The 144179-nt window shown below is 38.7% G+C and overlaps 4 protein-coding genes across 8 annotated transcripts; 2 read left to right on the forward strand and 2 right to left on the reverse strand.

Moving 5' to 3' along the window:
• The first annotated feature begins 372 nt into the window (after window positions 1-372).
• PRG4 (proteoglycan 4) lies at window positions 373-19874 on the forward strand. Its single transcript, XM_062004357.1, has 12 exons — window positions 373-469; window positions 2604-2726; window positions 6007-6126; window positions 8927-9046; window positions 10945-14136; window positions 14272-14769; window positions 15834-15920; window positions 16126-16265; window positions 17099-17255; window positions 18093-18272; window positions 18472-18597; window positions 19774-19874. Exons 1-12 carry the CDS (start codon window positions 373-375, stop codon window positions 19872-19874), a joined length of 4941 nt encoding a protein of 1646 aa, XP_061860341.1.
• Window positions 19875-19916: 42 nt separating this feature from the next.
• On the reverse strand, window positions 19917-60730 carry TPR (translocated promoter region, nuclear basket protein). Of its 4 annotated transcripts, none has more exons than XM_062003192.1 (51): window positions 60528-60730; window positions 58748-58852; window positions 58015-58088; window positions 56702-56798; window positions 56244-56347; window positions 55408-55572; window positions 54868-54960; window positions 53284-53364; window positions 52105-52192; window positions 51270-51410; window positions 50212-50303; window positions 49218-49415; window positions 48592-48699; window positions 47863-48089; window positions 47007-47170; window positions 46541-46674; window positions 46307-46455; window positions 45869-46031; window positions 45316-45450; window positions 44446-44586; window positions 44121-44289; window positions 43557-43723; window positions 42480-42632; window positions 41665-41781; window positions 40437-40640; window positions 40162-40346; window positions 39574-39721; window positions 39073-39210; window positions 38249-38380; window positions 37852-37982; window positions 36839-37049; window positions 36414-36560; window positions 35825-36023; window positions 35009-35214; window positions 34071-34132; window positions 32957-33165; window positions 32364-32636; window positions 31409-31557; window positions 30478-30561; window positions 28574-28774; window positions 28018-28149; window positions 27420-27510; window positions 26769-26953; window positions 25906-25974; window positions 24828-24937; window positions 24005-24111; window positions 23149-23244; window positions 22792-22948; window positions 21692-21810; window positions 21052-21150; window positions 19917-20128 (listed from the first exon to the last, which is right to left on the reverse strand). In XM_062003192.1, the coding sequence occupies exons 1-51, from the start codon at window positions 60676-60678 to the stop codon at window positions 20073-20075; spliced, it is 7116 nt and encodes a 2371-aa protein (XP_061859176.1). In that variant the 5' UTR covers window positions 60679-60730; the 3' UTR covers window positions 19917-20072. The 4 variants fall into 4 exon arrangements, with proteins under 4 accessions (XP_061859176.1, XP_061859178.1, XP_061859177.1 ...); XM_062003194.1 differs by having other exon boundaries at window positions 24828-24919; window positions 46541-46680; XM_062003193.1 differs by having other exon boundaries at window positions 24828-24922; window positions 46541-46680.
• A 348-nt stretch (window positions 60731-61078) lies between these two features.
• ODR4 (odr-4 GPCR localization factor homolog) lies at window positions 61079-78229 on the forward strand. Of its 2 annotated transcripts, none has more exons than XM_062003197.1 (14): window positions 61079-61315; window positions 62012-62146; window positions 62568-62696; window positions 63066-63161; window positions 64306-64412; window positions 65118-65154; window positions 65279-65419; window positions 66033-66128; window positions 66675-66740; window positions 68133-68261; window positions 68923-69013; window positions 70566-70751; window positions 75800-75892; window positions 77041-78229. In XM_062003197.1, exons 2-14 carry the CDS (start codon window positions 62048-62050, stop codon window positions 77106-77108), a joined length of 1338 nt encoding a protein of 445 aa, XP_061859181.1. In that variant the 5' UTR covers window positions 61079-61315; window positions 62012-62047; the 3' UTR covers window positions 77109-78229. The 2 variants fall into 2 exon arrangements, with proteins under 2 accessions (XP_061859181.1, XP_061859180.1); XM_062003196.1 differs by having other exon boundaries at window positions 61080-61349.
• A 4448-nt stretch (window positions 78230-82677) lies between these two features.
• Window positions 82678-85782, reverse strand: PDC (phosducin). Its single transcript, XM_010205906.2, has 3 exons — window positions 85722-85782; window positions 83873-84033; window positions 82678-83205 (listed from the first exon to the last, which is right to left on the reverse strand). The coding sequence occupies exons 1-3, from the start codon at window positions 85780-85782 to the stop codon at window positions 82678-82680; spliced, it is 750 nt and encodes a 249-aa protein (XP_010204208.1).
• Window positions 85783-144179: the final 58397 nt, after the last annotated feature.

Here is a 144179-nt window from a genome sequence, read left to right on the forward strand (position 1 = left end):
TTTACTTTACATTTCTATTTATTAGCATTATAACCTTAGAAGCTGTTTTACTTAAGTGCATTCACATTAAAAGAAGAAGACTGTGACTGTATTTTTCATGAAATCAAATTTCATCAAAATTTCCATCCATTATTTGTAAATAATGAATTTTCCTAGTCTTACTGCAAAGCTTAACAGCCAATTGACTAATATGCACAAGAGAATTGATGAAGTAATTATAAACTAGTAATTTGTCATTAAATAATTTTGATACTAATTTTATGTTGTCATTAATCTAGTATTAGGTATAAAGATACACACTGTGATTTTTGGACAATTCTGAAGGGATTCATTGAATTGCATGTAGTGACGTGAGATTATTTCTTTTTAGGAATGATGTCGTACCTGAAAGTAATGATCATATGGAACATACTTTGCTTATCTCTGGTGATTCTTTCACTGCCTCTGGTTCAAGAAGTGTCTTCTCAAGGTACTGTAACATACAAAGTTGAAGGGAGGGTGTCTAGGATATCTGAAAAATACTGAGAATGCATAAAAACACTAAGTGCTAGAACTTAGTATTTATTCAGACAAGCATTACGATTCAGTTTTATCATTACTGAATATTTTCATTAATATATTTTGGTACAGTATGGTCCTTTGTTTTTTAAATAGAAATATGAAAACAGTGCAGAATGCACATGGATCTGTTTCTCTTTCTGTAGACATATTCTGCAGATCAATTGACACATTTAGCCCAAGTGGTTTGCAGTATGATTCAAGGAAGAATCTAAACTTACAAGAGCCACATAATTTGGTTAGAAATATTTAAGTGCAATAGGCTCAGAGAAAGGAAAGTCTATACTGTGCTAAGTATTTTGACACTAAACGCACTTCACTTGCAACCTGGCAAGCCCTGTGTTGTCACAGTTCTCAACTGGCTCTTGAGTTCTTATAGTGATAATATTGGGTATTACTTGCTGGTAGAAAATAATTTATCACTACTTAATGGTAGAAGACATAACATTTGTGTATCCGAGCAGCTTATCGGGGCACAGCAGATGTCAGGTTTGACAGTCTGACACTGCAGCCTCTATAGCCGATGGCAGCCTTCCCATCGTTTTCAGCAAAAATCAAGACTTGCCAACAGCAATTAGAGTCACTCTAGGTATTTTCCATAGATGTAATTTTCTAGCTTACAAGTTAAAAACTTAAATAATTGAATGAAAAGGTGTTACTTTTTGGACTTATTTTCTTCCCATAAGGGAAGAATGGTGCAGTATAAATATCCACAATGTGGATAAATATATATGTGGTAAATATCCACAAAAGAAGAAGTCTAATTTCTGTTTTCAACTCCAGTATTAAGAGCTCATTAACTCAAGTCAATTACCTTCTCCATTTACTCCCTAGTCCCACTTCATTATCTACTAGGAAGCAATTACTTGTTATCCTGTGGTCTTTGTTTGTAAACACACGTGTATTATGTGCTGTTAGAAATTATCTTTGGTGTTGTGTTGCGTTACATGTCATTTCTTGTTATTTTCTTGTTGTTCCTGAATGTTTCATCTGATTATCTTAACTCTTGTTTTAGCTTGCTGATTGTTCAGCTTCTTTGTTTGTATTTAGGGCGCTTCATTTGTGGTCCTGCATGTTTCATTTCCAGAAGAAGCTGCTAGCGTGTTATATTAGTGGAGATTTCACATAGAAAGGGGAGTTATTGAAGGGTGAATATCTGATCTGGCAGTAGAAGGCAACAAACTGGGCTTGAATGCTTGTAGTTGGAATGCAGAACTCCTGACATCTCACTTTCCAGCTGTAATCCACACCATTTATTATTACCTAGCATTTCCCAACCCTATAGCAGTCTAGCAGTAAAGCCATTGTGAGATGAACTTTTATGTTAATCTGCTAATAAGTAATCTCCTAGTTAATACACAGAAAGTACTTTATAGAAGATTGCAGGAGTGGATTTTAAATGTTCCCAATGTCAGAGCTGACACCAAATTCCTCTTTGACCTCAGGGTAAAAAAAAACCCAACATATAGGGAAGGTAGATTTTGGAAACTTACCTAAAAAATGCTTCGAGGATCTGTATTTATTATGACAATGCTCTCCAGTTTGCAACCTAAATCAATTTTAGTTAGTTATTATGAAGCACATTACCAAAAGTAAAAATCAGACAGACTTAAGGGGTCTGTCAGGTAAAGCCATGCAGATGCACATCTATAACCATAGTAGGGTGGATTAAAATGGGTAATAAGTCAGCAAAACAATATCACTGCCTAAGTGAAATCTGCACAGGGCAGTTTGGATGCCAGAACTTCTGTAGTCATACTAGTGAACCAGGTTTGTTAATCTTCAGGAGAAAAGAGCTAAGTTAGCCTCAGAACACCCCTCTAACCTGAGCATGTGCTGCTGCTGCTCCTCAGGCTGGATTAGAGCAAACCTCGGATCCACATGCCTTCAGGATGGGTTGCACCAGGCCTACAGCTTGTGCAATACCAAGTGAAGAAATAGCATTCTGTAGAAAAAAGAGAGAAATCTTCTTTCTTTGCCATTCAGCGTTTCCTTATGTGCCATTTTGATTTGGCAATATTTACACCAGTGTTGTGTGATTTTAGATTTATCAAGCTGTACAGGGAGATGTGGGGAAGGGTATTCTAGAGAGAATGACTGCCATTGTGATTTTAACTGTCAACACTACATGGAGTGCTGCCCTGACTTCAAGAAAGTCTGCACAGTGGGTAAGTTCCCAAACACAGCCAGTTCCTATTGGCAAGACTTCCTCTCCTGTTTGCCCCAGCTCCCTACCACACCACTGTCTCTCCTCTGAATGCTTAAATGTCTCAGTTTGCTGTGTCCTTGTTCTTCTCTCATACATGTATTGTTCTCACCCTCAAAAACTCAGTGATACCTTCTCACAACTTATTAAAAAAAATGTGTAGAAACAGGTTATCACTGAGAAAAATGTTTTGCTTTTCAGAAGATCAGAGCTAGGCAAAAATGGGAGAAACTGTTTTCCTATTGCTTGTTTTCTTCTTCTTAGTGTACTTGTACTGTATCTGTTTGTCCCATACAAAAAATTGGTAAAAACAAATTCAGGGTTTTCCAAGAAGAAATTCTGTGATGTTCTAAATAAAATTTAAGGATCATGGAGAATGTAGAGTCTAATCCAAAATCAGAGTGTCCTTCCATGGATAGAAATTAGCTCTGGATCAGAATCATGTCCAGAGTCTGATGAAAAAGGTGGTTGGATAAGTACCACTTTATATGCTCAGTGTTGAGACCTGTTTTGTTTAACATCTTTATCAATGATCTGGATGAAAGGATTGAGTGCACCCTCAGTAAGTTGGCAGCTGACACAAAACTGGATGGGTGCATAGATCTGCTTGAGGGCAGAAAGGCTCTGTAGAGTGACCTGGACATGCTGGAGCAATGGGTCAAGGCCAATTGTGTAAGGTTCAACAAAGTCAAGTGCCAGGTCCTGCACTTGGGCCACAATCACCCCAGGCAACACTACAGGCTTGGGGATGTGTGGCTGGGAAGTTGTCTGCTAGAAAAACACCTGGAGGTACTGGTCAACAGCTGCCTGAACATGAGCCAGCAGTGTGCCCAGATGGCCAAGAAGGCCAATAGCATCCTGGCTTGTATAAGAAATAATGTGAGCAGCAGCACCAAGGAAGTGATTGTCCCTCTGTACTTGGCACTGATGAGGCTGCACCTCAAATACTGTGTTCATTTCTGGGCCCCTCACTACAAAAAAGACACTGAGGTGCTGGAGTATTTCCAGAGACAGGCAACAAAGCTGGTGAAGGGTCTGAAGCACAAGTCTGATGATGAGGGGTTGAGGGAACTGGTGGCTGCTACCTGAAAGGAGGTTGTAGACAGGTAGGGGTCAGTCTCTTCTCCCAAGAAACAAGTGACAGAACAAGAAAAAAGGACCTCAAGTTGCACCAGGGGAGATTTAGACTACAAAGGAAGCACTTTTTCACTGAGAAGGTTGTTAGACAGTGGTCCAGGCTGCCCAGGGACATGGTGGAGTCCTAGTCCCTGGAGGTATTTAAAAGCCATGTAGCTGAGGTGCTGAGAGACATGGTTTAGTGGTGGGCTTGGCAATGTGAGGTTAGTGGTTAGACTTGGTGATTTCAAAGGTCTTTGCCAAACAAAATGATTCTGCGAATCTATGCTTTATATGTAAAAATGTATAGTGTAAATAGATATGGGTATTTAAAACTGTTTTCCTGAGAGTTACTAAAATATTCTCATGAATCACCAATGTAAAAAATAGCAGAGATTGAGATAACTGAAGTTCATTACACTACATTACATTACACTACTACTAGAACTACAGTTCTAGTAAGGTTACAAGTATAAGCCAAGACTTCTTAGATCTAGTGACACAGGCTGAATATTGTTCAAAACACAGACACAGAACTCCCTAAAATGCTAATTCTGCTGCTCTGACATGCACACTGGCAACACTTGCACTTCAGTACTTCCCATCCTGATTTTGATTTGCAAGGGGACATCAGCTTCTTTCGTAACTGAGAGATCATATTGAAGCATTTCAATTTTATAGGCTATTTTTTTTTTTTGTGAGACAGATTATAAAGTTATTTCATCATCTACATAACAATAAAATGTTTCAGGCTAGATGAAGTCTCCCTTGCACATACCCTAAATCACTGAATTCAGGCCAGCACAGTAGGCACTATCCCTAAAGGATGCAGGCAGTCTGACCAAGGACTGTTGTCCAGGTAGTGTGTGACTGATGCTGACTAAAGTAGAGAAACATCAGACATTTTGTATGAATAAAAACTGCCCTACTGTCATAAAATGAAGCCCTCACCTGTGCACTTGCATTAATCTGTTGGTATCAACAAATTCACTCCAGATCTACACTGACCAAAAGACATTAAGAATCTGATCTCAGTAATCCTCATTTTGCTAAATAGTGATTTAATTGTAGTTATTATTTTGTGCCCTGCATACCACAAAGACAATGACTTCAGTAGAGACTTACATACAGAAAAGACACAGGACAAACATAACAGATCATATGTTGTGTTCTAGAAATACCAAATGATAGCTAGTTGTTGCTCAATTCTGAGAGATGGTAAGCATCCCTCAGAAATAATCTCCTCAGGTCTAACATAATCACTTCAATTTAACAGTAAACTAAATATCTATTAAAGATACTACTGAACGTTAATAAATATTAGATTGTAATGGGATGTAAATGTTTAGGGTCAAATTTTGTCCTTCAAAATTACAGCAAGCATGTTTTGCTGAAGTCTGTAATAGCTGTGCACAAACTTTCCAAAACAATTTTGCTGTTATTTGTTAAATATTAAACAGAAGTACCATAATGATTGAAACTGTCCAATAATGAAATATTTAAAGAATTTGGTCATTAATTGTGTCAAATCATAGTAGATACTCCTTCAGTACTATTATTTAAGAACTGTATTAAGTAGTCTGGGATAACATTTCAAAAATGTTATCTGTATTACCCTCTGTGTAACTTTGGTCACTCACTCATACAATCAAGTTACAGTATTTGCACAGAGACACCAGGTACGCTTGGTCATGACCTATTTGGGCAAGTTATTTCTCAAAAATGCTTTAGTAGACACATCACTCGAGGCAAACAAGATGAACACCTTTTTGAAAATCCACCCCCAAATTTAAATACTGTCCTCGAGATAATTGGACACCTTTTATGATGGGACTTGGCTAAAGTGGATACCGAGGTCACATTTTATTCTATATCTGAATAAGTTCATATTCTAGAAATTCTAAATGGTCTCAAAATACAGCAGTGACAAACTGCAGTTCTGGTTGTACAGCCTGATCCAAACCTCACAGTCATAAAAACAAGTACTGGATTAGATCAGAATAACCACCTGATTTTATGAAGCTGCTCTTCACATCAGCTTGAGCAAATGACTTCACTGTAAAAAGGTCCCAGCATTAAATGGGAGTTAGACAAAACTACTAATTGTCTCATTCTGCTTTGCACAGCAGTATCCTGCAAAGGACGTTGTTTTGAAGCCTTTGAAAGAGGAAGAGAGTGTGATTGTGATGCAGACTGTGAAAGATTTGGCAAATGTTGCCCAGACTACACGGAACAATGTAAAGCAGGTAAGAAATTTATTTTGTCACTATCTATTTCCTTGATATATTTAACTAGATATGCTTTGCCCCATCACAAAACATTAACTCTGCAGACACAAGAAGTTGGCTACTGAATGAAAAAAAACCCAAAACAAAAATCACAAAATCTAATTTCAAAGATAAACTGGCCATTTTCTCAAGCATGAACACTTCATGGGTGCGTGCAGGTAGATACACTGGAAGCCTCCACCAAGATAAGAATTCTGAGAGTAAGGTTTTATTTTGTGTTAGTCTCTTTTGGCACTAGCCATACTTTAATTTACTATTAGAACTGTCACCCAGAATAATATGTGCAAGGCCAGGTTTTGCACGTGCACTTCCACTCAGTGGTACTTAAGCTACATCAATAATAGCAGCCAAGGACAGAAGCTGGGGGAATGAATGATGTGTTGCAGTAAAAAGTCTAGTTCATCTTACAAACAAAGTACTAATGAAGAAAGGTCCAACTCCCTCAGACTCCTCACCCATCTAAAAATGGAGAATACCTACTCCATGCACTGGGATAGCACCACTTGAACCTCCAGTCCACTTGCTTTGGGTTATTTTGGTCACTGGCAGCATATAGTGAGAGGTCCTATGTGCACCCCCACCTTGAATCCAAACTGGGAAGAGCAGCCCAACACAGAAACCCATCCTCTAGAGCAAGAGAGAGGAACAGCAGGATTCGCCTGGTTAGAAGTGGTTACACATCCCCACTGCAGCAAGAGGAATTTTGAGAAAATGCACCTTTAGTCTGCAGATTCAGCTCAGGGAAGAATTACACTGATGGACAGTCAGTTTTGTTTATTGTGTCCTTCACTGCAGAACCTGGTAGATTTTTGTTAGTTGAATACAAAGACATAGATGTGGAAGTGCAGTTTCACCCTCACGTAGCTTTAATGACATTAGCAACTGAATTCTAGTCTAGAAAGCACCAACAAAATGTATTTAATTTCATTGTGTCCTTAAACTTTCTGCTACTTGTGGGCCTGAATGCATTTCTGTGAAGACACTTGGCAAATACATCTTGGCATTGCGTAGCTGCATTCACAGACCAATCTCCAAGGCAGCCAATTTCCAAACAAACAAGATGGGTTCCGGGATTATCATTTGGCTCTCTTTACCAACCACTCCCAGACTCAAGTCCTGGTGTATCCGCTTGGTTCTGCCACTCTATTACACAGCAATTTATACTGAAATAGAGTCTGCAATTGGCATTTTCTGACTGGATGTCTAGAGGAGGATAAAGGTCTTGGAAATGTCTTGAGGTGAATTTTCTGCCTTTGAGGTTGCTTTAACAGCTTAACAGCTTTCTGCTGTTTAACATGCATGAACACTCACAAAAGACAGATAGCCTTTTCACTTCTTCAGTTCAAATGTTGGTCAAATGCTCCTAATCTCAGAGAGTTTCTTCCAGAATTTTAGTTAAGTACTTTTGCTATTACTTTTTGTCAATAAACCCAGTAAAAAAAATCCCCAAAACCCAGTCTGCCACTGTACTCAGTATTTCAGTGTTTTTGCCCATGTAACTGAGAAACCTGCTAAATCTCCTGAAATAACTTGCTGTTTCTGCATCTCCCGAATACTTTGTTCTGTAGATTGAAACTAAGTTTACAATGTATATCCAGAGATCATTTTTATCTTTCCTATCCAGAAATCCTACATCCCTTGAATACACACACACACATACACAGAGTTAAGGACTGACCAAACATTTTCTCCCCACCACTGGCTCCTCTGGAAGCCAATTCAGATCCCAAACTGATTTTTTTAATCAATAATTTCAACTTACGTCTCTTGCTCAATAAAAGTTTCAGGATATTGTCCAACACCCAACCTTATTTGCTCTGAGTACCAGCTTGCTGTGAAAGTAAATCCTTTGATGCCGTGGTCATCATCTTATGAGACAAAAACTGCTCTTTTTGTAAACAGCTGGTTACACATATCTATGGCAGTTACAGCTCCTTTAGTTGGATCAGAAAAATTCTGCATTTTCCCTGAGCTCCATCACACTTTTTTTCACAACAAGGCTATACTATTGGGAAGACAGAGTCTTGCTTCCAATTGTACAATTTGACCCAACAGTGAATTTTAAAAGTACTTGCTAGTTCTTACTGGATGCATGTGAAATCCCACGAAATCTTCAGAGTCAGAAAATCTGAACACAAATTTCCAGTTTCTACTAAAACTCAGCTTACTAGAAGTTAGCTTAATACTTAGAGCTAGGATTGGTTCTTTGGTCCATGCCTCCTTTGTAGCTCCTGTCTCATTCGAGGAAGCTATTGCTTTTGAGATGTCTCTCCAAAATGGTCACTTGTGTAGAACTATCACATCTGAAGAATAACAATATGACTATATCTTCAGAGGATTATGGAAGTATCATCAATATGATAGCTCTCAGAGGTCCACTATAGCATGTTGGTCCCAAGTCATCTGCAGGCTGTCAGGCATAAGCTATCAAAAATACCTAGACAAACTTTCAGCACAGAGAACTACACTCGGAATTCATCTTTTTCCCATCACCAAAATGCCATTAGCAAAAAACATCTCACCTCAGACTTCTGGGAAAAACATTTCTCCCATCGGTAATGAAACACTTGGGGATTCACATGGTATTTTTACTCTTTTTCCCCAAAATAATACTGTGAAGTATACTATAGATAGGAAGAAACTTAGATTTAAATGGAAGATATATTACCAAAATTTTGAAATCCCTTTCTTACACAGTCGATACAAAGTACTTGTAAAGAAAAATGCTCCCATTAATGGATTATTTTCTTTCTTTCAGTACACACAGAAAAGCCAACACCAAATATCCCTCCAGAAAACAAACCAACAGCTAAGGAACCATCCAAAAATGAGGAAGAGAAGCCAGAGGAAGTAACGCAGCCCCATGAAGTTGTGGAAGGTAAGAAAGTATATGAACAAAACAGGATGGGTGTTACCTGAAGGAATATTAAAGACCATTTTCCTGCTCTGGAAATAGAAAGCTGATGTGAGACATTACCAGACAGTTACCAAGCCTGGAACAGCTTGGTTTATAAACTAATTACCTCACCTAGACCTCAGGACACTGACTTTGGAGAGTTCACTTAGCACAGATGCTGGAGTGTGGTGATGTCTCCTGCATCTCTTTTGGATCTTCACACATCTTCCAAAAATACGTTACACACCATTGTCAGTTTTGGACAAAGTCCATTGCTGGAACAGGAAGGGTGTTGTATGTTAGGACAGTGATGAATTGGCAGGACCAAGACAGCAAAATCTCCTAGCAGGTTTCTCTAGCTTTAATCAAGCCAAGTTTCATGCAGCTTCAGAAAAAACTTCTTTTTGGGTTTGTTTTTTTTTTTTTTTCTGAATGGAAAATGTATTGCTTTCCTGTGTTCTTCCATATGCTGCTCCAGCATTTGCAGTGATAACTCAAGAGATCAGTTTGAACTTGAAACTTGAAGTAACAAAAATGAGGCTACAAGTGAATTCTGGCCAATATTTTAACCCCTATTTTTTTTTTTTTAAATACATTCACCTTTCTGCTGTGGCAATTGCCTACTACAAAAAAAAAAGGCCATATAGTGGGTTAAATGCAACAAAAATAATGAATTTGAAATAACCAAATAGCCATTAACGAGATCTAACTTAGCTTACTGTATTTCAGAAACACCGAGTGAGAGGAAAACTTATTCTGTAATGCTCTGCCCATACCACCCAGTTTCTACAATGCATTTCTGTACACAGGGATTATTATTTCTCACAAGGCGGTATTACAAGTTCTTCTAATCTGCTGAGAGACACGGCATCAGTGCTGCTCACAGGCTGTGATCATCTGTAGTAGTCCAGGTTGTTTCACATTTTTAAATTTGTTTCAAACCTGAACAAGGCCCCAAATCACATGATGCTGCACTTGGGTTTTTTTCATGTTTTCAACAAAGAAATGCCAATTGAGTCATAAAGGTAGATGGCAACACAGCAGGAATCATGGAAAACAAACCAACCAACCTATGTGAAATAACGAAGTGACAAAGCTTCCAAGAGATGACTAAAATGTCAGAAGCTTTTACAGTTACTTTTTACTGAATAAAGCTATATTAACAATTGGACTCAAGTCAATGTAACTATAGATATAAGTAAAAAGAGTCTTAAAGCCATAAATAACAAACAGCAAAAATATCAAGATATAAAGATACAGTGGGAGATGCAGTCAGGGGTCAGTATGCAGAAAGTTTGTTTTCCTTCCATTTCCCTACGTCTCTCCTCGAAGTTCAGGTCACCAGTGTAAGCAATGGCATAATTAAGGTCAGAAGAATAAATTAAAAGAACAGACTGAGAAGGGAAGGGTCTTATTAGAAGGACTATAAAATATACTATGGTTCCCCTTCCATGAAAAAGGATGGAAACATTAGGTGGCCTCAACTCACCTACCAACTCCAAACTAAAATCTGCCATGCTGCACTCTGAGTTGTGACAGGTTAGCCAAAAGGATTTCTTAAAACTCAGCTAATCCATATTTAACCCAGCCAGATTAGTGTTGCTCTTGACAGTCATCTAGTCCATAAACTGCCATTTTTCAGCTTAACTCAGGTTTCTGCATATAATTTCCTTTTTTTGGGGGAGGGGGCATTTTAAATTAATGTTTCAACCACTTTAAAATTACTTCAGTGTAATTTTACAAAAAACCTTTTCAAGCACAGACTATAAAACCAACTATGGCAATTGAAAAGATAAACAGTTATTTCTAATCTGTATAGTAATTCATGTCTTTACACATATTTGTTCTCATAGATACTGACAGTGAACCAGAAAACAAAGTGACGAGTCCTGCTCCAACTACAGAACATACAACCACGACTTTGCCACCTACTACAACAACAGCACCAACGACCAAGGCAGATCCTCCCACCACCCCCAAACCTGAAGACACAACCCCAGAGGCACCAACAACCAAGGCAGATCCTCCCACCACCCCCAAACCTGAAGACACAACCCCAGAGGCACCAACAACCAAGACAGATCCTCCCACCACTCCCAAACCTGAAGACACAACCCCAGAGGCCACAGAGGCACCAACAACCAAGGCAGATCCTCCCACCACTCCCAAACCTGAAGACACAACCCCAGAGGAAACAACAACCAAGGCAGATCCTCCTACCACCCCCAAACCTGAAGACACAACCCCAGAGGAAACAACCAAGACAGACCCTCCTACCACTCCAAAACCTGAAGACACAACCCCAGAGGCCACAGAGGCACCAACAACCAAGGCAGATCCTCCCACCACTCCCAAACCTGAAGACACAACCCCAGAGGAAACAACAACCAAGGCAGATCCTCCTACCACCCCGAAACCTGAAGACACAACCCCAGAGGAAACAACCAAGACAGACCCTCCTACCACTCCAAAACCTGAAGACACAACCCCAGAGGCCACAGAAGCACCAATGACCGAGGAAGATTCTCCCACCACTCCAAAACCTGAAGACACAACCCCAGAGGCCACAGAAGCACCAATGACTGAGGAAGATTCTCCCACCACTCCAAAACCTGAAGACACAACCCCAGAGGCCACAGAGGCACCAATGACTGAGGAAGATTCTCCCACCACTCCCAAACCTGAAGACACAACCCCAGAGGAAACAACCAAGACAGACCCTCCTACCACTCCAAAACCTGAAGACACAACCCCAGAGGCCACAGAGGCACCAATGACTGAGGCTGACTCTCCCACCACCCCCAAACCTGAAGACCCAACCACAGAGGCCACAGAAGCACCAATGACTGAGGAAGACTCTCCCACCACCCCCAAACCTGAAGACACAACCCCAGAGGCCACAGAGGCACCAATGACTGAGGAAGATTCTCCCACCACTCCAAAACCTGAAGACACAACCCCAGAGGCCACAGAGGCACCAATGACTGAGGAAGATTCTCCCACCACTCCCAAACCTGAAGACACAACCCCAGAGGAAACAACCAAGACAGACCCTCCTACCACTCCAAAACCTGAAGACACAACCCCGGAGGCCACAGAGGCACCAATGACTGAGGCTGACTCTCCCACCACCCCCAACCCTGAAGACACAATCCCGGAGGCCACAGAGGCACCAATGACTGAGGAAGATTCTCCCACCACTCCAAAACCTGAAGACACAACCCCAGAGGCCACAGAGGCACCAATGACTGAGGAAGACTCTCCCACCACCCCCAAACCTGAAGACACAACCCCAGAGGCCACAGAGGCACCAATGACTGAGGAAGATTCTCCCACCACTCCAAAACCTGAAGACACAACCCCAGAGGCCACAGAGGCACCAATGACTGAGGAAGATTCTCCCACCACTCCAAAACCTGAAGACACAACCCCAGAGGCCACAGAAGCGCCAATGACTGAGGCTGACTCTCCCACCACCCCTAAACCTGAAGACACAACCCCAGAAGAAACAACTACCAAGGATGATGATCCCAGTACCGCAAAACCTGAAGATACAACCCCAGAGGAAACCACAACCGAATCAGACCCTCCCACCACCCCAAAACCTGAAGTCACAATGCCAGAGGCACCAATGACTGAGGCTGACTCTCCTACTACTCCCAAACTTGAAGACACAACCCCAGAGGCACCAACAACCAAGGCAGACTCTCCTACCACCCCTGAACCTAAAGACACAACCCCAGAGGCCACAGAGGCACCAACAACCAAGACAGATCCTCCCACCACCCCCAAAGCTGAAGACACAACCCCAGAGGAAACAACAACCAAGACAGATCCTCCCACCACCCCCAAACCTGAAGACACAACCCCAGAGGTCCCAACAACCAAAGCAGATTCTCCCACCACTCCCAAACCTGAAGACACAACCCCAGAGGTCCCAACAACCAAGGCAGATTCTCCCACCACTCCCAAACCTGAAGACACAACCCCAGAGACACCAATGATCATGGCTGACTCTCCTGCTACACCTGAAGTGGAAGAGGCAGATCTGCCCACCACCCTTAAGGTCAAGAGGACTACACCTGCAGCCACTGAGGCTGACACCACTGCCACACAGAAAACAAAACCTATTGAAGCAACAACTACTCTACCTGTACTAGTAAGAACTGTTAAAAAAGATACAAGTACTCGAAGCAGTGAGTCTATCACAACTAGAAAAGAAACAACATTTTCGGAAACAACATTTTCAGAAACAACAGAAGAGAAGAAATCTACAGCTCCTGTAGTCAAACCAGCAACCAGCACGACCCCAAAAGATACGACTAAAGAAGCAGAAAGGACAGTGGTGACTGAATCTAGGACCACTGAGACTGTAACAAAAACTGACAAAAAAGATAAAACAGCAGCTAAAATTGTCACTACCCCTAAACCTGAAGTGACAACAACTAAAGCAGAAACAACTACGGTGAACAAAGAGCTAACAACACCCAAGAAAGACAAAAGCCCTGTACCTGAAGACATTGTAACAACAACTAGGAAAGATACAACTATTGTAACTACAGTGATAACAAGTAAACCACGTGACTCCCCAAAAGGTAAAGATGACATTCCAAATACAAGTTCAACAACAACTAGGAATGACACAACTGTTGTAACTACAGTGATAACAACCAAACCAGGTGACTCTCCTAAAGGTAAGGATGACATTCCAAATACAGGTGACTCTCCTAAAGGTAAGGATGACATTCCAAACACAAGTTCAACAACAACTAGGAATGACACAACTGTTGTAACTACAGTGATAACAACCAAACCAGGTGACTCTCCTAAAGGTAAGGATGACATTCCAAATACAGGTGACTCTCCTAAAGGTAAGGATGACATTCCAAACACAAGTTCAACAACAACTAGGAATGACACAACTATTGTAACTACAGTGATAACAACTAAACCAGGTGACTCTCCTAAAGGTAAGGATGACATTCCAAATAAAAGCTCTACAGCCAAAGAAACTGTCACTACAGAGACTGAGTCAGAAACAACTACTGTGGACAAAAAGACTGTAACAACTGCTACAGAGAAAGAAAAAAAAGAAAAAGAAAAAACCCCAGCTAAACCAGACAAGACTCCCACACCAAAAGAGACTTTAACAACTGAAAAAGAAGAAAGCCGTGTGGAAACGGTGACTGTTACAACAGCTACCACAACAGCTACAACTCCCTTGTCCAAGCCCACTGTATCAACAACAACTCTCAAAACAGATTCAACTCCTAAACCCAGGGTGACTGTAACAACAACTAAGCAGACTTCAACAGCACCAGATAAAGAGAACACAAGTAATACTTGTATTGTTGTAGAGATAAGAGATGGTAAAAAAGAGGTAATGACCATCAAAGAAACCAGTGTCACACCTGCAAAAGAGCCAAAAGATACCACTGAAAAGACTCCTAGTACTGACAAACCAGAGGAAACTACAAACCCCAAAGAGACCACTACAAGAGGTAAAAAAGACACAATAGAAGAAATGTTTCTTGTTTCTAAAGGGACATCCAAGCCAACTATCCAATTCCGAGAGGTTATTGACACAACAGATGAGCCTCATCCAGCTGACCCTGAAACTCTGCCAGTGGAAGAAAAGCCGGAGATAAATAACAAACCTTTAATACAAGTCCCGGACTTGCCAATTTTAATTGGAGAAACACAAGGTAATTGCATTTCAGTAGGAATAAAAGCACCAATAACTCCACCAGAGAGCACAACAAAACACTGAGTAATGGTCACGTGAGACCTTCCTGTCCCGTACCAGCGCTCAACCATAACCACAGCTGCCAGCATCCTGAATACTGGCACCTCAGTTTTCAGTTCTGGTGTTCATGAAATCCTCACTGCAGTTTAGAACTGCATGGTGATTGCATTTCAGTAACTAGTCCTGTTGAAAAGGGTTTGCTGCAAGTACTGTGGAATATGCAAACAGGAAAAAGTCAATTAAAAGGTGTTAAAGTCCTGTGAAAACATTGCTAGGGAGTCACACTCAATATCCACCATTACTCACAATGCCTAACCTTGCACTTTGTATTTTGTTTTCTGTGACAAAAGAAGCCACAGAAAACAAGACAAGAAGTCTTTCCCTTGTATTCTCTTTCCTCTGTGTTTTTTGCCACAATTTTTTCTCATGTCCTCTCTATTTTTATCAGATATAGCCTGCAGGTTCCTGGACATTTTTTTTTTCAGTCATGTATTGACAGATATTTTGGAGGAAAAAAACCAGAAGTTTTTTAGATGACAAATACTTGGGATTTTTTGTCCAAAACTGGTTGCTCTTTCCTTTATATTTAACTGAAAGTAAATGTACAGACTTTTTTTTAAGAAATAAGGAAAGGGAAGGGAACCCACTTAGGGCAGCTCGGAGACACATCAAGTGAATATCCTGGAGCATGAAGAAATTAAATGAGACGTAGTATATGACGTATTGATAGGTCATTTTCTGAATTACAGTACTCAGGTAAGCAATACAGAAAGATGTCCATACCTGGTCATATAAATGGCTGGTCTTGCACTCCTAGAACCAAAACATGAGAGCCAAGAATATATCTCAAGTGAGAAAACCATTGCGTGCCAAGTGCCAGGAAGAAGACTGAAGGACAGAGCTCCGAACATCACCCAACAAATGCGATTCCATTTGACAGCTGTAGTGCTTCTGGTGGTGGGCTGGGGAGGGAAAGCCATGTTTGTTAAATCTTAAACAAACTCAAGCCACTGTACTTTGCAGAGAAGAAAGATGAGAAGGACCTGTGCAGTGGGAAGCCCGCAGACGGCATGGTGGCCCTCCCGAACGGCACCCTGGCTGTCTTCCGAGGTAGGTCCTCTTCCCCCTCCTCCACTCCAAGGCCCTCAGGAACTGCCAGAGAGAGAGGAGCTGCCTTTCGCCCTTCAGCCTCATCCTGAGGGCAGGAGCAAGGAAAGACAGGAAGAAGGGCATCCTCCTTTCCAATGCTGTTTTCCCCATGTCTGTCTGTCCCTCAGCCCACACGAGTTTCATCAACCCTGTTCCTGCCACACAGGTCACTACTACTGGCTGCTGAATGGCAGGAATCCACCCACCACCAACCCCCGGCGCATCAGGGACGGCTGGGGCATCCCCTCCCCTATTGATGCCGTCTTCTCTAGGTGCAACTGCGATGGCAAGACCTTCTTCATCAAGGTGGGAGCCCTCCTTCTGGGGAGCAGTGCAGGAGGCAGCCCCGAGAGGGTGTGGGGCAAGTCAGCTTCAAAAAAGGCAGAATTGTGGGAGTGCAGGCCAGCAGAAGAGGAGCCTTGTGCTGCTCTGCGGCTGTGACACTCATTTGATAGAAAAAAAACAACCCAAAGGTGCTTTCAGAGTGATGGGTTTTGAAACTTCATGGCTGAAATCAAGTCACCTCCCCAGCCCCGGCCTTGTCTGCCTTCAGGGAGCGCTTATTAAGAAAAAACTTCAATTCAGTGAGTTCTTTGATCTTTTTTTTCCTCTTGGACTTGGCCAGGAGAGGGAATAACTGAGAATCAAGCAATACATAGGGGCCACACTTAAAAACCCTTGCTTTTCATGAGTATTTTACCTATCTTCGTCTTTCCCAAACATGGCCTAAATTTGTTCCTAATACATCTCCCTTCCTGAAAGTACATGATAATGAAATGCACACACCTCATTAAAGACATTAGTTATTTCCCAATTAATCAGTCTTGGAATTCAAGTAGCTTTTTCTGTGAAAATTTAGAGACTGAAAAGCAAAGCCCTGCATTCATTAACAACTCCTAACAGTTAATTTCCAAGATACTCTATCCCCGCTCAAAGGTGCTGTTAAAAGACTGTAGAAGGTATTTTATGAAGTTCTAATGCATTTTTCCTGTTTTTAAGGGATGTCATAGGAGTGGTTCTGGTCAGTTTTACAATGTAGTTAAAAATGCTAGTAATATGATTATTTTCTGTCTTGAAGCTCAGTTACCAAGAATGAATTTCCTCTAAAGCTCTTTTTTTTCCCCCCGTTAAATCATTAGGGCCCCCTATACTGGCGTTTTACTAACGGTGTTATGGATAAAGGCTATCCCAAACCTCTTGCAAATGGATTTGCAGGGCTAAGTGGGAAAATAATGGCAACTCTCCCTGTGTCAAGATACAACAACAGACCGGAATCTGTGTATTTTATCAAAAAAGGTATGTCTTGTATTTCAGAAGTTCACAGATGATCAAAGGGCGCTTGTCTTGCATTAGGAATAAAACACCATTTCTCTCAACTGAAAGACATCTTTCTTTCAAAAACATAAGAGTGACAACAGAGTGTGCTAGGTTATCAAAAAAATAGCCTGAAGCTTTAAAAATGCATATTAGTACCTACAGATCTTTAAGTGCAGTTTAAAATAGACAGCACCCTAAGTGACAGAATCCAGCATTGTATTGAACAAACATGAAAATAAGTTTTATGGGTTGGTAAAAACATTTTAGTCTCAAGCTAATTAGACATAAGAAAGCTTTAATCTTACTAGTTCATAACTACGTAAGGAAATCTTCCTATTTATTTCATATTTGCAGCTAGTTTCCTATCTTATATGAATTGATATACTGCCAATGTAAGAGCTGTTCTCTGAATTTAAAAGCAGAGGTTAACAATGTAAATCCTTTTCTGGACTCTGACCCTCCTCTCACGCAGACTAAAATGCTGGTCTTGCCCCCTTCCTGATAAATAGGAACGATGGCACTCAAAGCCCTTCTCCTGGAATTACACTTACCGTAGTAGCTGTGATGAGCCCACAGGAGGTATCGTTACTCCTAGAAGCAGTTGTTGGATTTAGAGAGGAAGGCTTTTTTAGCTAAAAACGTAGGAACAGATATAAAAGCTGAAGGTTGCCATGGTTATAGATGTATTAAAACTGCTTTCCTGTAAATACCAGTATCAATGACATTTTTGTACCTGATGGGGCAGGTGGTTTGGTGGGGTTTTGGCTACGTTACTTTTGTGTTTTAAATCAAATGAAAACAAATGTCTCTTTTAAGATGGCAACATGCAACAGTATGTGTACAAGCAAGAACCAGCCAAGAAGTGCCAAAGAAGAGCCCGAGTTACTATAAGATACCCAGCTTATGTCCCAAGACTTGTGATAAGGAGACGCTTCCAACGTGCAGTGAGAATGCCAACTCTTATTCAGACCATCCGGATCAACCCGCATCCATCTGGTAACTCCTGTTTATTAAGTCTCTTTTATACAACTGTGTTACTCTCAGTAACTTCTGAAACACAACATGCTGCTCCATTTTTAAAAAAACAGTCCATTTAAAGTGCTGTAATGCAACAGATCTCACTTGCTGTAGGTCACACAAGCTGCCAGCTGACATGTTGCCACACCTCCTCACTTCAGTTTTCTTTTGCTTGCAGGATTTTTGCATAAGGAAATCAAACTGAACTCATACTGGAAAGGGCTCCCAAAAGTTATTCATTCAACTCTGTCAGTACCCAACTACAATAAACCCGATGGCTATGACTACTATGCCTTCTCTTACAGTAAGTTAAAGCTAATGCAAGTCACTGTGTATCTCAAGAGGGGGGAAAGAAAAAACATATATCTCTCAGCTTTCTCAAGTGTGAGGTTACCACTTGAGATTTTGCAAGACTCACTTTAGGCACTACTAAAAAGTCCTGAGAATCAAAATGTTGCCTGTAACGGAGAGGCATTTATATTAAACAGTAATGATACAAAATCAATCAGAACAGGACAACTGTCATCAACGAGGTACAATGATTCCAACTAACCAGTTGGGGAATGCATTGCTGTAAGAGTTCAGGCTTACAAAGTGACAAAAAACTTGACACTGAAATGCAGAATTCTGTGAAGGACAGATCGAAATCCTTGGACCACTGCACATCAACAGTGTTTTTCACTGGCTTCCAATGAAACTATATTTCTGAAAAATCAAAAAAGGAAGGGATGTGAGGGTGAGAGAGCCCTGGCACAGGCTGCCCAGGGAGGGTGTGGAGGCTCCTCTGGAGGTTTTCAAACCTGCCTGGGTACATTTCTGTGTGACCTGATCTAGATGGACCTGTTTTAGCAAGGGGTCAGATAGGATGATCTCTAGAGGCCCTTTCCAACCCCTACCATTCTGGGATTCTGTGAACCACTTTGCATCACAGGAAGAGATTATGACTACAAATTCAGTAGATCCTTTCCCTCTAGCCAGGATCAAGTAAAAGCATTCCTCAGAATTTTCTGGGTTATTCAGAAAAAAAACTATAAGAACTAGCTGCATCAAAACACGGATACTAAAGTATGATCTAATTCTTAACCTTAACATAGACCAATTCCCACTTTCAGACCACAAAATTCCCACTTTCAGTCATTGCAGGATTGTTTTGCTTGTAGTGTGTTTCATTTTGAAATTCTTGAGACAATTTCTGTGCTCTAGCAGTATAAGAGTGTATTATTCCTTACTCCCTGTTACTGGGACAGATGTAATTGTTAGCAGTACTGTCAAACTTGGCTAAACACAAAGAAGGACTTGTAAAAAATAAAGGTGAGGACAAAAAATCGTTGTCATAGCCTCTCACTTCCATATACATACGTGGAATGAGAAATCTGTTATTCATGCCTAAATGAAATTAAAAAGGGGGATTCAACTGCAGGGTTCTTCCATGTAGTAAATGTAGCTTCTGGAATTTAATTCTGACATGTCCTCATTGCAGATCGATACTACAGCTTGGATGTTGGCAAACGGATAGCGAGACCCGTGACTGCTCTCACAGGCAAAACTGTCTCCAAGGACTGGTACAACTGCCCCAAGTGATGCACAGCAGGCAATTTAAAAAAAAAGATGCCATTTGAATGCTGACATTTTGTCTAATTTTATTAATAAAGACATTGAAATGTGTGCACACAACTCTAAGTATAAAATGCTGCTTTAAGCTCTGGCTTCATTACACTAAAGCAACCACAGGCAAGCTGGCACTTTTCTATACACAGCTGCAATGACTTTACAGATCATTTAACTAATATTTCCTCTGTTCAGGCCTCCTCTGCCTCCCATGGCGTGAGTTACACCTGTGTTGGGAAAGAAAACAAACACATTAATAGAAATCCTTTGCACCCTTGTAATCAGCTGTAGGTGCATGTGATACTTGATCCTTCTGTAAGGATCCTTCCGAATAAAATTCAAGTCTCCCCTCCCTCCCCTAGAGCCTGGTGATGGGGTTACATGACATTTCAAAGGGGGTTGGTGACTTGTCATGTGACCTTGGGCCCTCTGCCAAAAGTGACAGTATTGCATTCTTGCCATATCTGACATCAGTTGCTTGCTCCTTTTTGTTATTATAGAAATGGAGACAGACTAGAAAGAAAATCTGTCCTAGGTTCACCTCCTCATTTTTTATTTTAAAATACTAAATACTTGTATTTTAATGCTAGCATCAAGTCTTCTACAATGTTAAAATAATGCCAGACTGAAAACAACTCATCTGAAGATTTTTCTTAATGTAGAAGTTGCAAACAATTTTATTGTCATGGTTTAAACTTGATATTTCAGCACAAAAATCTGTCATGCTTCCATAAACTCCTTTTATTGTTTTTTTTCCCCAAAGCAGTATAAGGCTTACTACCTTAATATACCAAATGGGAAACTTGCATGTAATATTAAAAACACACATATGTTTTAACATTACTTTTTAAAATCTTCTTATAAAACTTTGTGGAGTTTAAATATCTACTGCCATTTACTTTCTCTCTGCTCCAAGAACCAAGTGCCCCAATAAGAAGAAACTGCCTATCCCCAAAATGCTGAGACTAACACACCAAACTGAAACTACCAAGCTCCCAAGGTAATACTTTGAGTGCTTTGGTTGGGACGTTCAATATCTCACAAGCAAACATGGGAGTATAAAACAGTTGTTCATATATGGTCCATGCAGGAAGAAAGTACTAAAAACCTCACTGTAGAAGCCTGAATGTGAGCAAGCACAAACACTCACCCCTCTGCCTGTTGAACTGCCGACCGCGAACACCAGTCCGTAGTGTGGGCGGCTGAAGCCTAACCCGCCGGAATGACTTGGGCTGAGTGCTGCTGGTGTCTGGGAAGGGGAAAACAAGAGACAGGTCCATGTCCAGTACAATTTGTCATTGTTCACATTTACAAAACTTGATATGCATTATGTCCTCAAACTTACTTTATGAAGGTGCATCTTTATTACATTGACATCTGCTCTGATAGAAATAAAAGCCTCAAACCAAGCAATTTTGGGACTTCTTTCATTGCCTGTGCTAGGTGGTAAATTGGGAATTTGATAGCTATTTACTTACTGCTCTTTGATGATTTAATTGAATGGAAAAAAAAAAGTTTAAATCCGACACAGAACACAGCAGTAGCTGTGTTCAATGTTCAGTCACTATCAATGACTTTTCCTCCTTGAAGCATTACTCATACTATGGCCTACTCACCGGTCAAAGTAAAAAATTGTTTGTCATTAAGATTACAGGCATCAAAATGTGACCTTGCTGTAAGAATTCTTATTTTGTGTATCTTGGCTATTAGCAGTGCATGATGGTGCTCCAAAAAGTTCCCACAGTTAATGAAATGGTATGAAACAACTGCTTCCAGCAATTAACCCGTACCTGCAGAGGAACTAGAAGGAGGGTCTTGACTAGTCGAAGGAAGATCTGACTCATCAGATGCTTGAACAGATTCTTCTTCTTGCTGGCTATCAATTTCTAGGCCTGCCTCTGAAGTAATTCTACATGAGAAAGAGGGGGAGGAAACACATGTAAGTGTATTCACGTAGTTTCAAAAAGCATCATATTGGAGCAGAAAAATTCCTATGCAAATGTCTTTCCCCAGAAATTTTCACCAGTTTTGTTCTGTTTTGGCATGTGCCCTCTGCCCCAGTCATGAGAGATTTATCTGGCTTTTAGAAAAATTAACATGGTAATTTCCTTGATATGCAACCCCACACCAGGTATATATCCAACATACCGTCTTTCAGAGACGGTCATAGAAGTTACTTAGTAACAGTGACAAAAAATCTCTAATGTGATGGTATGTTTAGACAGAGGAAGAATGAAGTAGTAGGACCACATCGATCATTTGTGCCTAAAGATCACTCATTGCTCTAATACCTAGGTTAGCTGGACTCTGTCTTCAAAAGTCAAAACCAAAACAGCATTATGGGACTGGAAAAAAAATCCCATTTGATTCAGTTTAAGTGCACATCACTTTTTGTTATATACTTTATTTACTCTGATCAGTATACAAAAATTGTTAGAAGATGATAACTAAAACTCATGAAATAGGGGAATGTCAGTTCTCTGCCAGCAACAGGTTGACTTGCTCTCCCATCAAGCTAAAAACCCTGGTCTGAACCACAGATTTTTCTGGAACTCTGTGGTTTCTCTATGGATATATTTCTCATTCAGTAAAGACTAGACTGGTTTTGTAAGAAACAAATATGAGAACTTATCACTAGAAGACCCATCCTATGCTCCATCTACTCGTAGGCAACCTATTTCAGTCCCAGTTAGGGCTCCATCATGAAAACTGTGGGGCATATTTAACATACAGCAATAATATTTCATTTTCTTATGACCAAACCTTCTACATGTCCTTCCTACTAGAAGAGGTTAAATTGAAATTGAATCACAGGCATGCTAGATGAAAACAAATCCTTAAAACTAACATGACATCAAGTCTTAGTGAATCAAACAAGCCACAGTTTTACCCTTCAGACTCAGCCTCTGCAAAGACCTCATCGCCGTCATCGCCTGCCCCAGGCTCAGCAGTGGTGGACAGGTTGCCAGTGGATGTGGTCACCATGGGAACGGACTGGGACGCGTGCTCCGAGGCATCTGCTGACGCGCTTTCAGTAAACACTGTCACTGTACAGAAAGGTACTTCATGAACATTGTGTGAGTTTCAATTTCCCATTGAACATCTATGGAAATCTTAGGCATGTTGGGGAAAATGCTGCTGAACACTCCAGACAGCAATAGGCACTGTCACAATAACAACCCAAGCCTATTCTGGGAAGCCAAGGTTTCCAACCTTTACCTCAGTCTGCAGATTTCTTCCCACTTACCTGGTGCTGCTACTTGTAACGGTGTTGTGGGAACACTACGACCACCTGACTCCTCCTCATGAGCAAGGAAGAGTGGAGTTTCATACATTCCTAAACCTGCAACACAAAGTATTAGCAACAATGAAAATAGGCAGCTAAAAATCAGATTAACAGTCTTCTCTATGTACACTTCATGAAATCCAGTCATTGGTACTAAAATACTGAGATTTCCCTTATTTTAAGTTCTGAATTACTGTCTGAGCTATTTATCATTTATTTAAAGGTAAAACCTTGATGAAAGTCATTTGTTCTATTTTCCTCCTTTTCTTATGCCATTATTTTGCAGTGGACTTTCTTCAACAAATAGCTTACCATTCCTCACTGACCAGAACACAGGGGAAAGGACTGACTGATTTGGGCCAGGAGTAAAACCAACACAAGCAAATTGCCTGGCCAGCTCTTAGCAGGTAAGGATATATCCCAAACATTACTTTGCATTTGTTGTTTTCCCCTATCATTTAGCTACAAGCAAGCAACCATAAAATTACAGTTAAAAGCCATTCTTTCAAGGTTTCGTTTCTCTTTAAGTTTCTTGTGCCCAGCAGTCAATTTGTACTACATAAAACATCAGCCTCTCTGTTTCACAAGTCTATTGTTCCTACTCACAGAACATTCTGCTTTTTAATCCATATTAGAAATAGAAGTGTAGCTTCTTGAAGGAAACATGTTTTTACTCTCTGTTAGTCTCTGCTGACAACTATTTATGAGTTCAAGTTTCCACTTCAACAAATATCTGCAGTACAATTGCATTTTATTGACTGTGTTATTTGTTTTTCACTCTAGCAACCATGGAAAAGAAAGTACAGAAATGGTTTACCTCCTTGTGATGCAAGCTGACCAAGATCAGAGTGACTTGAGCTAGTTTGTGGCATATCTTCAGGGGGTCCAAATCTGAATCTAGGAACTCCAGCTACCTGTGGAGAACTATCAAAACAAAGACTTAAGGAATTCTACAATTTTTCCAATGACTTCAGGGAGTGTGGAGGAAAAAAAAAACCAAACCACAGACAAAGATCTCCTGACAGCTTTCTGACCAAAACAATTGAACAAATTATGCACAAGACAAAATCAATACTGACCATAAAAATCACCTAAACTACTGCTAATTAAATAGCAATTAGTTTCTCACTTATTTGGACTGAATCAGAACACAGTCCTGAAGAGAATATTCTTTTTTTATTCATCCTGTGAATTCTCACCATTTTAGGTGGATTGCTGAACATGTCTAGAACAATTCTGTCTCCAAAAACGAAGATAACTTTTTCTACTTTATTGATAATACTGATGGGAGGTGTGTAGTAGAGAAGGAAATGAAATAGAAGAACTTTCCTTTTTTTTGCTTAACGTCATCTTAAGTCTGTAAGTTAAAACACCTTGGAGATGATCTGCCTTCTAATTTGCTGATAAGTTTGATAATACACAGTCCAAGTAATAAATACTTATTTGCAGTCTGTCGTAATCCTACATACTACTACTGCTACTACATACATCTATCATACTACTCAGCACATTTTAGCTCCAATCCTCCACATCAATCACTCCAATCACAAGCTCATTTTATTGAGTTTACTGTCATTCCAATGAAAAAACGGGAAGAAATAGATGCTTTGATTTGCTTTCCAATCCCACCATCTACTTACTGAATAGCTTCTGCAAACCCATCCGTGCGATGTGGAACCACAAGAGTTGGTGTGCTTGGAACTGTTCTGTCCTCATCATCAAAGAAGTGTTGCTGCTGGAAAAAAAGAGACTGATATGAGAGCCTACAATGTATTTCCAGTTTCTAGCAAGCCAAGTTGAAGGTTGATTTGCTTTTCCATATTGTCCAGCAAAACACAAACAGATTTAGCCCTAACAACATTCTTCTCCAATTTCAGACATCTAAATCTGAGTTAGTTGTATCAGATCACCCTTACAGGTGATAAAAAAAGACAAACCAAACCAAACTAAAACCCATACACCTACCACATGGGATTTTTCACAGATTGAATCATCTGTTCCCTACAGACTTGTGTCTTTTGTTCCTGCAACATCTACAAAGCCAGAAACCTCAGCTCGCTCCTCCCTCATTCTTCAAAAGGCATTCAATTCATCTCCCTGTCTTCCAACCGTAGCTTTCAAACTTTTCTCTCCATAACACTCCTAAGCTCCCTTCCATGTGCTCAGTTACTGTTCAGGTCAGCAGCAGTAGCTACTGAGGCCAGTTCCAAGCAGAAATTGAATGACAGATCTATGGAAGTTGAGCAGAATCAAAACTTGAGCTGATGCCTTCCATCTCAGAAAAGATACCTTCTCCCCATTCTCACTGAACCTGCACTCATTCTGTCAAATACATTTGAAGTTGGATAAAGGGTTCAAAATTAGCTGAAGGAAACAGAAAGTATAAATGAATTAGCCTTCTTCCCTTAAGATGACACTGAAAATAGCCTACTCCTCACTAATATATCTACTTAAAAGACAGATTCTAAAAACAAGTAATTAAAACTACCTTGGACAAAACCAATTCAATCTCTTTTGAAGACCTTTAGCTTCCTAGGACAAGCATTTGCCATCCATTAATATAGAAATGAACATAACTAAAATGTTATCTGCAAAGCTACGGAAATCATTCAATGTCTGAAATCAGTAGCTAGACTTCTTTAAAACACGAAGTAAATCCCAAGAGTTATGAAAGTTCTCTCAATGTAGGTTTTTAGTAGTAGACTTTTGTATACTTACCATCCCCCCTATACCAGGAGTGAGCTGCAGTCCACGTCCCACTGACTGTCTTCGAGTCATCTGGATTCTCTTTAAAGAAAAAATAAAGTAGTGTGAATGCTTTCCTGGAATTCTAACAACAGGTGTTCAATCAGAGCCAAGGATCATGGCTAAATGGATATGTGCAACAAGTACACGTCGGTGTGCAACAAGTACACGTCGGTGTACAACACTGCTCAGTACAGTCATCATACCTTCTTAAAGAATAGACCATGGCAGTGGTTACTTGGGATCTCTTATCTGCTGCCTGGTCTAACCATGAAAATGAGTTATGGAGATTGAAATTCCAGGTAAATGACACTACTATTTTACTCAACTTCCTACTTCAGACAGAAAACTTGAACACAGAAATATTGTGGCCCCAAGCCTCAGAGCAAGTTAATGGTAAAGGGTCATTTCAGTCAAGACACTTTTGCAAAATTCAGGTTGTAATGTTTTCCTTTACAAAATCTATAGATCTACATGAAAGCATAATCACAGTTCAGGCACTGACTATGAATGGTTTAACTTGGAAAATGAATGGCAACATTCCTTTGCCTAATCTGCACTGTGGTAGAGACTAATAAAAACCCCTGCCAATTTGAGTTGCAACCTGTTCAAGACAGCTTTTTAACTGAAACACAACACTGGTCAAGACAGAAATCTATCATGAGTGCCCTACTGCAGCATGAGACATATACAGTCAGTTTGGTCAGCTACTTTTTTTAGGATGCTAAATAGATGCCAGCCATTGTTCACAATAGGCAGAGTACATAGGTTTTATTTAGAAGAAATCATACAGTAATTTAAAAAAAAAAAAATGAACTGCCAGAGATTGTTTGTACCTGTACTGGGGGACCCAGTTCTTGTGGAGGAGCATGAATAGTCAGTCTTGGGGGTAGTGGATGTGGTGGTCTGCGTGGTGACTGTGGGGGCCGAGGGGCCTGTCTCTCTGAGGCAGACGATGGCTGCTGTTCTCTGGAACTCTCATGAGAAAAAGTGGACTCTGCAGCACTTGTGCTCCCTTCTCCTAAGAGACACAGACGTATAGCAGAATGAGCCCATGCTCTCCAAACTGAATTGAAAATGTGAAGGCACATCTTCAAATTATGCTACCAGATTAACACATTTTTACCCTTGTGAGAGTGGGGACAGTTCGGTTTGGTTACATAAAAATCACTTAAGGTGACTTGTGCCAGGTCTATCAACACCAGCACTCAAACTATTGATTATTGTGCTGATTTAGACAGAGATTAATCTACTGAGCCATCAGTAGCAGTTTCCATGGCAACCAAAGCTTGTAGGGTTTTCAGAGGAATGTAGAATATATCCAGAAAAGAACATGTCAAAAGAATTTACATGTTGGATTAAAAGGGTCTTTAGCATTTCACCATATATTCTTACTTTTAAGTGCATATTTTAACACATGTAAAACAGCTTCTAGACCTCTCCCTCCACCTACAGACAGACTTTGAAGAAACACAGAATAATCATACCACTGTTTTGAGAATCTGCTGCCCTCTGGTTGCTTTCACCTCCTCCCATGCTTTCCTCAGTTTCTGTTCCAGGATCTGTACCATCAGCACCCTAAAAAAACCCCACACAGTCTGATTTAGCACTAAACAAATTGTAGGCTGTAAAGAGACTACAAAAGCAGCAAAATAAGTACTGAGAAAGTAAAGAAAGTAAAATATATGGAAAGTTTCAAATATTTCTGTATCTTCAAAATCACCTACATGTATGTAACTATAGGTAGTTTCAGAAGCTTTGCGTATCTATACATACACAAACAATGTAGTCATCATCACTTAAGAACAGATGATGAGATATCTAGTTTTTGAAGAAATTGTCTTACTAGCTTTGCAACTACAGTATTTGTTGCTGGCTCCTGTACTTTTCGTTCAGCCCTCTTAAACGTTCCAAGTTTATTTTTGTTGTGAAAAGAGAAACTACTATTGCCTACTAGCCTCAGATTTCTGGGATGAATTAATACTAAGATTTCTTCTCTAAGGTACTCAAATCTGTGCAGATGTATGACACCACCAATTTATTCCAATAAATTGAACAGGCTATAAAAGAAGGTACAAATCTCACCTCAGCATCATCTGCTTCATATCCATCATTGCCATCAGCACTACCAGTTCCCTCATTACTGTCATCACCTTCATCTCCCATCCCTGTATCTTCATCATCATCCTCATCTTCCTCTTCTTCATCCTCATAATCCTATAATAAGATCATAAAAAAAACCCCTTTAAGGAAGTATGGAAAGGGTAGTGGAACAATTTCGTGTGTTGGAGTGGTAACACTTCACGTTGGTACCACTGTTCCAGCTGAATCAGGTTGTGTCAAGCACAGGGCAACCCTCAGCCTCACAGATACCACCCTCGTATGTTGAAAAACGTATGTTCAGTAGTCAGAGACAGTCTAAAGGCACTGTGGAATCTTATGACTTAAAAAAAAAAACAACAAAAAAAATCAAAGCTGAATTGGTATGTATTTTAAAACACTGGAAGTCCAGACTGCAAAAACACAGACTATTAATACAGTTAAAGAAACAATCATTAGTCCTGCACAATGAGCTTTAAATCTCATCAAAGATAAAACCATCAATGAAGTAGTTAATAAATAAATTCCATTATATACATACCTCCTGTTCACCTTCATTTTCTTCATCATCTTCATCTTCATCATCACTATCAATTACAATGACATCATCTCTCTTGGACTGACCATCTTGAGATGAAGAAGTATTTTGTTGATCTGATTGAAGAGGTCCAAGATCTATTGGGATAGACTGAGATGTTTCTTCGCTGTCCTCCATGGGAGTGTACTCTCCCTGGGTAACTCCCTGTAAAAGGTAATGAAGGTAAATTACCAGAGGAAACAATCCAAAATGTGGCATATACAAACTTTAAATGTTCATTGGGAAATCTTTCCATTGTATTTCTAAGAGCTCCTAGTTCTCAGTCTCAATCAAATGGAAGCCTGCTCTACAACACAAGTATTTTATCCTTGACTATCAAATCTCATTTGGGATAGGCTCTCTTGCTAGGGATACTGTATTCATATATGAAGTATGTGAATGCACATATATGAAAATCTGCTGAGTGTTTATCCATTTACTTTGGATAACCAAGGAGCTTTCACCCACACTTAAGAAAATAAGAAAATGCAATAAGAAAATACAGATACAAATAGAGATGGAGCACTGTTGACACCTGAGACAGTACTCCAGCCAGAAAAGAGCCTAGGTAATTAAAGGGGCACTCTGAGCATTCCAACACTGCAGCTACTGTCATTGCATGAGGCTGGTGATGGGACAGTGAGAAAAAAAACCCAACTCTGATGCTTACAGAATGATCACTGGTTACCACTGGTTTATAACTACAGACAACTAAAAGTCTCCCCAGGATCAGGGAACAACCAGCTCTTCTAAGTCTGAACTCTGAGATGCTGTTTTATACTTCTTTTGGTCTGAAGGAACAGTAATGCAATTCACATGATAGCCAGAGACAGCAGAAAGTTGTCTTTCTGTTCAGCACGTATATATATGCCAAACATTTGAACCGAATCTGACAACTATGACTAGAAGTATTCAGAAAAGAGTGTCCCCCACAACCTCTCTAAAAAACACCCCAATCTGGGACTTTGCCACATGTATTGCAGCGTTCAAGACTTTTGATTTAGGTAAGATAACCAGGTTCTGGTATTTAATAAACAAATGTCACTAAGGTTGCTATTCGTTGTCTAGTAGGAGAATTCAAATAATCACATTGCATACTAGAACTGTTAATTAAAGAAGGGTTAAAGATACTTGTGGACTGGAAAGCACACAGATGGGATTTAACAGGGAGATAAATGTTTGTCCTAGCTTTTAAACGTGTGAAGGATACGATGGGAAAAATGATTGACTAAAGATTTAAGTACCCACCACTGCTTAAACAAAATGGATTCTACACCTAAATATGAGGTTTTGCCAAGTGAGGAAATTACTACATCAATTTTGCTCTTTTCTGAGGTGAAATGAAATAGAGAGTTTTCACTTATATCTGGCTTTCCTAACAGAGCTACAATGGGATTTTACCCTTGAAGAAAACCAACTTTGTTTTTATTTTCTTTTGCTAACCACATCATGACCCATCTAACACTAAGCTCGCTCAAGGATTTGTCAAATCTTTCTGTAAAAGAAAAGCCTGAAACAAAACAGAAATACCCAAAGGAAGAACTGAAAACTCCAATTCCATTTTAACACTGTGACTCATTTAACCTGTACATCTCAGTTTCACTATATAGAACTAGGACACTAGGATTTCTCAACACAAAAAATTCAAAAGCTTCATTAACATTCTTAATTTTACTTCTACAGGTATATGTAGAGTACAATAAAAATTTAGTATCCTTAAACATAGCAAGTCTAAACTTTAAATGGCTATAAGTGGTTTCCACTGGAAGATCTGATTTAAGATTTAATTAAAAAAAAAATGAGGGTTTGAAATAAAAAGTTAGTTTTATCTGCTAAAATGTTTTATTTTTCTTTTCAAATATGCTTACTTCTCCAATTGAGTCTTGTGAGTCTTGATTGTATGTTTGAGCTTCTACCTCACCATCAGTGCTCTCTTCTGCTGTCACTTCCTCCTGAAAAAACATGTGATTCTTGTTTAAAACATATAATTAGTCCTAAAGTTTGGTTCTTTAAAATGTTTAGTGATTTATTTATTTAACTGAAAAAATAAAAGAAAATCTTTTCCCACAAAGATCATGGGCAACATTTTGTTCCCCTTTAATATTAATCTTTAGCTCTGCTTTTATCCAGCATCCCAGATTTCTCTGCCCCAGAGAAACAAAACTTCCCCATTCCAGTCCACTGGACCTCAGTGTATTTAAAATAATTTCAGGATCAGAAAAGAACCCTCAAGGTTTTCCACTCCATCACCATCTGCTCAGCTAATTGATAACGTCCTTCTGCAATCTTGCCCTTTTCTGTTACGCAACATTCCTGTTGTATAATGTCAATACAACATCTTTGACAACTTTAACATTTTCCTGAGTTGCCCGCTGGTAGATTCCATCTCAAGTTCGTTCCTTTTTTTGCAAGGCATCCCAGTTCCCTCATATCAATCTTTTACAGGTATCTCCTGTACGTTTTTCAAAGGAACTCATCTTTCCTTCCTTGGCATCTCAAGTACACCGTATTTTATTCCAGAATAACTGTAGATAACGACCTTCCAGACCACACTGAAGAATGTTTTAACTTCTTCCTCCTCAACGCTAGACTATGGCTCTCTCTCTTCCATCCTATGTTCATTGTAACTGGTGTAACCTCTACCTTTTCTGATACCCTAACATTAACTGCTTCCTCCCTGACAGAATAAAAAGTCATGTTAACAATTAACTGACTTGCTCTGAAGAAACAGACTCTCTCTTCCCATTAAAATCTTCCAAAGGGACAGACTGAGTAGCAGCATTTGATGTTCTTACAAACCTCAGGTCCAACTCTCTGTACGCTTCTCAGTTTCTTTGGAAGAGGTACATCCACCGTTTCCTCTGAAATCTGGTCTGAGTTTTCCACAGGGTTATCCTCTTCTTCCTCTCGCGGACGTTTAGACAGCGAAGAACTTGGAGTAGCTGAAACTTAAAAGAGTCTCTCCATTATTTTCAAATCAACAAATGTACAAAACAGAAAAATGAAAAGGTTTGGTATTTTACTCTGGAAGACCACTTCTTTCTACATTGACTAACAAGTGGAATCAGACAGAATCACTCTGTGGGGTTTCCAAGGACACGAAAACATTGCCCCTCTTGGTTACAAGTCTTATCCTCTTGGACTAATATTCCCGATCTGATTGAACCCAAATGCAAGCTTCAGGATACAATTAAAATATTTTTTTCCAACATCTTTGCTTCTGACAAGTTCACCTACAAGTTTAAGTGTCAGCTAGGAAAAAAACCCAGCAATTATGGGGAATACACCATCTCCGCCAAAATCTCTACTACATACTGCAAACCAATATGCAACAGTGTATCACAATGAGTAGCTTTAGCGTTCATCTCCGTATTTTATATTCCAGCTTAAATAGCTCACTTATGACTCCCCAAATTAACCTTGCTCCAACAGTATCAAGAAAACAGAGGCAGCAAGGTCAATACATTAAAACCCCAACATTGCTCTGAAGAAATAAGACAAGTTTTTATATTCTACTTTAAGAAATGCAGTGACAAAAGCATTTCAGAGGTACTATTTCTGAAGGCTGAAGAAAGATGCTTAATCTCAAGAGTCTGTAAAATGTGCAATAAACACATCAAATGTGCTTATTTGATGGATGGGGAGTGGAAAGTGCAAATTCTTTTGCTGAAATTAGGTCTGATTCGACAAAGTTTCAAATGGAGCTACTTAAAAAGAACTATTCAAAAAGGTAGGCCTATAAAATAAAACCAACCTGTGCCAAACACTGCCGAGGAAGTGGAGGGCCTCTCTATTTGAGAGCTCTGTACAACTTCTACGATGGTAGGAGATGGCTCCTGATTAGCAGGCTCAATCTGAGGATGACTCTGCTGAGTGGGCTGCACAAAAGCAGTCGCTTGAGTCTGCTGCTGAACAGTCAAGATGGGCTGAGAGAGAGAGGTCTGAACATTCGGGCTGGTGGAACGCACAGACCCACTAGTGCTTCCAAAGACTGGAACATGTTCCACAGGTCCTTCAGACTGCATAGCTGAAAGGCAAACAAAAGCACATTCAACTGTCTTCATTTTAGCAGGTAGTTCTTGATTTCTCCATGACAGATCTCCATTTCAGAATGCCCTACTTAAGCAGAGTCAATGTTTTGCACACTGAGTTAACATTGTTTCTACCTGTCTTCCCTTGAGGAATCAAGAACTTTGTTGCAACAAAAGTGGTCACAAAAGTGGGATGTTGAAAGAGATGCAAGGGTAATAAAACTGAGGTATCTTCAAACTAATAGTTACCCAGATTTCAAGGCAAAAGTAGTATTTAAGATTATTGTAGCTCCTTATACCATATTAAAGTGCTCACCTTCCTGAGTTTCCACCTGTGTTGTAGGCATAACTGTGGCTGTTGGAGTAGTGGTAGGATTAGTGACTGTAGCAGGAGTAACCATTGGACGGATACTGGCTCTTGGAGTAGACTTGTTCCCAGCTATTGCAGCAGCAGTCACTTTACTTGGAGTTGACACAACAGGAGTTGGTTTAATATTTGCTGTTGGTGGATCTGAAGTGCTAGCACTGAAAAACAGGATATTAGTTTCATCATGGAAATACAGAAAGCAGAACTTAAAAACATCAAATGTAAATACATTATTATAGCCAGAAAGACTAAACAGTAAAGGTTTAAAATGTAAGAGCCTTAGAGGCATAAGGAACTGCACTCAGAAATTTGTTCAAAATTAAAAAAAAGAAAAAAGACAGATGCACTATGCCATCAGTAGTATTTTGTCCAGTTCAGAGGTTTGACAGGTTTCTTCAAAGGTAATCAACTAGAAATCTGTAAGCAAATCAGAAGGAGCACTGGATACCTCAAACTATTAGCTGTGCTGGGTCTTTATTACAGCAAGTTAACGTATCTTACATTAAAATTGTTTAGGTCAATACAGAGCAACATCATCTCTGGGTTGAGAGAATGACTAGCAAATTTTGAGAGGTATTTTTGAAAGCCTTGCTTTCAAAAGATTACTGTCATAAAGACTGAAAGGGACTTTGTCATGTAAACTTGGTAACACTAATACTTCCCATTTCAGAGTTCAATCACTTGACTATTTTTAATGTTGTTAGAGTTATCATCTGTTTCATATGTTTCAGATTCTTGCACAAGAAGCTTCCACCCAAAACCAAAAAGGTTAAATGAAAAAAAGCAAAATGTACAACTTTGAGTATCCTGAAGTCTGAAAATGTTACTAAAATCTTTTATGTTTCCCAGACACTATGTTCCTGGTGGTGAACATGATATTTTAACAGTTCAAAAGCTGTTGATTAAATGTAGCTGAGAAAAGGAATATATTTTGTCACTCTTCAAAGCTGCTCAGGAAAAATTGTGAAAAGTCATTGGTTATAAAAAAGAAGTTGCTAGATAGACAAAAACAAATAACATCAACCACAGAAACTCTGAAAAATGCCCAAACCCTTCAACTCACATTCCTCTTTCACCTGAAGCAGGAGCAGACTTGAGTGAGATTTGCCTCTGCTGTTCTGGGACCTATTAAGTAAACAGAAGTCATATAAATACAAAACAGACTAAGTAGAATCACGGAACCATCCTGGTTGGAGAAGACCTTTAAGATCACTTTGTCCAACCACTCACCTCACACTGCCAAGCCCATCGCTAAACCATGTCCCTCAGCACCTCAGCTGCATGGCTTTCAAATATCTCCAGGGATAAGACTCCATCATGTCCCTGGGCAGCCTGTGCCAGTGTCTAACATCCCTCTCGGGGAAAAAGTTCTTCCTAGTCTCCAATCTAAACCTCCTCTGGTACAACTTGAGGTCCTTTCCTCTTGTCCTATCATTCACTACATGGAAGAGACCAACCTCCACCTCACTACAATATCCTGTCATGAAGTTGCAGAGTGATCATGTCTCCCCTCAGCCTCCTCTTCTCTAGACTAAACACCCCCAGCCCCCTCAGCCGCTCCTCAGACCCTTCACCAACTTCATTGTCTGTCTTTGGACACACTCCAGCACCTCTATGTCCCTCTTGTTGTGTGGGGCCCATAACTGAACATAGCATTCAAAATGCAGCCTCATGAGCACTGAGTACAGGGGCACAATCACTGCGCTGTTCTTGCAGGCCACACTATTTTTGATACAGGCCAGAAAGCCATTGGCTTTCTTGGCCACCTGGGCACACTGCTGACTCATGTTCAGCTAGCTCACATGAACACCAAGTCTGCTATTTAGGATGTTTAGAAAACATACCTTCATGTACAGCAGTCCTAACTACTAACTGCTGCATACACAAACCCAAACCAAGTTGGACAATGGTGCTCATACTGAAAGCTATTGCTCTCGTTCAGTCCTGAGACATGCAAGCTGTTGGTTTCCTCTCACGCAGCTAACTATAAGGATTTTGTACCTTATTGGTAGATTCTGGTGGCTCATCTCGCTGTTCATGGTGTCGCTCTTGCTGCTCTCTAAGCTCTCTTTCCAGACGGCAGATTCGACCTTCATACTGTGATTTGAGTGCACTCATCCGCACCTCCAGTTCAGTCTTCTGCTCTTCTAATGAGCTGCTCTTTTGCTTCCACTCTTCGTTTTCTTTTGTTAGCTGCTCTTTTGTACCTAATTGAATAGGAAAGAATTCAGTCTTGCCACTGTAAAGCTGATTGCTAAGTCTCTGCATGCTGAATACTTGGGTGTTTTCAGAGGTTACTAAAGTATTTTGAAATCTTAAAAATGTGAAGCTGTCAAAAGAGCTCTTAGAGGTAATTTAACTTTCACAAGCCATTTTTCTATTTAATTGCAATGAAATACAAATAAAATAAAAAAAAATACATAATAGATATGAATAAACGATTAAATTAAGTAGTCACAAAAAAATCAAGTTGTTTTCAACAAGCTCTTACATTACCATTTCTCTCAACATCTATTAAAAACAGAGGAGGAAGGAGAGAACTACCCAAGTTGTTAGGAGGTGGTCAGCTCTAAGCACCAAAAGACTGTCCAAAACTACGCAAAACTTTTTACCTCCAGTGAACAGCTACTTATATGCTTTATCATCTCCTGAAGGAATTACGTTTTAAGTTCTAGAACAATTCCTGTAACATGAAATCTAGAAAAAAGTTTTAAGTAAGTGGTCATTCTTTCCCAAGCACCCCGTCTAAATGCTTTTCCACAGGAATAGTCAAAAACCCAGACAGGAGACACCTTAAGGACAGAAAAAAAATAATACCAGCTAGCTGTGCAATTTTCTGCTTGGCTGCAAGCAAAGTCTTCCTAGTTTTCTCTTCCTTCTCAGTGATCTGCTGCCTGAGCTGTTCTTCCTGTGTAGTCTTCTCTTGCAGGTCTTGATGAAAACGGGCAAGTTCTGATTGTAGCTGTGTTATCTGCTCCTGAAGATTTCGAACTTCGGTTTCCTTTTCTGTTACAGTCTAGAGAGAGAGACACTGTAACTGTTGGCCAGCTACTTTGGCAAATATATAGCCTATCACGTTCCAAGGACTTAGTATTAGCTGTCCACTGCTTTATGGTTAAAAGGCAATAGGAGAGTCCAGCCCTCTTTGAATTCAGTAAGTGAGAGAATAGCATTCTCTTTCTCATTTCAAGAAACAATGAGAGAGAAACTAGACACAAAGCTTAAAGTAGACTTAAGGTCCCTCTTTCCCAACAAGGCAGAGGTTCAAATAGGTCACTTTTATTTATGCGCATATATGCGGACATACAGAGAAGAATACCCTCATCTCTGCAGTTATGCATTTAAGATTGCAGCAGAGTACAGTACTCTGAAACTCTTGTTCTAGCCTTTTTCACTCTGTTCTTACCTTTTGTAGACTTTCAACCTGAGCCTCCAAAGCCTTTGTCTTCACTTCAGCTTGACTGAGAGCGTCTTTCAGATCTTGTACTTCCTGGACAGAAACCTTTTCTTCATGTTGTTCCGCAAAAGATTGAGTTGATGCTTCAGCAACCATCTGAAATATGTCAAGCGGTGTGAGGCAAAAGGGCACTATCTGATTAGAATGTCATTACTTTCAACTGTTAAACCAATTGTTTAAAAAATTCTGGGCAAAGCCCAGGAATTCTAATGAATGCAAAAGTTCCATTAACACTGCAAAACATTAACAACTCATGTTGTTTTCACAGATTTATTCATACAGTGTTATACTAAGGGAATGTGAAGTTCATGAGCTAGATTATACATGATGGTAGACGAAAACACTTTAATATATTTCTTTGTTTTCAAAGATACCTTATCATGCTGTGCCTTCAGCTCCTCATATTGAGTCTTGTACCGGCGCCCAATTTTCTTGACCTGTGTTATAGTTTTCACTTTTTCTTGTATGTCAGCCACTTTAGCATCTAGTTCTTTCTGCAAAGAGTCCTTTTCTGTTCTTATTTTAGTTACTTCATCCTTCAGGCTCTGAACAAGATTCTGGCTTGTAGTCAAGGACGCATTAGTTCTAAATAACAGGAGATAAAAGATGAAAATCAAACATTTGAAATAATCGATAATAAATTACCAACATTGCAATGTATTTAATATCACAGACATGATCTCTGGTGAACTGTTTTCTAGCATTTTGCAATACAAGTGAGTATTTGTAGAATTCAAATTATTCCACATTATTTTAGAATAAGTTCAGCTAAAAGACAGCTTCCGAAACAATTCTCACTTCATTTTATAGGCACATTACACACAGTTCCAGAATGGTGGGTGTTGGAAGAAATCTCTAGTGATCATACAGACCAACCCACTGCTAAAGCAGGTTCACGTCCACTGGGGTGCACAGGAACACATCCAGGTGTGTTTAGAAACCTGAAGAGAAGGAGACGCCACATCCTCCCTGGGCAGCCTGTGCCAGGGCTCCCTCACCTTAACAGCAAAGTTTTCTCTCATGTTCAAGTGGAACTTCCTGCGTTCTAGCTTGTGCCCGTTACCCCTTGTCCTGTCACTGGGCACCACAGAAAAAAAAAAAGACTGGCTCCATCCTCTTGACAACCACCTTCTAGGTATTTATAAACATGAATAAGGTCCCCTCTCAGTCTTCCCTTCTCCAGGCTACACAGCCTCAGGTCTCTGAGCCTTTCACTGTAACAGAGATGTTCTAGGTCCCCCCATTGTGGTAGTCTTATTATATACTATCAATCTACAGTAAGAATTAAAAGGATTTCATGAGGAAAAATAAGAAATTACACTTCCATACACAGCTTTAAAACATTTTGCTCTGTTGAAAACTTTTTACTAACTGACGTATACCATACCTGGCTATTTCTGCTTTAAGCCTGCCTGTTTCTTCACTCATTTGTTGTATACGCTTAGTATTTGCCTCCTTCTCTGAAAGCAGCTTCCGATACTCTTCGAGATCAGTGTCCTTCTGTTGACTCAGTAAATGCTGAAAAGTTGAGAAAACAGATTGCATGTTCTTAAGATACAGTTATATCTGGAAAATATCTTCAAATTAGAACTACTGCTTTCTGATTTGTAATCCCTATGAACTACAGTAGCCTATCTGAAGCTGCATTAAATCATGCTTTATAATTGAAGTACATTTCTTTCTTTGCTGATGTTTTGTAAGAAAACTGAAAACATTTGTCAGTGTTTTTTTGGTTTGTTCTTTTCCCCCCCTCAGCATCTGCATTAAAAATATGCAATTTCCACCTGAGTCCGGGCTTTCCAGCGTTTAACATCTTCTTCCAACAGCTTCTTCTCTGCCTGCAACATCCCACTTTTCTCACTCAGTTCAGCATTAGACTCTTGTAGAGGTAGAATGTCCGCCTCAAGCTTTCGTACCTGAGAAAACACATCTGGGGGTTAAACTCTTCGGATCTTTTGAGACTGAAGGAAATGGAATATGGTAGGCTTTGAACAAAGATAGGAAGAAGGACAGAGAGCACAAAATCAACACCCTTCAGAAGTCATGATACAGCTTCTTTTTCCAACTCTATGCCTTTCAGTGGCTACCTGTGGGCAGAGAGAAGGATGAAGAGCAAGAGGCACAATCCTACAGAAAGGAAAAAAAAATGGGCACAACTTAATCTTAGATCTCATGTGTTGTACTTAAGTACAGGAAACAGATTATTAATTACATATTGGAAGGTAAGTAATGCTGCACTGGATTCCATGAAAATAACTGGTATGTAGAAATGTGAAGAAGTGGTTATGTCCCTTTTATACTCTTATAAAACCTGTAACCTGCTTTATGTGTATTCTTGTGCTATCTTTCATTTACCTGTTGATAATACCCTTGTTACTGATACAACTCTAGTCAAGGATAAATGTTGATTTTCTTTCATTTAAATGAAACCGAACTTTAAACTTTCCAGTGTTCTAGGTGTATCAATCTCTTCTAAAATTCTAAATGGAAAGTTTCTTCATTTGTTTACGATGTAAAGGAATAATCACAATCTAAATCCTTTATTAGCTGGAATTAGCAACTCATCTGCCTGATTATCCAAAAAATTTACATGAACCTCAGTACTTACCTTTGCCTGAATTTGTTGTAGCTCTTGTTCCAGTCTCTCCTTCTCTTCTCTTAGCATCTTGTTGGTTTCTATCAGTACATTCATGGTCTCAGTTTTTTTCATTAGCTCTTCATGCTGTGCAATGGTTTTTGCTGTTACCTTTTGAAAAGATTTAACTCAGTTACTCGTTTTGCTTTTACATGTGTATATACTTACCTGGATCTTGCACAATATCACCTTGGAAAGATATCACATGTACATTCTGAACAAGTAAATATTGCTCCATAAATGGGAGAAAATTTGAGATAAATTAACTTTATTTTCCCTATGTATGTGATTTTAGAATTATCACATGGCTTCACAGGACTTGGAACAAGATCCTGCATGTGACTATATAGCAACTCCAATTTAAAAGTTCCCAATTCTTCCAAAACTTAATTTTTGGGCACAGGTAACAGAGTATAACACAGAGAACAGTACTCTCTTTTTATTTAAATCATAAGCAATAATATCCAACCATACCTGCACCTTCTCTCTCTCAGCATTCAGACTGTCCTGCAGTTCCTGGAGTTCCCTTTCCAAGTGCTCCACTCTCTGGCGGTAACGCAAACTCTCCACCTGGGCCACTTCAAATCTGGTTTCTGCAATCTCCTTTTCTCGACGTATAAATCTGCAGTGAGAAAATGAACACCACATCGCCTCAATGAAAATGCAAGACAAAACATTTTAAATTGAAGCTATCTTATGGTTCAAGGTCTGCTGAGTATAGAAATTGGTTAAGAAAGGTAAAAATAGAAATTGTAGATATTCTTGAAAATCTGCATAAAGCCCCCCCCAAAAAAACAAAGAGAAAGGAATCACCTCTATGAAACTTTCTTGCCAATCACAATTGCTAAAAACAGATCTAGCTTCCTTCCATAAGTGACTCAGTTTTTTCCTAGGAGTAGAATGAAATCTCCTCTATTAGTCACTGATGTAGAACAACCTACTACCTAGCAAAGAAGCGCTTACATTATATAAATTATCTGTCAGATGTGAAGTATTACAGAACTATTTGATTTGGCAACTAATTCATAACCACCAAGAGAAGGATGCCAGAGGTAAATTTACCTAAGAATTTCTAAAATCTGTTCCTGAGATTTGCCTTCCTCGTTGAGAGAAACATTCACAGCAGTTGGCACAGCTTCTTTCATAGAAGTTACCATCTTATCACTCAGACTTTCCAGCTGCTCATGTAATAATCGGTTTTGTTTTTCCAAGTCTTCACAACGGGATGCAAGTTTTGAAGCTTCATCCTACAACAAAATTGTTCAATGGCTGTGAATTCTGTGGCTGAATTTCTGTTAACTGTAAAAACCCACTGAAACCATAAAAAATAATCATACCTTGATCATTCTCTCTCTCTCTTCCCAGGAGGCTTTGCACTCTAACAATTCAGACTCAGCTTTCTGAGCAGTGTCCTCCAGCTGCTGCCTTACCGCTGCATTCTTGGCAACTTGATCTTTAATAGCCTGTAATGCTTCAACATCAGCAGCATGAAGCATTAATTCCCGTTCATATTTATTTTGAGCTTCAGAAGCCATCTTTGCCTGCAGAAAAATATAAAAAAATATTCTGTTTAATGCTACATATTCGATAAATACAAAGAGATTCACAAATTCTAACAAATTCAGTGAGCACTAATGAAACTGGCCAAAACCTATCAATTCTCATGTACCAAAAAAACTGGTAAGCCTGGACCAGTTTTCTCAAAGCAATTATTAAGAAAAACCTGAATTTGCAATAATTTTCTCTGTGTGACTAGCAGGAGGACATGCTATCTAAGGCTACTCTACAATCAAACCTCTTGCTGTAAATTCTGCAGATAACAGCGGGTATTAGTCTAAGATTATCCACTGGTTACTGCTACATGTGAATGGGCCAAGATGTTTACTGGGTGAGGTTAAAAAGCTAAGGACACTCTATGGTCAGAGTATTAGCTGACAAAAAATAAAAAGGGAAATGCTTGTCTACTAGATTTTGGGTTGGATTAAACAACAGCCAAAAAGTTTTTCTGTATTCACAGTTGCTAGAATTTTCCCCTGCAGAGAAGCAGATTCTCTTCAAACTCAGTTGGTAACAAGACAATCTTATCAGGTGCTGCTAAATATCATATTGTCTCATAATTTTAAAAGATGACAATTGTGTTTTGTGTTAGAAACATTTTCCCCATTGTCCTGTGAGAATGTGGCTTCCTTTTTTGCTCTCCCCGCAGGAGGGGAGTTAATTACACTCTGGAATATTTTTTTTTTTTAATAATGAAACTGACCTTAGAAACAGTAATTGGTTGCATCTTCTGTTGTTTTCTTAACCATCACAGAAACTGTGCTTGCAGCACAAATTTACCTTCCAAGTCAGTTTAGTTGGTTTTACCACATTGTTTGATCAGGCAGAAACATGAGCCATTAAATAAACAGCTATTCACAAGGAGAGAAAGTGCTCCTACAGTTCTTTTCTCACCTCCACAAGTCTGTGATTAGCAGTGTTAACTTCAAATAATGTTTGGAATTCAATTGAGACCCAACAACATTGTTTGCTACCTCTGGCTAAAATAGGCAAATACTACAAACATACTTGTTCCTGGCAGTCACGTCTGGCTTGTTGCTCATTATTCAGAGCTGTGCTGGCTCTCTGAAGAGCTTCCTGAACTTCTGATTGTACAGTTGACAGACTCTTCTTTAGTTCTGATAGCTGCAGTGATGGAGGAGGGAGAACAACAACAACAACAAAATAAAATAAGAACAAAACTAAGACGAAATGGCCAAGTATTTTACAGAGTATTGAACACAGCAAGGTTTTGAATGCAGGCAGTCAACAAATAATGTAGAACTAAAGAGTGGTTATTATGATCTTAAAAAAAATACTGCTTCTCATCTAAAAATAAAAACTTTCAAGTTTTTGACTTACTAAATATACAGTTTTCTTGTGAAAAATATATTACTGTTCTTTCAGAGTTAGGCCTGCAGTAACTCTAGCTGCTCTCATCTTTCAAGCTCAGTAAAAGCCCAAATATAAACAAGACAAAGGCACAGACTACTCTGTGTTCAAAAAGATGTGCATGCTACTAATCTGGGGGTTGGTTCATGTTCTAAAAAGCATTTTCTGAAACTTTTCACAAACTTTCACTCACGTTTTTCTACAATCTGCTCAAAGTTCAGGAAGATAGAGTCGGCTTTAAATACACAATCACCCTAATAAAGCAATAAGGTTAATATACTATTCCTGTTTGGAAACCTCTTACAAATTTAGTTAGCATTTTGTACGTCCTAAAAGATTTAGTATTGGACAGTAGCATACTATGAAAACAAACTGAAATTTAGGGGACTATGTAAAAGCACATTCTTGGGGACTCTGTACCAGACAGTTCACAGGGGGCATTCAGTGCATACCTGTTGTTCCATACTCTCCACAGCTTTACGCTTCTCCTCTTGCAGTTCTTGCTTTTCTTTCTCTGATTCCATCAACTTCTTTTCTAGCTGTGCTTGATACTCTGAAGTCTCCTTCAGACGAGCTTCAACTGTTGCACGAACTTCCTCTGTCACCTTCATTAAAATCCACCAGAAGAGATCAATATATTTTTCATTTAACATGGTATTCTGACATTAAATCAGTATTTCTTTAACAATTTAAAGCCAGAATAGATGTTCCTAGCATCTCATTTAGAACACCACTGAAAACGTGGAGAGCACTGTTTTTTTCCTTTTTTCCCCCCTCAAAGCTGCAATACTTCATGAAGACTTCAAAAAAAAACTTTAAGCCATTGCACTCAAAGAGCAAAGTGCCAGGATATCTTTTTTATTACACAGTAGAATCTTCAATATTGTTAAAGTATATCAAGTAATAATGTAGTTTTTACAGGTACAGAACAGAGAACTTGAGATACCAGACAAACTGTACTCCCATCATCTACCGATTCTGAAACTCCAGTAGAAACTGAGAATTCCTTTCTTCAATCTATCTGATTTTGACACAGAGAACAGCCTGGAAGAACAGGCTCCATTTGCCATTATTGCACGGTATGACAAATTAAATGGAAAGTCCTTCTTAAGCTTTCCCAATGAATGGCACATGCAGTGTTCTTTCGCACCATGGAAAACCTTACTGATGCAGGTGGTGCATGTTTAATGGGTTTTGACTGAAAGCTAATGACAAGATCACAGGGGTATAAGGGAGTGTTTTTAAAAATTAATCCCCCTCTTTTAAAGGAGGATATTGGCAGAATTCAGCCTGGACACAAATTTACAACTGAACATTTTAAAAACATGCCGCAGATATTTCAACAATTTAAAGTGGTTCTGATTAAACCACAGAAAATACGCTGTTACTGTATTATATTCTAATGTCTTCTAAACTTGTAATTCTGCTCATAATCCTACAGATTGGAACGTACTGTAGTACAACGAAAAAAAACAATCTTGCATTTTGTTTGTTTTGCTCTAATAATAAAATGGTAAGTAACTACTTACTTGTTTTTCCTTATTAAGGGATTCCTCTAGACTGAGAACCATGGCCCTGTACTGTTCCACATTACTAGAACTAGTCTTGAGTCTTTCTCTTAGGTCATTAACTTGTTCGTCAGCTTGTCTTAGACGACTTACAAGATCATCTACATCTTCATTTGTATTAGGTTGACCTATAATATCAGATAACATTTGTTAACCAATGAAGTTTCATTCAGGTTTTTGAAATGACTGTTCTGTTGAAAACTGAAGACTTCTTACAGTAATAACATGGAAAAAATCCCAAAACATTGTCAATTCCAACAAAAAAGGCTATTTAAAGATAAATAATTTAATAGATTTAAGTTCCTTCAAATAAAAATAAAAGCGATCCTTTCTGAGGCTTTGCTTTATTTTCCTCCTTTGTCAAAAGCTGCTTGGATATTAATTTTACTTTATCAAATCATTCTGGTCAATATGTGACTATAATTACAAGGAAGTATAAGTATTGTCCTCCTATGATGAATTTTACCATTATGCAGACAGCAATGTTTCACACAAAGAGAAATTCAATGTAGAAAAACATCTTACCTTTCCCTGGAACCCTCTGTGATGACTGGGATGCTAGCTGAGCCTCTGTATTGTTAAGCTGCTGTTTCAACATTGCAGTTTCTTTCTGGGCATTCTTTAAAAGTTCCTTTGTGTTAATGTGACGGTTTGTCTCAGTCTCAAGTTGCCTCTTAAGATCCAGAATATGAACCTGAAAACACAAGCCTCTTAAAGTTTCAATTATTCACAAATAATTAAAGACCAAATATGTTTATAAGTTTCACTTATGAAAAGCAATGCACTATAAGCTGGCAGAAGCTCTTTGTTTTCACTTAATCAAGTTTATAATATTTATAATTATACTCACCTCTTGATTTTTAGTAAGGGAATGTCTTTGTTCCACCTCATTTTCTAGTTTCTTCTTGAGCTGAGATATTTCGCGCTCTAGCTTTTCTATCTGATTATTTAGTCTTTGTTTTGTTTCTGTCTCAGACCTCTCCAGTATTCCCTGATAAAAAAGCGTAACACATTTTGGTTACAACACACTTCACTAATTTTGTTGTTAATTACTGCAGCACTTCACAACACTGCTCCCATCCACAGGAAAGCAAGTGGGAAAGCAATACTGCAGGGATCAAACAATAACTGGTAGGTACAGAAAACTGTGACAAGTCTCACTTGAATGATTTTGAAAGATTTTTTGCAAGATTTTTCTAATAATATTGACATGGTAAATGTCTTATCTCTGCAGTCTAATTCTGGGGATTAGAAAACCTCAGAAGATCTACTACAGAAATAGAATTCAGTCACATGATAAAATGTGCAATCTTAAATAGTTATACTTCAAGAGTCAATGTACATTACAACAGAAGATATAAAAATATAAATGTAAATACACCTTAAAACAATAGTAAAAGAAACTACCAAAGCAGGCACTGGTAACTTTTACTATCATAAAAATTAACATGGAATTTTCTTCCTTTCACTTTGTTCATGTGGTTCTTTCCCCATTTTATTGTGAAAACTCTTCTTATCAAGATTTTCAGGACTTTGCCCAGATAAATAACAGTATTTAGGACACAGATAAAACTTGCTTAAACAAGTTGCTCAGTGTCAACTTGTAACAAAAAAAGATCCGCTTTAAGACCTTCTCTCATGTCTTACTTGATTCCATTGGCTATTTACTGAAAACTCTGAAAGACAGACTGCATTTGGACATAAGAATAACACCACATACCTGAATAGTTCGCAAATTAGTAAGCAGCAAGTTCTGTCCTCTTTGTTCAACTAGTAAAGATTCACGTTGCTGAGTCAAACGCATATCTGACATCTTCAAGATATCCTTCTCTTTTTTCAAGTTTTCCGCTCTCACCTTTAAGGCAGCAAAGAATACCAAGAACATGGTCACCCATCTCAAATCTGTCCAGCAATTTTAGTGCTATTTTTATGGTAAGTTAAAAGCTCTTTAAAAAAAAAAAAAAAAAAATCTTAAAATTAGAGATCATAACCTAATGAAAATTAGCCCAAGATTAGTAAGAACAAACTATTTGACTACTCACATTTTGTTTTCTCTACAAATAGAAACACTTTCAGAATGTTGTTCCATCTTCACTTGACACTTGAGATAGTTTGTGGAATGTTACCAAATATACATGCACAAAAAATTTTAACAATTGACTAGCTGACACATGCAAAATCCACACATTCAAGTTCTGACAGCTTTCAAGGTGATGATAAAAATCTTGTGCTACCTCGGACTATCTAGCAGTATAATGCACCGTACTACTAACCTCTGCCACTGCCAGTTTTTCATTAGCTCCCCTCAGGTCTTGAGTCATAGTGTTAATTATCTGCTCTTGCTTCTGAGTTGTTGCTGTGAGTTTCTGGGTTCTTTCATGCAGAGATGTTATTTCTCGACGATAGCCTTCAACATTATCCTGCAGCATTTCATAACTTCAAATGGAACAACAAAGTAAATTATGTGCCACATTAAATTGTTTAATTGCAAGAGGTGTATGTACACAGCTACATACTTCCTGTTCTTTCACATAAGTTTCTACATGTGGCCCACTTAACTACAAGGCACATCCTATTTCCTTTTTGTTCTTTAACAGAATAGACAAGATGAACATTTATCTGTCGACTCTTCCTCAGTAAACGACACCAAGCATTCAATAATGTACTATTGACAGAGAAGACACACAGGCAATGAAATTAATGTGATTTACCGTTTGGAGGCAAACTCCAGCTGCGTAGATATCTTTGCATTTTGTGACCTCAAGTCTGTGACCTGCTCCTGAAGCTTTTCATTCTGTTCATTCAATAACTTGTCATTCTCTGCCTTTTCTTTTTTATAGTTCTCAAAAACTTCCTGCAACTATATCAAAGAAAAGACATTAGAGTTCTTACAAGACTAAAAAGAAACAGTGATAGCTGTCTACAGTGTTTATTGAAAAATATACCTGCTTAAGTGCAGCCTTAGCTTCCACAGTCTCCATGGACTCAGTCATTGACACTGGAGCAGGAGTTGACATGGCCTGAGGTAAACTTGGGCGCTTTGGAGTAGATGTAAGAGAAATCTCCTCTGGTAACATACCTGAAGCTTAAAAAAGTCAACACTTGAATGAAAGCTTGTCAAAGCAAAAGATCGTATAATCACACCAAAATATAGCTAAACCGAAAAATATATTGCTAGAAAAACCTTGGCATCTCCCAAGCAACTCAGTCTTTGTATCTCCAACATGCTACAAGAACACATATAGTCACTACTACGTGTCAGTTATTACATAGCAAGTTATTAATACTATAAAGACAAATCACATGTCTAAATCCAAATTTAGTATCTTAAATAACATTAACACCATTACAGCACCATGACTGAGAATTCATAACAAATGACAGGTACATTTTTTTAATGGTGAAGCTTACCTTGCAAAGGAATGATAGCTCCTGTGGTCTGTGCCAACAATATGCGGAACATGTCACGCTGACGAACTATAGACTCCACAAGCTGCAACTGATGATGACGTGATTCACGCAGCTTTTCTAGCTCATTGAGAGCTTCCTCAAGCTGACTCTGAAGCTCTGAAATTCTGAAGCCAACAAAAACTGTTTTTCAGTAACATACGCAGCAAGGCACGCCAAGATGATACAACCCTTACATTTTGCCACAAGTCCTTCAGCGTACATTTATTGCATCTTTGAAAGTTAAGCACCACCTTGTTTTTTGAATAGACTTGGAGGAAGATTGGCCTTAGGGCTTGTCATTTTGTAGTTTACAAAGTAGGCCCCTTCCAAGAAAAACGGGAGAGAGGAAATCCTATTTATGTGAAAAAATTCAGTCAGTAGCATGAGCAGAGAATTAGGCTAAGAACTTCTAATACAGAACTACATTATTTTTGGGCTTTGCAGTGAATGAATTAGATATGCACAAACTCAAGTTTTTTGTTCAGCTAATGGGAATGAAAATATCTTTTTTTTTTGAAAAACAACTCTCTTTTGTCAAATCACATTCATCAAAAGACCAACAATTACTGTTACTTTGGATTTTGATGAGGGGACCTATTACAAGATATAAAACTATAAAGCCATTTTAATCTAAACCTAGAGATAATGTTGCTTAACAACAACTTGCCTTTATGAACTACATATCTGTCCATGAGCATCTGTATACTCACATGTGCATATATCTTTAACAATCAGAAGCAAAAAAATGAAAAGTGCTTCAATAAATCCCTGTCACTACTTAGCAGAAACAATTTACCAGGAGAAACTGATAACTAACTTAGTTGATGTTGTTTCTTGCTCCTCTTTTTCTCTAGCCTCTCCCAGCTCTCGAAGAGCCACCAAGAGACGCTGATTCTGCTGCTGAAGCTCTTCAATATTTCTGTAAGAGACTAAATGCTGAGATATCACTTCAGAAGAGCTGCTGATGTCAGCGGAGCTCACTTCTTCATCACGAATCACATGGTTTCCTCTAGCTTCTTCAAGTTCCATTAAAAGCACACGAATCTGAAAGAGAATATTCTAGTGTAAGATTTAAAGAGCTCACTCAGAAAAACAGTATATTAGAAATAAATTACTTGGACATTAAGCATTTTTCTCCTACAATATACAAACAATAAATCCATGTAAGACAATTATAGAAAAGCAGATTAACAGAAGGAAACTACATGAAAGTCAGAAGGAGACAGTCTGTATTTGGTTTTGTGAACAGACCACAGGACATTCCAATCAGAAAAAGAAGTTATGGGAGTTTTCCATGCCAGAGGTTTAACATTATGCTAAAGCAGTATCATTTCTAGCCAGCTAATCTTATTCCAATACTGTATGCAGAAATGTAAGTACCATGTTGTCCTAAGGAGAAGCTTTTAACATAACTATGGCTCTTATAACAATCTAAGTCTACATGACTATGGCTGAACATAACCGCCAAGTAAACTTTGGCAATACAGCGCCATACTAAGAAATAAATTGTAAACAGTACATTTAATCACAGTAATGTTTGTTCTACCTGCTGTGAAAGATCTTTTACTTGTACTTCCAGCCTCTGGTTTTCTCTTTCAAGCAAAGAAGCATTCTTATTGGCTTTATCAGCATCCTCTTGCAATCGTTGGATTTCCTGCAAGCACACAAACATTAGGAACACATAGAAGTTCAGCTCAGATACATTCCTTTCCAGAAAGATAACGTCATGCAGAAACATACCTTGTGAATCAAACTGCTCTTTACTACCTTAAAGCTTGGTCTAAAGGTTAAACTCTACATATTTAGGAATCAAGACATGCTCTTTCTTGATGTATTAGTGTAGGTATTAAAACTAATAGAAAGTGAGCATCAAAGTCCAATTTTATTTCTTAAAATTGCCAAAAACTGGAGTTTTTTTATAATGAATTCTACTCTCAGAAAATCAGAGATTTTTAGTCACCACTAGAGAAACCTCTGAAAAATGCTGGTCCTCAAAAATACTTTCAACAGTCTGGTATATTGCAATCTAGAAAGTTCAACAGGTATTTTCCCACAATAGAAGCTGACCGGAAGATCCATTTTATATATTTACTAACAGATATTAGGATTAAGACATTATAAAGCTTTTTTTTTTTTTCCATAAATTCACATGCGTTTTTATCTTACACTGACCTTCATAGCTTGTTCAAGCTTTGCAGACAGACTAGCAACAGCTTTTTGGGAACGTTCAAATTCTTCACGCTGACGTTTTAAGATCGGTGCTTTGGCTTCTACTTCTTGCACAATTTCATCCAAATATTTATTGATTCTCTTATTCTCCAGCTTTTCCAAAAGCAACTGATCCTGAGTTTCTACATATGCATTGTATAGCTGCAACAAAAGATTTTTTCTTTGTTTTTTGATACATCTGGACAGACCTCTTAAAAAAGAGCCTCTGGTAATTACACAATTCATACCTTGATGTAGTATAATTTTATACAACTCAAAATTAGTTAAATCAGAGAAATAAGTTAGATTTTCAAAACAATGTGTTTTTAGGACTCATACAATGGCAAAGCAGTTATCCCTATTAATTTGAAAATGGCAAACTGTATGCAATAGAAAGATTCTACATAAAAAGGACTAATCTTAAGCAAGTTTAAGGTAATAAAAATACAAAAACTAGTATCACTAAAGAAAGCAGCAAGCACAATTTAAAGACAGCAATTTAATGGCTGGGTAAAATGACTAAAACAAAATTAAAATACAAATTGTATAAACAGAAGTGTTAAAAACCCCTAGAATATGTGTAAGTTACCCTTATGGGGTTTCATTTGCCAGTATAAACCAAATGTACAGCTGTAAGTACAGATTTTAAAATTATGTAAATATTAAAAAAAGGCTTCTGTCAAATATGTGAAAAGAAAATAAGTTTATGTGCACAAAAAAAACCCCAGGAGAACTCAAAGATCCTACAGCTGTTTTGATCTACTAAAGAAAAATTGTAAAGTATGTAAAAAATGATCCAAATAACTTAGCTAGTGAAGACTGCCTCTGCAGCATGAAGAGATACCACTGACTTCAGTCAGGCTTTAGACCAAATGGATGAAGTCTGCACCCTAACATCAATAGAATAGCACATCTGTTCTTATTTCAAGCGTCTTGAAGCTGAAAAGGTTTCTCTCACCTCAGTTAATTTCATTCCAGGCTTGACTACTTTAGCCACTGCTGCAGCAGTGGGAGACATAGCTGCCAGTTCCTCCTCAGACAGTATAGCTCCTGAAGACATAATTCCACCAATTACCATTAAAAAGCTACAATAATCCCCATCATTAACATTCTTTATTAATATAAAGTACATCTTCATACACCTTTGTGCTTTATAACTATTGTATTTTAAATTACTATCTTAAGCCCTTAAAGTTACTGGTTTAAGATTTTCCTGTAATCTCTACTATACATACACATGTGCAACTGATTAGTATTGTATACAATGCTCGATGTCATACGTTACCAACACTTCTGACTAGTTTAACTTGCAATGATGAAAAGCTTTTGCTATTAGACTCTTAATATTCAGTTAATTTCTGAATGTAAGCAATTGAAATAGCTGGAGCAAAGCTTAACATCAGATTTCTTAGCAAATTACCAAAGGGCCAGAGTGGCAGTGCATTGTTTTACTTGCATTAAACCAACACAGGGATATAGCAAACGTAATTCATGCCCCCTGTTCCCTCCTGCTCTGCTCTCTCTTTCCTTTTGAAATTACTCATATGTAGCAAATAAACTATTCTTTTAAATAGTTTAATACTGCGTAAAATATAATGTTAAACAGAAATTTAAGGGCAGAGGTTTGTTTTCTGTTGTCTTTTGTATTTTAAAGAGGAAAATAAGGACAGTTTATCATCTGCAGTTCCCTCTTCTGGAAAACATTAAATGAGTGACGATTCAGACAAAAGGAAATATTTCCTCTCCCTTTTCTCTGAAAGAGTAAGTCATGTTAAAAAAAGAACTTCAAATAAGATTTCAATAGAAGCGCATCTTCTGGTGGGGAAAAAAAAAGTACATATTTTCACATACATAAAGACACATGAAAAAGCTTTTTTTAAATTCATTATGATAAATGACCTAAGATTAATTAAGATTAATGCACTTACTTCCTATAGAAATTCAGCACGGTATTTTCACACAAGAGAATAGAAAGCCTGAGGCTTTATGTGTTCTACTTCCCAGTGTTATCCCTACCTTTGCGCTTTGTAGCGGACAATAAATCATTTGCATTCTCCAGCTCCTTCTCCAGTTTACTGATCTTCTCTCTTAGTTCTTTTTCCATTACAGCTTTTGACTCTTCCATCTCAGCCAAATGTTCTTGGGTTGCTTTATTAGCTAAAATTGAATCAGACAAGCCGTTTGCTGTGTTGTGGTTGTTTTTACTTCTTTTATAAAGGTCCAAAATTGCATTTGTACCTTAAATTTTACTCTGAATGACCTACAAAAGCAGATCAAGGTCAAGTTGGAGGGGGCTTTGAGCGACCTAGTCTAGTGGAAGGTGTCCCTGTCCATGGCAGGAGGGTTGGACTAGATGATCTTCAAGGTCCCTTCCAATTCAAACTACTCCATGACTCCAGAGAGAGTAAGCTCATGCTGATAAAAAAATTCAGCAGCATTTTCCTTCGAGGAGCAGGGAGTTGGGACTTGATAATCCTTATGGGTTCCTTCCAAATCCAGATCTATGACTCTTCTGTGATTCTCTGACAGAAGTATGAACTACTGCCTATCACCTTTGCTTAGAAGGGGGTTAAAACATGAACTGTCCGTTTATTGGTGAAAAGGAATGTAAAACAAGGACATAAAATTTTGTCTTGCAAAATCAGATCCTTTAATCAATATTCAAAATAAAATTCCAGGTAAATTCAACTAGTCAGGTATTTTTTTTGGCACAAAATTACTTATGTTTGCATCATCCCAAAAGCCTAATGAAGTTCCCTTCATAAAGGCTCAATAGCTATTTTTCAGTGCATGCAGATAGTTTCAAAGGAATGCAACTGTTCTGCTCCACCAGACATTTCTCACAGCTTACCTTCACCTGCTTCCTTGAGGAGCTTGTGCAGCTCTTCCACTGCTCCCGTCAGTTCATTGCTTTTTGCCTCCGAGTCATCAGCAGCACTCTAAATAAAAACATTTTATTTAATCTCTTAGTACACAGCAAGGGCTATATGACAAATCAAAATAAAAACGGAGATCTCACAAGTGCAAGACTGTACAATACTTCAGCAATTCTGCAAGAGGTAACTGAAATAAGGTTGATTCAATTCTTGCTAATCAGTGAAGTCTCAGAATAGGCTCCCAAGGGAGGGTACGCAATCCCAATGTTTAAAATGTCAGGTCAGACAAATATGTCAACAGTTAGAATTACATAGCAAACCCTATGTTAAGCTGAAAACAAACCTTTAAGTCTCTTCAAATCAATGATTCTATAATAAAGGGATGAATGAATAGGAATAAAGAAAACAAAATAAAACCAAATTAGATGGTCAAAAGTAATGCATTATGCTCCAGACAAGTTCACGATGGACTTCTGTGCAATGAAAGGGCATCAGTTTACACCTCATGAAAGCATTAAGGCAGAATGGAAGTGGGGCAGAATGTTTATGTTAGTATCTGTGCAAGGAAATTCAGGAAACAGAACCAATTAATCTGTGAATCTAATATGCATAACAAGACATTCATCTGTGTCTTAATCGGATCACTAACACTTGCAGTCTTATTTGAAAGGAACTTCTAACCAAACTCAGAAATATCTCTAATGTAGTCATAAGACATCACAGAATGGTAAGGATTGGAAGGGATCTCTAGAGACCATCCAGTCTAACCCCCCTGCTCAAGCAGGTCCACCTAGATCAGGTCACACAGGAACACGTCCACGCGGGTTTTGAAAACATCCAGAGAAGGAGACTCCACACCTTCTCTGGACAGCCTGTGCCAGAGCTCCCTCACCTCAAAAGTGAAATAGTATCATCACACTGAGCATAAAATAACTATTTTAACCTGTTTTACTTAAATCTACAAGCCAATTCAAACAATGTAAGATTTCACACACCAAGACAGCAGCAAATAAAACAATGTTTTGGGAATTTCACAATGTTTTCCCCACACTTTGAGGGAAAAAAAACCCACCCCAAATTGGCCTGTATGACATTTAACACTAAGTTTTACCCCCAGGTAATACTAATATACACTGATAAAAAAATAGACTCACCTTATACAAATTAGATAATTTTATGTGGGCATTCAGTTCATTGTGGAATCTTTCCTCCATACTAGCTTGCTGTTCTTTTCCCTAGTAAATTAAAGAAGAGACAGAGTGGAGGAGCATTTCACTACTTCCATTTCACACATTTTCATAGAATCATAGAATGGTCAGCGTTGGAAGGGACCTTTAGAGATCATCTAGTCCAATTCCCCTGCAGAAGCAGGTTCACCTAGATCAGGTCGCATAGGAACATTTCCAGGCAGGTCTTGAAGACCTCCAAGGAAGGAGACTCCACAACCCCACTGGGCAGCCTGTGCCAGGGCTCCGTCACTCTTACAGTGAAATAGTTTTTTCTTATGTTTAAGTGGAACTTTTTGAGTTCCAGCTTCATCCCATTACCCCTTGTCCTGTTACTATCTACTATAGAAAAGAGGCATGTCCCAACCTCCTGACACCCACCCTTTAGATATTTATAAATGTTAATAACATCACCCCTCAATCTCCTCTTCTCCAGACTAAACAGTCCCAGCTCCTGCAGCCTTTCCTCGTATGAAAGATGTTCTATACCCTTGATCATCTTGGCGGTCCTGTGCTGGACTCTCTCCAGCAGCTCCCTGTCCCTCTTGAGCTGAGGAGCCCAGAAATGGACACAGGACTCCAATGAGGCCTCACCAGGGCAGAGTAGAGGGGGAGAAGAACCTCCCTTGACCTGCTGGCCACACTCTTCTTGATGCATCCCAGGATGCCATTGGCCGCCTCGGCCACGAGGGCACATTGCTGGCTCATATTTAGTTTATTATCAATCAGGACTCCCAGGTCTCTCTCTCCAGAGCTGCTTTTCAGCAGTTCGACCCCCAGCCTATACTGGTGCATGGGGTTGTTCCCTCCCAAGAACAACCTGTTGTTTAAGCTGAGAAGAATGTTGATAAAAGGGATGTTTTGGTTGTTGTTGAGCAGTGCTTACACAGCATCAAGGCTATTTCTGCTTCTCACCCTGCCCTGCTAGTGAGTGGACTGGGGGTGCACAAGAAGCCTGTGGAGAGCACAGCCTGGACAGCTGACCAGAAATAGCCAGGACGTTCCATATCAGAGAACATCATACTTGGTATACCAACTGGAAGGAAATGGTGAGAAGAGGTGGATGGCTGCTCAGGCATGGGTTGTCAGTGGGTGGGGAGCAACTGCATTGTACATTACTTCTTTTGGTTGGGTTTGGTTTTTTTCTCTCCTTGTGTTTTATTTCTCTGTTATATTATTACTACTACTATCATTATTATTTTAATATTACATTTTCTTTCATTTTAAGTATTTGGCAGCTCTTATCTCAGCTCCTGAGTTTTAGGATTTTTTTTTAATGATTCTCTTCCCCTTTACAGTGGAGGGCACAGTGTGAATAAGCTTAGTTGCTGGCTGGGGTTAAACCACAACAAAAAGCTAGCTAACTAGAGCTCTATTAAAAACTAGTCAACTGTTGACTATGTAATTACGAACAAACATGTCAAGCCATTGTCATTGACTACTTTGTATTTTGGTTTTTAATTTGTAGAAGCAACTGTAATGCTGTTTCACATAGATTTCAAGTTGCCTTACCTCCTTCAGTTTACTCAGAAGGTCTTCTACGTGCTTCTGAAGATTTTCATTTGACTGTTTTAAGCTATTTACCTGTTCCTCCATTCGGGAAACCTGTTCCAAGAAGAAATGAGAACATCATGTATAAATTTGTCTTTCCAGTCCGGTTTATTTGGGAAAACACCCATCTCATGGTGTTTTTACTTTAAACCTCCCACCAAAGTTCCAGAAAAAGCATAAATGGCTACTTCTTCCAGCAGTCTTCTACCCTTCTCCTTATGAAGAACTGTATTCCTATATATTTTAATAGTAATACACCACTAATACCTTTGTTATCAGTGACTCCAAAATTTCTAGTTTATAATTAATATCTTACATTTTTTAGAAAATGGTAACTATAGGTACTCCTTAAAAATCACAAGTTAGAAGAAAGAACACCTCCTAATTAACTGCAAAACACACTTACAAAAAACTCAAATACAGTATTACAATACTTGGTCTTGTAATCAAGATGTAAAATTTATAAGAAACAACGGCAAAAGCACTCCGTAATTACACTACCTCCTCCTTCTTGTTCTCCAGATTACATTTAAGCTCCAAGATTTCATTGCCTTTCTCCCTGGCAGTATGTAGAAGTTCATCTGTTTTGGCTTTTAATTCAGCATTCAGCCACGTGTTTTGGTTCTGCAGTAGTTCTTTTTCTTGCTCTAACCTTTTTTCACGGAACTAAAAAGAAAGTTGCATTATCATAATTGTAGTGGTCCCACAGAAAATAAAGCAACTAATCGAAGCACTATGATCAGAGGAGGAAGACCAAAAACATACTCTATTTTGGTAAATGGTACCAAATGACAGGCAGTGTTCTTTATTACATTTGTAATATTAACTTCCTAGTGTGAAACTACAAGAACTTCTTGAAACTTGAGGTAGTTTCCTCAACATATATTAGCTGGGAACTTGAGCTAGATTAATATCTAATTAAATATAATAAATTAAAGGTATCGTAGTTTTCCTCCTCTTTCTGCATTTCTTCCTCTCTTCCAGCTCTCCATGGAGTTTATTCTGCCCCACAAGGTGGGACAGGTTCACAAATTATTCTTTTTCTCCTTTCTACCTACTTTCATGGACCTGGAATCCTTCTTCCAAGGTAGAAATCATCACCTTTGCCACCAATGAGGCTCGGACATGCCTGCCCAACCCAACGCCCTTTTGTCTTCCTTAAATGTGTCTCACTTCCTGTCATTGCCACCAATTTTATAATAAAATCATTTGTTATAAATAACAGGAGCACACTTGACCTACTTTCAAAGTCTATAATGACAAAATGATGATTACATCACACAAAGAACTACTTATTAGAAGGCTAACATGTACTGTGCATATGAAGTACTACTTACCTTCATGGAAACATCTGATGTCTGAAGTTCATCCAACTTTAACTGAAGTTTCACCTTTTCTGTGTTCGCTTCTGTAAGCTTTTCATTTAAACGTTTAACATCCTCTGGAGGAGGGTAATCAGTGTTAAAAAACCCTAACTTTATAACAGTTTCAATTACTCATCTTAAGTAAATTGTAAAGAACGAGAAGAGGCAAGACATAAGGTATGTAATTGCATACTATGCAATAAGGTATTGTATAATGTACGTTTTTGGATCTACAAAACTAAGCATCAAATTGCTGTGGTTTTTTGCAATTAGCATATAATTTCCAGCCCTGTTTCCTTTTCTGTAAATACTGTTTCCTGATAATTCATTATTTGGTGTTGCTTATACAAACTGGATACTCCATACCAGTTCAATTGTTATTTAGCACAATTAAGCACTAAAGTATATTGTTAATATACTTTTGGCTATACCATTTAAATGTTCGACTTCCTGAGATCGTCTTTCACTTGTTCGAACCAAATCTCTCTTTTCAGCTTCCAGTTCTTCTTTTTCTCTACTTAAATGTGTCTGGAAAAAAAACCAAAAGAGCAATAAAGAACGTGAACAGCTTTCCATAATAGTTTATAGTCACTACTTACACAGAGAGAAGCAATGCTAAAGCACAGTAAGTTAATCCCGCCAAACAAAAAGTGCGACAAAAAGCTTAGTGGGCAGTTGAATTAGCCTAAACTATGTAGTATGAAAACATGGCTTCTTCCACTTTTCTATCATGTTTGGGTATACAATTCAAACAAATGCAAGTTAATATACCTTTTTCTTCCAGTGCCTAACTCCCAATACATTTCAATTACTCGTTTCCCTGCCCCCACCCCCCCAATGACTCTGATAGTAACATCCAGCTGTCCCTTTGTAGTTAAATGTGAAATGCTGCCATGATACAGAAGATTATACAGCAAAGATGAGAGACATATCACACAGCCCTCAAGACCAGCATCCTGAATAGGCTGTTTTCAGCTGGCACAGAGAGATCCAGACCTCCACAAGACTCTCTCTGGTTCTAGCTGTATTTGAATGAAGATTAGAATAAACTAAAGGCCTGATAGAAATCCAAAACCAGCAACAGGAACTGTTCAAAATTGCATCTAATTTCAATATTCTTTGAAAGACAAGTTTGATAGCAAAGACTTCACTGAAATGGTTTAATAAAACAGTTAAATAAAAGTGGTTACAGAGTAACCAAGGCATGACCACGTGCAAAAAAATCAATATCAAAATCCAATAAAAGACAACAGACTTGGAACATTTACTAGCTACAATACTGCCTCTGCCTTCAAAACTGTCAATATGTGCTACTTCAACTAGGCCCAGGTAAGCCCCTCTGGGGAAACAATCACAGTGTCCACCGTCAGCTGAAGTTACTTCTTCTGCAAGCCCAAGACTTTTGAGCAGAATACAAGGAAAACTGTGTGCGAGTGTGGGAAAAGACAGAACTCTTCCTTACACCTTGGTCTGATATTTGAGGTTCAGATTCAAGTCTCTTCACAACAGGTTTCAGTTAGACTATCTGATCTGACACGTTCCCCTGTAATTCACTTTGCTATAACACGAGCATTTACTTAAAACCCCAAACAATTTTGCTGTGCACACAGCCATATGGACATGTAAATATCTACATCACTACATACTTATACTGTACAGTCCAGTTTGGAAATTTCTTGCATTCTTTGCTGCAATGAGAAAGGTGAACCAAAGTTTTCAACTTATTGTTAAGTTCTTCCAGTACCTGGATGGCTGCATTACGATCCTGAGCAGCTTCAAGTTCTTTATTCTTCTCATTCAGTGTCTTCAACTGTTCATCTGTTGGATAAGAAGAAATAACAATGAGGAATCTCCACTGCAACATTATGGCAAGATTCATTCTCCAAATATAGTTAAGCTAAAATTTCCCTTATCAAGATTAAAAAAAAAAAAACCCAAACAGAAGAATTCAAAACTTCACTATGGATTACACAAGTAATACTGTGCCAAACTAATTCCATCCTTTGAGCAGAGGCATTTATTGTGAAGATCAGTGAAGCTGGAACACAAAAAGTTCCATTTAAATCCAAGAAATAACTATTTTACTGTGCAGGTGAGGGAACATTGGCACAGGCTGCCCAGGGAGGGTGAGGAGTCTCCTTCCTTAGAGGTCCTCAAGACCCACCTGGACATGTTCCTATGTGACCTGACCTAGGTTGATCTGCTCCTGCAGGGGGGGTGGTCCCTTCCAACCCCTAACATTCTATGACTCTATAACCTACTGCAGTACAATGACTGCAAAAACTAAAAAGCAAAGGCTTTGGGATTTTTTTGTTGACTTGAACACAAAAGTCAAACAGGTCGCTGCTCGCAGAAACAACAAATATAGTTGATGAATGGATTTTCAACTCCTACTTAAAATTCCAAGCATTTCAGCATAACAGTGGACTAAAGAATGAATACCCTGACCAACCATAAGAATGTACAGTTATACTTACGAAGTTTTTTAAGCTCCTCACGGAGAGTTTGACATTCTTGCGTCTCATTCACAAGTCTCTCCTGACTTTGAGCCAGACGTTTTTCTACTTCAAAGTACTGTTGTTCTGCAAAATAACAATGCTATCTTAATAGAACTTTATTTTTCACCTTTATCAATGATTATTATGACCATCTTTAATAGAGAATATTATAAATACAGAGGATATTTTAAAATAATAAGACTACAGCAGAATTTGAAGAAAAACTTGAAGACAAAAATATGCATTTCCACACTGAATTAACATCACTTAAAACCTTTTGTTATCATAAAAAGTAATATGTTTTCACAAATGATCCACAAAATATTAGCCCAATTTATGCTAAGAATTATTTAACATGGTTGGGGTAGCTAGAGAACACTGTATCAGCACAACTATGCACTGAGGTCTCATCAACTTAAAACTGCTTTTACCTGGAGCTTAATTCTATACACATACAATAAAATCCACATAGACCTAGGATTTGATTTTAAAAAACTGCAATGAAGACTTCCAGAAATCAACTCTTGTGCTCTATGCTCCATATCCCACAGCACTGAAAAAAAGCTCTATTTGACCTAAACTTTGGTTATCTGAAAGAGTAACCATGTCATAGAGCTTAACCGCCAAATGCTGTATAAAAGTAGAACTAACCTCACTCTCAGACATGGTGGGCTTCTAAGGAAGTACTGAGGGCATTTTATTTATGTTTCCTAACACATCTCACAATTTTAAATAATGTCTTCCCTGCAGCCACATACAAGAAGAACTGACCTGAAACTAACTTGCTAAAAATCTGTGTTACCTTAATTTACACTACACTTCGTTTTACTTTAGCAAGACTTTTACCATTAAAAAAGACAGAAAAGCTGAAGGAAAGGTGGAGTTAAATTTTGCATTCAAAGTATGTTCACCTGCCCAATAAATTATCTCATATTCATAACCCTGCCCAATGCTTACACTCATTTACATTCTTCAACATTTTTAGTCCAGTTCTCTACTAGCCTTATTTTTCTGTGATCAAGTGACCTCCAAAGCAATATAAAAACGTTGATTCTATCAGGAGCATTGTACAGAAATGTTACAGCCTGTGACATGTAATTTAAAAGAAGTGATATAAACCCAAAGATATTTGAGAGCTGGATAAACAAATCAATATTTCTCTTCCACAGTAACGATCAAAGCAGACTGAAACATATCAACGCTGTTGAAAATTTGACCAAGATATGTTCTTTAAGCCCATTTTGAATGGAGTTTTAACCCTAAATAGTCTTTTGAAAAAGGAAAGAAAAAAAACAACCAAAACCCAGACTCCTCTCGCCAAGCAAAAGCGAGAGAAAAACCCCACGGGGATGAACTTGCCAAGCCAGGGCCAGCCCCGCCGCCCAATGGCCCCTTCCTATACAGCGGACGCACACACCCACCTCACTGGCCACAGGTCACCCCCTGAAAAAAGGTTTCGAAGACCACAACGCCCCGTTAGGCCCAGCCCTATCCCCCTCAGTCCGATCATCACAGGGGACCACGATACTGCTGCGCGCCAAAAGCGCGTCGGAGAATGGGGCACCCGGCCCGGCCCTCCCCTACTCGTCTGTTGCCAAGCCATTGACTCGCTGCCCCTGTCGAGTCCCGGCAGAAGCGGATACTGCTCAATCCTGGGGCAGCGCAGCCCCCTCGCACGGAGCGTCCTGGCCCTTGCCTCGTTCCCCCTGCCCCCTCGCCTCCGCTCCCCTTCTCCCCGTTTTCCCCTCCCCGCACTCACCGCTGTCCACCTTGAAGCGCTCATGCCTGGCTCGGAGCCCGTCGATCTCGCTCTGCTGATCGGCCAGGAAGCGCTCCAGCTTCCCCTGCACCGGCTTGGGCAGCTTGGAGAGCTCGGCCCGCTCCAGAACCTGCTGCAGCACGGCCGCCATCTTGCACGCCGCCGCTGCGCCGCCCGGCCTGTCCGCCACCGGCGGCGCCGCGCCCCCCTGCGCAGCCGCCGCACCGCCGCGCGCGCAGGACGTGCACCGGACCCCGCGGCACTATGGGAAGTGGAGTTTTCCCGGCAGCGCTCCGCGCAGCCGCACGCCGACCCGTTTCCTGTAGGGCGGGGCCATGCCGAGTGCGGCGGCCCTGGCTGCTCGGGCGCTAAATCCGCCGCAGCCGTGACACACGCTCACAGGCGTCGTCTCGAAGCTCGCCCTGAGGCTGGCAGCCCTTCTGAGGCGCCCCGTGAGCCCGGGAGGTGCCAACGGAGGCGTCGCGCTTCCGCCACACAAAGCATGGCGGCGCCGGCGTCGCGGTGCGCCCCCGCGCGCCCTGTTCCCGCGCTCGGCGCTGGCCTGGCGTGCGTCACGGCGCTGTGCCGGCGCGCGGGCGGCGCCTGCCGGTGACGCGGGAAGCGGCTGCCTCGGGGCTCGGCTGGGGCTGCAGCGCTGAGGTGGCGGTGGCAGCGCTCGGCGACCCAGCCCGTCAGGCCCGTGCGGGGAGCGCTGGGGCCGGCCCGCGCCCCGAGGCGGTGAGGGAGCTGTGCAGGAGCGGTCGCCGAGCTCCGCTGAGGGCGCAGAGGTGCTTTTGGCCTGGCTGTGTGGGTTGCGGTGAGGTGGGTGACAGCCTTCCTCCTCGCTCCGCTCCACAGCTTCCGCTCCGCCATCCCTGTGCAGCTTTCTCCAGCAGACGGCTTTGCGGGGATTCGGGATGGCTTTTGCTTCCCCGTAGTTAATGCCCTTTCATAAGTAATTTTGATTGAAGTCCTCAAAATAAGTCAGCATGGAACGGAGGAGTGTCTGGAGTAGTCTCCGTGTCCTGGATTGATACGGTTACTCTAAAGATAGCCTTTTGGGTAGTTAACAGATGCTGTACTTTTAATGCCTGAGGAATGGAATGGTAGTCGTGCATAGCATGTTTAAGTACAAGTGCAAAATTTAGCAAGTCCCTTAAAAAGAATGTGAATACAAAAAAGCACACTTTACATTCTGGCCTTTAATGAAACATAATGCATCAAGAGCTAGTTTCTCCCAGTATTTACTTGCATGACTTGCCATGTCGTTTCAGTGGCAGTTATTTAAAATGGCATTCATTGAAATAAAGGTCACAGACTTCTTCCTCTAGTATAGAGACTTATGCTTTTTGTTTAAAAATATTGTAAAGCTACTTAAATAACCTTTCTTGACAGATCTATTCAGGCTCTTTGTGAGAATTATTTTAACATAACTGATGTAGTATATACACTTCCTTTGACTTTATACATTAATTGTTTTTTAGGTTGAAACTACAATACTTAGTCTTGTACCTGCAGCGATGGGTAGAACTTACTTTGTGGAGGAAACTATTGGGCAGTATCTTTCAGACCTCAGCACAAAATTGAAGCCTTATGTCACTGGCCTGTTAATAGGACAGGTAAGTGTGTAATATCTGAAGTCTGTTCCATTAATTCCTGTGAATAGGGGAAAAGCCCCTTGGCTTTAATCATCTGCCATGGGTCTTTTGAGCTTCTCTAATGCAGAAGGGGGTTAATGTGACCAGAAGGAACTCATGGAAAAGGTTTGCACTGTCAAAAAACTACTTTAGTCTTTTAAAATTGTTCTGTGAAAGGTGACACCCAGGAAACTAAATTCTAAAAGTAAATCATCATTAAAGAAGGCTTTAAAAGACAAAGGTAAAAAACTCAAAGATGAAGGAATTATTTTTGTAACAGATTACTCTAAAGTTTAGCAATGCCTAGTGGAAAATAACACTGACAGTTACTGTGTTATGCAGTATATTCTCTGACTTGATAGCAAACTCATAGTATATTTGCTTATATTGATGTTTCTGAAAGTGTTCCCCCCAAAGAGACTACGTAATTCGTGCAGTTCGAACGCCTCCAAAGGAAGAGCAGAAGGAAGACATCAGTCCTTCAAAGCTGGCATCTATTGATGAGGAATGGATAACCACACATGCCAATCAGGTAGCACAGGTGGAGTTAATGGAGAGGGTGGGAGGAACAGAAAGGAAATGACAAACTGTCGCATCACATGTGTAACCTCAAGTATTTTTATCAAAAGTAAAAGAATCTTCCTACCCATGCTAGGTACAGATGTTTTAAACCAAGCTATCTCTGTTGTTTTCAATGTTTCTGATGAAACAGAGACTGGATAGGCCTGAAGTGAGAAAACTCATTCCTACATTGTAGAGAAACCTATGGATGAAACCAGTCCTGTTTATTTAATTTCTGGCCTTGATGTATACTCATCTCATTACAAACTTTTGCTACTTCAAGTTATACAGTTACTAGATCTCAGATTCCTATTAATAAATGTGCATTTTTATTTTTAAGGTTTCTAGAATGCTTCCTGGAGGCTTATTAGTTCTTGGTGTGTTTATTATTACAACTCCAGAACTGTCAAAAGATAGTCAAAATGCTTTGCGCAAGGTAAGTAGACTTCGTGGTGGAAAGACGTGGTGGAATATCTTCAGTGGTGTAATTTTCTGTTGATGACTTGAGTAGATATGATTGTTTTGTTGCTGTATTTCTGAAAGCCCAAATGTTCTGGTTTGGTGCATATTTTTGAGATTGAAACTTCAGAAATTGCTCTCCTATGGAACTGTACCACAGCTTACATTTGTGAACTTTCTGTTTCTTGTGGTGTTTGTTACTGCAATAGCAAATCTGATTGTATTTACTGAATGTGGACATACTGGTTTAAGGAAAATGTCTTCATGGTTTATATTAAGCTAAATCCTTGTGGCAGAATTGTTAGTAATGGTAGCACATTAGGGTTTTTTTTTTATCTGGATGAATTGTTCAGATTAGAGATGTCTACAATAGTGAAAGATCTATAGCTCTGATTCCTTTAAAAGTAATATCTAATATAGAGCTAACGATATTTAACTTAGGTGGTTGGGGTTATATTTAAAAGCTACTTAGAACATGTTACTGTCTGGTAGACTTCAATACTGTAACTTTTTTGTTACAGTATTGGGGCATCTAGTGCCACATTTAGTTTCTGTTTTGTAGGTGTAGGTTTATTTTATCATTTTCATAAGTGAAGCGTGATGAGTGGTTTAAACCTGAGTAGGTTTTGGAGCCTAAGGTCAGTTCTTGGCAGTGCAATGCAATTGCATCTCAGTCGTGATTTCTGAAACTAGTAGCCAACAAAAAAGGTGAGCTGTGTGCAAGTGATTAGTGATTGATGAATTACAGTTTAGGATTTTTTAATTAGTACCTGTTTTGCACAGCTCTCTTTCCTGATCCTCAACTGATAGGCCTGAAGCTGTAATATTTTTATAAGGAGAAAAGCTAATGATTTGAAAGTGTTGAATGTGTGTTGCTTGTTTCAGTTTATAAAGAAATTGAATTAAGGTTTCACAAACAACGTCTGCTTTGGAGTAGTTGCCTATGAATCTTTGTTGAATGTTCTTTTAGCATGACATTTTAGTGACATGTATGTAATGTCACATTTTTATATGTAATTGTGATGTCACTTGGATTTAGAAATTTAATACAAGGCTGTTTTCCAGAAATGATAATGCATTATTTTTTGTGGAAAAATCCATGATGCTTTTTTCATTGTTAGCTAATCTTCTCTGTGGAAAAGTCCTTGAATAAAAGAAGGCTCTGGAAATCTGCTGAGGAGGAGGTCTGGGATAGAGCAGCTCTTCAAGTTTGTTCTACTACAAAAAAGTATCCTTTATGAGCAAGCTTTATTGATTGAGACTGCTACCCTGAACTTCTTTTCTATAGTTATTTCTGAACTAATGATAAAATGGGAGGAAGAAGTTGTTTTAGTTCAGAGAGGTATAGATCAGTAAGTTGAAATCATGAAGTTTTCTGATTAGTCTTGAGTAAGACTTGACCCTCTTGCCCTTGAAAATTTCCACTGTTTTTCTTACTGTTAGATTTATCTGTGTGGTGGCATCAAATTGTGCCTTCCCGGTCAGTTTTGATTTGCTTAAATTGAAGAAACCATAAAAATTATTGTATAGCTTCTTGAGCTTTCTGTTACCAATGATGCCTACATGGAAATGGGGAAGTAGCAGGCATGTGGGATCTGAACTAGTGTTGCAGAAGAACAATTGAGTCTGTTGATCGTGAGAAAAAGCAGGACTTTTCTTTAGAGAGGTAAGAGAGACAATAAATTGCAGGTTGGCACATGGGTGGTTCTCCCTGTGGATGCTGATCTTAACATATTTATAAGAGATGGAACAGCATCATTTGGTAGTTGGAGTTTACAGTCAAACGTTTTTCCATTTTTTTACAGTAATGAAAGGTGAGAACTTTCTTGAGAGCATGAATTAGCTCAACAAAGAAGGAAAGCACAAAGTTAATGGTGAATTGATCTCATGGTTTTTTTTCTTTTTGTGGGATATTTTTCTTTAAGTAGCAAAGAATAGTTTGCCGAACCTATGATGTACAAGATCCAAAGGTAAGCTTGTCATCCTGTGTGTCCTATATAGCTTTACTGCATGACAAGTAGTGTTTAAAAATCTGTATTTGAGTTATACAATGTTTTGTGTAGATACTTCATTACGGTTTTTTTCTGCTTTCAGAGTTCAGCTAAACCAGCAGATTGGAAATATCAGAGTGCTCTGTCTACTTCCTGGTTAGCTTTGGACTGCACAGTAAATGTTAATATTCACATTCCACTTCTTGCTACTTCCCCAAACCATGACTTGGAGAAGAATACCAAGGTAACTAACTGGCTGCACCAGTTTTGTAGTTGGTCTCTACTGTACATCATTTATTGAAAATTAAATGAGAGAGAAAGATTGGAGTAATGTAGGTAGAGGAGTAGGACTGATCAGTGGAGAATGGCAGTTGTTCCTCTTATAAATGTGATTTGAAGTTGCTATGAAGCATTCATAGTACAAAATATGTGAACAACTTTTCTTCTGCTGTTCTTAGTGTTGGCAATTACCTTTGCTCAAAATTGTTTAGCAGTTAGTATGAGTATTCCAGCTAAAGTCTGTTCTCTGTCACGTAATAAAAAAGTATAGCCAAGGAGTGCTTTTAATATGAATTGACTTTCCATAGGCTGCATCCCTCTCTACAAAAAAACTCACATCCTTGGGGCAGCACTTAAGTGATTTGAAATGCTCGTTTCTGAATAGCTATATTCTGAACATGCTGGTTTTAAGAGAGCTTTGGAAAAACATACGGATTTTTCAGAGACTTTAAAACTCACTCAAAGTAACTTTTAAAACATGTATTTCTACAGTTTTTGTCATGATACTGTCCATTTCTTTTAGTGAAATTCTCTTTCCTCTTTCTTATGAGATGCTTGTGCTTTCCCTTTTTTTAAAGAATGGGTTAAATCGGTGGTCAAAACAGATAGAAGACAGTGTTTTTCTAATCAATGGACAAGTCAGAGATGGTGATACAGAGCTATTGGAAGGGCAGGTGAGTACCAAACAACGAGAAATTCAACACTAATAGATGTGTAGTTAGAACCTTCAATGTGATAATATTGACTTTATTGAATTATTTATTGAATAAATTATTGTACAAATGTCTTCTGTACAATATTTATTGGTCTAATTGGCCTGTTTCAGGTAACTGATACACAAGACTGCTTGTGTTCCCATCTTCATTCCTGCAGATTGCTGCTTCTTCCTCAGGCAATGCGAACAGAATGGTTCTATGTGAAGTCTGACTAAAAACTTTTCTATATACTGTCTCCTCATTAAAGAACCTGTGCAAGTGTGAATGTAGCTGATGAGATTTCTAAGACTTCTGTATGTCTAAATGTTTAACTAAGAGGAGAGGCACTTTGACTGATGCATTAATCTTTTAGCTCTGTAATTAAATTTTCATAGTTGTTTTCTATGTGCCATTTTTCCTCTCTTAAAAGCTACAAACCGGGATACATTTTATACCATAGTGAGGAGACTGGTTTGAGGAAGTGTCTTTTATTGTTTCATAACACAAATCATTTTTTCCCCATAGAAAAAGTTAAGAGGAAATACTCAGTCCAGCACTCAATTTTCTGATGTCAAAGTTCTGACACAGCTGGTAAGTATTTAGTCACTTGTAAAATATAACCTTACTGTTGTCTTATAAAGTAATAACAATAAAAAAAGAAATAATTTTCTGAATTTTTGTGTAGAAATCCAGCTTAACTTACTCCTAAAACTCTCCCCTTCCCCCTTCAGATAATGACTGTGAAACTGATTGTGAACAGATCTGCATATTTCATGTCTTCAGAAATTCTTGTGGTGTGAGAACTATGTTGTCTTAAGAGTTGCACAGTGTAGCTGAAAGGCAAATTTAAGGAACTAGTTACAGAAATGAAATTCTGCAAACTAAATAACTTGATAGGAGGATACCTGTGCACACCTGCGTGTGTTGATTTCAAGGTGACTTTCTATCTTCCTGAAACCCCCATGCCTCAACTTGTCGTGCCTAGCTAGGGACACTTCCTTGGATACTTTTGTCAGAAGCTTGGTCATCAGTTCTGGGCGAAAGTTCAAATCCTATGAGCTGAATCATCATCTGGAGCTCTTGGGTCTGTGTTAAGAGTTTCTTCTCTTCCAGAGGTTGTGCTGATTTGAACCCCGAGTTAGGTGCCCCAGACTAATTCCTAAAGTCCAAATGCGTCCAGGCATTGGTTTGTAGACTGTGTAGACACGGTTTGTGGCCTGTGTCTACAGCACAGGCCATCCTGTTTTGTCAGGTAGTTCCTGAATTCTCTCAAGTTCTGTTTAACAAAACTTTTAGAAATATAAGAAATGCCATTTTAAAGACTTGATGAGTGTGTCAGCTTCTTTTGGAGTTACATTGTTCCAATAGTTAATTGCCTCAGCAAAAGGAAAGCTTTTTATTTTGTTAGAAGTGATATACACAGTTCAAGTGGAAGTTACATATCGCTGTGTTTCCAGGTGTTGTCTTAGAGTGCTTCATGCAGCACACTCATTGTTTTGGTAATTAGGGTGAGTATTTCTAGGCAACATTTTGATACAGTTCTAAATGTAACCACATCTATAGTTTAGCACTGACTGATGGGATGACTCTCCGGATACCATAGGTTATGCTTACCAGATAGTAAACATACAAACTTCGTCCTTCAAAAAAAGAAAATCTTAAGATTTCCAGATTGCAATGTTAGTATGAGCCCCAAGCCACTTGCCTGAAAAGTTTTAGAAGTCTTATACACACAAATATCTAAATTGCAGGAAATTGAACAGCTGGAAAAGTAAATACATTTTCCATAATGGAAAAAGAGAAATTTTAAGTCCTAACTAACAAAATAATAATAATAAAAAAGTAGAGTTGCAAATTGAGGGAAAACAATTTATATATAAACATCTTCCAATATGCTGTTAATTTCATAGTTCTCTTTTTTTGTTGCTTGTGCTGCAAGTGCCTAGGTGACAAGATAAAACTGAAACTATGTTCATTTTTCAGTCCCAGGGTTCAAGTCATCGATCAACAGCTACAGTCCAGGTCTGCAGTGGTTCCATAAATCTCAAAGGTGCTGTGAAATGCAAAGCCTACATACATAACAACAAGCCAAAAGTTAAAGAAGCTATTCAGGTAGTAAAAAGGTTGTTAGTTCATCAGAAACATTTTCCTGGAATACATGCAATGTTGTTGGTTTTTTTTTCCAGAATGATAGGGTCAAAACTGCTGTCAAGATGTTCATCCCTTTGGACATACAGATTGTTTTTAGAAACCATCTGTGTGAGCATGTATGATGGATTAAGTTCCTTCTTCACTTTTAGCAGATGTCTCCTGGTTTTAATGCTATTTTCTGACGACTTTTTGCATAAATTGTCAAAGCAGTTAGGTTGTGACAATTGTTTTTAATATTTTAGAAAAGGTTACAAACACGGTTTTATATGTGTAGAGGGAAAATACAGATTTTTTTTTTTAGTATTTTTTCCCCTTATTGAGTCAATGTTTTGTGATTAATTTTTGTTCATTTTTAATAGTAATATCTAGAAGCTGCCACTTCATATTCTACCAATGCAAACAGTCTCCTCAACTTTTAATTTTTGCTTGGTTGTTTTCTCTTTTTTTTTCTTTTTAATTCTTTTGCTGTTAGCTTCTTTTTATTGGGCTTTTAAAAATTCTCTTTGGAGTTCTTATTTTCTGACAGAAACATTCTGCCAACATGGGTTAAACCTGTGAAGGACTAGTCAAAAGCTTTTCAAATGGCTTTTATATTACTGATGTTTTTGCTTTGTCCTTGCAGGCTTTGAAGAGAGACATCATAAACACATTGAATGATCGCTGTGAAATCCTATTTGAAGATCTCATTATAAATGAAGGCCCTCACAAAAAAAGTAGGAATTTGGTGTAAAAGCAGCTTACATTTGCAGCAAGTTTGGTTGTTGTAGAAAATTCTGCTGGGATAGTGAAGTTCAGTTTGGTTAGAGCAGAATATTAAGCAAATAGCATTATTTCTGTTTGGTAAATTGGACTTCTTCTTAAATAAGGAGAATTTTTGACAAGTCGGGTATGTTCTTTGGTGTCGATTTTCACAGAGAGCTTGTGTTCAGTTCTCATGACCACAAAATGCAATTTCAGCTTCTTTCTGATTGACCAGAAATGTACTTTAAAAAGATGATGTAGTTGAAACTCTTGTCACTGAAGTTCCAACTCTAAATTGTGCTTTTTAATTTAATTAAAAAAAAATATTTAATCACCTATCATATTCCTATTAATATTGAAGTATGCTAAAATTTGGTAGGATTAGAAGAACCAACTGGACATGGCCTTCCATATTCTTATATTGGCTGTGTTATTAATGCTAGGGGACATGAGCTCTGAAGTTCAGTACTTCATCTTCATTAAATTAATACAGCATTGTATGTGGTGCTTCGGATGTTAAGAAGTACCCCAATTATTTTTTTAATTAACTATGCAAATACATAATTTGTAATGTCTCTACCCCCTGGACTTTTCTTCTCATCAGATGCTATTTTACAGGCTTTGTGTCTTTTAAAAAATGCAACACCATGCATAATTTCTGTATTGACTTAACTTGAAGTCAGTAGAACACCATGCAGTGTCCAGGACACTGCAAATTGATCTAATGAAAATAAAACTTCTTATCTTGATTATATTGAAAACTAAGGGAGTACATACTTAGCCCAGGCCTCCTACCTCGTACTGAGTGATTCTTTAAGTTTCTTCTGTGGTCCATGAAACAGTATCCAAGTTTTCCTCTCTTGTTGTGTTGGTTTGGGTTTGGTTTTTTTTTTAATCCAAACTTGATTAGTTAATTGAAATATCTATTTGATCTTATATAAAGGAAACTAATTTAAAAGATACTGTCCTTGGTGGTGATTTTAGGAAAAAATAGAAAAGAAACCCGTTGATTGTGGAAGGAAAACCAATTCATCTCAGAATTGTTGTTTACTTTAGGATAACATGGTTTGTTGACCAGTGTTGTCCAACCTGCATGATTTAAACTTGCCGTTTTCAACTGCATGCAGTTTTCGATTTCCTCTTTAGGTGGCACCCGTGTTTCATGGCTTTCCGACATGAAGCATCCTAATGTTTGCAATCCTTTGTGGTGCAATCTTTCCCAGAGTTCTTTTGCTAGTCATTCTAAACATGGAAAAAGCTCTGTTTAACATTTTATGGTCCCTTTTTGAGGTCTCTCAGGTGTTTCTGGAGAGACTAATGTAAGAACGTAAATCAGTATAAGTAGCCAAAACTTTCATAAATCAGTAACAACTAAATAAGCCATGCCTGAAAACAGAATTTTTACATGAAAACCTTGAGCAGTTCTTCTGCAATAGCATTATCTTATATCCAGAGATTAATGAGGAATCTTATCGTAACTGGCAAGGCTTTGATTTGGATGGTATTTTTTCCTGTTTCTTTTAGATCTTGAGAGGGAATATCATGTCTTACCTCAAAGACTGTTTGTCCCTGTTGCTGGGTCCAGCGTGATGCTCAGTGATTATAAGTTTGGTGATGAGGCTGCTGGAGAGATTCAGGAACGTTTTGTTGAGCTGTTGGATCAATCTGTGCAAGCTGAAGATATCCTCGTCGTGGAGGGAATTAACACAGGTAAAGGCAGCATCCCAGAACCAGCATAGACTGCATCACTGATTACGAACATGTTGACTAATGGCATAGGCCAGTTTTATCCAGATATGGATATGCTTAAAGTTGGCTTAGTTCCTATCAAGCTCTAAGGGTTTATATCAATCTAATTACAGTTTAAATACATTTGTGAGAAGTGATAAGGGTTCTTGCAGTTTTTATGTTTGATTTATAACAGAATTCTCTCTCTTCTCTTAGCTATTTCATTCCTTCCCTGCCTTATCTGTGCAAACATGGTTGCAGTTCATGAACTGCAGTAGAAAGATAAACATGTGATTGAACAAGGTTTGTGTACGTTACTCTGCACATGAATTGAGGGTGATTCTACATTGGCAAATAAACTGTAAGAAAAAGCTGTAAAGCTTTACATTCTGATTACTTTTTTAGTAGTCAGCTTTGGTTCCAGAGCTGAGTAGTTGTGATACTGCTAAGAACAGGTTAGAATAAAGAGTTGATAGCTTTAGTCAAATCTGCTGTTTTTTAACTAAATATTTAAAAATACATATATAGTCTAATGTGTGTTAGCATAAGATCTTCGTGAAACACATAATTATTTCAAAACCAATACTGATCTTTGCTTTGAGTGTTTTAATTTATGTATCAAATGCAGTGACAAAGCTGAAGATTGGTGATTCACCCAAAATAGAAAGGAAATAGAGAGAGCTTTTCATTTTCTACTGAATGCCTTATAAGTTTATAATCTAATTAACAGGCTGTTATATTTCTTCTAATACAGATCTTTGACTGTAATCTAGTTACTGACTTTCTGCATATTTCTGCTTTATACTGTTATTTTTCTCATATGACTTCAGTTTCAATGAAGGAGTCAAATCTGTAGTTGAAATACATCTAGTGATATTTTCTATGTTCTCATGGAAAAGATTTCTTTCATTTTTTTCCCCCATATATATGAAAATGAGCCACAAGTTGCAGTTTGTCATATACATTATCATATACATTAAACAAAGCAAAAAAACCCTCACAAATAAGAAATTTGGATGCTTTCTGATGTAGGTATTTAGGGAGAAAGAAAAGGAAACCATAGCCATGAGCTGTTTGTGGACAGTGAATTGTGATTACTGATATTCTACTTGACCTACTTGTTTACTTAGCAGCTCAAAGATCCCTCCTAATTTCAGAGCTAACCGTAAATTCTTATGTCTTTCTAAATTCATCAGTTTTCCCAGGTTTTAACTAACCTGTTTGCAGTGAATCTGACTCATCTCAAGAAGTAAAAATGTACACAGCTCAAGCATATCAAGAAAAACAGGAAAGCCAATAAAAATCTGTCTTTCATTATAAGAGTAACTTTAATAATCTTAAATCTAATTATTATGGAGCTTTAAGCAATTAGTATAACTTATGGAAGCAAATATTGTTGTAGCAGTGGAGGTAGGTGTGGGAGGGAAAGAGAAGATGATTCAGTTTAGCATTTTTGCTTATGTAAGGATGTGTGATCTGGATGTAGGAAGAAATCACCATTAGATTTGGCAATGCATCACCAAGACTTTATACTATTAATATTTGTAAAATAATATCCAGGTTGCTCACAAAATGAATTGGTGTGTTGTTGTAGCTTCCTGGTTATAGAGTTAGGTGTATAGCATTTCTTTTCCTTTTTTATTTTATTTTTTTAAAAGAAAGGTAAATTAAAGTAAGTAGGTAGTAAAAGAAAGGATGAAAACATTCAAGGAGGATTTTTTAGGAAACCTGTGAGTCCAGCCTTGTCCTAGTGAACGCCATAAAGTTTGTTCATAGATGGAGTTCTGTTAATAGTGATGGTGGTTATGATGCTATCAGCACAGCACTCCTCAATGCTTATAATTATTGTTACAGCATTATTAACTAGTGATTTATTTATACACTCAATGCTAGGAAGGCCATTTCAGAAATCAGACTTGTTAACTGTGTAAGAAGTGTTCTGCATGTAAAGAAAAGCATTAATTTGCAACTTAATTTTTATTGGTACTTTAGTATGAAGTCCCTAAGGATTACTGTGAACATGTTTTTGTAACATAATGAGTGTTTGGAATTTCCCTTGTGTAAAGGCTTTTTCAGTGATTCATTTCAACTTGGGTAGCATTTGTTGTTTCTCACAGCTTAGCAATATCTTTATTAATAATAATCAATATTCAGTTGTGATGTAGAAAGTGCTTTGTAGTGAATTTTCGTGTCAACTTTTCTGTTTTTGTTAGAATTCCTATAGTCTTAGGCACCAGCCTTTAATTAACCAGAAATCTATCCATAGTGAATTTCTGGGGAAAGTTTGCTGATTAAAAGAATTGTTTAAAACTCAAGAACCTGAGCAAGCTTTTGAAATAAATACTTTGTTATTCTTGTTGCTCTTTAAAATATATACTTGAGAGGAAGAGGATATAATCAGTAGAACAAAAAGAATTTTTTTAAAAGCAGCTTTTAGTCAAACCATATAAAAGAAAGGTATTTTATAAAGATCAGTATTATGTGCTTAGTACGGCCACTGCTCCTGTCTCCTACAGTTTTATTTTCTTAATACTCTTCACATGATGTTCCTTGTACAGCTCTGCAGTAAAGTCACTGCTGGATCATGCTTTAAAATTGTTACATGAAAAATAGAAAGTAAAAGCTGACCTATTTATAATAGAAATATATAAATAGCTCTAACACTGTAGTTTCAAGGTATTTAGTACAAGCAATGGTGAGCTCTGCATTGATGATTGGCTTTACTAAATCCTTGCTTGTCCTTGGTGCAGGGGGTGGGGATGGTGTGTTAAATACCCTGAGTGGATAAACATAAACTAGGCTTCCCTAGTGGTAATCACTTTCCTATCTTTGTTAGCAAGTTGAAGAACTGATGAAAAATTAAAGATTAATGTGACCATTCTATGATAATGCATACTGGAGTCATCCATAACTTACAGGCATAAATACCTTTGATAACTCAGTAGCTCAAGGATGTTTCTTTTTTTTTTCCTCTTTCTCCACACCCTCTTGCCCCCAGCAAGTGAACTTTGCTGCATTGATGTGCAGCTTCAAAAGTTACCTTCAGAGGAGTGCAACAGTTCTTAGGAAGGTGCAAAGAAACATAAAGTTATAGGGCACAAACCATCACACTTCTTCATCCAAACAAAAGCAGAAGGAAACCTGCTGGATCTAAACTTCAAAGATGACCCAAGAAATGTGGTCAGCTTCTCTAAAAGTGATGTGTTATTTCAGGGAATTTAAAAATCTGTTGTAGTTTGGAAAGAATGTGGTGCTCTTACTGTGTTCGTTAAGGTACTTAAAAAGCTCTCTTGCAACAGTTCATAATTTAGTTGAAGATTTCTGCTTATATTTTAGGCAGATGAGGATGTATTTTCCTTTTGCATGGGAAAAATAATGATGGACCTACAGCTTCATTGTGGACCAGTAGGCTTTGATAATTTCTCTTCAAAAAAGCACCCTTGCATTGAAATGTGTGTCTTTATTTTTATGTTACACGTATGTGGAACTTGCAGAGACATCTCAAAGCAATGTTTATAATAAATGTATGCTTATGTATGTGTGTATATATCTTGCTATCCTGTTAAATTTCAAATTGGACGGTTATTAATTACTCTACCATAGTACATCCTACACAAAGTCAATGAGTTCAGTAATAAAAATGGATAAAGCCAGGTCCTAAATGTCTAATTTGAGTGACTTGTGTCACAGCAGATCTTGTGCAAGTTTAACTTAAGAAGGCTTCGAAGACAATCATGCACGTGACTCATCTTAGATGACAAAACATCTCATCTGATCTCATATCTAGATTAGATGTTTCCCCCACAGCTAATGATATGATAGAGAAAGTACTTTTCCACGAATCATTTCCATATGAATCATGTAAAGGATGTGCCTTATTACTCAGCTATGTAATCTGTAATTTATGCGTGATTGACAAGCCCACTCTAGAGGTAGGAGATTGTTTCTTATTTAGATCAGTATTCCTTGGACAGCTAAACCTTGGTATTGCTGTGGGTTTTTCTTCCTCATCTTCTGAACAAGAAAAATCAGGCAGGGTTTTTCCCAGGGTTTTTCCATGTCTTTTCTGGTCTCACTGCAATAGTACAAACACTTTCTCCTACTGCTTACGTGTCCAGAAGGTGTCTGGAGTAGCAACTACTGAGTTGCAATCAGAACTTTTGACAAGTGATGCCCTAGCAAAGTGTCCTAAGAACAGGAATGCCAATTGAAGACCTTTGGCCCAACACCATCAAGTAGCCTTATCACTGAATGACGTGGTCCAAAGCACGCTTGCTCTATGTGGGACAAATTAATAAATTCAGCTAAACCACTCAAGGTTAATCCCCTCCTTTCTTTCTTTTTTCCCCCTCTCTAGCAGTCTGGGTATGGCCAAGTGATATGAAGAATCTTTGGAGAGGAAGTAGATTTGAGTTTGAATCCCCTCAGTCTGCAAATAGTCAAGTGTGCTCCTGGCTGAGCAGTCCAAGGATCTAGCTGTTGTTCTGAAGAGGAATCTATCATCTTCTCTGAAAATGTATTTTTAGGAGATCTTCAAGATAAAGGATTTTTTTTTTTGTGCTTTGGAAAAAAGCATTTATGGCTATTGTGTAGGGAAATGATGCTTGGCTTATTCTTTCAGTGGCAGTCAGCTGTGCACGTAGTCTGAACTGTGGGCATATGGCTTTGAAGGGAAAACTTTCATCTTGGAAGGTGATTGATGGTTCCTTTTAGTGATTCCTCCTCAGAGGAGTCAAACGCTGCCCAGGTTATGTAAAGAGGGTTGGATATGTTACTCTGGAAGCAAGGTGTGAAAAATGAGTTTTAGAAGAGGAACTCCTTCCCAAATGGGTTTTTTTCTCTTTATTTTTACTCTTCTAGTCATAGTACTATGCTATTACCATTTCTGCTGCAATAAACTGTTTTTTTTCTACTATAAATGTGCTTTATAAAATTGATCTGCAGTTCTTGACCTTTTGGATTAGTTCACTGTAAAACACAATTCTTAGCTTTTCACTTGGCACTTACTTCTTCGTTTGGTTTCCATGCAGTTGATATTTGTCCGGTTACTGACAACACAGATGACACACAACAGAAACAACTAACAAAAGCAACTTTGCTGTTGAAACTTCAACAAAATATGGGTATGTTACTTCCCTGATTTTTGTTATGGCAATACAGAAACTTTTGTTTCATGGGCCCTGTTAGCTTCCACAGCATTATTAGTAAACTGGTGAGATTAATGCAGTACTTTTTCTGAAATGAGTCCCCGTTTCAGTATTGTAGTTGCAGGGTGTTGCAGGGGAGGAAAGAGCCACAGCCCACTGTTAGAATCAAACCAGTGTTTGCATTTTTTCAGCAATACAATATAAGTAAGTCAATACAAAAGGCTCAGGTAGATTTCTTTCTTTTTTTTTTTTTTTTTGGAAAAGCACCGCTTTTCTAATTCTGTACTTCAAAAAAACCAAACACAGTTGAATAGCTTTGGCAAGTAGGCATCCATAAATCTGCTAGTGACTCACTAATCTTCAAAAGCTGACAAATACACAGGGGCCTGGGTACTAATTTTCTGCCTTGCTAATTCAGGGAACATCAGCCACAGTATGACTCTTTCAACTACAACTTCTCTGTGGTACTTATTTGTCCAGCTCTCACCTATTTGCCTACACTTAGTACTTTTCCCCTTCCTGTGAGTTTTGATAGTCTCCATATTGAAACACAGTTACACTTTAGCCAACAAAACAGTAATTTTTCTTTCCTCTTAATTCTTAGTAGAACATAGTAACTGGAGGATTAAAGGGTAGTAGCAATAAATATGTGTTTGCCCTTGAATCATCACTCAGGTGTTTTAGGGTTCTTTTTATCTATTGTCTTCTCAGCTGCATCAGTATCAAGCATATTAATTGATAGGAAAATGACTGCTTTGCCACAGAGAGACTTACAGAGTAGATTTAGTGCCACACTTTATGTTGTTTTTCCTAGTCAGATACCTAGAATTAAGCAGTAGTGCAGTACTTTACAGGCCAGGACATGGCCAAGGCACTACAGGAGTATGGAGTCAGTTGGGTTTCTGGGAGGATCCTGCTCTGAATGGAAATGTTATGTGGAACTTTTATGAATAGGTTATGTGACACCGCAGATTTAGGCTTAGCAACAGTAGGTAGTTTTTGAAGTGGCTTTTATTGTTTCTCCTCCAGCTTGTTGTTGACCTTGACCCTGCCCTCCACACCCTAGCTGCCCATGACTCTGCTACCATTGCCACTAACTGACTGCATTTCCTTTGTTATTTTAGGTGTGGTAATAGCAGTTGCTGTGGCAGTCTTTGCATCAATCTTCTCTTTCAATTACTTCAGTGATTAAACTCAAGCAACTGGAGCTTCATGAAAATATTGCCAGTAACAAGATGGAAATATCTGGGTTTAATATATTAGTAATAAAGAATTGTTGCCTAAATATTACCAGTTAGATGTGCAATATAAACTGTAATGATAGGTTCGGTTACCTTGTTCCAGCATGCACTTACTGTGTCAAGTAGAATCATGCGGTTACAGTATCAAGTAGAAGGTGATTAAAGTTTACAAGAAATTAACCCTGCTACTCTGTGTAAACAAATTATAGTTTTTTTCTGGAAAAGTCTTTTAAACAAATGTACAACCTTCAGTTTTCTTCCTAATTGTTGTTTTCGTGCAAAATGTTTGGTAGGCTATTGAGAAGGCTCACAGAGTTACCTGATATGACAATTTGTGCTTTAAGGTTGCTTTGCTAAGAGAAATCTCATCTTGTTAAAGTTAATTGGAGTAACAAAAAAAATAGATTTAATGAAGCCAGCATTTCACCATATGCATTGTTTTAGATGATATGGGTTAAATAGTGTAGTAGATATCCAAATGGTTTCTAATGTCTTCAAGAATAGACCAATTTAGTCTGTAAATATCTTAGTTCAAGACTTCAGAAATCAATAAAATGCAGAGAACTTTTGAGATGTGTGTGTGCCACTCAGAGATTCTTGATAAGGATTTGTCTGTCTGGTTCTAATTCAGTCATCATTCTCTTGGAATATTAACTATTTCAGCAACACCTACATCTAGGCAGCCCTTGGGGATTATCTTGTAGATACACACGTGTTGTCAAAATCGTTTGTTGGTCAGGATTTTTGGACTAAAAGCAGTTATCGTTCCATAATGTGGGATTCCTCTGGTATGTTAGGCTGTAACATTTTTTACTTGTCACGAGGAGAGTGGAAGGAGGGAAGAATTCTAATAAAGTTAACAAAGGTAATATATGAAATGTGATGCGTACTTGGATCTGAGCTACAGTAGAAAGGAATTCCAGATTTTAGAGCATTCTAGTACCATTGCATTTTTTTTTGTTTTGTTTTTTATAAAGGCACAGGAATACTAAGAAAAAATATAAACAATTTGGTTCTAAAGCATATTCAAGGATGTACTGGGATACTTAGAATAAAAGGCAACTATGAGAAAGATGTCTTAAATACTACTGCCTCATCTGTATATTCTGTTTTACATCTTTAGAGAAAAAGAATAAACTCCCTTTAGTATTGTAACTGTATTTTGGAATACAATGTTGATCTTTCGTGCTCATTGTTGCTCAAGTAGGACCTCAGTGAATACTGAGGTGAATACTGTAACGAAGGCATTGTTCTAAGCTGCTGCATGTTTTATTAGCTGCATGCTATTCTGTGCAAATGAGTGGAATCACAAGGCGACATAACTTATGCAGAAGCAGTTGATTCTGGAGGAAGTTGAGTGCCATCCAGAAACTAAGATTAATTTTATAACATGCTTCAAAGTTTAAAAATTACTCTGCTGAAGTCACAAAGGAGTAATGAGAAGAAAGAAGGTTAACTTTTATCTATCTTTTTTTTTCTTTTTGAGGGTGAGGAGATGCTTTCAAATTTAAAAATGGTTATTCTGTAGTTGCCTATTAGCTGAAATTCATCTGTAGAAGTGAAGTATGACATTTGAGATGCTGTGGTGTAAAAAGTAGAGTTTGTTTGGAGGTGTTATTCTTTGGATCTCCTGACAACAAAACCCTCTTTTTTCTTCCTGTCTTTAGCCAGTCTTTAGTAAGTGATCCTTTACAATGTTACTACAAATATTCATATTAATCCTTCAGTTTGTAACTAACTAGATAAGAAGGATCCATGGAAGTATAATTCCTTCATTTTGAAGTTGCAAGAAGGCAAAGAAAGAAGTTGCTTTGGATGAGATTTCTGCTTTAATACAGGAGGCTACATGTAACTACTATCTGTGCAGTAAGAAAATAATTTAATCCTGTTAAAGAAAAAATGACTAATTTGACTTGTGTCTACAGATTGGGCCTCCCAGTCATCCTGCCTTGAGGAAGTAGTGGGTATAGAAGAAAGCAGGTTCTCACTTGTCTAAGAAATACAGAACAAACCAAGAGGAGATTTCATTATTGTCTTGCTTCTCATCCTGTTTATAATGTTAGCCAATGACAATGTAAGAAAATCAGTTCTTTGAGGAAAAGAAAAATGTGTATGTAAGGCAGAAGGAAAGCAGCAACCTTTTAGGAGTCTATTTCTTGACTCTGACTTAACTTTTGCTCAGGTTTCATATAAGTTTATTCTTTTCCTGCTACCTATACAATCTTCTACATCTTTCAGTTTGTGAAAACTCCATCATGACAGAAATTGAGCTTTGTTAACTCATATCCGTGTCTGCGGAATTTTACAGAAACCTTATTTTCTGTGCTATGTAGTTTTAAAATGTGATGTTGGTTTTAAAACTGCCAGGTTCAGTGGGCTTGTAGCAAGAGGTTAATAATTCGTCACATCTGAGGGGTAGCATTCAGCATGCTGCTAACAGAGCTTCTGTTCTTGAACAGCAGGGCCACTGCTGGTAATTAGTTCCTCCCTCCTCCATTTTTATCTGCATTAGAATATTTGAGGACACTCGGGGGCTCTATGACTTTGAGTCAAAAGGAAGAGTAACCGTAGCCAGGGTAGCAGGAAGGCTGCTTTCATGTGCAAAAAGGATTTCCTTTTTGTTATTCAAGAATCTTCATACAGTAGTATGATGAGTCATGTCTTGCTTTTTGTTTTAAGGGTTGTTTTTTTCCCTGCAGAAATATGGATGACTGCTGTGATCAGAGCTTTACTTGCAACTTCATTAGTTGAGAGCTTCTGTTGAAGCTTGGCATCACATGCATGTTTTCTTTTTCTTTTTTTAAATTACAGGTTGAAGGAAATCCTGTTTAAGCTTGCTTAATCCATCTCTTAAATTGGAGTGTCAGCTTATTTCTTACAACTAGCTATAAACTAGTTTCTATGGTAGTTATTGTTTGTTACGGTTGTTTTACTTTCAGCCTGTTTTCTCAAAGAAATGAAATGTACGTGCTCAGGCTGCCGACGTGTAGTCTAATAACTTCTGAACAAGTTTGATGAAGAGGGAAAGTTCTCAAGAATGTGAAGTTCTCACCAATGGTTGAGATTTTCTGGTCTGTAGACAGAAATTTTTCACGCCTCTTCTTTAAATCATTTCCTCAAAAAATACAAGACGAATATTGTCCTGCTACTCAGGTAACTTGGCTATGTTTTTTGTGATAGAAGATAGTTCATTATTTTCTACATAACCTGTTGTAAGATTATCAGATTTTCACAGTGTTAGGTGTATCTGCAAACAGCTTTCTGAGGAGTTGACCTACTGATGCTACTGACCTAATGAAGTGTTAAGATGAAGGTTTTTTTACCTGAGGGGTAGACTTCATGCTTGAACAAGGGGGAAAAGGACTGCTCTAAAGGAAAAGCTTTATTCCATCTGGAGTGCCATCAGAATCATGATGGTCTTGCAGTCAGAAACTTACAACATGGAAGTCATAACATTTTGGGAAGATGTTATTTGAATTCTTGGTGGAATAAAACCATGAATTGTTTGTACAGGTTAAGGAAGATTGTGCATCTGTATTACTTAATGTACACAAGGTGAGATTTCTAGTGCTATGTTAAAATGTTAATCCATGACAATACTATGTTAAAACTAGAAATTCAGTAGCATTTTGATAGTCCCTAAAACTGGGCAAACAAAAAAGTTTTGGTTTTTTTATTGCCATTATTTAAAACAAGGCATAAGTTGTGTTTAAATTTGTTTTCTTTGAAAGGGTATCTCCTGAGTTCTTCAGTCATGTTTTGCAGGGTTGTATTTCCCAAGACTCTGTTGTGCAGATCTGTTGGAAAGTAGTGTGACTTTCAGCTACCCTTGTGATTCTGTGGTCCTGGCTGCTCAATTTGGAATTCTTACTGGTGCAGAATCTCGCAGGGTGACATTTCCTTGATGGGATTCTGACCTGAAGCAACAATGAAAGCTCCCATTTCAAAATGAGCAAAATGTGAAACTATCAAATCAAATAAAAACCAATGATTCATATATGTGAGTACTAACAATAATGGTAATCGTGAAATCCATCAGCAAAAGTGTGTGTGGTTAAGATTAGATATTTCTGTCCTTAGAGTAAGATACAGAAATTTCTATCCTCAAATTAAAAATCAGCCTTCAGCTTTGACAATGTGGTAAAAAAGTCATTGGAATGTTACTGATGTTTTGTTGTGTTGGGTCAGAACTAGAGGAGGTGAATTTTTTTCAGACCTACAGAGAGAGAGAGAACAAGAGAAGCAGCTGAGGGAGCAGGAGATCTTTAGTTTAGAGGAGACATGATCACTCCTTACATCTACCTGAAAGGGAATTGTAGTGAGGTGGGAGTTGATCTCTTCTCTCTGGTAATGAATGATAGGACATGAGGAAATGGGCACTTGGGAATTGGACATTAGGAAGAACTTTTTTTACTGGGAGAGTTGTTAAGCATTGGAACAGGCTGCCCAGAGAGGTGATGGAGTCACCACCCCTATAGATAGTCAAAAGACACATAGCTGAGATGCTGAGGCATATAATTTAGTTTAGTGATGACCCTGGTAATGTGAGGTTAGCAGTTGGACTCTGTGATCTTAAACGTCTTTTCCAACCATAATGAGTCTATGAGAGAGGGGAAACTTTGTAGTGAATTTGTCTTCCTCTCAAACCAAATGTTAAATTACAGTTCTCAGCAGCATCCCTTTAGCAAAACTTAAAACTTTGAATTTAGTAAATGTCTAATAAATACTTACTAGTATTTCACATGTTTTTGAGGTCAAGGTTATGTACTACAAATATATTTCACACTTCCAATAGCAGATTTTGAGAGCTGTTAAGCTTTATTCAGCATTATTACATAAACACAGTATACTTTTTCAGTAACTTGCAGACATTTTAAGTATTACTGTTCAAAATATGGAGCAACAGTGAACTGAAATTAGCTGATAATGTGTCTATGTTAGCTGTTTGGATGGTAATCTTACAGAAACTCTGAGCTAACTTCTGTATTTTCTTGTATATCAAAAGTTAGATGCAGAAGTATAATGTCCTAAGTACCTAAGCCTTTAGGAGTGAAATAACTGTGGGCTATTTGTCCTTAAAACTGCTGAGGGAGATCTTATTCTTACTGAAGTTGGTAGGAATTAATTTGAGGAGCCAGGACTCGCCATAACTCCAGAGCACAGAGATGGCATTTTATGTGTACAGAGGAATGAATCAGTCCTGTTCCTCTTGGAATGAAGTTGATATGCTTCATGGAGACAGGTGTGGACCCTCAATTTTAAGTCATTTTTTTTATTTCTTGGAGATGACCAGTATTGTCTCCTACTTGTGGCTGGCATAGAAATAATTATGTACAGGATTGCCAGTTGTATATGTTTTAAGTGAAATTTCCATACTAACAGTTAAGCAATTTTTGTATATGTGTATTTTACAAACAAGTTAGCAAAGACAGCCTTCTCTAAATGAGATGGGTGTTACTGAGATTGATTCACAACATATTGAAGAGGAAAGTGAAACAGTGAGGACTATGGCTCTCTTAATTATTCAACATCTTGCTCATCCATATTTCCATTTCCCAGTGCTGGAAGCTCCCTTTCAGGTAGCAGCCCATACTCATTTAGGAAAGACTCCACATCCGCAGCGAAAAACTCCTCATTGAATTGTTCAGAAATGCTAATGAAATTGCTCAGAAGCTCACCACCCTTATAGACGAGTAGAGTGGGAAGCACTTCGTTTGAGAAGCGGTCTCCAGCCCCCGTGTTGGAGGCCTTGATCTTACAGAACTTGACAGTGGTGTACTCGGCTGCCAGGCAGGCCAAGCTGCTGTTGAGGGCCTCACAGCCCTTGATGCCATCTTCATAAATGTGGACAATGACAGTGGTGGTTTTACGTTCTTTCTCGATGGCTTCCAGGAACTGTTCCCCATTCTGCAGCTCACATAAGTAACCATATTTCGGCCCAAAACTCAGCCGCTGGTGCATATCCTGCATGCAGCGTTTGCGGTACTTTTGTAGGCAACTTTCATCTTCTTGTTCACCATGAATTAGCTCATACTCCTGCATGCTCATCTGTGAATATTGAGAGAATGTTATTATATGAATAAGTGGAAGAGACTTAGTTATTGTCTAAAGAATATCAGATTGAAAGCTTAGCCAGAAGAGCAGTCACTTCCTACAGTGTCACTGGAAGGTCCCTTTGTTAGACAGGTGAAGATTCTTTCTCAACCCTTGCATGTCAACATGATGGTATTGAAGATAGTTGCCATATTTGGCAAAAACTTCTGTATCTTCCAGAGTTGGCGGGAGTTTTGCCAGTGAGTGTGGTGGGGTCAAAGTTTAATTCCTGTTTTTTTTTCCAGTTTTGCTTCCCCCCCTTTTTCAGAACTGGTAAATGTTACTGAGTGACATTCAGGCCCAGAGTTCTATGCTGACTATAGGTATTTAAACATGTTAAAAGTTTTCCATTGCCTTAAACAAGGATAGAGCATTGAGTCTGGGGAGGGAGGAAGAAAGACCAAATTCTGTCTTGTGTGATATATGGTTGCATTTACTGCTATTTTACTGGTTAGACTTTGCTTGAGAGAGGACTAGATATATGGATTCCACATGGATTTGTTCTGTCTATATTGTGTGAGCTCTGCTAACTTGCAAAGGAATTGAATCTTGTAAATTTAGGATTTTTTGGTTTATAACCAGTATGTTTTACATAGAATCAGAATTAATTTATTTTACTTACCTTACGACAGAATTTCTGTCTGGTGTCCTTATCATTTTTACTGAAAGATCTGTGTGGTGAAGACATTTGTCTAAGAATTTCTTTCTTGCTCAAGGATAAGGAGTCTCTGTCTTCGCTTTCTAATTTAAACTTCCTCCAGTCATTGATCACGCCTTTGGGCCCTACAAGAGATGAAGTTAGATGAGAAACTGTCTGCAACAAGATACAGTCTTAACAAGTTTCTGATCTTTGCTGTTTTTTCCTTCTGTGCCAGTTTGTCTGCTCTTCCTTCCAGAGCATTCCTCAGGAGTGCTGAAAACCAGCACTTCGGGACCAATGTGTTCCATTGGCCTCCAAAAGAAAGAGGGTTTTTTCTATTAAGCTGGGTAGCTTTAGTGATCTGGTTCTACAGAAGTAGTTAACAAGGATAAGCATGTCAAAACCTGTTAAAACTGAGTTGTTGACAAAACCTAGCGTTTTGTGGAAGTGTATTTGCATTTCTCTATAGACAGTGTTTCAATGCATAGCATGCCTAAGGACTTGCAGTAAAATTAAGAATACAAGACATGATAATTTTATTTTATTTTTTATAGACCCATACCTGTTGCACTGGCAGAGTAACCTGTAAGGCAAACACCATGATAGTTCTGGTTGGAATGCAGGTCTGGGAGCTGGTTGATTTACAGCAGTTACATTTTGAAAAGGAAAAAAAAAATTCCAGTGGTGTTTTTCAAAATGAAACATTTTAATCAGCATGTTAGATTATAAAACAAAAACAAGGAATATTTTAGTAATTCAAAGGTGAAGTTTATTTCTATGGAAAAATGAGAAGATGCTGGGTAAGCAACTCTCCCTCTCAGGAGAGAGATGTGGTGTTTCCAAGTGCCAAGATTGTAGTTTGGATTAAATATCAACATTTCAAAGTGATGGATAAAGGCACTGCACCTCTCAGTGAAAAGGGAAGGTGACCTGATCTTTTGTAAACAACGTTCCAAGGAGAGAATGAGCCTGAACCTGTTGGCATAGTGATAACAGTAAAATAACCTTATTTCCAAAGCTATTTTCAAATCTAGGTATGGATGTAGTATCTTACGTTTGGGTCCTTAAAAGAGATATATAGATATCTTAGCCAAGAGAAGCAAAGCTAGTTAGGAAAGAACCCCAGAAGGAGTTATTACAAGAGTTACATTTACTGTGACACAAAGAAAAAGAAGCCCTTGGAGCACAGGGAGGGGATAATTGCCATACTGTTACCTGTTGGTGGGGTGGATTGAAGTGATACCTGTCTGCAGAGTGTAATACAATGTCAGTGCTTGTAAAAGTCATGGTGATTGAGTGCTGGATTAAAAAGAATTGTGATTTTGAGAAGGATGCTTTTAAATGCTATGCTGCGTTTGCCAAAAGGATTTATAGGTTCACTTTTAACACTGATGTTCCTTTTATATGAACGAAAAAATAATTCAGCCTTTATAGTCAAACCATATAACCCAATTCTAGTGTGTGAGTGTGGTTTTTGTTGCTGTTAGTTTTCTCCTCTTTTCCCTAGAAGAAGAAAGGCCATTGTCCACAGCTGAAAGAATAAACTGACAAGAGCTGTGTTGGGCCTTTGCTTTTGGTGGCTTCGTCAGGTGTCTTCTGTTTGACATTTGCTTCCAGTATGAGGAGCTTTGTCACAAAGATCAGTCTGGTGTTATCTGCACTTCCATGAGGGGTATCGCGTACTCCAGAATACATTCTTGTCTTTGGAGCCTACTTTTCTGTGGCAGAGTTTGGACAAAGCAATTGGTTGTGCTTGAATTTTGGGTTTCCTGAGTGAACGGGGAGTCACTTATAGGAAAAAAAAAAAAAATCCCACAGTGAGTGTCCTTGCCTGTGTGTGTTGCCTGTCCTTCAAAATCTTCTTCAAAGCTGGCATTGGCATTTTCTTCCATTTTGGTGGCTGGAGTAGAAGATGCTGCAAGTTCAAAAAGAACAGTTAATAACAGGAGAGGGAAGGGAATATACTTACAGCAGGTACAATGCAGTATGAAATTTCCTGCAGCTGTTAGGTATCAGTGAAGATCAGAATACACATGATAATTGTAGAGCTTCTCATGGTCTCATAAAAAGTGAATTAGGATATATATGTCAGTCTCTTTTAAAAGCTGTCTGGCCAGATTCTTACTGAAAGCACCTAGGCGAGAATCTCTTCATTATACTGTTCCTTCCCAGTCGTTGGAGAATATTGGGCACACGATGTGCAATAGTGGTTGTAAAACTTTCTGCAATGGGAATGTGCAGTGAACAATTTCTTTATTTGTTTTTTTTTTTCTCTTTAATCCCCGTTGGAACAAGGAACCTATTAATTTCCCAAGTGTTGCAAGTATTTATTTTTAAGGGTTGCCTAAACTACCTGTTTCTCATACAGAAGATGAAGCCAAATACCTGAACCTCTTGGGCAAGAGACTTCTGAACACCCTGGAGCTAGACTGCTTGTACTGATTGGGCCTTGTTTATTGCAAAACAGAAAAAAATATGAGCATTGTAAATCAAAATCACTTTCTTGTCCTACCTGTTCTATTAATAAGGCAAACCGAAGTGCAATCACAGGGCACTGCAATACAGCAGTACTCAAGCAACACCATTTAGGGAGATTTTGAGGGGTGAAATAGAACCATTGTTCTTTGAGGGAAGTTCCCCATCATGTTTTCCCACGAGGGCTTGGACAAATTTTCGAGATCTCAGAGTCAGGCTTTTCTACTGTTTCCTGAAAGTCACAGTAAATGTTCTTGGGATCCTGCAGCTTTCTTGAGAGGAGTTTCATGAGGATATACCAAAGAGGAGAAGTCCTGATGCTTCACATGAGCTTTTACTACACTGCTGATGCATGCTCACATAGCAATGAGCCTTTTTTAATGTTGTACAACAGTCACAGGTTTTGTTTTTAGTCAAAAACTGTAATTCTAATGCCATGAAGTGCACTGTCCAATAGGAGTCTTAAGGCAGATAATTTGAGTGCTTCTATTTAGCCTAGTTTTGTCTGTTCAGATCTTAAGGTAACCTTGATTTGACTTCACAGTACTTCCTGCCTTGAAGCAAACACTAAGATGTTATCATGCCACAAATACCCCATTTAAAAGCTCCTGATATGTTAGACTAGAGTGTTAGTGTGTAGCGTGTATGCACAACAGGAAATGCACCTTCATTTTTACATACCAGCATCAAGGGATAAAGTGCAAGGAGTTAAGACCAAAACTCAGGGAATCTGATTCCTGTGTGTATCAGGACTAAAGCTGATTCATAAATGTGCAGATAAATTGTAGAAATTCGTCAAAACTTGTGAGAAGCATTGGAAATAAGTTGAGGAAAAGAAAAACATATAATGAGTTATACTTCATTAATATAAGTTCTTTGTGTAGATAGATTGTTGTCAGTGTAAGCATCCAGATAACTGGATCAAATGCTATTCATTCAATTCTGAAATATCAATATGAAGCTAATCCCTTCTCAGAGAGGCAAAACTAAAAGTCGTTGCCATGTTAGGGATGGACAGCTGTGGGGCTGTGCTAGACCGAAGCCTTGGAAGTCATTCCTGTGTCTTACATGGACATTTAAAAGCTCTTCTGTTGTCTGATGCTGAGGATTTCCTTTGTTCCCTGAGAAAAAAAGGCTTTGATCCTCTGTATGCTTTTCTGTTTCATAGCTTTTAACTCTAAAAGGCCCTAAAAATACAGGATATCAAACAAGCAGTCTGTTGCAGGCTTGAACCAGAAAACTGACCATGCTTTTGGTGAAACCTTCAAGGTGGGAATTGATTGCTCAACAAGTGAAAGCTTTCAGTAGAATTCATGTTGCCAATGTCTTGCGTATATAATAAATCTGAAAAAATTAGGTGAATCATAACAGCACAGAAAACTGTGTTTCACCATTGTTTTGCAGTGTGGCATGAGGCAACAATGCTGGCAATGTACAGGCTGGTAAGATGACCATGGACCTGGGAATGGGGAACTCCTAAAACTTAATCCTGGCCCTATGACTGAGTCAGGTTGTGAGCCTGGAGCAAGTCACGCAAACTGTTCTCCTTACTACTCAGTGGAGTTATAAATATTTATCATTCTTATCTTGGAACTATGAGAATAAGGCCATCCAAGCCAGGTGTTTCCCAGTTAGGCACCTGAGGAGTAAAGCACATAAACATGTAACTGCAAAGTGATCTGTGGGAAGCTTGGCTATAGGATGAGCTGGCTCTTCTGTAGTACAGCCTCTTCCTTTCAAGAAGGTGCAGTGGGAACAGGGGTAATCTATTACATTTAATGTGTGGGCAAAATGGGTAATAGGCAGGGTAGAAAATCCTCCCACATCCTTATGAAGGGTTTGGATGGGTTTTTTTGTTCTTATTGCTGATTGGATGTTTTTGGGTGATGAGGTGGGGCTCTTTTCTAGGCTGGGCAAGCAGCATTTTCCAAAGAAAAAAACATAGGTTCCTAATATTTGGAGAAATGTGGGTGCTACCAGCGCTTGAGTATGTTGTGCAAGTGCCTCCATGAGGAAATGTTGATGTGTAATGCTGAGAGAGTAAAGCTAATAGTGTCACAGAGCAGTTTGTAATGACCCATCACAAAACGTCTTAGATCCGAAGTTGCTACTTCCCCAACTTTAGAGATGCGCAGAAATCCAGCCAGAGCTGTCCTCTGCCAGGTGACAGCTCTTGTCAGAGCAGCTGCGCTTCACAGCCCTGTGGATAGACCCCAGTGCGTGTGGTTGGGCACCCAACTGCAAGTGGGTCCTAATTAATTGACTGAAAGTGCTGTCTTTTAGAAATTCATCAAGATCATCTGTTGATATAATTCATCTTAACCTGAAGCAGCCTGAGGGCATTGTGGAGCACAAGGGTTAGAAGCAGCACTTGGCTATATGGAGATGGTTGCATTCAGTAAGATTGGGCTTGCATTCTGAAGAACATACATCCATTGCAACCATTTCTTATAGAAGCCTTACTGCTTTTAATATGATTTTATTTTTTTTTCATGTAAATGTGAATTCTTAAAATCCTGATAAATACTTGCTGTGAGTAAGAGCACACAGTGAGAGCAAAGTATCCTGAGAGGGTAGTGAAGTCAAACAGCAATGCTGGGTAGTGTGCAGTGATAGTAAAGTGATAATAAATGTCATCACTAAAGCTGCTCGTGCCGGTTAGTTCTAAGGAAGTACTGGCAGACCTTTCAGTACAGCAGCTGCATTGCTGCGGATTCCAAGATTTCCCTTTGTCCTCTTTTAACAGTATGTGATATGTCAGATGAACAGCAATCTTTGTGGGGGGAAAAAAAGTCTGATTTGGAAGACTGTGTTTTCATTAGCTTTTGTCGTTGGTCTTGACAACTGAAAGTGGCTCCTGATTTATTTAAAAAATGCTAATAAGGAGAAAAAAAATTTCCTCATCAGATGTGCAAATCATCAATCTATTAGACCATATTTTGTAATGTATATGATGGCTTCACATATGTTATTGTAAGAGACTAATCATTCTGGAACTTCTTTACTTTCCTGTCTTTAAGTCAGACTTTCTGAGTGAAGAAAGGAAAAATTACTATTTCTCCACAGAAGAGATTTGAGACCTTTCTGTGTTACAAAAGTCACTTCTTCAGCAAGAAAAAAGCCCAGATCTTAAGTAAGTGCCTGAAGCTACCATTCAATTTCTATGAGCTTTGGATCTGTTGTAGCTCAAGAACAGCAATTCCTATTACTGATGCTCATCCTTCTGTTGTCATTAGATGAGATAGGCCAGCCTTACTATAAGGTAGAAATGAATTGAATGAGGCATCTACTTTTTATCTAATATGAAAGAATGCTTCTACTTAGTAAATAAATTTTGTGCCATTGGCCTTCACAGAGAGTTTTCTGTTTACATAAAATTACTTTTTTAATGTGTTTTTTTTTACTGTTTCCTCTTATGTATGTTGGATTTCTGTGGTAGCTCGGGAAGAAAGCACGGTACCTGGGTATTTGTGCTGAAGGCTTGTTTAATCCTTGTAATATGTTGCAGCTGTAAATGTAATGATAGTGTCTCCTATTGGTAAATTGTAGTTATAGGAGAAAGTGGAATTTAAATGTAGAAGGCAAGATGCATTCTGTAAAGAACAAAGCCAATAAATAAACCTTGCTTTCTAAAGTAAGAGATTATTTCTACTAGTCCAACAAGTAAACATGAAAAATATTTTTCTCAAAACAGAAACACGCTCTTCTTATAAATTTGCTGCTTTCTATGTGTGCAAATTGTGCCAAAAATTGCTGAATTTATTTCAGGCTGTAGCAACAACATGGTGCTAATCCCCAGCAACTGGTGGGACGTTGCTTATTAACTGGGAAGCATGAAATTTTAGGTACTCATGGAACGGGAAAAATGAGAAGTGGTGGATCTTTTTCAGTGGTATGTGATTGCATGTTTATGTTTTGAGCTATGTGTGGGTACATGTGCCTGGAGTTCTTCCTGGGCTCTTGCCTCTTGAGAAAACTATATGAATTTTAACAGTATTTCACATTACCCAAACACTAATTTGAATCTTGATTCTCTGCCCATTTTTTCTGGTTTCCATTTTCAGAATTCCTTCCCTAGTTATTCTTTTCCCCTCTGTCAAATGATAATAGCCACCAAACCCATCCAGAGGATGAGCAGCTTCTTAAACAAGCAAGCCAGGCGAGGGAGCAGCTATGGATTTAAATGTTCACCTTGCCAGAATTTGGAGGAATCAGATAAAATAAAATGGAACTGGAACAAGACATTTTTCATCCCTACTTAGGCAGTGGAAAAGTTCTCAGTGTAGCAGTATCAAGTGAGTCCTCTGTGTGTGAAGCTCTGCACCTAGTCTCGGGAGGCTAGACATCCTCCTGTGCTTCCAACAAGGACAGATTGAACTGAATGTCACTGACTTCGGTGATCTGCAGCACTGAGTAGAAATGGTTGAACGTGGATTTGCATGGTTAGGACATATGTGCTTCAGTTTTGTAGCTACTATATGAAGTGCTACATTTCCAATAGACTGTTCATTTTTCATACTGTGATCTGTAGTCTCATGTTATGTAGTCCTTGCTGTTACTCAAAATTCATTTTCTGAGTAAGAGACTGGGTAGGGACTTGGAGCACATCAGTATCTTATGAAACCTGTGCTTTTCAGATGGTCCTTTTTAAAAAAGAGACAGGGAGGGGGGAAAGCGAGAGTGCTCTTTATCCTTGGTCATGTATGTATCTAGCCTCACAAGAAGCGTTATCATCATTACATAAACAAAATCAGTGTCAAGGTCGGAGATCAGAATATCAGACCCATTTCCAGAGAGTCGTAGAGGGAGCCAAAAGCCATAAGCACCTTTAGTGATCTGTTCCCCAGGGCGACTGTCAGGCACCAAGCCAGATAGCTGCTCACTGAAAACAGGGAGTGCCTGTGGCACCCTTTGTATTCAGAGACAATTGGATCTCTTATGTTAAAGTGAGTAACCACGGATTTAAGAGCCAGTCTTCATAGCCTCAGTTGCCTGCTTTGACTGCTTCACTGGCATTGTGTTACCCAGATGTGCAATAACAGGCTTATCACACAGATAAATAGAAATTTCCTGGGTTTACCTAAAGGAAAAACATGGTATATAATTCAGTGCTTAGATCATGGTGTTTTGAGAAAAATCATAATTTCAAAACATCAGATCAGGACTTTATTTGCTTAAAGAAGTGGTGGAATGATAGGGAGAAAATATAAACCAGGATGGGTTGACGTAGAAAGCTGTCGGCTTTGCTGCAGGTCACTATGATGAGAGGGTTATGGGATCAGATTATTTGCTCTATCCGCTTTAGGAGGGTTACTCTGTTCTTTATTTGTGAGATGGAAACATTTTAAATAGCTGCAATCCAGTGTTTCATTTATCCTTAAGGCTCTGCAGTTAGGAAATTCCCTATGTGACCATCTCTGGCTTCAGCATTGCATTAGATTAAAAATCATAAAAAAAAAATAAAATCCCTTTTACTCTTCTTTTTTTAGTGTTTCAAAATTTGGCCTTATAGTTATAGACCAAAACTTATTCATCTTTTATGGACTGCACATTTATTTCTGGTTTTCACCCTGAAATGGAAGTTAGCTCAACATCTTTTACATCGGTCAGCTTCGCTGATACCGCAGTACCACTATGGTTTTTTATGGAAAAGCAGAATGCAGATTTTTAAAACAAGACTTGTATTATTATTATTATAAGAATAACTAGTATACAGTAATAATGTAAAATTTCAGTTATTACCCCAAATTTTTGGTGTGAAAAGGCTTATTTTTGAAGTTTTGAATTTTGAAACTCAGGATTTGAACTTTTTGGAGCATTTTACATACTTGTTGGGGTGGCTACATAGTTGTTACTATTGTGATGAATTCATTGGGATTTGTTTTTTTTTTTCATTCTGTTGGGAAACAGTTTATTAATTTACCTTCTTCTTAAAAAACCTTGTATATATGAAGTGAGGTGGAACAAGAGGTTGGCTGCTGAGAAAATGTCTACTTGAAGCGAAAGTGGAACAGAACCAACATTTTCAAATGCAGACGTTTAAGGGCACAAACCTCAATTCGTGTTTAACCTCATTGCTGATTTGTCAGATGAACTGAGCATTTCACCTCAGTGTTCTGAAAGTCAGGTTAGAGTTTTCAGTTAATGTTGAAGCAAATACGTAATTTGTGAACTCTAAGTAAACATCTGTATGCCTGCTCGAATTGACATGTCCTTCAGAGTTTTGGTTGGAGTTTATTGCTGTAATTAGCAAAGTCATGATGACTAGCAGAAGCCTAAGGGAAAGACTTTATAAATGTGCTTTTTTTTTCTCCGGAGCTCAACAGATGTTTGGCAGTGCAAATAATCCCTGTAATTTGTCAAAAATCACTTGTGACAGAGGGATAACTGGAGTCAGGCATTGAGAGAGGTTAATGGCCAGAATTTTCTGGAAAAGGGAAGAAACTTAAATTGGTTGTGAGGTTAATTAAAGATGGTAGTACCCTGTAGGGACTTTGGGCAGACTCCTACTGCTCCTTTCCATAAAAAAAATGATGCCTGCAGGGAAGGGCTGGGAGGAATCAAAGCTTGTGAAGTTGAGAGAACATTCATGTCTGTTTTGGGGTAGGGTTTGACCAACAATGCCTTCTAAGGCTCTGGATAAGCAAAAAAAAATGTATTTGGCAAAAAAAGAAATTGCCCACAGCAACCAGTTAACAAAATAGGTTTGTCTCAGAACTGATAATTTGGGTGTGGATTGTTTTGGGGTGTTTTTTTAATCTTGGTTGAAGCTTTTTTCAAAAAGTCTATTTGTAACTATAAATCAGTAGGATTTCTTGTTTTCGCTTTCTTTATATATACACTTTCTTATCGTTGTCTACAAAAGGCAGACTTGACCTAACCAAAAGGCTGCCTATAAATGAAGGATCTATCTATGCTTTACTCCTCTCAAATTTGAGAAAATTAAGTAATACAGAAAAAAAAAAAGATGGTTCATGACAGCTTTCAAATTCATATACTCTTCATTCTTGACTTTCTCTGAGCATTAACATGCGTTCTCTGAGATGTATGAAGATTATGTTTACTGGTTTCCCATAATTCGAAAAGTTACATTATCTTCCAGTTCTGACACTCTAACACTGAATTAGTTCTCTGCAGCTAGACCTACTCACACTGGTTGGACAGAGTATAGCATCTACCTCAAGTGTTGTGTTCAGTTTTGGGCCTTACACTACAAGAAAGACACTGAGGTGTTGGAGTGTGTCCAGAGATGGGCACTGGAGCTGGGGAAGAGTCTGGAGCATAAGTCTGTTGAGGAACAGCTGAAGGACCTGGGGATGTCTAGTCTGGAGAAGAGGAGACTGAGGGGAGACATGATCAATCTACAACTACCCGACACAAAGTTTTGACCACGTGTGAGTCAGTCTTTTCTCTCAATTTACAAGTGACAAGACAAGAGGAAATGTCATCAAGTTGCACTAGGGGAGGTTTAGACTGGCTATTAGGAAAAGAATTTCTTCCCTGAAGGAGTTGTCAAGCCCTGGCACAAGCTGCTCAGAGAAGTGATGAAGTCATTATCCGTAGAGGTATTCAAAAGCCTTGTAGCTGTGATGCTAAGGGAAATGGTTTAGTGGTGGATGTGGCAGTGCTGGGTTAACAGTTGGACTCAATGAGCTTAAAGGTCTTTTCTAGCCTAAACGATTCTGCAATTCTATCTAATACTTCAGGCCAGCTAGGGTCTTAGCTCGTGACAGGGAGTATTTATGAACTTCTTGGCAGTTTAATTAGATTTACATATATCTTGGAGTGAAGATCCAAGAGTAAAGTAAGTGTGAGCAAACCAAATAAGACTGTACTATGCTAAGGAAAAGGACATCAATGACAGAGTATCTTCAACCTGTGCCCTCAAGAGGGTTTTTTTGTCTTTCAGCCTGCTGCCTTGGAACCGTTCCTGTAAGACTGGCAGAGCCAAGCAAATGAGCCTCACTGGTGACTGCCAGATGCTTACTCTTCTTCTGTTCCATTTGTTACCTTTCTGGTAAAGTGTCCTGAGACTCCAACAAGTATATCTCTGTGTTTTAGAAGAGCTGCCAGAGTCAGTTGTTCACATGATCTCATTACAAGCATTTAACTTCAGGTGCCATCAAGGGGAAAGTGTTTCTTCTTAACTTTATCTAGTCAATATGTGGGGATAAACCCTCCAGATGGCTTTGCATAAAATGATTCTGTATTGCGTTTTTCATTGGGAAAGACCAGCTGTGGAACATAGGAGATTGGGTTAGGCTCCTGGGAGTCTCCCATCCTCCTGGATATTACATTATCAAATTGATATTCATTCTCTATTAACAACTTTAAGCCACCCTATTAATATGGGAAGAGCCACTACCTAGAGGTGGCATAGTTCTACAGTTCTGTGATCTCTCCTTCCAACCATTCCCTAATGTTTCTTACACTTACAGAACTATAGATTAAAAAAAATGTTTTTCTTCACTCCCGACACTTAGAACAACACAATAGCTACATACACAGCTATTGGATGAAAAATTATTTTCCCTTTGCAGAGCAGAAAGTGAGACTTGGTAGTTTGGGGGATTCATTTCTGTATTTATCTTAAGGGGGAAGATCCATATGTAGAAGTTGTATACCTGTAGTTGTCAAAAGGCAACAAAGACCCTCTGAGGAGGGCACAGGCAATCTTCAGTCTGGCAAATATATACAAATTGGAAGAAAAAACCTGTCTTCTGTTGAACTGCAAAGCTGTTTCCAGCTGGGTGTGTTACACAGAATATTTCTTTGTTTTTGTTATTTTGGTTTTTTGGGAGTTTTGGTGTGTTTTTTTTTGTTTTTACTTGACCATTTAAAAAAAATAATGTAGTAACCATTTGTAAAATAACTGCTTAAATGACAGATGTCCAAGTCCTGTTCCAACCAGCTGCAACTTCACAGTCTGTGCTACAGGATTTCCCAGCCCCCTTGCTTGCAGTATCAGAAATACTGTCATCTCCTCTATATGGACCTGACATCCCTGTGGCAACTACTATTGCATGAAGTAAAAGCAATAATAGCAATGTATTCCTCATGTTACCTTTATTAATGAGAAGATGAAAGCCAAAGTGGACAATATTGTGTGGCCACAGAGATCCCTAGACAGCTGCAACTCTTGCAGGGGTTAACGTCAGGTCTGTGGCTTCCAGATTTATCCCTTTCCTGCACAGAGCTTTTATACCGTTGGTGTCATTCCAGAGACTTAATGATGTTCTTTGAATCCTGTGATTGACTCTTAATTATAAATAGTGATCTTTCACCAGCTAAATTGTAAACAGCATCACATATGGCTTGTAAAACTGCATAAAATTAGGAATAATGTTTTTGCTTCCTTTGCAGACCAAAACAAAGTACTGGGATTGCAGTTGCACAGCAATGAAGGCATTTACATAAGTTTCTCTGAATGTGTAAATACATGTCACAATTTGGACAAAAGGCTGATGGCTTAAAACACGTGCTTTTCCTGTCCTGCTCCAAAAAACAGCTTAGATAAACAGCATAGTAAATCCTTTCCCTGGGACTTGCTTTTATTTATATAGAAACCAGAGTGCAAATTTTGGGTCAGTTCTTCTGTGTCTAGTTAGTTGTTCACTGGGGCTGCTGTGGCTCTGTCCAGAGATTAATTTAAAATGTTTTATCTTTCCCCATGGTCATGCTACAGTTGTATCACCTCATAAGAAGCCAGCCTGGCTGCAGCCATCTAACAGTAATCTTTTCTTGAAGGCTTCTAACATGCATCTGAGCACAAGACCAGATGATCAGCCACAAGACTAGATCATCAGCAGAAAAGGGCTACTTGTAGCAAGCAGCAGGAGGTACTAGGGAGCTTGTTTGCTTGGAGGCTCATACAAGAAAACAGAAATGGAAAAAGGAAAATGAAAGGAACAAAAAGTTCTTATCTGAAAAGATCTTACTGTAAATTCCTCTGATTCATCTAATCCACTTTGTATGCACCATGTGCACACGAATACAGTGCTCAAATGCCAATTTCCCTCCTGGAGACTGAATTTGGAGCAAAGCCCAGGTGAAGCATTACTATCAGCTGCATGATGTGAAAATACTTATCCAAACCCAGGAAGTGAGAGTATCACAGATATTGTGGTCCAAGACACCAGCAAAGATGCCGAATTCATTTGGTTCCTCAGTGCTCATCTTAAAGGTAAATGGAAAATACAGTATGAGTTGCTGGTGAATAAAATAGGAAATGGGTAGTAAGGGTCTGAACATAATGTTCCTTGTGTTGTAGGAAGTTGCTGCAAGATTTAGGCACCTCCTGCACAGTTGTCAGAGCAACCCTGTCTCATTCCTTTTATGACTGACGTGATAAGATAAGCCAGGTCCTGACCTCCTCTTCTTGCAGCAACTGGCCTTTGGCTCAAGAGAAGTAAGAACAAGAGACACTGAAGGTGTTCTGACAGTGGTTTCTCTCCTCCCTCTGGATTTGTTTATGCAGCAGTGCATAACATTTTGTTAAACCTGAGCCGCTGCAGGAACCTGACTGCAGATGTGGAATTAGCTGCAGTGGACACGGGAAGTGGATAGAGTAGCAGCCACATGCAGTGTACTGTATTTAGGAAAGGGGAAGAATTTTATGAGTCTTGGAAGTAATGAAATCTGATTTTTCTAGGAATTTTTTTTCTACTGATTTTAGTGTCTAAAATCTTTTTGCCGTGGCTTCAGCACTGCTATATTTGCTGATTCTCCAGTGGTAAAGAATGCAATGTGAACACATATGAGAGCACTCACTCTCCCTTTGGGAGAATTAGGCTCAGATACAAAACCACAGTGTCATAAATCAGAGAAAAAACATGCTCTTTCTGATTACCATGATGTCAGTTATTTGGATTTACGCGCTAAATGACTGTTATAGCATTAGCTGTCCCAAAAGAACAGTTCAAATGTGAATCACGTTGTAAAAGCTTCACTTCTTAATGTGTTCCAACAAGCCCTCTGAAAAACATAATCAAATTATAATTCATTTAGCTATTTAACAGTTGATAAACACTAGGTTGGTCTGTATGACAGCAACTCTGTTAATCCCTGTATTTTAAATATTGTAGGAGAGTCTTGAATTACATCAACATTCATACAAAACAGAAGAGTATAACAAAGTTCTAAAACCCTAAAATGATTGCTGCTGTATTTTAAATAAATACACACTTTCTAAAAGGGCTTACTAATTTATCTAGGCAAAATATGAATAAATTTATTCTAATGTGTTGTTTACTGTAGGTTGTGGATTACTGACAACTCTGAGACAACATGGTTCAGTGGCCTGAAACTCTTTTTGGATGAACTATTGAACCTGACTACTCTAGACAGCATCCAGGCATGGATAATGGGAACAAAAATTTACATTCATTGAGAGAGGTGATCTCCTGAAAAGCAAAGAATGCCTGGAGGTAGCTGTAGCATGAGAGCTAAGAACTAAGTTCCAAGACGTAAAGGCATTGTATTTGCTCCTTGAATGGTCATGTTTCCTCATCTGATAGAGCCTGACTTCTCCTAACACTGAGGGTTTACTTCATCCTGTTTGGCTTAAGGCTTAGCAAGGTTATTTTTACCTAGTCTGTATATTCAAGTGTGTCTCTTGCCTGCAACCAAATGCAATGTGGAACAAAACAAACCTGGACAGCTCCCAACATGCAACAGAACAAAGGTGAGTGGTTGCCAAATGCTGCTGTCTGGGATCTCTTCTCAAGAAAGTTTTGAGATATCTAGTTTTGTGTGTCATCAAGGGTTCAAAGGACACCACCACCCAATGTAATGGTCAACAGCATTGATGTGCTTAGATTTAACTTAAAACTGTCAGTGAAGACATTTCATCATTGTATGCTTTCAAAAGAGGTGAGGTCCAAGGCTTTGTCTCATAATTTCTTTCAAAACAGCCTCGGTTTGCTTTAATTAAATTCTTCAAAGGGGTCTCTGAGAAAAAGAATATATAGTGTCTTCACTGCTTTCAGCCTAGTCAGTATCCCTGCTATGAGGAGAAATGGGAATCTGTGTTTATCTGGAGGCAGCTCTTCTAATAGGATTTCAGCAATTATGAAGGACAAGAGTCAGCACCGCAATTGTTTAATTTGATACTTTGTGTCAAAGTGACAAGACTTAATTATAACATGCTTTCATCTCAAATTAAGATAAAATATTTAATTCCAGGCAAAGCAACTCTTCTTAAGATCTTGTAAAAAATGGAATAATTTAAGTGTATTATGTCATATTATGAATGATTTACACTTCTGAAATGGCAGGGATATGCAAATAGAAACAAATTTAATTTCAAGCTGACATTCAACTTTATTACTTTAATGTTTTCAAAACAAAGATATTGCTTTTGTGGAAGTCTTCATCAACACTGAAATAATTACCACAAAACCCCTAAATCACTGAAATAGTTTTTGTTGAGAACAACCTTGATAACACATTTTCACCTGTCTCTGTGCAAGACCTGTTAGCCAGCAGTTTTCTGTGGGGTTGAGAAAGATCAAGAACTGAATCTGCCAGCCAGTGTGGCTGAAGCCACTGCTGTTGTTACAGTTCACAGAGCCTTATTTGGATGACTGGCTTAGATAACGAGAGTGGTAATTTGGAAATGTCTTGGAGGGGCTTTGACCATGTGGAGTTTCATAATGCAACAGATACTCTACTTGAAGCAGCTGAGATGGCTCATGAAAGCCCATCTTAGTTTTCTCTGCGGAAGTCACTGCTCCCATGTTGCTATCCCTTCGTCTGATTGAGTGAGGAAAATTGTATGATGTTTGCTTACTGGGATTTCTTGAATTTTTCTTCTTTCTCTTCTCTTCTATTATCTGTGGCAAGAGTGGAAAAGGTTCTGGGCTATCAAAACTAGACTCTTGTTTTGGCAGACAAACAGATGGAGCTATTTTGCAAGCTTATCATTATTTTCTCTACTTTTTGTTACCCTCATCTTACATATCTATCTGAAATGAAAATGTCAATGACATATTGAAATATTTCATTTCAGCTCAAAAAGAAAATAGTTAATGTAAGAGGTGATATTAATTCACAAAGTCTTTCACTTGAAATAATTGGAAGGGATTGTTTTTATTTTTGTTTTTTACCCAGAAAGTGATATTCCTCTAATTTTGGCCAACTCTCCTCATACTTAATATTGAGTAGATCCTATTTCTGTCTTTCACTTTATGTTCTTGCACTCATAGTTCTTTGGTATCTCCCAGTAAGCAGTATAACAGGAATTTCTCTGTGCTGTTTGTGAAAATTGCTCTAAAGCTTTCACTTCAACTATGTAGGCTTTGAACATTAAAGGCAAAACTGTGGTGTGTGCTCATTGCAATAGAACGTAGTTCTCTGTGTTGATGTATAGCATGTTCCAGTTTGCATTTAAATCAGTGAGAAACATTTAACTGTACTGGGACTCAGTTAAATCTTTGTGCTTGTTTAAGGAATTCAGAATTAAGGTGATAATTCAATCTAACTATGGTTGTCCATATGTCTTAAAATGAAGCCTATTAGGAAGTTTAAGATGGGATAGCACTGAAAGCTAGTTACCATACTGTCCAGCCGAGTTGCTCACATCCTTTTGACATGTTAAATATTCCAACTCATGGAGGCAACCTGATTTTTCTTTCCTCTCTTTGTCTCCTCAGTGTCTAACTAGACTGCTGTCCAGTCTCTGGAGGGTTTTCTGTCCATAAATGGTTGTGGAATGTGGGATTTTTATTTTGGTTTTGTACCATTGGCTGTCCGAAAGTTGTCTAAGATGACAATAGATCTAAAAGATGAGGTGGAAATTTAAGGATGATGTAGATTTCTCATCAAGTCCTTATATCTTCTGTATTTAAGACTGTTTTGAAGTTGGATGGCTTTTGCATATAGTGAGAATCACATCCCTGGAAACCTGTCTAGTACAATATTTATTGAAAATTATTCCCCCACTGAGGTGTGGGTACTGATTGTCTCAGACCTTATTTTTTGAATTGGTGCTTTGTACTATTTTTGCACTTTGTAAATTAGGAATGAGAGAACCCTGTGGTGCCTTCAAGACCCACTGCTGCTAGTGGTTAATTCATTTTATCACTGGAAACCAGTAGTTGCATATACTGGCATGTAGCAATCACCTTTAGCTATGCAGTTTGCTCTCAAGTTGTATTATTTTGGCTGTTAACTTTCACTCCCTAATGTATTTCCTCATGACTTGAGCTGTGCTGTGATTAACAATTAATTCTGGCAATTCTAGTATTTATAACAGACATCAGCTTAAAATCTCATTCTGAAATAGGATGAAGTATTCACGTATGATTCCCGCAAACTGGTATTTATCACCTGCAGAAGAGTGGCTTTATGTTCAAACTGTTCCCTCCTGTCAAAAAAAATATTTCAAGTACTTGTGGAAAACTTGTGTAGCTGTTGACTGCAAAGACCATACTTTTTGTGTAAACAGGTTGAAAACAAGAATCCAAAATGCAATTTTGCCCTGAGGTTTCTTGACCACACAGACTTGTACAATTCACAACGTCTTATCCCCTGGGCATCTCAGAAAGCAATCTCTCAGTGTCAAAAGTTGAGGATTTAGTTGACTGTCATATATACGAAAATTACTTTGTTTGCTTATATTATGGTTATTTTCATAGGATTGACTTACAGATATAAAATATGATTTTGGCCCATTGCCAAATCCAAATCTTGAGTACAAGTGACAATGGTTGACAATGAGAACAGCAAAATACTTATAGGTAAGTAGAGTAGTCCCTACATCTTCTCTGAACTTTGAGCCTTGCAATTTTTTCCATTGCTGTCAATGGCATATTGCCCTTAAAGTAGGTAGGCTCACCATCTGGACAGGGACATTTGATTCATCTTCTCATGTAACATATCATTTTTACTTTTAGTTACGTATCTGCAAGCTGCCTAAATTAATGCTGTCACACCAGCTAATTTCTTATAGTGAGATTTCTTGTCCAGTATGTTTGGTTTGTTACTTTTCTCCACCAATATTTATAGTTCCCAAAACATTCTTTTGCAAGAAAACAACTCTGAATCTGAAATTAGATACCCAAGTAAGGAGGATTGATTCTAAAGGCAAGATTTAAGTTTTCTTGGAGGCTCTGAAAACGATGGGCCCAGATATAAACATTTTCCACAGTACATCCCAGACACAGGAGCCCTTCACACACCCTTCACCAGAGCACAGAACTCCATCCCAGTACAGGCAGAAGAAATGGCATGTTTTTCTTGCAGACTCTTATATACATTTTAGTACTCAAAGATTGGTTACAAAAACAGCAGAAAATAATGTTTTAAATTTAATCCATTCTAAAATAAAATAAGGAGATAGGATCCCATGTGAGGAATATAAAAGCTTTTAAGTTAACCATTGGTGCCATTTCTGATAGTCTGGGCACATACAGTCAGAAGCTCCAGGCATCAGATTTCTAATATATTTTCCTCTTCCCCAAAATGACTCCATCTGGACTGAAGCACCACTTACTGTCCATGCTAGAGCAAAACCTGTATTTATTTAACGCACAAATAATGACAGCTCTTGTAGCTTGTTATTCTCATCTTAATCAAAACAGCCTGCCAAATTGATAACTGGAAATCTGGCATTAGTTTTATCTCCACAGCTGCATTTCAGCTTGATGCCAAAGGTGAAGTTCTTCAGAGAGACTATATCAGTTATGTTTATCTATTAGAACATTCAATACAGTGATAATAAGTTTTAGCAGCTGTGACCATCTTCAAAACACCATATTTTATTCTCCTAGTAAAATAAAACTTGAAAGGTAATCGACATACAGATCACTCTACCTGAGAGTCTCAATCGCTCAGCTCCACTTCTCCGAGCGCTGACAAATGTCCTTGGTGGTTTCCAGGAGAGGAGCTGGATTACAAATGACCACAGATAGACCTGGGCTCAGATTTACATTTCTGTGTACTGATGACCCTTACAGAAATAGCTTTGGACAGGTAATAGGATTATCACAGGGGAATTAGAAAATTCTGTTCATTAGTCTGAGCCAATGGAGTTACAGACTAGATAGAGGTTTAAAGGATTGAGTGCATAGATATAATTGGGAAGGGAGAAAAACAACTGAGCATGAGGAAGGGATACAGATGGCACCTTGGTCTTGCAGAGCAAGGTGTATTTAAAATACTGAAGATATACAGGTGGATTATAAATATGATATAAGAACCTGTTACTAACCTTGGTCTTGCAGAGCAAGGTGTATTTAAAATACTGAAGATATACAGGTGGATAATAAATATGATATAAGAACCTGTTACTATATGCAGGAAAGCTGCTTCACAACCCTGGTGGACTTCGGATATTTCTGAATTGTGGTAGGATTTCTGTTTGTAAAAAAAGGTAGACCTATACAAGGAAACAATGCTAATATTTAAAGAAATCACCCAGTCATACCTAAGTATTCATTATTTTAAAAAAACCCAAAACCTAAACCAGTGCAAATGGAAAAAAGAGGAGAGAGAATTTTATTCTATGGAAAGCTATAAATATCTTGCATGTCATTAAGAAACATTAAATTCAGAGCAGCTTTAAAAGGAAGAGTTGTATTTAGGCATCTGCTGCTGTGACTCTTACACATATTTGGATGCTTTGCAGCCACGAAGGTCCCATCTTTCACTCACACTGTTGCTCAGATGAGATTAGGGAGGGTGACCCTGTGGAAATACTGGCAAGTGCTGAATACCAACAGAGGTGGGCAAGGGATGAGGACCCTGTCTTCAGTACCCATGCATCCAATGGTGAGGCAGTGTGGAAATGATCTGAGTCCAGTGGTGTACCCTAAGTCAAAGTCCTCCTCCCCTTAAGCTCCTGTCTCATTTTGGTTGTGCAGTCAAGGAGAACAAGGAAATGCCATCACTGACAGCCCATGGGATGATGGGAACCACTGTATTTAAAGCTGTTTGCTCTCTCATGTGGCATGGTTTTTTTTTTTTTGAGTTCTTCCTCTCAGCATGATCAATTTGAACAGGGAAAGGCTCAAGGGGAATCTCATGAATGTTTTTGAACACATTATAGGTGGGTATAAAGACGACAGACCGACCCCCGGCAGTGGTGCCCAGTAACAGGACAAGGTGCAATGGACACAAACCAAAACACAGGAAAATCCTATGAACATGAGAAAATGCTTTACTACCATGAAGACAGTTGAATGCTGGCAAAAGTTTAATTGCTCAGTCCTGAGCACCATCCTCTTGCTACCCCCACTTGGGCAAGCTTGGACCATCTCTAGAGACGCCTCCAACCTCAGCTATTCTGTATTTAATCTTTTAAAGTTGTAACAGTGTAACAGTTCTTTAAAGATCAGTTGCAAATTATTGAAAAATGGGGTAATTTCCTTAGAAATAAGATTGTAGAAATAAGTTTTCCCCTGCACCAGTGAACTCAATTTTTTATTAAAGGCTGGTTCATCCTTAGAAACGACATTGTAAATGTGTGGAGGACTTGCCAAAATTTTTCACTGATGTTATTGCCACAGAAGACAAAACTATGTCTTATTGTACATTTTTCTATGTCTCAAAATTTAAGTTGCAGACAACTGGTGTAGTGACTGTGTATCTGGAGAACATGACAAATGGAGAATGCATGTGTGTTACCCAGGAGGAGCTGCCCTCATGCTGGCACTCCTAACCCTGATTTGATAGTATTTTATCCTGGTAACAGCAGCACTGTGAGTAATGGGCACAGCTCCTAAGATTTGTGCCTCAATTAAAAAAAAAAAAAATCACAATTTTGTGAAGATGGGATGACAATGTTTCCCTTTAAAATTAGACATTCCAGTTCAGTGGCATTTTCCCCTCCAATTTCTAGCATTTGCATAAAAGTACATCTATATATATATGTTCTTGTTCTTGCTTGCCTGTTTTTGTGTCCTGTTTGACTATGTCTTTATTTGCTAAGCCTGAACTACTTCCTACCTGACATTTGCTAGCTGTCAGAGATTTCAGGTGCTTCATTTCTCCCCCTTGGGCAGTATTTAAATGTCTCTTATGAGATAGTTGTTACTTTTTAATGGAAGATCCTATTAAATTGGGAAGCTCACTTAGCCCTGTTCCAAAGGGGAAAACAAGAAATTTCATACCCTATGCAAACATACACAATCATTACTTTCAGACAGAGTCGTGTAGGCAGAATTTAGCAATGAAGTAGCTGATTGAGGTTTTTCAGGGCCCAACAGGAAGAGGACATATCCATGGGAAAGAGGGCAAGCAGAGGGTTTCTAAACATAAACCTATCAACTTCCAGCTCTTTGAAGACAGACGGTTGCAGTAGGTTTGAGACTGCTTTGCATTCAAGTATGCTGTTGAAAATAATTCTTTTGAAATATTTAACCTTCTACTTTTATCTGTTTCATCTAGTTTTACAGCTTCAGACTGTGGGCATTAATTTCTGTCTCTGTGACAGCATTGTTTTAGTGCAAGGCCTTGATATGACTTAACTCCATCACTCTCTAGTTTTTCCCTACTGCAAGTCACAGGAACATAAAAAACATTTTAAAAATCCCAAAACACCCAGTGGAAATAGCTTTTTAAATTAGCAAGTATAAGAAGCTCTGTGAGTCCTAAAAATATCCTTTGGAAACATTTTACAGTCTTCTCCAACTTTTCATACTTCATGTGACCCTGGGGCCAGGGCTGGGCCACAATCACAACATTGGCAAGGAGGATCTCAAATGTAGGTGTGCAATCAAGGTGCCTGTGTTTCACCCTTGTCCTGGGTGCTCAAGATCACCTGCAGTGCATGAAGTTGCAATCTCGGGTGGTTCAGGCATTGGGGTGTGATTTTGTGAATCACTTGCTTGGTATTAGTAGTGCTTTGTATTAGATTGAATTAAGTACGTTTACAGGCAAAACCTGTTCCACTAAAGGACAAGACAAAACGGATGAAAGCTGGTTTTGTTCAGAGATGTAACTGCTTCTGAAGTTCACCATTGTATGTAGAGGGAGGATCCTTATCCATATCCACATCCCAGCTCAGTGTAATGACTTCATCTAAGGAGAAGTGCACAAAGCTTTCTGAACTTTTTTGTTTGTTTGCGCCTTTGGCCTTTGTTCTATTTTGCACCATTACATTGTTACCTGTAGAGGTCGGTGTTTGCCTTCGAAAAGGAGAACTGTATGCCTGAAGCACTGTAATATCCAGTACCTAACTTGCAACGGGCTTTCATATCTGCCTCTACCATTTTCCCTGGGATAATAACGTTACGTTGATCTCTTTTGACGTTCTGAAGATGTAACTGAGAAGAAAGATGTTAGTATGTGTTTTGGTATATCATTCGATTTTGCTATCTTTAACATACTTTAAAAGATCAAAGATAGTATTTAAAGAAACCTCAACAACTTGACATTTCATAAAATAATTACATATCTAAAAGAGGAATAGAGGATGATTCAGATAGAAAAATGTATCTTTAGTGATCATCTTACATGGGTTTTATGCAGTCATTTGCTGACTGAAAACCTGAAATGTTTTCAGTGATGTACTTCTAGAATAAAACCCTCCCTCTTCATCCTGAGACCTATTTGCTATTATTTGTCAGTGGTACAAGAAGTTGTGGCTGTATGAGATTATTTGGCAGTGGTACAAGCGGTTGTGGCTATATGAGAGTAATTAGATGAACTAGCTGCCCGAGATTGTGGAAGATACTTTGGGAAATAAAGTCCATAGAGTGGTTATAGTTAGTGAGCTCTGGATGAAGAAAGCATAAAAGCAATTATTCAAAAAACAATGACTACAGGTTACATTTTTTAAGGATGGTCTTCTCAAATGTTATTTACATCAACTGAAGTTAATGTCACCTAAAAGTCTTTAAAAAATATTACTTTGAGTTAGTTTCTGTATGCCTTCATGGGGAGAGTGAGGTAAGAACTGTATGGATTGCACCATATTTACTTATGTCTCAACTGTTTTTGTAAAGCACCCACAGGCAGTGTGTATTGCAGTTTACTTAGATGTTCAAGTGCTTTTCAAGCAGAACTGTTAAATGAATTTATGAGTTGGATAAAAGTCTTAGATTATAATTTAAAGACATGAAAACTTTGTTTATTAAGATAAGCATTCCTTAGCTTCATCGGGTGTGATGGTTGGAAACAATTTTGAGCAGTATGCCTGGCTGCAAAATAGTTTGAATTCTTGTGACTCATGCCCATTAATAAAACAAAAACTACCATTAATAATGCTATAGGTTCCATTAATTAAATTGGCCTAATCCTTCTTTGAAGAGTTACCATTTTTCTATAATCATCCAAATGATTTAATTTCATTTCATAGTATTTAGTCTTCTATTCATTATGAAGTTTGTATAAGCAATATTAATGAAATGTTTATGGAAAGCACGGTGCAAATAGTGCTTTTGAAAATGTTTTAGTGTAAATGTTCATCTGAAAGTTCTTATACCTCTTTTCTGATATTCTTTTTTCCCACCTTAAAATGTATTTTCCCTTCTTAAATGTCCTAGCAGTGGGATGAGGGGTTTTGATAGTGGTAAAATACTCTGTTTGCACCCAGATATGTCCTAACTTCTTTAAAAAATTGAGTGCAGAGGATAATATGATGCATGACTTTATCAGTTTATATCTACGCAAAAAAATCAAAAACCAAAAGATTACTTCTTTTCAGATTTTCTTCTTTCAGACCTACAGCCAGAAGGGTGCACTCTTGCCTAAGGCACAGTAATGTTCCCCTCACCCGCTTAGTTTCTGCTAGCTTATATATGTATGCAGGAAATTGTTTCACCAGAACAATGAGCAAAGGGTGAGGCTGGAATTAGTCTCTATACTAATTTGTTGCCACGTAATAAGACTTTTCCATCTCTTTCATTACTGGTAGTAGCCTTTGCTTGCTAAAATTGAATGACATTTCAGAGTAAGATGAAACAATTCTTTTGCCTTCTCATAGGGATTTGCCACATATGTTTTTCCAAAACAGTGATATGTATCCTTCATATTACCACTCCTCAATATGATCTGTTTGCACCTGGTTGTGTCCTAACCAATGATCAATTTGAGTTCGAAGGACCTTAAAGATTATCTGCCCATGACAGGGATGCCTTCCAATTGACCAGGTTGCTGAAAGCCCTGTCCAACGTGATCTTGAACACTTCCAGGGATGGGGTATATCAACAGCTTCTCTGGGTGACCTGTTCTAGTTCCTCATCATCCTCACAGTTAAGAATTTATTCCAAATTTGTAATGTAAAGATTAGAAGCCACTCTCCATCATTTTTGAAAGGCAGAGTGAGGTGCCTGAGGGCCGCTGAAAGGCCAATGTCACTCCAGTCTTCAAAAAGAGCAAGGCGGTCCCAGAAAATTACAGGCCAGTCATCCCCACCTTCATCCCTGGAAAGGTGATGGAAGGAGCTCACCTGAATGTCATCTCTAAGCATGTGAAGGAAAAGAAGTTTGTCATGAATAGTTAACATGGATTCACTGAGGAGAAATCATGTTTGACCAACCCAATAGCCTTCTACGTTGGCATGACTGGCTCGGTACATGATGGGAGAGCAGTGGAGGTCATTGACCTTGCCTTCAGCAGGTGTTTGACATAACATCCCATAACACTCTCATAGGTAAACTCAGGAAATATAGGTTGGATGAGTGGATGGGGAGGTGGATTGAGAACTGACTGAATGACAGAGCCCAGAGGATGATGATCAATGGAGTCAAGTCCAGTTGGAGGCCTGTGTCTAGTAGGATTTCACAGGGATCGTTTCTGGGGCCAGTCTTGTTCTACATCTTCATCAATGACCTGGATGAGGGGACAGAGTGTACCCTCAGCAGTTTCACTGATGACACCAAACTGGGAGGACTGGCTGATTCCCCAGAAGGCTGTGCTGCCATTCAGTGGGATCTCGACTGGCTGGAGAGTTGGGCAGAGAGGAACCTCATGAGGTTCAACAAGGACAAGTGCAGAGTCCTGCATCTCGGAAGGAACAACCCCATGCACCCGTACAGGCTGGGGATTGACCCTGCTGGAGACCAGCTCTGTGGAGAGGGACCTGGGAGTTTTGGTGGACAGCAAACTAAACATGAACTAGCAAGGTGCTCTTATGACCACAAAGGCCATTGGCATCCTGAGGTGCATTAAGAGAGTATGTCCAGCAACATAAGGGAAATTCTTCTCCCCATCTACTCTCCCCTGGTAAGGCCACAACTGTAGTACTATGTTGAATTCTGGGCTCTCCAGTTCAAGATGATAGGGAACTTCTGGAGAGACTCCAGTGGAGGGCTATCAGAATGATGAGAGGACTACACCATCTCTCTGACAAGGAAAGGCTGCAAGACTTGGGGCTGTTTAGCCTGGAGAAGACTGAGAGGAGACCTTATCAATGCTTATAAATATTTAAGGATGGCTGTCAAGAGGATGGGGCCAGTCTTTTTTGTGTAGTGTCCAGGACACTACACAAGTGACAGGACAAGGGGCAATGGGCACGAGCCGGAACACAGGAAGTTCCACTTGAACAGGAGGAAAAAATTCTGTTCTGTGAGGGTGATGGAGCCCTGGCACAGGCTGCCCAAGGAGGGTGTGGAGTCTCCTTCACTAGAGGCGTTTTCCTGTGAAACCTGGCTTCCAGGAGGATCTGTTCCATGATCTTACTGAGCGTAGAGGTGAGTCTGAGTTGTCAGTAGTTCCCAGAGCCCTCCTCTTTAAAAATGGATGTGATTTTTCTCTTTTTCCAGTCACTGGGAACTTTGCTTGACTGCATGATTTTTCAAATAAGTAGTTTAAGTGACTACATCTGTCAGTTTTGTCAGGACTCAGGGATGTATCTTGTCAGGTTAGAGATTTGTGCATGTTCAGGTTCCTCAAATGGGCTTGAACTTAATCAATATGATATCTAGGAGATATCATATCAATATGCTATCTAGGATATTACTTACTTGGATGTCTCACTGCATTTGGCATGGGCTAGGGGTAAAGAATACAATACAGAAATCTTTTGTGAACATATGTAATACGATTAAAATATTTTGATGAAGGGTCGGGTTCAAAACCGAATAGAGTAAACTGACCTGTCACCCCTATCATTGAAAAACTTTCAACAATTGAGTGCAGACAGCTTGCATGTGTTGATTTTCATTCCTAGGGATTAACTGGAGCTTCACACATGGTGCAGTGAAGGTTTTAAAAGGAAACAGGAAGTTTTCCCTTAACAAAGTCCAAGCAAGGCAGGTAATTTTGTGTAGCTATTGATTTACTACACTGACAATTGTTAAGATGACAGCTAACTGCAGACAGTAACTAAGTGGATGTCCAAATACAGGATGCCACTGTTCCTGGGCCAAAGAGTTTACAGCTGGAACAGCTGTTTCCTAGTGCCAGGCTACCTGGCTCCTCTGGCTTTAAATGATGTCTCCAAGAATCAACGTACCCATAGGTCATATGGTAGAGAGCCACATTGGCTATATGCAAGTCATCTGCTCAACCATGTCACTGAGACTCTAGAAAAGATTTTTTGGATCTTTCTTCTTTTTTGAAGAAAACCCAGACAAACTGTTTCTAACAGTGAGAGAAATGCAACACTTGCTGCTCTCCTTAAGCTAGTTCTCAGACTCCTCTCCAATGACCAGCTGCTCCTCCAAAGTTTACTTAAAGGGCAGCACTGAAACTCTAATTGGCTGTGATAATATTGTGGGTTTTTTGCAGTTTATCGAGGGCTGATCTTCGGAGAACATGTCACGGGAATGTCAGACTGCTTGTGCTGACTCTGTGTGCAGGGGCTGGATGGGAAGACTGTGTACAAAGGCTATGGTTATTATCACAGAGAGAGTAAATTATTATAAAACCAGGGGAAAGAAAAAACAAATGAGGTGGAAGTGGCCAGGGCACACACACAAAGAAGATGGGTGGTTATTCATAGGTCCTGATATAATACTGGACGTCATAAAATGAGGCAGATCTAAGCCTGCCCAGTGCATTTAGAGCAAAATGGGAAAAGAAACTGGCAGTAGGCATAGGTATTTAATCAGCATATAATCACAGAAAGATATTTGGAAAGAACCCTTGGTTGGTCATCAGGTCTACTCCCCTGCGTCATGGAAGAGTTTAATTATGCTAAGACTCTCCTCCTCAGATGGGGGCCAAGTAGTCATTATGTCCAGCGAAGATGTTTCTTGGCAGCTTTCTGCACTGTCCATGTCTTAGAAACAAAAGCACTGCAGTGTAATGTTGTTAAACTCTGGAAAATGACAGTAAAAAATGGCATAGTTTGGGCTCCATGGTTACTGCTTCTCAGTAACTTCCACCTAAGTATTTTCAGTGGATAAGTAAAGCTGTAATTTTGTTTCCTGAACAGAAGTCCTGGAAAATATCCTCTGGGAGTAGAAATTCTGTACTTTTTCTGTCTTAATTTTTTACTTAAGAATCTCTGGCTCAGATGCATTTGATGTTTTATGTTGTCCTATATGTGTATAGGGCAACATAAAGCATATATATGTATATAATGTCATCTGCATATGTTCATGTCCAATATGCATTTTGACATTACAGAGTCTGAATTCTTGAGTTGTTTCTGCTGCTCTGGAAGAACTGAAAAATTACTGAAAAAGTTTAATACACTGGAAATTACTTTTCTGAATAATATTTGCCCTTTTGCTGCAGTGAGTTATCTCAACAAACCGTACCTTATTCATGTGTGATCCTAGATAAAAGTTGACAAATTATTTTGAGGCCTTTGTGCAGACTTTGCTTTGGATATTCAAGATCCAGATTTCTTTTTTGTGCATGTGATTGAGAAGGAAATCTGACTCCCCTTTGAATGGGTGAGCATAACTTTCCCATCAGAAAAATGCCACACAGACCACATTCACAGGCTGACACTAATAAACTTCTGGCAACCAGCAGCATAGTGAGGTATCAGCTGTGCCCAGCATCATCATAGTGGTACAACTCTTCTTCCATGAAAAGAAACAGAAAAAAGACACATAAAGTTTTCTAATCTCATACTCTGTGAGATTCTGTGAAGGACATGCAGAGTAACAATGTTCAAACTATTCGTTTTTCTTAGTTCAGATAATCAAACCACTCTTCTGGATTTTTAAATGTATCAGGACAAATATTTTTTCTATGTCCTTAGGTTCTCTGTTTTTGGACTATGAAACTAGTGCAGATTGAGTGAGTGTTAAAGATAAACTTCTGGTCCTGAATCTTATGGTCTGAATGATCTTTTCCTATATATTTTCAAGGTAATACTGATCAATTGATCTGTTACATTCAACAGAAGCAAGTGTTTTAAGTGCTTTTTCCTCACACCACAATCAAAGCAGAAGAGCAGAAACCTTAGGGCATAAAGACGTTAAAAATGAAAACTAAGTGGTTTATCAATTAATTTTTCATTGCCTCAACAGAGAAGAAAGCTAATTAAAAAGCATCTTAGCTTTTTAAATACTCTATGTTCTTACGAATAGATAGGAATTTCTTCAAAGTGCTTTTAAACTTGATTGTGTCACCTCAGCTTTCTTAGCAATGAGAGTAACGCTTCATGATTCTTCTGAGCTAGTGATGGCTGTCTGATTGGTTGATGGCTTTTCTGGGAAATTTTGTGAAATGACAAATTTCACAATAATAAATAAAACCAACACAAATCTATTACCGGCTCTTGGCCTCTAGATCTCATTTTTCTATTAGAGAGGTTTAAAAAGAAGTAGTAGGATGCTGTCTCTGCCAACTAGAGAGTAGAATGCAAAGATGTATCTACATAGACTGCAACATCTCTGTGTTTGCTTAGAACATGTGAGTTTGAACCTTCTGGGTGAAGGAGCCCAGGCACAAGCTTCCCGGAGAGGTTGTGGAATCTCTTTTTCTGAGTGTTTTCAAAACCCACCTTGGATGTTTTCATGTGCCCCTTGATCTAGGTGAGGGAGTTGGACTGGGTAATATCTAGAGGTCCCTTCCAACCCCCACCATTCTATGATTCTGTCATTCTGCTCAGATTGACTTGGGCACATGGTTAGGCTCAAGGTCTATATGTTACATGGTCAAAGCAAAGAGTTTGTATATATCTGTATGTGTCAGACATACTGCGAGTGGGGTTCACATTCCTACTGTCACTGTAAACTATGGAAAGACACCCTAGGGAGTCTATAGGAGCAAGTAGAGACCATCTGAGTTTGAACAGAGCAAAGTGAGTAGTGTTAAGAAAGACCATTTTGTGCACAGGGCATGAGATTTATGCTAGTGCTTTATTAGATATACCTTTTACAGGTATGAGATTTAGATTCATTATAATTTTCTACAAGCCATACATGTCTCATGTTAGTGAAGAGGTAGCAATTGAGATGATGGAACCATTAAGATATATAGATAAGAAGCATTATGTGTTGAGACACACATTTGAAAAGAAGCCATCAGTAGTCACTGGGTCTAACAGTCTGTGTTACCACTTAACAATCTGATTCAATATTGCCTGTTACCAAGGATGTTTCTGAACCCTTGATTGGTGACAATGATCTTGCTAAAAAGTGATTTGTGACACCATCAAATCATACTTCAGTCTTAGGTTGTGCATATACTTACCTACAAGAATTATGAAAAAACAATCTAAAATACTTTGTATAAAGTATATTGAAAAAAAGCCATGAAATACATAGGAAATGTGAGGAAAAATATTTCAGTCCAAATAAAAGCTGAGGAGGAAGAGAAGTTTTTAATAAATATGTTATAAAACCTAAAGTATTGTAAAATAAGAATTGCACTTATTTATTCTATGCTAAACCGAATTTAAGTTATCCACCTTGAAGATGCAAGTGAATTAGTGCTGTGCTGTGTTATTATGGGATGTCTACAGCTTTCTCAACTACAGATGTTCACATGAGAAGCTCAATTACCCTGAGGACTGTGTAAGTCATTTATTGTAATCTCAGTAACATGTTAATGATAATTTGCTTACAGCAATAAGATGTTATCTAGTTTTGCTTAAGTAACCTTTCACTCCTTGCAAAAGAATATATTTTTTTTAAGTTTCTTAGTTGTAGTCTCATCATCTACAGCCCTTCTGTAGGTATTGAGGTCAACCTTATCAGATTCTCCTGCAAGACTGAGGTTTAAAAGTAATTGTGGCTCAGGACATAACAGTACAAAGACAATCTGGAGGAAGATGATATGCTAACTTTGTTTTCAAATGGTGAAGGACAGATATTAAGGTTCCATGCTATAAACTTAAGTTTCAAGCATGTTTTCTTCATTTATGTTCATTTTGCCTTTCTGATGCACATTGGTGTCCAAATTCCTTTCTCATACCATCCAAGCGAGCTCTTGGCATCTATCAAGTTTTGGTATAATGACAGAGCTGGAGATGGAGGAGAGACTTGTCTGAGAACCTTTGCATTAGCATCCAGGAATCTGTAGACTTTTTTGAGAACATGGTTTGATGTGACTGTATCCCGAGTTCTTGGTCTGGTCAGTACCTACTCTAGGCAGCAGAACCCAGTCGTCTCTGCTTTGTTCTATCTTTGTTGCAGCAGACAAAGTAATTTTCATGTTCTAGTGGCTGCAATGTGTCTTTTCTGAGTGTAAACTTCCTATGGGCTTTCTTGGGGTGAATTGTTTCTCAGCAGAGTGACTGTCTTCTGGGTAGCTTTTCTCTGCTTCTTGAATATTTCTTTTACTTCATACCTTTCCATGGTTGTGCAACATTTCATTTTTAATAATATCAAAATCTATAGGGTAAATCTCTGTTAGAAGACGACAATTGGGGCAGTTTATTAATCAAATGTTGAAGCATAAGGAGTTATTTTGATTATAACAAGAAACTGACACAACAATCAGGTGTGCTGGATGTTATGTCATGTAAAGGTATTACTTTTAATCTAAGATAAGAAGGTGAGATTTAACTAAGCTGTGCCTTGGGAGTTCAAAGTGCATGGTTCTTGGTAGAAAGCACAATAATTGATCAAGAGGTAAAACTAAGATTTTGATCAAGTAATCTCAGCATAGTCTTTGACTTTGGTTGGGTACTGCTAAAGTAATGCTCTAATTGACTTCATTTGGCTCACTAGTAAGTCAGATTCATAAACTTAAAAAGGTATAGGCTATAAATAGTCCTTCTTTGGGTATTTATTTGACTTTTGAAAGAGTTCTTTTGTTGGACCTGCCAATCATTGCCTGAGGAGGAGGAGGAGGAGGATTCTTGCCTAGTCTGGCATGGCGTTTATGGCACTGAGCCCAACAGTACTATGATCTGGCAGATTCCAAATTTTAAATGAAAGAAATTGTTTTCTCTGTGTCCTGGGGCTTTCACTTTCTCTGTTGTTTGAACTAATGCATTTTTTAAATCATACTTGTGTTGGCTCCCATTCTTGCCTGATTTATGTTATGTTAACATGTCTGCTGATGGCTCTTTCCTTTTACCATAAGCCTCTAAGGGCTTAGTTTGGATCTTTTCTATATCAGCACTAAAGCCTAATCAAAATTATGTCTTCAAACATTGCAGTTTTAAAAACTTTTGTGTAAGATAATACAAAATTGACTACTTTATTTACACTGAATCTGGAGGACATCTATAGTAGTTAGCTTTTCTATGTGAGAATTAATGTTTGCAAACATCTCTCACAGAGTTTTTTCCTGAACAGTGAAAACAGTAGGAGTGGTGTGTGTTCATCTGTCCAGAAGTCCTCTGCTGAGCTGTTGCAGCAGGCTGTATTCAGCTGCAGAATCTACCAAGACATTTTTTTTTTAGATGAATGGTTACATGCTGGACCTAAGAAAAGAGAATAATTTTAAATAAGTTTCTGAACGTATCCTTGATCACCTAACTTATTTTAAAACCTAAAGTCATGTATATCATTAAAGTTTTATAGATTTTTATAAATGGACTTGTCAATATATGACAGAGATCCTTCTAACACAACATTCTGAACTTGTTGAGATGCCTACTGGAATTAGTCTTGGTACTAGTTCTTCTGTTGTCAATTGCAGTACAGCACATCCTGGGAAATGCTCAGAAATATTGCTCTAGTCATTATAAATGCATCAGTAATGATTTCTTGGCTTATCACCCTGAGTATTTCAATCCCCACATCTCTTTCACACAAAAAAGATGCTCACTATCCAGTAGGAGGAAAGGATCTAAAGGGCTTTAGTTTTCATATGTATTTATAATTTTTTTGCCTATATTTCTGTGGATCTGATCTTTCCAGGTTGAATCAGATTTCCAGATCTTTTTCCCAAATTGCTTAAAAAAAAAATTAGACAAGACAGAAGGACATACATGTTCAAGTGTGATGGTAATTTCTACTTCGGCAACATTTTATCTGACACTGAACAGGAGAAGTTGGACCCCTGCCCGCTTCAAGATGTAGGTATTAAGAGGAGCTGTCTTTTTAAATTTCTGTCCTGTTGTGACCTATGTAGCTGTCATGTATCACTTACAAGTCAAAAAACTGAAGTCCATGACACAAGCAGTAGGAATTTGGTTGTAAAACAGCAGTCTGGTTAGGACATACTGAAGAATAGAAGATATGTGTGTAATATTGGTGCTAAATGCCCATCAAAATCCACTGATCTTGCCACCTAACTCCTTTAGCCTCCTTTGAGAAATCCCAATCCATGTAATTGAATGGATGAATTAACAGTTCATCGGCATCAGCTGATAGCTGAGAAGAACATGCTTAATGCTTCACATCATGAATCTCTTATAATAGACAGTGATTCATGAGATACAGATGAACTCCAGAGTATCCTAACAGAGAAGTCTCACCAGGATATGTGATAGTACTTTTTCTTTAAAGTGAAGATGAATATGTAAAACCTTGCACAGCCATGGTATGGTGCTCTGAATGAAGAAATCCAGGGATATAGGGGTTTAATGTCATGCTCTTCTCTTATTGAACTTCTTACAGGAGCAAGAGGTCAAGTCAGATTTCATCTGCTTTCAAAGGACTTCTGAAGAGTGTATCAGCTGAACAGGAGGTATCAGCATCGCCCTGGATTGGATGTGCTTAGAACCTGCAAATGATTTACCAAAGCAACTACATGGAGAGAGAAAACTGTGTAAACTGTTGATTTACATGAAACAGGAATCATTTTTACCTCAAGACAAATATTAATGCAATTATATTGCAGAGACGTAGTCCTTGCAAATAATGGGACTTCTAAGTAGCTAGTGAAAGGTAGATAATGAGGAAATACTGTGCAGGTGATGCAAGTACCTCAAAGGAGGATGAAAAATAAGGCTTAAGGTGAAATAAGTACCTCTTACCTCTTTCCAGATGTGATAAAGAATCACAGTTTTACAAGTGATTCAAAATAAACACTTCAAAAAGACATAATCTTCCTTCTTCATTCTCTTTCCATCCTGGAAACAGGTAAAGAGAGTGATGCTGGAAGGGAACACCTGCAGCTTGCAATGATCTCCAGCTGACCCTGGGATCATTGGTAAATGGCTTAAATTAGAGCAGGATGCTGTGAGTTATATTACGCAACTGAACAGGCACATCTGGCCTGGGCTTAGGGGACCATGAAGATGCCTTAAAGCTTCTTCTGTGCCATTACCCCTCTCCAAGTTAAATATGTCCCACAGCTGTTGGTGAAGATTGTGGTTAACTTAGCTGTATATTTTTCTGTCTTTAGTGTTCTGTAGTTTTGTAAAGTGAAATAGTTGAAGCAGTGGCTTGTTGGAAGGAGGCTTTTTTCTCATTTTTACTGACCTCCCCCTAACTTCTCACTGTTAGGGTTTGAGAATCTTTTCCAAACTGATAGATAAAACTTTATCTAACAATGGAAAAAACTCATTACTGTGTTCCAGTGGTTTAAGTCTGAACTCCTTCCAGCCCTGTATTTTGGCTTCTCTCTACTGCAGCAAGAAAACAAGCAGATAAAGGAGGTAGAACTGGCCATCTTCTCCAGTTTCAAGGCTTTTTCTATGTACACTTGCATATTTCAACAGATTCTTCCAATATAAATATTTAAAGAAAAAGACTGGAAACTCCAAATTGGAGTGGATAGGAGTTTCCAGAACTGCTTTGGAGAATGGTTGTGTCAGGACTGTGAAGGAGGAGGGTACAACATGTTATCAAAAGATAGAAGATAATTGCTAGGCAAAATCATAAACCATCCTGGCACTCATGTCTGCTATCCTGATATCCAGACAGTAGGAAAACAGGCTTGGGGTCAGACCGTGTGGGGCTGGTGCAGAAAGGGAGGGAGGAAAGCCGCGAAACCGCAGTTCTTCCTCCCTCTCCTCAAAATATCAAATACCAGAAAGGTTTTTTCTTGTCTTTCTCCACCACATGTATTACAGCTGTGCAAAAATGTGAGTACCTTAGAGCACATCATGATACAGTCATGCCTGCGTGTCTTGTTTGCCTGGCTGTGGTGCATCGGGCTGCAGTTAGTAATGGAGATTGTGTGGATGAGGAGCAGGATGGACACGTCTGGCACCACCTTCCCCTGGGTGGCCCTTCTGGCTGAGCCTGTTGAGAGGTTTAAAATTGCTTGAACTATTATAATTCTGTGGGAAAGAGCTACTTTCCAGATAGGAAAGCTACCAGTGTTTAGTCCTGTAATCCTTGTATGTGAGCATTGGAGCAGATACTGGCAATGATTGAGAAAGTACAATGACGTAACTTTATACTCACAGCTGAAGGGTACACCAACAGAGAGACTTCCTCTGCTTGCTTGTGAAGTCTTGGCACGGTGGTTTAGGAATCCAGTGCAAGGAAAGTAGAGGTTTCCATTTTTGTTTCTCTTCTTACTGACCTATGATGACTTCAGTCTCTGAAACAGAAGAAACACTTGTGCTCCAAAAACATTTTTTTTATCTGTTTGGAGTTTTTAAAATTCTTTTTGAAGAAAAAGTATTGCAATTTTCTAGATTACTTGAGTGTATGTAAAACTTATTATCTTCAGAAAACTTAATGCAGCCATCTTAGCTATGAATCCTGTCTTGCATGCCAGATGAATTCCTGAAGAAATATTACAAATGTATGATTTTTTTTAAATCCAGAGATTTAATTATTTTTTTTTTTGTCTTTCTTGTAGACTAACTGTGAACTTCTGAAATTGAAACAACACTTTTTTTTTTTTTTACCTAGTGGAAAACCCCTAACCAATGTGTGCTTGCTCCAATCTATAGACTGTATGGCATTTATGTGCCCTGTTTCCATAGATCTGGGCAGAAGACGGATGTAGTTCAGCAGGGAAACGGAAACTTGAAGAAGAGGTTTTTGGGTTTTTTTTCCAAAATATTAACTTCAATGTTTTTTGTTGAAATGAAAACATTAAAAAGTTGTCCTGTGTCACATGTAGTTGTCTTATTTAATTTCAAATTCACTGATGCCTTTGTACATCCTTTTAATTTTAACCTGTCTTTAGAAACATTCTTAAAGATTCTGGTCTGTTTGAAGTGAAATTTTTCATTTAAAAATGTCCAAATGGCTGTGAAATAACTTCTTTCCCCCACCAAGTGAAAATTATAGACAAATAAAACCAAAAATCTGTGTATTTAAAAATTCTCAGCTCACTCTAAAGTTATTTAATATTTTGTTTCTCTGGGGAAACTGAGAAGATTTTAATTCATGTCAGCTAATAGTTTTTGGCCCAACCCTATTCCTCATTGACTTTCTTTTATTTTGGTCTGACATTTGTCTAACCTTCTCCAAGGAGAGCTACTGGCTGATGAGCCCAAGAGGCCGGGACGCAGGAGGGATGTGCAGAGGTGAGCACGGAAGGCAGATCTTCTGGACAGCTAAAGGATAACTGTGAGTGCCACATCTCTCTGTGTTGCATGAGTCTTATTTCAGGTCCAGTTCAGCCCAAAATAGATGGAATGTTCATGAGATCGGTGAAATTATGTGGATTTGCAGGAGATGTGACTGTAGTCCAAAGACAATGAGACGTGGTCTCATAAGTAAATTAATTCACGATTGTCAGACTGTGCTACCACCAACCATGACCTTGTTTATATAGAGCCAGTGATTGATGCAATTACCTTGAATGTTTTGGCAGGTAGATGCAAGAGCTGGTTGCTGACTGTTGTTGTATTATATCACGTAGTAAAGATGTGATCCCTACTTTCATGTCGTGATACCAAACAGCCAGCCTCTGTTGCACAAGTAAGCACTTCAAAATACACGGGCTCAAAATGGTATATGCAATGAATATTTGTAATAATTGCTTCTCTCTGACAGAATTGATTCTCTAAAATCTCCTTCCCTATTAGGATATCATTGGTGTTAATAAGGAAAATAGAAAATCATTTTGCTTCAGATGTATGTGCCATTGGTTAGCTATACCATCCATACTGACAGCATGCCTCTTCAGGTCTCTGATGGTGATGGCTTGAAATCAAAGGAATTACCATTTTAAGTGCCAAATGAGACTTTCAAAAAACTCCGGATCCTGTTATTCACTGTATTTACTATTTAATATCATCCTGTGGAGTAAAACGTGTTGCCTAATGTCTGGGAAGAGACTCCTGCAGTGAAAAATTACTTCCTCAGCCATTCTTTCTTTGCTTGTTCTCTTATTTTACTACCAGACTCATCATTACAGTGTCAAAGCACCTCTTTAGGAATGAATCTCTGAAACCCAGTTGATGTGTCACACTCATTTTCTGATGCATACGCTAGTTTGGATTTCTTGCTCGCTGCATTGCTCTTCTTCACAGTATGTCCTTTAGCATGGTATGAATGCACGTAGGCACTCAACAGTGAAAACATGAATCACAGCGTATTGTAGAATTTTTTTAGTCATTTTGGTTTTTTTTCCAGGTTACTGATTCATTCAAACAGAACAAATTTCCATGGTAAAATTTCAGGTGTCAAAATATCCACTCTAAGAACTCAATGCTTGATTATTTGACTGCTGTAATTTCCTTTTTTAAATGTTTTGACTGGAAACAATGATGGTGGACCAAAGCATGATGACTCATTTTCAGACTACTTACTTGAATTCTTGGAAATAGTAGGGTGATATGTAAAGTACCTCTCCAAATTTTCACAAGGCTCTACTGTGAGCAAGCCAGATGGTGACCATTAGCAGGTTTTATAGAGGATAACTTTGAATTCATTAATTTCAAAGGAACGGTATATCCAGAGGCAGAAGAAAACAGAACAAATGTGTGAACTTTACTGTAGCGCAGATTGAAAAAATAGATGTTAATGCGGTCATTACTGTTTATGTATGGACCACTCCGTCCAACTTGTTTCTCTTACTGCAGCACAGCAGATATTTTGTTCCCAATTCAGAAAGAGTTCTAGTAAATGTTTTGCTGTTTCTAGTTTTGCTTTATAAATTACCTGGCAAGTGACGGCATTAAAAAAATAAAAATTCTAAATATGTTGTAGCAGAAAGGTTAGTGATAGAGAGGTAAGAGGAAATGTCTTATGAAATGTCTGATGCAACTGATTTTAATCCATATGTGCCTTAAAATTTTCACAGGCTGCCTGGAGACGAGTTTTGCAGTTCCAAGTCCTAGTCTTGTTAGCCTCACAGGGATGTAGCTGGGCAACCTCCATCACTTCCTAGTTGCGTCTCCTGTGACCCAATCACTTTCTGGCATTTGCAATGTAAGCTTTAATGGCTAATTGAGGTCCCCTAAGACTTCAAATTTTAGCTTGTGTCTTAGCTTTAAGCTTTGCTAGGATAGCTATGCCTTAATAAAACTTAACTTATTAATAAAATGTAAGTCATTTATTCCATTTGATTTTGTACCTCTTTTGTTTTGAGGAGTGGGTGTTTTTAGTCAAGGCAGGCTGAACAAGGTCCATTGATCATCACAATTGATATCAGGAGGATTACAGACACAATGCAGATGCTTCTGTTCTTTTCTGGCACTGTGATCCTAATCTGAAACTTGGCCTTAGTCATAGCTTACACCTTCAGCAAATGAAATCTTAAGCTAATGGTGCCAGATTCCCTTTTGTTATTTCCCACCAGTTCTGTATTGATGTATTCTGTGCATTGTGAGTGTAACCTCTTTGAAATGATTCACATTAATTTAATAGACTATTTCCAGACAATTTTCTGCCAAGACTAACCTTTAATTACTCTTTATCAAAAGCTAAGGTAAAATATCTGAAACTAAACAAAATGGCAATTCTTTATTGCTGTTGGGATGTCTGTATCTGATGTAGGAAACAGTATCAAGTGGCAGCTGTAACCCTCTTCTAGCTTCTGGCTTTCAGTTCTGAGGCTAAAAGATCTCCAAATTACACAAACTGTCAATTTGCTTCAATATTGGTAGATGGGTGAGGGGCAAATGTCCTATAGGTGTACTGCTGCCTCTTCTGTGTGCAGGGCAAGGGAAACAGATAACCTGGTGGCATCTTCATGGATCTTGTACATACAGAGCTCTGCATCATTTGAGGCAGCATTTCTGAGCTGAGTGGACCATGCCCAGAAATCTCTGCGCTACAGTCCTAATTGAATGGGTCCTACTCACATGGGAAACCTGGGTTTAATCACTCCTTGTTTCTCAAAGTATGTCTTGAATTCTAAAGAATATGAGACTACGAGTTGAATTTTCTGAAATGTGATCCAGAGCGCTGTTTGCTTTTGCGAAGTTGAGATTAAGATAAATCTGTTTCTCCTAAAAAATTCAGTCTGCATTAGATTTAATGTCTTGAAATTCTTCTAATCTCCACTTGGCTTCACACAAAAGAGCTAGGAAAACAGCTTTTTTGCTGATTTTAAGATTGGTTTTCAGTTTAATCATCAGCCAATTTAACAAATTTAGTTTAGTTGTTCTTAAAATCTGTAATGCAACTTTGGTAAATGCCATGAATGAGTTTTCTGGATATCTGTATAGATGCCCTGAGCAACACCTGTAAAAAGGAAAATTCTTGTTCTTACTAGCCTACTGCAGCTGAATAGTAATGAAGAGAAAATTTCCAAGACTATAGGAATTTGCACTAATTGCTTTCATAAGTTTATTTGAATTTGAACAGTCCTTCTCATTTTAATCCTTGTTTAGAGACAGGGCATGTCCTGCCAAACCACGCTCTGGTGGTTTTATTTTTCTTTTCCTCACTCTGTGATTGAATTGTTCCATAATTGCAGCTATTTGAATCTGAAACTCAAATTAGAAGAACTATGAAGAGAAGGAATGTAGACATGAATAAAGCAGTGTGATGAATTCAGTGTTCGTCTCCTTGTGCAAATTAGAAGGATTTACACTTTAATCCGTTTCCTAGAATATATCAAATCCCATTTTAGTATGAGACCAAGTATGAGACTTCACTAATTTTTTTTAAGGAAGGAAAGATTGCAGAAGTGCATTTATACTATTCTGGCTGTAAACCTGTTCCCCCAAATATTTATTTTATTGTCTCTCATACTATAGACATTTAAAATGATAATCACAAAGCTTTTCAAGTGTTAGAGAGGTGCTGTCCACAACTGATGTTACTGTCTGCTGCTGTTTGTGGTAAGTACTTTGCTTGTAGGTATTTGGGATACCTGTACCTGGCAAGTTTGCCATGTAGAGCCAGTAAATCTACCGTATCCTTAAGATTTATAGATCCATCTTGCCTGGGCAGAAACCTCCTCTTGTCATAATCCATATACATCTAACTTTGTCTCAGATTCCTGCCAATGTAACTTAAAATGAACCTCGCTGCTCTATATTTCATCAGCTACTGCTCTGCGATTTCTTTCCTTCCTTATAGCCTGTGTATATGTAGGCTAAAGATCTCACAGTCCAGAAGCAGCTGTTACTGAGGCCAGCTTGAGCATCTTTACTGTGTCTGAAAATATCACTGAGAAAACAACATTGAGAAGCATCCCTATTTGTTTTGATAATTTCCTGATAAAGCTTTAGAGGGAGATTATTATTGTGGTCCCTACAGGCGTGCGGAAATTGATTTTGAAGGAAGCCTAGAGAGAAATGAGTAGATTATTTTCTTCTCTAAACTCTAAACCCAGGGCTCTGCCTGGGCATCACTAAGCAGTTTCACTACTGCTGCCCTTGTTCCATCTTTTGGTTTCAGTGTGAATTCTTTAATGCCAGATGTCATTCACATTTGTAATACACAGAACTGTGATCAAATTTTGATTCACCTGCTGCTAATCTGGTTTTTGTTGTCTTAAATTATAGAACATTTTTAACGTTAGAATTTTTTAAAGATATGTTTCTGCTGTTGCTGTGTGATGTCTACACAGGGTAGCAAAATCTTCTTGAGCATATAACAAGTAAAATTTTCAAAAATGCTTCTTTGGTAGCACATTTCTAGTCTGTTTCATTGAAACTGGTGGAAATCTACTTGAAGTAGTATTGAAGGCTGGATAGTTATTAGTGACTTCACTATTAGACAGATTGGAAGTCTTTAATAGGAGAAATTTAGATTCAACAATCATTCTAAAATTGTCTGAAGGACTATTAACAGGATCCAAAGTAACATTTGCTAACACAATCTGCTGAAACAAGTCCTGTGTTTCATTGTTTTACTCAGTAGGAGCGGAGAATGACATTTTCTAACTCTCCTAAGTTAAACTATTTTCTCTTGAATCAGCCTTCTGGCAAATTTTCCATGGTAGGGATCCCACTGTGCAGAGTACATATGAGTTCACATACTGAGTATGCATTCACGCACTGAGTATGAATTATACTCAACAGTCAGCAGAAATGCACGCTGTCTCTTGATTTTTAATTTATGTATCTCCCTTTGATTGCTTAAGCATTTTGAATGGACTCACTCCGACCTTATTCATCACAGGAGGCTAATTCTACCCCAGTGCTGCTAGTGCATTGTGCTGGGGTTGTGCCGATTCTGCTCCATAGTTAAGGCAGTTCTTTGTGGGAAATAGAGATGAGAAAACCTCGTTTTCTTTAAATGAATGTATTGTGATCAAAGTTACAGCATTTCATCTTTTCAGAGTTTGTTCAGTTTTCCACATGGTCATAGCAAAGCCCATTTTTCTTTGTTCAAACTTACTAGAAAATCTTCTGTTAAATTCAGTCCCTGGTATGAGGCCAATTTTTTTTTTTTGGTGGATTAATGAAGACATTGTCCACATTTTCTCTTCAGTTTATGGCAATCCTTTACCTAACTTAAACTTTAAAACATTTAAAAAATATTATTTTCTAGCCACAATTCTTCATAAACCAAAGTCTCTTTTCTGTGGTCTGTAAAATTCTCAGAGAAGTTTTCTATTTCATGTCTTGCTCTGAAGAAGGATGAAGTCTGTACACCAAAATAATCCACAGCTTCCTTGGAAGGATTCTGTAAGAAGGGAAAATGTGGAAAAATACTTTGTATATATCTATGAGATTTGAGACTGAGGTTTTGTGCCTCAAAATGGGCATAGTTGCTGAGTACATACGTTCTTTTTTTTTTATACCTTATGTATGAAAAGTTGTATATTTTATGACTTTCTCATCTGTGCAGAGTTACATTTCTGTTAGGCATCTCTAGGTAGTATTTGCAGCTGGAAACAGATTCTTCTTTGTTAACAATATATCGATATATTGATTCCAAATTGGTTGGAAATCTCTTAATAAAAAGGAGAAGAAACATAAAGTCTTTATTGGAAAAGCTGATTTTTTTTTAAGAATTTCAAGAAAAATAGCATCATTAACCAAATGAGCAATTGTGTAGCTGCCACGCATAGAAGATATGGATTAGGAAAAAAAGGAAACTATTCAGAAGTTAAAAAAAAAAGTTTCCTTAAAACAAAATATTTGTGTGGGCATTTTAATTCTCCAATAATAAGAAAATTCTTGTTACCTGATAAATTTGAAATGGTTGTATAAACCTAAATGCAAATAGAAGGATTAAAATACATGGTGATAAAACTTGAACAGTGGTATCTGTGTGCTAACTCAACGTCTAAAAATTAGGATATTAATAAACAGCTTGGCTAAATGAATTCCAAGGAATTTAATTACTCATTTTCTATTGGCTCCTTGCCTATAAACAGAAGACGGTTAGAGCATAGGAATAAAAATCTGAAGATGCTTATACTTCAGAGACAATACTTGCCCCAAAGGTTTTTCATTTTGCTATTTTTAGTTGCTTGCAGTTCATGTCAGGAAACAGACAATGCATTACAAAAGCAGTATTAATAGAATTCCTTCATTTCTTAATTAATGTAGTTTGAACTAGCATCAATTATAACAATTTAATGAATTTTTTCTCATGAAATAGAAGTAATTATAATAGAGGAAGATTAAATCTTGGGCAGGTCGTTTTGCAAAGCAGAAATTACTTTCAGTAGTTTCCCTGAAAGAGCTTTTAAGTTCTATTGGGATGAACTGCTTTGAAAATGCAAAACAGAAGTTGTTTGACAGTGATGAAATAAAGTCAATAAGTCTAGGGAAGAATACTGCTTCCAGATGGATATTTGAAGGATAAATACAATGTAAGACCTTTCAGAGGACAAATTTATTTGAATGGCAATGACAGATAATAGTCTTGGAGTCTCTGTAGGGAGAAAGAGCTAGAAATACTACAGAATTACATCAGGACTTGTGTATGCCAGGCTTGATAGTCGCTCCACAGTGTGGCCTCTGCTGTTCTCCAAGATAAAGGTTTGCTGTTACTAGAGAGCAGCCTCGTGCTCTCCTGTACACCTCAGGAGCAAGTTGACCTGCTTCTGCAGGGAGGCTGGGCAAGATGATCTCTAAAGGTCTCTTCCAACCCCACCATTCTATGATTCTATGAACTGTGTTGTATTCTAGAAAAAGATATGGAAAATACATAGAATCCTGGAATGGTTTGTGTTGGAAGGGATCTTTGCAGGTCAACTAGTTCAACACTCCTGCAATGAGCAGGGACCTCTTCAACTATATCAGATTGCCCAAAACCCCATCCAACCTGGCCTTCAATTTTTTCAGAAATAGGCACCTACAACCTCTATGTGGAGCCTGGATCTGATTTGCTTTATCAAGCATTCCTTACCAACTGCAGCCAGGGCTTCCTTTTTTCTTTCTGGTAGTTTAGTTTATATGATATAACAGCTAGGCAACTTCCACACTATCAGTTTATAAAGTATCTGATCTTACTATTAGAACCCCAAATCATAATGAAAATTAATATGGTCAATATTGTTGCTGAGTACTTGACATTACAACTGACATGCAATTGCTGTACAGTCTGAGTTCTTAAATCACCTCTATGCTTCTGTTTTCCAGCTTCATAAAGTAGGAGTCAAATTTTATCTAATGAGAAACTTTTAATTTTCAATTGTGAAAGAATGTTGAGGTGCTCCTTTTCCAAAAGTTTCTTTTTGATAGATTCATTAGAGATTCTGTTTCATCTGAAAACAAATCCCATCAAACAAACAACATTTAAATCTATCTCAGTGTTTCAGCTTCTTATAAATACCTCAAATTAACGTGCTTCCTGATTTCACCAGGTGAAGAACCAGAAAGAAAGTCCACGTTTTCCCTTAAGTTCCTCCAGGAGCTACTTTTGCTCAGCACAGTAGCTATCTTTTCTGTACACTGATAAGTATCTCTGGTTCCACTCATCTACATCTGTGTTCCCTTTACAAAAGGAAAATCTAGAGATTTATAACTTCTGACAAATGTTTGTTTGGGAGCATTGTCTTTGTTAATACCCAACTAAGACATCCTTTCCTCTCTTACCAAACCAAACCAAACCAAACCAAACCAAACCACCATTCTCATGATTTTGTTTGATGGTAAAAGTTTTGATCAATTAGAAAAATAATGGAGATAGTCACTGAGATAATCTCGTATCCCTTCACCATAAGGTCTTTCATTCTTTGCATTTATGATAGCTCTTAAATGTCACTTTAACACCTCATACACCAATAGATGGGGCTGGAAGCTCACTGCATGTCACCAAACCCAACTATTTGCATACCTACTAAATACTGAACAATTTCTAATCAATAGTATATGCTCCGTATCAATACATGATTAAAGATGAAAGATATTTCATGGTAAGATAAGGATCATGAAGAAACTGTCAATCGTATGGGATCATGAATCATATGGGAAAAATTGCAATGTGGGAGAGGGTTCTTTGGTGTGACATGGTGTTAATTAGCAAATTAAGCTAAGACCTAAGGGTGGAAACACTACATATTTGTTCTCTCAGGCTTGTTATCTGTGTATATTGTATTTTAGATGTAGGATAGGATTGAATTTTTATAGTTGTCTGTGTCTGGTCATAAAGATTCAGCAGAGGTATCCATTTTTCCATGTCTTGCAACAAATGGGGATGCAACAAATGCTTTTTGTTTTCCTGTGTTGTGTAGGGATGGTCTTGTATGTCAAACTTGTATCCTAAAAATGTAGTCTAGCTTTTGGGTCTTTTTTACTTCTAATGCAGCTGTATCTGCTGTGAAGTGGCTGGATTAAAGAAAAGCTGAGTGCACAGTCCATTGCTTACAGTCCTTACATGGAATACAAAAAGTATAAATTCATGGTATAAAAGCTATAAATTCGTGCTTCACAGAATACTGAATTATTGAAACATTTTGGAACAGCTCCTACAGAAAAGTTGAGATAGACGGATAGGAGAATACCTAAGAGCTGGCTGCTGCTAGGAGCAATAACTCTGATGAGGAAGCTATTTTGACCATAAATACTAACTTAGCTGACTTCTTCCCCTCCAAGATTAGTATATCTCGGTGAAAAGAATGCTTTTGATAAATTGCTTTTCCTCTCAAAATGCTGGGAAATATTAAACATGTTTCAATTACTTGTATGTTCATGTATACAAATTTTTGTTGGAAATTCTGTCAAATTAATACAAAAATTAAGATTGAATATTAAACTGTGTATGATAGCAAAGATGTCAGACACCATAAGTAGTCTTATATTCTGTACACTTTTGCACCAAATCTGAAAAATTTAAAAGTGTCATGGTACTATAGCACTGTCCATCCTTCCTGTCGTGCTTCTTGGCTTGAGGTCATTATATTGAAATGAAAAGTGAACTTGACATGAACTTGAATTTTCAGACTGAGGACAGGAACTTCAAAAGGCAGAAGAGAAACCAGTGAAGGCACAAATTTCTAAGAGCTGTTAAAAATTGCACAAGAAGTGGTTATGTTGTCGCTGACGAGATGGTGACAGCTTGTCTTGTCACGCTGCTCTGTCATGGGTCCTGTGAAATGAAAGGGGATTGTGATAAGTTCAGATGCAAAGTTGGGTTTCCTCAGGTTGACAGCTGTCTGCAAAAGCCACTGTGTGTGAAGAACTGCTATCCCTGGCATCTATGAATTAAACAGGTCCTTACCTATGTTTTCTTTTCAAAAGATTTGGGGACCCCCTCCCAGCTGCTGAGAAAAAAGCCTTGGAAACGCTTCTCAAAGCAAGAACATTTGGAAAAAAAAAAACCCAAAGAGAGCAGAAAGTAAGCCCTCTCCCCCATCCCCCTTTTCCACCATAATTGCATAAATAAGTGCAATAAACATCATAAATCAGCCAGCCAAGATGCAGCAAGCTGTTTCCCATGTTACAATAGCTAATATCTATTTAATTTAAATTAATATCTGTTAAATCTTCTATGCTCCACAAGATACTTGCTGGAGGGAAAGTGGTAAAAGTTATTTTTCCAGATGCATTTGGAATGTCTGGAGACTACAGATTTTTTTTTCCTAAAAAGCTCCTTTTTGCCTTTAAAGGAAACAGAAACTTTGGAAAATTCCAAGGCTTTTTATGTTGTGACTTTAGTTCATTGTCAAAAAGTGAGAGAAAGAAGTTAGTGAAGACTCCCACCTCCGGTGTGAGGAAAAATTTCCTCATCAAACTCCTAACACTTAATTACAGTGATTTTCTGCCAGAGGAACTGAAGAATCTGCAAAGCAGTCAACTATGGTCAGAAATGGTGAGTTGTGACTGGAAGCCCATCTTCTCTCCTGAACTCATTCCTCAAAGTAAAAGGGTCTGATTGATGGCAGGATCTGAAAAAAGCCCTGACATGTAGTTGAAGAGGAACTCACAAAGCAAGATGAAATGAGAAATGACCAGTCTTCTTCTGGGCTTGTCAAGGCCTAGCAGGGTAGGCAGGTAGGGGTCTGCAGGAGTTGGGGAATATTTGAGAAACCATGCTATATCTGTCCTCAGAAATGTTCAGGAACATGGAACTGGGCTCCATCACAATCTCAGTGATGGAGGTCATACCATCATTTTTGTTATCCAGTTGAAAGCCAGTTTCATTCAATTTATGGACAATAAAACATGGTCTGGGGCAAATCTTGGCTTTTATGCATTGTAATAGCTTGGACCAAAGCTTTTAATGGGGAAGCACTTTCTGGATTAGAGGGTTCCATGTCTTAACATGCTCCACGAGAGCAGTGAAAATTAAGAACATTTTGCATAGTGATGAAAGCTTTGAGAAGTATAATCTATTTTTTTTTTTCACAGTGAAAGGCAAACTTCATTTTCCAGTCTGAAATTTTGAACTGTTCTGGCAAAGCACTGTCACCATTTTCACCCCTTTAAATTCAAGTTTTATTTTTTTTTTAATACTAACCCATATTTTTTTCAGCTAGCTTGTAAGGCCATGCACACAAGCTGCAGTCAGTCCATGTGTTTTGTAGATACTAGAATACCAGGGAAGGCTGTTTTGCTCTTCAAGTGGTGCTAGAAAATTTACTCTTCATGTAGCTTTTTAAAGTCATTACATCACAAGGGCTTCATTTGACTTTGTTTTCAGTAGCAGACTTCAGTAAGGTGTTTGGGTTGACGAGAACATCATAGGAGGTCTAAGGACTTCTCCTATGATTATTTAATGGGAGAAGTAGGAAATCCACACCTTTAAGGAAGATTTTGCAAGTTACAGCAATATGGTTCTTTTGCATAGAGCTAAATTCCCATTTTAGTGAGTTTTCTGACTTCCCATATGGATACACAGTCCCACGCTGTGTAGTACTGCAGAGTACTCAGTGACCTTTTTTGAGGGAAACTATAAACACTAGCTTTGGCATAATAGATGGGTGGGCTGTATTTCAAGGGTGATGTGCCAGACTGTATTTTTCCCTTCTCAAATTAGAGGCTAAGTGTGCTGCTGGAAACTCAGAAAAGAGGGAAATGCTCCATCCTGAACAGGTAAGATGCTTCCAGACATTTCACAGGTATCACCTTGCTTCAGAGAAGGACAATATCCCTCCAGCCCTGCTTCTCACAGATCCTACATTGAGAGGAAAACCACCCTGCTCCAGACTTTAAACCAGCTCTACCTTGTGGTACTCAGAACGTGCTTGCAGTCTATTGTTGGCAGTCTATCCTGGGGATACTGGCTCTGGTTTGGTAGTCATTGAGCAATGCCTGCAGGCACATGCATGACTGTGAGAAAGGCAGTGTGCAGAGGTGAACTCTACCGTTTGGAAAAGAGACTTTAACTCCTCACACTCTGCATGGTGATGCTATCTTTGTAAGTGGATTTGCCTGAATGGCTTGCTAGGAAGTGTGCAAGCAATGTACTCCATTTAGGGGGGGGAAAAAGTGGAGTTATTCAAATTTCCTTAAGGAGTGAAGGAAAAGGCATTAAAATGGTGACACAATTAAATCAACATTGACCTGACTATATGTGACCGAGTGCTGTGCATGCATGAAGTGCCTCTGTTCATGATGTGAACCAGCCATGGTGATTTCTTAGAGCTGCTTTGCAAGCCATAGTGGTCTGCGTCAGTGATCAACCACACACAGCTCTTGTGTGGCTGGAGAGAGTAAATGTTCAACAGGAAATAAGATCATTCTGCATCTGCTGTTTTAGCTTCAGTTCTTAAGGTTTTCTTTAAAAGGTTAGGCAAGATGGGTTGCATAACAAGGAAGTTTACTTTCTACTCACGCTAGCTTTCCCACTGGACTTTCTTACTTTATGTAAGAGATTGTTTATTTTGCCTCAACTCTAGCATGATTCAAGAGCAGCATTCTGGTGCTTAACAGTTAAAATGAAATAACCTTTAAGAAAAATGTCTCCTACCTTCCTGGGAAATAGATACCAGATTCTGTAACCGTATTACTCAAACGTATGTGATTTAACAGGTTCTTGCTCATATTTGGGGCAGATACACTCTATTCTTAGCTGTTCAGGAACAGTGAAATCAAGGAGGTCTTCACTCCTCGCATTGTACAGAGCAACATAAAGCATAAAGAAATAGGGAAGGAAGGTGGGCAAGAAGCCAAGAGCCTTTTTTTTTGAGCAAGGAGGGAAAACAGAGAAAAAACTCACCTGACCTACTCTGTCTTAAAATAGGTAGCACTCATATATGCCTTCTGTTTATTTGGGAATATGAACAGTGGTGTAGGGAAGTGTGAGCTGGACTCTGAGACACATATACTTTCTGTGTAGGCCTATGGCTCTTCTTTCATCCACATTCCTTGCCAAGGTCGACGTCTAGCTTCTACCTGGAAATTTTTTCGTACCATGTTCCATGGACACAGAAGTTGCAAATGCAAAATCAGGTCATGATAGCAAAAAATTTGTTCTTTTGTTACAGATTTTTGGCTAATCATCCAGAAAAAGATATTTCTGAAACTTTCTAGTCTGATTCAGGGCTAATGTGCGCAGGCTACATTAAGGGGAAGGTATCAGGACAGTTCAAGGGCTGGTGTGTGCCAAGGGAAAGAAATACAGAGGATGAGGTGGAGATGATGGTTGCTCAAGTATGGAAGGGAGATGCTGAGGCAGCTGGAACATCACAGCTAAAATTATTGATGTCTGTGGAAAAATATAACTTCCCAAGGAGTGTGGTGCTGCCACTGTAGCACAGTCTCTGTCCAACACCTTAGAAGACTTTCATAGTCTAGGCATTTCTTTCCCTAAAATGTCCAGACGACTTCTTTTCTGTGACCACTATATAAGAAGGGAGATATTAATTCACCTGATTTCTAGGAAACTGTCTTTCTGGAATATTGAATTTTCTGTCTTCTCTGATCAGTTTTTGCTACTTGGTAGAGGGGGAAGGGTCCTCTAGAAAAGTTAAGGAAAAAAACAAAAGTAGAAAACTCATCTTATTATCTTATTATCAGCCTTCTCAGGTGTCTGGACTGGTTAATACATGGCAGCTGCTAGTTTATGTGCTTACCTCGGTCCTCCAGGATATCTGTGTCCTGCAGGTAACCTGATCAGCAAGAACAAGACTGGAGGGATGAGATAAATCATCACAGGATTTACTCAGTCTAAGCCTCAATTGCTAGGGGCAGCAGGCTGTTTTGAAAATACAGTCTTCCTGTTAAGAATGATAAAACCTTATTGATGACTTTTTTTTTCATCATCCACTTTGAATTCTGTAATGTGGGCTATTCCCATCCTGAGGCAGAGCTAGAGATGATAAAACATTTTCACAATCATGCCCTCAGACTTCAGCCTGTGGTTTGAGGAAATGCCATTGCCCCAGCACAGAGAAGCCCACACGCAGCCAGCCCAGAGACACTGCAGTGCCTGTCTGTCACGTCAATGCCCCTCTTTCCAAATAGCATGGTGGAGCCACAGAAATAGAGGGAAAAATACCTTCATGGTGGGATGATGATGTGCTGGCTGTATGGTGTGTGTACAAATGGTTGAAGACCACATGATGCAGAGAGGCACAGCATTTGCAGTGTTTATTTTTTGTGTTGAATTACCCAGTAACCACTATCCTCTGAAGCCACCAGGTACTTAGACTGGTCTTTAGATTGTCTCAATCTGGAAAATAAGTACTGAGATGAATTTAGTTTTTTTAATTGTAGATATCTCCTCTCACTTTACTGCTTCTCTTTCACTTTTGTCACCAAAAAGCACATCCTTTACACACAATTTTTATCTCTCTTACAAATGATTGAACATTATAATTTCCAAATTTCAGCTGGCTAGCATGTAAAATAAAAAGGAAGTGGATAGATTTAAATTGCAAACTTCATCCCAAAAAATGAGCTGAAATCAAGCTATCTTTCCTGATAGCCTTATTTGCATTTTCAGAGACTTTTCCTTGTTGCTGGGGCTGTGAAAGGGGATGGCGTGAGAAGCATGAGAGTGGGATGATGCTTGTGCAGCGTAACGTGGGAAATGCAAAGGCCTTTCAGGGAACGGGTATTTTTCAACGAGATTTCCTGGTTGATTCAGATTGACCAGGAAGAACTGCATAGGCACAAAGAAACACTAGAAATGGGTCAAAATCAGGAAATGCATAAAATTTCTTTGATATGTTGAAGAAAGTGAAGAAACTGATATGTATACTGGTTTTCACAAACCTGTTTCTTTTTTCTGCCATCTTGTTTCATGAAAGAGATGTTTATGAATGAAACAGATGCCTTTTTTCTACCCCAGTGTTTCAGGTGAGCTTCGGAAACACCAAACTCCAGATCTGATATCTGTTTATGTCCCTGGAAGATTTTTCCTTGTGCTATGCATACAAAGAGCTGCGTCCACTTGTCCATTTGGTCCAAGATGTTTAAAACAGAACCAGAGAGTCACAAGGAACTGATGTGTAAATGCAAGAAATGTAATTACAAGTATGAGTGGTCTTACATATCTCTGCAAACCATTTTGAAATGTGTCTGGGGCTAAATTGGCTTGCCTGTCCTCCCTTGCCCTGTGCTTGCAAACCATAACTCTCGTTCTCTGCAAGACTCACAGTCTCCATTTGAAAAGAAAATAAAAAATTAAAATAATAAGATAAATAAATAAAATAGAACCCCCACAGCGTTGTGCTCACTCCATAGTCTCATCAGGCCATAATGACAGTGGTTTGCTGAGGGACCACATTTGTCATCGGATCTCTCCACTGTGCAACCTTGTTCTGTTCCAAGGCACTGTCGGAAATATGTGTCTCCAGCTGCTGTGTATTGGAGGACCCACAGCCTCATTCTTGTTGGACATGCCTGGAGAGTGGTGTCACAGAGCTCTGAAGTTTAATTATAGCATCTGATGCTAACCCTGCCCTCCTGCAGCTTTCTGGCAGGGCCTGCATCCCAGACAGGGATGTGGTCAGTGGAGGGAGAGAGGACACGGAGTGTCATGGATGCACAGGAATGAAAATGCTTGGAAAAAGGGTGGTCTAGAGATTGCTTGTTCTCTGTACCCTGTCAGTCCTGTCCCATCAAGGTTGATGAGCCAGAGTTTGGTATGGAGTAATTACTCCATACCAAGGAGTCAGTCAAGGAGTAATTACTAAAAGTCAGCTGAGGAGTAATTACTAAAATAATGTTTTCTAAAAGCTGTCTTGATATATGTTTTTTTCCTTTATATTGGAAATGTTTTTTATTTTTCTCTGGGGAAATTATTTGCCAAGGAAATGAGATTTGGATAACTCTCCTGTAGGACTGAAAAGGTGGAATTCAATTTATTCATTCTTCACATTGTATTTTTTTGTTTTCTATGTTACATGTCAGTGGCAACAATGGAATTTTATTTTTCTCATTACCACAATTATGTGTTCTAATACTTTCCTTGTTCATCTAGTTAGGCAGCCAACAGTACATGGATGATCTTTGCAATCTGAAGAGCTTCTTTCTGTGTCTTCAGCTGATGTGGTACATCACATGCTACTCTGTATTTAATGGATCTCTGTTACTCCGAATTGGAAAGAGCGAAACAACGTGTTTGCTCTGAAACAGAAATTCTTAGGACCTCTGTTGATTGCAGAGGAAGCCTGACAGGAATAGCCCTGGTGGCCTCTTTTCCCTTCAGCATTTAAATACAGCACTGGGTAAGGAATTGGTGAGAGAATTTTCAGTTGGGAGTTTCCTGCAAGGGCTTTTCTGCCTCTGCGAGCTCAGTTGACTACACTCTGATCAGGCTTTGTGCTAAGCTCTGACTGGCCTCATCCAGGTTCACTGTGGCCCAACCTGAGCTTGCTTTCAGCTTGTTCTGTTGAAAAAGCAACTTTCAGTGGACCTTCGACTACTGTTCACTTTGTTGTAGCTTTTACCCAGGTTTGCAATGCAGTGCAGTGTCACACAGAGGTATTTCTTAGCTAACAGCTGGTAACAGCAAGGTGTTTTGGGGTTATTTTTTGATCCTGTCAGAGGAGAGCTGCCACAGGACAAGCGATGCTGTGTTAGTGTCACTGTAAGAGGATGAAGAATGACTCTGCAATTTCATTTTCAAAATTTGAATTATGCTAATGAAAAAGCCCTTTTATGTAAGGTGTGTTCCTCTGGGACCCAAACATAAACTGTGCAAGTTGTAGTGTTGCAGAGCAATGGAGGGTTTGGGCAATATTGTAACTTGAAGGTGACCACAGGGAACATGAAAAATTCACCTCAACGCAGCGCTGTTCCTGGCATCTCTGTGAAGGATACAGGATATAGGAGGGTTGCAGCACTTGTATTCCTTGTGATATATAAATTAAACACCAGCCTTTGGCCTCTGGACCATTGCTTTTACAATTCTTGCATCCAGAGAGTGACTTATTGCAAACTCTTGTTTTCGTCATGACGTTAACATTACCAGCAAGGTCAGGTAGAGCTATGGTTGAAAACACACTTCAGATAAATAAATGTTAAATAACTACCCAGAAAACTGAAAATACAACTGAAGTTATACTTTCAGTTATAACCTCCAGAGACTCATAGTAAGTGGAATAGATTTAATCAGAGTAATATCCTGTGCTGTTCCCTCTGGGAGAAGAGGCTGACAGAGCAGAATACAGCTGTTGCAGATCAGCTGTGCTTCAGGTAGAGGGTTTTGAGTGAAAATCACAAAAAATAATTCTGATCTCTTGAAACAGTTCAGACTGTGGATTGTGTGGTGTTCTTCTTCATTTAACCCATCGGCCCCTGGCATTTTGAGCAGTCCACAGCAAAAAACTGATTCCAAAGGTGTTTTGGCATGAAAAACTTATTTTCTTAATTTTATCTGCCCTCTAAAATCTTCTGAATGCTTTGACATCATCATGACCCATAGAAAATGCAAGAGCTGTTTCCAGCCAGCTAGCTAACCAGCCAGCTTTGCATGGTGGCACTGGGTAACACCAGCGTGTAGATCCCCATGAGCTCACAAGGATGTTCAGTGTCACTCCACATTACAACTTGGATGACGAAGAATAAAGAGGAAATGGGTTTTGTGGGTTTATACTGCAGAAGAACTCTAAGACCAGGAAAGCAAACCTGGCTTTTGAGGTCTTAGGGAGGTTTTACAGCACAAAATCTTCATGTACCACTGAACTCTACCCTAAGTTCTCTAGAACACAGTATTGCTCTGGAAATCTTTCTGAGGAAGGTTTTCTTCATAAATACTTCTCAGAAGTTAGGCATGGGAAGCTTTTTCATTGTTAAAGAAATTTACCTTTTCCACAGTGATCACTGTGTTCAGCTCAGGCTAGCTGGAATAGTTCCTCTCTCTCTCTCTCTTTCACTTGAGTCTTTGTCCACAACTTGATGAGGAACTCTTTGTGGAGCACAGTTGAACGGGCAGCACATTATTTCTGGAGTGAAAGAAACCAGGGGATTTTTTTCTTCAGTGATGCTCAGTTCTTGTAAATGTGTCTTTTTCAGCCTCCTCAGGAAGTGCCTCAAAGATGGGATTAAGCCTGCAGTCACTCCACAGGGGAACCATGACTCTGCATACTTCTTGTGAGGCAGGTGAGATCCAGCCCTGATCCCCAGAAGTGCACGAGGGTTGGATGGGGTTTTAGGGAGTGTGCACTATCTCTCCCTGAGAGCAGCCAGGGCAGATGGGAAAGTCTTTCTCAGAGAGGAAAAGTATGCAAGGGCAAGGGAGGAGCCAGGAGGGCTCCCAACAGACCCTCTGGGCTGGAGGATGTGCAAAGTCATGTAAGGAAAGAAAAGAAACAAATCAATAACATGCAATTGGTGAAAATTGGAAGGTGTGTTTGATTCCCTTGGCACATCAAAGAGATGGGACAGAGGTTCACGTCCCCACTCCCAATCAAAAGGAAGAACGACCCAGTGGAGCACCCATAAATGTGAGTGCATTGCCTTTTCTGGGGGTAGCTACCCTGGCTCACATGCAAACAGAGCTGAATGTGCACATGTACACATGCAGCCATGTTCAAAAAGAATGTCAAAACGCTGTATTATTTTCAGGAGACAAAATCCCAGTTCTTTGGCCAGCTTTAAGTCTAATCTAGTAGCTATTTCACTGGGGGCAATCCAGATACTGTGCCTGGTCTCTGATCTTGCTCTTTTGCATGCCTTTCAGCATAGTGTTGTTTTGGTTTTATGACTGACATCAACTAATATACATGTAGATTTAATTGTAGGTAATATTTTCCCTTTCCTTTCTGAAGCCTGAATCATGTCATCTTCAAAAGACCTTTTTTTTTTTTGGCCAGTGTCTTGGCCTCCAGGCCTGTACACAGCTAGCTACTCATATTTTACTAGCATCCTGTTTATTTTCCTGACTGATTTCCAGGGTCATAATGATATTTGTCTTGAATTTAGGTGAATCTAGCACTGAAGTAAAGAAAAGATAAATATTAACTAAATTGCAAGAGAATCATTTGATATTCCAGATTGCTTCCTCTGCTTCTCCTTATGAAGCATAACTTTAATCCATTTTTAAATCAATTCAAGTGTTCATCTAAATAAGTCCTGAAATATTTCAAGATGAGTATTCTGCACAGCCCTGCCTTGCAGATTTAATGATGATTTTGCTTCCTTAGCTGTTTTGTCAAGCTAAACAAAACCCGAATTTCAAGGGGTTTATCACATTTGGGTTTTTTTAAAAAAGGGGGAAATAGCTACTAAAATAGTGAAAGAATGAAGAAACATTAATTTCTTTGTTTTATGTGCTCAAAAGAGATTTTATTTTCCTGTTGATGTCTCTTTTTTACGCTTTCAGTTGATCTTTAAAGAAAACAAAAGCAGTCTTTCAGGGGATTTGAGCCCAAATACTGTTGGGCAGGTACTGCATTGAGCAGGCAGTGGACAGGGTATTTTTAGCAGGATCTTTGGAAGCATGATTCTGTTTTTTGTGTGTATGAGCTTTGTTAGTAACAGTTGAGAAATTGCTCAAAAGTTGCATTTCCATATATATGTATGAACTCCAGCTGAATCATCAGTTTCCAGAAAATCCCTCTCACACCTGTGCCACTGTTCATCTTGTGTGAGACTAACTCAATAAATGCATTATTAAACAAATGATTCAGAGCCACACACACATTCAGCCTTGTATACACAGCTCTGAATAAAAGATAAACTTTGGATGGACAGCATCAAGAGTTACAAATAGTTGCAAGAGGTTTGAGCTGTACCAAATACACCCTAACACTCATGGAGCAATGGATCAGCTAATATTCCCTTGTTTCCCAGATACAAGATGAGGCCAATTTTTCTTCTCAAGAAATTTTCATTTCATATTTCAGTAAAATTTCTTTTAAAGCAGGCTTTAAACATGCCTTTACAACACCAGGTGATCTATAATAAAAGTAAAGGCCTTTAAGACTGTATCTAGACTCTGTACCAATACTACTCTTGTTGCTGGTGTCCAGTTGGATGCAGGTAAATGTTCCCTGACTCTCCTTTACTGCAAATTTATTCTATCCAGACCTGTTCACTCTGCAAGGACCATAAAATAAGCTTTTTTTTTTCTAGTGTTACAAACCAAAAGCTGGATTCAGATGTGAGACAGGCCTCTTGAGTAAGTCTGGAGCCTTTCTTGTGTGGGTGTGTCTTACAGCGATACCATGCCTGTGGACCTTCATTTTTTTAACAAGCTTCTTGATGCTTCAGAGAGATTTCCTGGGTTGAGACTGGAGGCAGCCCAGGAAAGGAAAAAATTAAAAATAGGCAGAGTAGGACATGGCCAAGTAAGCTGTGTGGCAGAGCATGACTGGAGACACCAACTTCACAGATGGTGCAGAAGAGCAGGAAAATGCCCTTACTGTCTGGGAGAGAAAGATGACACACAAAGAAAAATATTTGGAAAATATTCCTTCTTTGTCTTGGCATGGTAATAGCTGCCAATGTCTCTTCCAGTGCAGCTCAACACATTCCTCTTGTCCCATTCATTTCACTTCCACATCCTTGCTGTGGCTGGAGCCCTTATCCATCAGGGAGCAGAAAGTACCTCAGATACTGAAGAGGGTGTGTGCAGAAACTCCTCACTGTCCTTGGGCTGTACAGTGTGATGGCAAAAGGTGACAGGTACACAGTGCAACAGGGCAAAGCTGGGCATAAGGTAGTTTTTCGTAGAGAAAACAGTTTAGCACTGGAGGCTATGCAATCTCTGTCCTTGGAGATGCTAAAAGCTTGAGCAGGAAAGCTCACAGCAACCTGACCTAGCTTTAAGGCTATGTTAATAAATGTTATGCTGGGACACGCCAAGGTCTTATTGTTAATGTTCTCCTCCAGACCACTAGCCTCAATGTTTCTGTCAATGTCACTACACACCTAAGCAGTTGTGGAGGATGGCCTTGATCATTGCTTTGGAGTGTGAAAGCCACCACGTGCACATGATTTACTGTGATTCTCACTAGAGCTGCAGATCTCCATTTATCAATAGGAGTTTTTTAAGTACCTGTTCAAACAGGATGATCAGGATGGATGCTGCCAGCCTGGGACACAAACAGGTGAAGGATAAAGAAAATGACATGCTCCTACATTTCTTCAAAGGCAGTTTGATTTTTATGGCAAATGAACCTGCTGGCTTGAAGTTTTATGAGGCCATTAGAAGCGCAGGGTGAGTTCAGACTAGCTCAGTCTTTGAAGACGAGTCAGCCAGTAAAACAGCCTGTGAGACTAAAACAGTAAATAATAATGCAGCAAAACATATGATTAAGTTTGCTGTTCACAGTGTTCTTTTTTTAAACATTTCTTAAATGGAAACACTTTTTTTCCCCTGAAAGCTTTGTTTCAACTTAAGTGCAGCTTTTCACTGTGACTGTTATTTTATGTTTTAAGCATTAATATTGATGAATTTTAATGGACAGGCCAAATAAAATTAAAAGTATGTTTGTGGGTGCAGCAAATGCTTTCAGGAAAAGAAAGATTTTATAGGGCTCTATAATAAGTAACACAGATGGTATACTTAAGTTAATAAAACCCAGACATGGAGAAGTATGGAAACACCTGTAAAAGCTGAATTTAACAGCTAATAAATATGTTCATAGGTAACCTGTGTTAGGGCCCCGAGTGGCCCCAGCTGAGGCCTCCCACACCCCTGCCAGTGGCAGCTGCATTTAAGCTCGGCCCTGGGACTTCAGCCCTGGTTTGAGTTTGATCCTATGTGTGATAATTAACTGAGATCTGAAAATTCATGTGTTTCTGGAGTAAAGTTTGGAGAAATAAAAAGAATAATGAAGCCCTATTGTGGAGGAATATGTTCTTTGTTCTGCTAGCCCTCGTAGGCCCCTTCCCTCACACGGACAGTTGATTTCATGAGTTGTCTCTCAAAATGACTTCTTGGTGCTGTGTTAGGTGTTGACTGCTGGATAGAGCTCTTTGTGTTTGGGGTGCTGAGGATGTTTCAACAGACTGATTGTAAGGTCTGGCTCAATTAGAGTGTAGAGGATGTTGGCAAGAATGAGCAATGTCTGGAGAGCTTCGATCACCAAAGAAAAATGGAAAAATAGGTTAGCTTACACCTTGCTTTTAAAGATTTTTGAACCGAAATTCTTTTCAATGAATACAGTGGATCCTGAGTCCTGTAACTATAGTCCTAGTTTTCTAAGCTATATTTTAAGGGCTTCATCCTGTAGATCTTAAGTTGTGTTTTATGGAGGACAGGCTTCTGGAGCCTGCAGGAAAGAAGGACGTCCTCTAGCCTGAAAGAGTCTTTTGCAGGGATTAAGGGAATGAGCTGTTTCTTCCTGGCCACAGGCAACAGAGCAAGAAGTTGTGGGTTTAATTTCCAGTAGGAAATTCCACTGCCTTTCTCTGATGAAAGCAAGGCATGGGTCTAAGGGTGTGGTATCTCCACTGCTGAGGTTTTTAAGAATAGGTTGGACCGGCATCTGTCAAATTATTTGGGTCAAATTGATCATGGCTTGGGGTAGAAGGTGGGACCATGTCTAGCCCTCCTGGAGCTGAGCGTCACTTAGGAAATATGCGCCGTTCCCTTTCCTTATGCAGCTGGTTCCTCACTTCCAATGACAGGAGCCCCCGCCAGCTCCCTGCTCTCCTCCATGCTTAACATTTTGGCAAAGTCTACCTCTTTTAGGTTCTGTGCTGATTTTTGTATTTTATCTGTGCTTTGCCCTTCATCAGAAACTAGTTTATTAGTTACCACAGGACTTATGAGAGGAAGTTTCCATGTAATTATGGTTGCAATAGTATAAAACCCCTGGGTTTGAAACACTGTTCACATTTTCTTAATTCAAAATGTACAATGATTTTTTTAAACAAACCAAATCATGGGAGTTCTTCATGTCTGCTGTTGTGTTCAGAAGGAAGGGATACATTTCTTTGCCAGGACCATTCATAGTCAATATGTTTGAAGTCCGTAAAAGGTTATGTGAAGTTATAACCAGTCAATGGACCAAAACTAACTGCAGGCATTAATCTTGTTAGAGCAATTAAGTGATTTGTAGACTTGGGACTGATAACACCAGCAGTTTTAATAGCTTGGGAGATACATCTGGAAGGATACATCTGTGCATGGCAGTCACCCATGAGTATGGCAATCTATTCAGATCATCACTTTTCCAAGGAGCCTATCCCTGCCACAAAACATGTGATGCAAGCAAATGCATGCTTAGGTATTGAGTAAAACAAACAAACAAACAAACCTGTTGTGTTTTGACATGATGCACACTCTTACACACACACCTTAGATCTGCTGTAAGGAGTCCTTGTAAGAGCAGAAGATATGGAGCTTCAGAGCTCCCAACCTGGGCTCAGCATCTGTGCTGGGGGAATAAGCAAATATTTAGATGCTTATGCAGGCTTTGTAGAGTTGAGTACTTTTAACTTAGCAGAAAATCATTTCCTTAAGGTGACATTTATCTAAGAATAAATTTGCCCTTTTTTCCTTACGTTTTCTCACTGTGGCCACCTGATTATAAGTTTTTATCTGACAAAGCTCTGACAAAGTGTGAATTTAGGGGATGGAGAGGGCTTTTATTTGATCCCAGCAACGGAAAGGATGCTATGGAAAGTCCACTCCTTAGTGCGCATCAGTGTGTGCTGCAGGGGAAATTTTGGTTTCCTTAATTCATTGTTTGTACAGGCAACGTGAGAGACTCCACATCCAGGGAGGAGATATGATGTGGTTGTGGGAAAGCACAGCAGGCAGGCATATCATACGTGCACTGTTGTCTATGCAGAAACCCTATGACTGCAACAGCTTTGGTCTCATAGGGGAAGCAAACTAGGTCTGACCAGTTTTAACTTACAGCTCACCAATGCATGTGTTTGTTTTAAGAAGGGAGATGATAAAACAGGGGTTCTCCCCTTGATTTGTCTAACACTGGGTGTTTTGGTCATCAAGTTATTCGTGGACCGGTTGATGGGAAAAGGAGTAGGAGAAATTTCCTCTTCAGCTGGCATCATTCAGCTCTCAGCAGAGAGGCTGAACTCTGTAAAACTAATCCAAGAAAGTCTGTTTCTTAGCCTGAACACATTCTTTTAAGAGGAAGAAAATGAAAAGGAAAGGAGGTGGAGGAAAGCCAGAATAAACAGAACGTTACTTGGAGCTTGAGGCTGTGGAAAGATGGGGGAAAGGGAGATGAAAAAAAAAAAAAAACAACAACTTTGAAGAGGTACAGATGGACGCGTTGATGCGAGTGTGCTTTGGTTTCGACAGGGTTGTAATTTGAGCAAACAAACAACAGAGCTGTGAAAGTCAGAGTTACCCTGAAGTTCACAAGAGCAGCACTTTCCTGTTACTGCTTATTCTTATTGTCAAAGTTTTCCTCAGATTACTTCACTCCAAAACAGTTCCAGAACTGAGTTTTTCTGTCACTACATTGTTTCCTTTTTTTGGCCAATTTTATCCTATTTAATTTTCCTTTATTTCCCCCTGAGAGGGAGGCAATGAAAGGACGTGAAATACAATATATCTCATAGCTGTATTAATGTTCCCGACATGGTTTTTAATGATTCAAGCACCAGTAATTAATTTTATACAATTAACCTATTTCTCATTCCTCTGAGCAAAATTAGAATAAAATTTTCCCATCTGTTCACCAAAACAATTTCCCAGTTACCAACCAGATCCTTCTATGTACTCAGATGAGAAACTGCAGTCACCACCAGTCAGATTTTTGTTGGTGCAATACTGAGCTGCCTGAGTCAGCAGACCTTTCAAAGACTAATATGCTAAATAGAGATGATAACTTACGAAATGGATTTGATCTTCGTATGATACTGTGCACTTGTCCCAGCCACACCCTGGGGATGAGTGGAAGTAGCCATGTGCTTTCTCTTTGGTGCTCAGCTTGGTCCATCACAGATATGACACTTGGTGTCATAACCTGGACTTGACTTTTAACTGGGAGTTGGGAAAGCCGCTTCCTGGTGGCACAGGTGTCTACAAATCAAAAAACACTGCTGGATAGCTTGGATGGAGGGGATAGGCATAAGCCATGTTAGAGTGAGTTTTAATTCTAGTTTTCTGCTTGTGGCACTGAAGTACTTACTCCTCCTGCCAAGGATCAGATTTGAATTGGGAAAAGCCTCATAAGGTTCAACAAGGCGAAGTGCAAAGTCCTGCACACATACAGGAAGAACCTGAGGCTGCGGGACCTGGGACTGCTTAGCCTGGTGAAGGCTAAGTAATGCTTATCAATGCTTATGAATACCTATAGAGTGAATGTCAAGAGGATGGGGCCAGTCTTTTTTCTGTAATACTCAATGACAGGACAAGGCGTAAGTGGCACAATCTGGAACACGGGAAGTTCCGCTTGAATATGAGGAGAAGCTTCTTTGCAGTTCAGATGAGGGAGCCCTGGCACAGGCTGCCCAGGGAGGATGTGCAGTTGCCTTCTCTGGAGGTTTTCAAACCCACTTGGACATATTCTTATACCCCCTGATTGAGGTGAAGTT

This window comes from Colius striatus, chromosome 10 (genome assembly GCF_028858725.1).
Source record: "Colius striatus isolate bColStr4 chromosome 10, bColStr4.1.hap1, whole genome shotgun sequence".
Taxonomy (NCBI): Eukaryota; Metazoa; Chordata; class Aves; order Coliiformes; family Coliidae; genus Colius; species Colius striatus.

Bases quoted from the DNA above. Each gene is read 5' to 3' on its own strand.
- TPR (XM_062003191.1), bottom strand. From the start codon at position 60,678: ATGGCGGCCGTGCTGCAGCAGGTTCTGGAGCGGGCCGAGCTCTCCAAG. The intron at 42,633-43,556 runs GTAAGTAGTTAC...ATTTTAATGAAG, and splicing joins CCCTTAATAAGGAAAAACAA to GTGACAGAGGAAGTTCGTGC. The intron at 34,133-35,008 runs GTACAAAATCCT...TTTACTTAATAG, and splicing joins CACCAGAATCTACCAATAAG to GTCCCAGAACAGCAGAGGCA.
- PRG4 (XM_062004357.1), top strand. From the start codon at position 373: ATGATGTCGTACCTGAAAGTAATGATCATATGGAACATACTTTGCTTA. The intron at 14,137-14,271 runs CTACAGAGAAAG...CAGCTACCACAA, and splicing joins CAAAAAGACTGTAACAACTG to CAGCTACAACTCCCTTGTCC. The intron at 16,266-17,098 runs GTGGGAGCCCTC...TTAAATCATTAG, and splicing joins GCAAGACCTTCTTCATCAAG to GGCCCCCTATACTGGCGTTT.
- ODR4 (XM_062003197.1), top strand. From the start codon at position 62,048: ATGGGTAGAACTTACTTTGTGGAGGAAACTATTGGGCAGTATCTTTCA. The intron at 65,420-66,032 runs GTAACTAACTGG...CTTTTTTTAAAG, and splicing joins ACTTGGAGAAGAATACCAAG to AATGGGTTAAATCGGTGGTC. The intron at 70,752-75,799 runs GTAAAGGCAGCA...GTTTCCATGCAG, and splicing joins CGTGGAGGGAATTAACACAG to TTGATATTTGTCCGGTTACT.
- PDC (XM_010205906.2), bottom strand. From the start codon at position 85,782: ATGGAAGAAAATGCCAATGCCAGCTTTGAAGAAGATTTTGAAGGACAG. The intron at 84,034-85,721 runs GCAAGGACACTC...CATCTCTTGTAG, and splicing joins AGGACAGGCAACACACACAG to GGCCCAAAGGCGTGATCAAT. The intron at 83,206-83,872 runs GTAAGTAAAATA...CAATATTCACAG, and splicing joins GACAGAAATTCTGTCGTAAG to ATGAGCATGCAGGAGTATGA.